This window comes from Sander lucioperca, chromosome 15, assembly GCF_008315115.2.
Source record: "Sander lucioperca isolate FBNREF2018 chromosome 15, SLUC_FBN_1.2, whole genome shotgun sequence".
NCBI lineage: Eukaryota > Metazoa > Chordata > Actinopteri > Perciformes > Percidae > Sander > Sander lucioperca.
The window spans coordinates 26,787,708-26,903,738 of NC_050187.1; the positions used below are offsets into that span (position 1 = coordinate 26,787,708).

The 116,031-nt window shown below is 40.4% G+C and overlaps 4 protein-coding genes across 60 annotated transcripts in view; 2 read left to right on the forward strand and 2 right to left on the reverse strand.

The window, feature by feature from the left end:
* Window positions 1-4,800, forward strand: part of LOC116061712 (girdin) — a 70,254-nt gene extending 65,454 nt beyond the window's left edge. For 5 of the 6 annotated variants that reach the window (XM_031316023.2, XM_031316025.2, XM_031316027.2 and 2 more), the window contains one exon: window positions 465-2,417. In XM_031316023.2, coding sequence (XP_031171883.1) covers window positions 465-1,379 — 915 coding nt within the window. In that variant the 3' untranslated portion in view covers window positions 1,380-2,417. Of the gene's footprint in view, window positions 1-464; window positions 2,418-2,824; window positions 2,930-3,650 lie in introns of those variants that run through there. The other variant, XM_035992377.1, reaches the window with a different exon arrangement.
* A 7,766-nt stretch (window positions 4,801-12,566) lies between these two features.
* Window positions 12,567-75,075, reverse strand: LOC116061713 (calcium/calmodulin-dependent protein kinase type II subunit gamma-like). Of its 50 annotated transcripts, none has more exons than XM_035992378.1 (24): window positions 74,834-75,075; window positions 73,716-73,810; window positions 46,809-46,868; window positions 44,575-44,629; window positions 43,250-43,315; window positions 41,204-41,276; window positions 38,404-38,506; window positions 37,712-37,795; window positions 37,516-37,610; window positions 35,453-35,575; window positions 34,712-34,795; window positions 34,534-34,576; window positions 33,629-33,688; window positions 28,698-28,738; window positions 27,783-27,815; window positions 26,311-26,391; window positions 20,824-20,868; window positions 19,211-19,265; window positions 17,458-17,562; window positions 16,954-17,079; window positions 15,814-15,889; window positions 15,514-15,608; window positions 14,509-14,760; window positions 12,567-12,967 (listed from the first exon to the last, which is right to left on the reverse strand). In XM_035992378.1, exons 1-23 carry the CDS (start codon window positions 74,896-74,898, stop codon window positions 14,528-14,530), a joined length of 1,896 nt encoding a protein of 631 aa, XP_035848271.1. In that variant the 5' UTR covers window positions 74,899-75,075; the 3' UTR covers window positions 12,567-12,967; window positions 14,509-14,527. The 50 variants fall into 50 exon arrangements, with proteins under 50 accessions (XP_035848271.1, XP_035848272.1, XP_035848275.1 ...); XM_035992379.1 differs by having other exon boundaries at window positions 14,504-14,760; XM_035992382.1 differs by lacking the exon at window positions 33,629-33,688.
* Window positions 75,076-83,768: 8,693 nt separating this feature from the next.
* Window positions 83,769-91,672, reverse strand: si:dkey-174i8.1 (arylsulfatase I). 3 transcript variants are annotated; one of them, XM_035992685.1, is made up of 5 exons: window positions 88,157-88,319; window positions 86,877-86,936; window positions 86,234-86,373; window positions 85,091-85,423; window positions 83,769-84,996 (listed from the first exon to the last, which is right to left on the reverse strand). In XM_035992685.1, the coding sequence occupies exons 3-5, from the start codon at window positions 86,242-86,244 to the stop codon at window positions 83,913-83,915; spliced, it is 1,428 nt and encodes a 475-aa protein (XP_035848578.1). In that variant the 5' UTR covers window positions 86,245-86,373; window positions 86,877-86,936; window positions 88,157-88,319; the 3' UTR covers window positions 83,769-83,912. The 3 variants fall into 3 exon arrangements, with proteins under 3 accessions (XP_035848578.1, XP_035848579.1, XP_031171761.1); XM_035992686.1 differs by lacking the exons at window positions 86,877-86,936; window positions 88,157-88,319 and adding an exon at window positions 91,614-91,672 and having other exon boundaries at window positions 86,234-86,482; XM_031315901.2 differs by lacking the exons at window positions 86,877-86,936; window positions 88,157-88,319 and having other exon boundaries at window positions 86,234-86,836.
* Window positions 91,673-95,883: 4,211 nt separating this feature from the next.
* synpo2la (synaptopodin 2-like a) lies at window positions 95,884-106,893 on the forward strand. The gene is made up of 4 exons (XM_031316054.2): window positions 95,884-96,262; window positions 99,790-99,941; window positions 100,189-100,907; window positions 102,327-106,893. Exons 1-4 carry the CDS (start codon window positions 96,161-96,163, stop codon window positions 104,933-104,935), a joined length of 3,582 nt encoding a protein of 1,193 aa, XP_031171914.1. The 5' UTR covers window positions 95,884-96,160; the 3' UTR covers window positions 104,936-106,893.
* The last annotated feature ends 9,138 nt before the right edge of the window (window positions 106,894-116,031 follow it).

Here is a 116,031-nt window from a genome sequence, read left to right on the forward strand (position 1 = left end):
TGGTTTCATTCAATCATATCAGGGATCAATTTAGAGCTGGAACTAAAGATTATTTTCATTAACAATGAATCTGTCGATTATTTTCTCAATCAATGGTTTCTAATGGCTTTTATCTGTAAAGTGTGATTAAAAAAAAAAATGAAGTATTCACATTATAATTTTCAGAGCCCATTTTCGAATTTCTTGTTTTGTCTGACCAACAGTCCAAAACCCAAAGATATTTGATTTACTACCTCATATGACAGAGAAAAGCAGCACATCCTCAATTTGGAGAATGTTTGGCATTTTTGTTTTTTAAAAAAAATGACTGGAACGGTTAATCAATTTTAAAATAGGACGCTGATAATGTTTTCAAGACTCGAAGTTTGCCAAAGGATAGGAATACCTCAATATGAAAGAATTGTATACTATTTTTAATGGTGCTCTAATTGATACTGTTTGTTTGTTTGCTCTGTCTTCTGCAGTCCGGCAGTCAGGAGAACCTCACTGTAGACTCTCCTCGCCTCTCCACTTCTTCTGAGCATGTGCAGAAAGAACGCACTACCACAAAGGGCCGAGGCATATTGCGCTCATCCAGTGCGAAAGCAGCGCCGGTCAGCTCTGATCGCCCACCGAGATCGGCCGGACAACCGGGTCGCCCAACCCTGCGTAAGGCAGAAAGCACCCGTGTGAGAGGCTCCGTCCCAGTCCGCTCCAGCCTATCATCGCAGGGCAAAGCCACGTCTGTGTCTGAGCGCCTGGACTCTGCTTCCTCCACGCTGCCCCGGGCCAGCAGCGTCATCTCCACTGCTGAGGGCACCACTCGGCGCACCAGCATCCACGACCTGCTCTCAAAGGACAGCCGGCAGCCCGTGTCAGTCGATGCTTCTTCTCCCGTCGCCTCCACCAAGGCTGGGGTACGCTCCCAGCCTACGCCCAGTGAGTACCACCCCAACAGCACCAATCTAAAGGGACCCCTTACCACCATCACTCCCCTGCCCAAGTCACTCAGCTTACCTTGCCATAACTTGGAGGATCCAGACCTCTCCACCCTTGAGTCTTTCCTCGGCCCTTCCTTCACAGTAGAGTCGGTGTTCATGGACTCCATCTTTAGTGAGTCGGCGGGCAAAAACCTCCCCTTCCTGTCTCTAAACCCCACCCTAGTCAGCAACATCAGTGGGCCTCCTGTTCCAACTAAAACACACCCTCCTCCTATCCCCAACCATATTTCCACCCAAAACCAGGCAACCCATCACAGCCAATCAAATGGCCAGATGGGAACCAGCCCAGCCATATCTGAATATAGCAAGGGCGTTGATCCCAATTGTGTGAATAATCCGGACCAGTCACTGAGCCCAGAGGACAACCAGTCTCTGTGGTATGAGTACGGGTGTGTGTGAATGACAGGGAGGTTCTGGCTTGCTGATCTTTTTACCAGACTTGCGGTAAAGAGGGGAGAATGAAAAGAATGGATAAATGACAAATCCTCCTCCTCCCCTGCATGTATTTATTGGAGCACTATCTCTGTCTGGTGTATTTGTTTCGTTCTTTTCTGTTTGCCATGGTGCTGGTTGGTGAATCGCTGTTATTTTTTTTTTATTTTTATTTTTTTTGTCACCTCCTGTTTTCTGCCTTGTTCTTATCTCTGAGTTGAGACTTTGATGAATGTTCCTTAATACAACAACCCTATTATTGTTTCCTCATCAAATCCGTTTCACTGGCTAACACTATACTATTATCTGCAGTTTGGGGTTAATGCAGGCTTATTATATCTGTTAATAGCTTACATCTTTATGTAGCAGTGAGCAGAAATATTGAAGATTCAATAAATTTGTCACCAGGATCCATAAAAAAAAAAAAAAAAACCCACCAAAAACATCTGAATGTCAAAGCATTGTGGGAGAGATCTAGTAGCTGCAATTTTTTAATTACAAATCCAAATTTAAGATTTTTTTTTTGTTATGTATCGGATAATAGCATCATTTTCCATTTTCTGTTTATGATGTCTTGATGATGTATGGGTGACTGAGTGTCTTTTTCACAGCTTTTTAACTCTGTTGCATCATTCATTAAATTGCACGGCTTTGTTCTGTCGACCTGAAACGCTCATTTTGATTGCTGTGATCAAAATGGTTATCATGTGTATCTTCTTTTTGTTTGTGTTGATGGTGTGTACTTTTGTTTTTGTACATCTGACACCTTTCCTGTATTTTCTTTGATATATTATTAACAGGAGCATTTGTGCTGCGGGTTTTGATCTGGTGGGTCTTAACGGACCTCTTGGGCTGGTGACAAAATGATGCAAGCTTCATTCCCAAAATGATCTGAGGGAAGGGATAGTTGGTTAAGTGAAAGTTGACAATGAAGTTAGTGGAGTGTGACCAAGGTGATTATTATATTTTTAGTTTAAGGCAGCCCTTGATGGAGGTATTGAAACAGGAAGTCACTACAGTTAAGTTGAGAATAGTTTTCAGTGGTCAGATGTTTTTGTGAATGAAGCTAACATCATTTCTTTTGGTATCTGGAAACTTTAAATTGACTTATCCCGACGCACCACAACTTGAATGGATAATATTTGATTAAGTATTTTAGACCGACAAGATCTTGTACAGATTGTTTTAATCATTAAGTTATAATCAAAGACCAGCACTGCTCTATGTGCCAATACTAGTAGTACTGTCCGCCTATAGATCCTTATTTATTTCTGCTTTTTTACTCAGCACTTGCTGTTTTGAAGTTGCTTTAATGTATTTATCTTAATCTACAGTATATGCAGGTGTAAAGTAAATGAACATTTCTTGTCACTGTCTACAGATGTAACATAAACATTGCCTTTGTCCTACAGATGTGGAGGGCAGAAAGTCTAAAAGCAGGAGCGGGGAGCCGCAGCAAAGCTGCTAAACCCCGCCCCACCACCCTCGTCTGTCTGCTACCATGCTGTGAGCGCGTGGTGAGTGCTGCTCGAGTGGGAGGAATAGGGATTGTGGGGGGGTCCAGTCTTGTCTCCATGGGAACCTAAAACATGGTGTAACAGATGTCATCCATCCTGCCATGCACTGGCTTCCCCTGCTTCTCTAAGCCCAAACCTGCCTCCCACCCCCTCCCTCCCTTCACTGTCTTGTCCGTCGCCCCACTGTCCCTGTGGTGCCGAACGCCTGTTCACATAGCCTGATGGGACCCTGGTCTGCATGGCATATGGGCCGTTTAACCATGTTGCTCCGAGTGGATGAATGCTTTGTCTGTCTGTGTCCTCAAATCCCCCAACAAGAGGAGCTCTATGACTCCAGTACCTCACCGTATCTCTCCTCCTTGATGCTTCTTGTGTTGTTGGTGAAGGTGACTGCTGAGTGTTTCCTACTGGTGAAGAAAAATATGCCCTTTGCTGTTTTCAGGCTGTTTTTTGTTGTTGCATGGCTTCAGTGTTCCTTCCCACTCCTTGTTCGCTTAACAATGCATGTAGATCCAGCCTGGCTGCAGCCTTCTGTCTACTCTTGTATATCACTGTCTACTGATACAATTTCTGACTTTTAATCTTCTTTTTCCTCTTTTTTTACTTTGTGTTGTGTTCTCTTTTGTTTCTTTCCACTTTGCCTTTACTTTCTTATCTTTCTCCTGTTCTTTTTTTTTTTTATCTTACTCTATCCACTCCTCTTTGCTTGCCTGGGACTCAGAGAGAAAGGTGGCCTTGGAGCTGTGTTTTTGAAGCCTAATAGAGTTTATCTGCTGAGACCGTCTACAGTGAGAAAAGATTGTATATCCCAATTTCCTTTTTCTTCCCCTTTTTTTTTAACCCATGATACTTCAGTGGAGAAAAGTGGCTTTCTTCTCTGTTTGGTTTTTGTTCCTTGAATCAAGGAAACCGAAAAATACTAGAAAAGGTTGCTGTGACAGGTTTTTTTTTTTCCCTATAAAGACTAAAGCTGTGGCAGATTGCACTGCCACGTGTACTTCAGTGTGACGGACTGCTAGATGTGCACTAGTCTCTACGTACTAAGATTAAGTGCCAATGTTCACACCAACAGCCAAAACGGTGATCCTAATCCAAACTGATGACTCCATCTTGGATCTTCTGTGCAACTTTAAAGTCAGCTGGACCTTCTTCTGCCCAAAGCCATGACCATAAAAAGTCTTTTTGTATGGGCAGCATGGACAAGCAAAGACATGCATTCAGTCACATTTTAAACATTTTAAAAGCATGTTGGCACCAAACATTTCCAACTCAACCTGCTTTTTAGACTCACAATCCGCATGGAGCAATCAATCAGCCAATCACCCCACTACCTTTGTTCAATTAAAGAGGAGGACAGTGTTCAGTGGGGACTTTACTTGCCAGGATGCCAAAAGGACTTGGACTGGAAGCCATGACAGCTGTGTGATTGGCGTATGTTGCCTGCCAATCATGAGTGAAGGTTGTATGATCAGAGAGAGAGAGAGAGAGACTAATCATGGGAGTGTTCCAGGTCACCTATAGAACAGTTGGCAGCCATGGCTCATGCCACCACAAACCCTGAAACAAATCGTACACACACTGTTCATCTTAGCTTAAATCATATATCATTAAATCATCTCCTTTCTTAATTCCCATCCTGCTCTGAAAAAGGAAAATAACAGTAACACTAAAGTTCATTAACTTCATGCCTTCACAGTATCGTGTATCTATTTCCTGAGAAGGCACTCAGTATAGGTGACCTGTGACCTACCCAGTACATGCAGATTTCTGTTGCTGTGTTGAACATGTTGGTGACGATGAGACCCAGTGTTTTCCTCCTTTTCCACTTTTTACATAAATCCATTTGATGTAATTAAAATTCATCAAGACTACTGTGTGCTCTTTTTGTTTTGTGTTTTTGTATGTTCATGTTATTTTCAGCGATGCGGGCAGAAGTTCCTCAAGTTTGACCATTCTTAAAGGTCCAATGTGTAGGAATTTCTCCCATCTAGCGTTGAGATCATATATCGCAATCAACTCTCTCGCACCACGCAGTTCAAAGTACGTATTACAGCTACGGTAGCCTTCACGTTTCAAAAAGCCGGTCTCTTGCTCTTTTCAATATCCTTTTTCTTTTTCTGGGTGAAGAAGAAGTTAAAATTTGGATTTTGAACAGTGTGGTCCTCCATGTTTCCTTCTTCAAACTTGCTGGGGCCGGGAAGCTACGATACCCATTAGCAGCATTAGCAGCAGCTGTGAGTTTATCATGTGACAGCGACAACGCGAAAGGTGGAGCAGTATGTCCTGTATGTCCCTTACCGGCTAACATATTTCAAGATGGCGCATGAATATGTTATCTTAATACATCCATGGTCTACCCCAGTTCATGCAAATGTAAAATTTCAAGCCAAAAGGAATACTTGGAATTGATGGTGGAGGTAAATATTCATGAAAAAAGACAAGTTTGTGAACGGGCAACACAGATTTTGATAATGAACAACGTTGCACACTGGACCTTTAACCATTTTCTTATTCCTTTTCAGTGTTGCACTATATTGAGTGCTTTGACATTCCCTTTGTGGAAATGTAGAATTTCCTGAAAAATTTCAGCTCACGTGCTAAAATGATTGATGTAGTACAAACATTGTATAGCAGCAAATTGTATAATACAAGTTACCAGTTTATTAGGTACACCTGTACCATCTAATGCTATCATTTCAACAGCCCTAAAAGAAATCCTACCTTGTTAGGTCTTTGTTTATACTGTCAGAGATATGTTGATTCAATTCTATGGTTATTTTGGAGTGTGGTGTCAATATTAGGAGGTGTCAATGTTAGGAGCCCGGTTAATGTGGAGTACCACCAGTTTAGCATTGCACTCCTATATTATTGTCAGTCTCGCAATGGACAGTTTGGGGAAAAAAAATAGATCAAAAGTGATACAGCAGAACCAGATATATTGTCTTTTTTTATTCCATGCATTCTTCTTGTCCAAACCTGCTGCCTACATTTCCCACAATACAACTCAACCATCAGTAGGTTGGAGATTCAGGTGTTGTGCTTGTAGCAGCTAACGTAGCCTCGAGCCACTAGCCAAGGAGGAGCGGGCTGGTAAGATAGTTTCTTTCAAAATCCACACCCCAAGACTTATTTTATTTTCAAACTTGTAGATCTCCTTAAGTCCTGTGAACAGACTTTAAATTATAACATTGGTAGAGTTGCCCTTTTAAAAATGTAATTATAAATACTTTCAGGTCTGATTTCAGGTATTTTTTCCATCTGCAAGATCTATTTCTTGTACTAAAAAAAAAAGTATTGATTAAAGCACTCCACATACCTGTGATCTACTGCTCACACAGGTGTTTTCACTTATTGGCTGATTCTCAGCACTGTGTTGGTGTTCAGTGTTCCATTGACATTTCCTTCTCTTTCTTGTTTTGTTGTATCTGTTAGGGAGGGACAACTTATATTTTTTATAGTATTTCTTTGTACAAGGTGTTTGACAGTGATTCCCAGCATTGCTGTGCCCAACTTAAACTGAGCAGAGGTGCAATCATCCAGAATAAGTGAGAACACCTGTGAGAGGTTGCAGGGCCTCTAACAACAGAAACAAAACACAGATGGGTAGAAGAACAGGATCTGCTAAAGAGCTTGCAATTTTTGTTGTTGCCGTTTCCTCGAGGAAGGAAACATGTCCACGATGGTGTGCCTATTGTGAGCCACCACTGGGGAACGCACCATGTCCTGCCTATCACCATGAATCATAGGAAACACTCGCATGTCTTTACACCCCTCACCCAAGGAACTGAAGCTTAAAGGATAGGTTCACACTTTTTTTTCCAAGTCTGTTTTAAAACAATTGTGACATGCCCATATTAGGCCTACTACACATTGGACAAAATCCAGTCTTCGTCCATCCCAAAGTCTTTTAAGAGGAAATTCTGCACTAAAAAACTAGACTTTAGATTAGAAGATACCAACTTGACTGAATTGTCTTAAGTTTTGAGGACTGCGGATTTTGTCACCCATCTAGTGCATTGGAAGTGCATTACAAATTAATGATTTAATGGGCAGTATAACGAGGAGGAATGTTTACAGCAGGCAAACACTGTTTCAGTGCACATATGGACATTTGATTGTTTTGTGACAGACTTGAAAAATGTAAAAACAAAATCTTCCACTGCTTCTAATAAATAAATAAAAAATGCTCACTGCATTATTGAAAAGATGCTTTAGGTTGATTTGTTTGGTCTTTGGCACCTCCTAGAAGTGACGGTCAGTACTACAGTTAGAACAGATGTGATGCACAGTAGATATGTCTATGAATGGAAACCTCTAATGCAGGGGTCTTGAACGTTTTTTAAGCCAAGGACCCCTTTACTAAAAGAGAGATGGCGCAGGGACCCCCTATTACATATATTTTATCAAATGAAGTTGAATATTAAATTGGGCCAATAATAACTTGTAGGGCGGCCTAAAGCCTTTTATACATACCCTTTGCATAGAATAGTAAGCTATTGAAATAGCCTAATAATTGTTGGCATGATTTTATACATCGTTTTAAAGTTAAACGTACAGGGCACACATCTGTGGATGGTCTTAGTGACTACCTTGACTATAGGTCAGTAAGCAATAGGGATTTATATTTGCTAATGTTAGATTCACGTTACTTTCAAAAATTAACAATAATTTGGAGGCCCTCCTGCATTGACTCTGAGGACCCCCTGTTGAAGATATCTGCTCTAATATGAGAGGGACAACATTCCTTTTAAACATTTTTAAAATGGGTCATTTTTTTCCTGTCTCACGTAACACATTTTTTTTGATAGAGCTGGACCAAATGGTTGAAATCAATGTGATATTAATATTTTTTCAAATACTGTTAAAATATCACATAAGTGCATGAAAAATCAGGTTAAATCATCAATACAATGTTGAATGCATTTAACGGTATTCAAGTGTTGTACATACTCTTACATTTAAAACAAAACCATAAATAGCTGTTTTTCATTCAAATTTGCTTGTGTTTATGGATATATTTAGATATTTAAATTCTATATTTAAATTAAATACCTTTTGAAAGTTGAGCAAACATACAGTTGCAGGTTATCAGTATATTGTCTTTTTAGCTGTCTTTGATCAACCACAGTATTGCATATTTTGATAACTGCATCCACCACTTAAAGTGTTCATATAATGCTCATCTTCAGGTTCATAATTGTATTTAGAGGTTTTACCAGAATAGGTTTACATGGTTTAATCTTCAAAAAACATATTTTTGTTGTACTGCACATTGCTGCAGCTCCTCTTTTCACCCTGTGTGTTGAGCTCTCTGTTTTAGCTACAGAGTGAGACATCTCACCTCTGGTCCATCTTTGTTGGGAGTCACACATACGCATTAGGTAAGGACTACTAGCCAGTCAGAAGCAGAGTATGAGGGAGTGCCACACTAGCAGCTAGGCGAGCATTATAACGTGTGTTACAAAGTAACCCATGTTGGTCACGGAAGTAAAGGCTGGACTACAATAGAGCTGTTTGGAGCAGTTTGTGAACAATGTTTTCAGTTGGAGATGGTAAGTCCCTTTGGGGTGGACTTTGGGCTTTTTCACTTTGTAAACCTATAACGTGAACAAAAAAGATATATAACACAATAAAGGAAAGGGAAAAATCCAAAAAGCATAATATGAGCACTTTAAGGAGATTTTTAAGCTGCAACATGAGATAAAATGACACCAGTACTGAAATACCATTTTTAATAAATAACCTCTTTGTCCAATAACAAGGCTATGAAGAACAAACATCCAAACAAACACTTGATAGTTTTCAATGTATGTTTATTAACTGTATGGTCATGCAAAAAAATCCAGCATCCAATTGAAACTCAGAGTATAGACACATGTAGCCCCTTTAATATAAGGTTACAATGCAACAAATGTACTTCCATACAAGCTAAAGTCTTTTGCTAAATCATTTATGCATTTTATTGTGAGATATCACTTGATTTCGATATCTCAGACGGAGCTATTTCATAACCTCGAGGATGCAAGTAACATAGATTTCAATTTCTTTATCAAATAAAGAGTGAAAAATCACCAGAAAGTAGACATGCATATTTCTTCCATTTGTAGAACTGCATATATAGTGTTGCTTTTTAAGATTGTGGTTTTTAATTATCCATGTCAAGGATCTTTTCTTCCCCCCCAGTTCAGTCTGTTTTAATCTAACATATATAAGACATTTGTCGGAGTATTTTAACTATGGAGTTTACAGAAGTTTATATGAAGCACAGCAGACAGCAACTTACTTTGTACCTAGTTTGAATTATATTTGTTTTGTAGGTTGTAGCAGCTATCAGCCCAATGTTCTGTGTAAAGGTAAGTTTATATTTGGTCACGTATCCTATTTACATAAGTGAGACTCAAAAGTCGATACCCTGTCATGCTTACAATGTTACAATGGAAATCAATGCCACTTCAGCTGAAGCAGGGAGGTCACTCTACGGAAGCAAAGACAGGCCATGTCATTTAAATTTTATAAGCAAATGAACACTTCACTGATATATAATTATTTCTGAATATTAAAATGTAAATGCAACTGTATGCATAACATTGATCTATTGAATCCATCAATGTGAATGTATTTGTTTAAATTAGAAATTTCCAGAGGGTAATTTTAAAGTGGTGCAATTTTAAAAACATCAAAAAAGTGAGTAGATACTGCTGAATTTTGAGGGTTCATGAACCAAAAAGGTTGTGAATAACTGTTATGCAACTAACTATAAAAATGTCAAGTATGAGTGGGCTCACTGCACCAGCTGCCTAATTCTTAAGGAAAAATCTGTCAATTCTGAATCTAGTGTCCTGGCAAGAAAAGCACAGGTGTAACTAATATTATTGATGGCTGACTGAAGGGGGATGCAGCCTTTATTAATGTCATTGTTTACAACTGGGCTTTTCCTAAAAATGTCTGCTGTGAAGATCTTTTTTTTGGCTTCATATCAATTGATCAAATTTTAACTTGATCCAACTGTCCAAATACTTCGGCAAACTTGACTATGCAGCTGGTTATTCCCTCAGATCAGTTTCCCCCCTTTTAGAAAACCTGTAAAGTTTTAACTGCATCTTATTTTTCCATTTAAAACATCCTCATGATTGTGTGGAAATACAGAATGAAAAGAAAAGCATCTTGTCAGATTGGTGGCATCAACAAACAACTGGGCCAGTGCCCACAGCACAAACAGATCTACTTGGAGCCATAAAAAACATCACATAGTTTCAGTAACAGTTTCACAACGCATCGTCGTCATGGTGCAAAACGTGTGTGTGTGTGTGGGGGGGGAGACACAGTTTTCATGGCATGTCAGATATGTCACAGCACTCAGAAAGAAGCACAGGCGGTTGATACAGTAGGATGGGTCTCGCATATGATTCACGTTTTTCTTTTTCTTTGTAAATCTACTTGACTGTCCGTGTGCGTTCACAGACACGGTGACGATGATTTGAAGCATCATTGTGACAACCAGCAACAGCCTAAGTAGAGCATGAGTTACTATGGAGAAGCGTAGCAGAGTCAGGACCCCCCTCCGCTGGTACAAGGTCACACACTCAAGGTGAAAAAAGTGCTGCAAAGTTTAACCACCGACGAGATATATTGTGTTTTAATGGAAAATATTTGATTTTATGTGCTTACATGATGTGAGTTTCAATATAGCCTTGTGTGTGTGTGTGTGTGTGTGTGTGTGTGTGTGTGTGTGTGTGTGTGTGTGTGTGTGTGTGTGTGTGTGTGTGTATAAACGGGCAGTTAAAAAAAGGGTTGTGGCAGTCTCCGCCTCAATTAATTTCAACCCCTAATTATTTAATTTTTTTTTATAGTTCTGGCTAAAACAACTGATAAAAACATCAAAACACCAACAACTACAACATTTACTACAGAAACTGTGACAAAAGGTACCAAAGCCACTGATGGCCATCAGTGAAGGTCCCACAGCCCTCCAGCCAACATAGCCCTTTTCCCATTATGCCTTTTTTTTTTTGTCCAATCCCTCGGCTGCATTCCCTTTTTAACATGCTTTCACACAGAAGTACAGCAAGCCAAGACGGACAACACACAAATTTCAAGAACACAATCAGAACAAGAGACAGGCATAAGGGTGACATCATCATCATCATCATCATCATCACACGACGTGGTGCTACTAGGACAGTAATGGGGCTGGTTAGCGAAGGATGTGGAGAGTATACAGTAAGAGGCAGGAATGATGGAAGTAAGAGGGGCAGAGGTAGGGTGTGCGGGAAGGATTTTGGCGAGCGTAACCTGAAGTTGCAGAAAGGTTCACTCCCTTAGAAGAGCAAGCACAACAGCATTGAGTCATATGTGTCTGCAAAAACAGTACAGGCCATTAGACATTTCAAATATGTCACGCTTCACATCAGAAATACACAAGAACAGATAAAAGGTAAAAAGTTGGTGTGAGATAGGGCTGCACAATTAATCGCAATTTTATCGAAATCGCAATATGAACAAGTGCAATATCCAAATGGCAGGGGGGCGCAATATTTGTTAAAGGCAAAATTTGTGTCAAACCATTCTAAAATAAAGTATTGTGGTGCTGCAGAGACATCCCGGCCTCCAAATCGTATCCTACAGACTAAATAAAATCTTAGTTTGGTACAGATCCTCGCAAAAAAAAAAAAAAAAAAAAAAAAATCACACTTCAATCATTTTTATTTATTTTTTTATTTTTTTTAATATATTTTTCAATGAAAAGGAGAATGATACAAAAATGATCATTCCCTCCAATATCATGAATCATATCGCAATCGCAATATCAGTCAAAGTAATCGCAATTAGATATTTTCCTAATATCGTGCAGCCCTAGTGTGAGAGTGCGTCCGTGCTTTCAGATTAGGTAGTACAGAGATGTGAGGAGCTTTAGACTTTGACCCATGGCGCCTCTCAGTGTTCGTCTCTAAACACTGCAGGGCAGACAGATGGAGGCCCTCTGCAACTTCAGGATGAGCTGGCCTGGACGTTTGTTGTCTAAAGCTCGAGAGGTTCAACCCTAATGGCTAGAGCACAGGGACCTTGAGTGTGTGCGTGCATGCATGCATGCATGCATGGTGTGAGTAGTTTTTATATACACCCCAGGACCTCAAAACAGAAACAAAATACCCATTCATGCTTAACTCCCCTCCCTACACCCTGAAAGTAAATGTTTCCCCTTACTCCTATATAAATATCTATTTATACACAATTCTATTAAATAAAATACCCCTTTTGATTAAAAATGACCATTTTTTCAAAACAATACTTTGAAACACATGTACACAGGTAAAAACAGCTTAACACAATAGAAAAACACAAAAATAAAAGGTCCCTCCAGTAATGAATCATTTCTAAACCCCTTTAAAAAAAACAGTGTACAGATGCTCAAACCTGACACTTAAACTTGATGTTAAATTCTGATATTACAGTAAGTAGATATTTGTTGCTCCCGTTCCCATAAATCCAACCCACAGCTGTGAACCGTAAAACAATACTTCTATTAAAGTAGACGTTCTGCTGCTCTCTCAAGACAAAACAAAAAAATCGAATCTTTTCAGATATTATACTTGTCGCCCCCAGTTCTGTGTTCACTATGTATGTGAAGTGTATTTGATTTTTTGTTATATATAAATGTTGTTTTTTTTTTAAACAGGTTTAATACTTTTCCAGCAGACCAAACAAAGACGGGGACAATAAAGGCCATGGGAGACAAGGACCAGGACAGCATCACCTGTGTCGCCACCAGAAGCATGCACCATTTGCAAAAAGGCGCATCAGCCGAGCGCCATCATCACCTAGCTAGAGTTGGACTGGATTGGTGTTGGTCGGTCATTCAGTCAAGCTTTGAAATATGTTTTTTTTTTTTTTTTTTTTAATGGTTTACTTTTTTATTTATGTATTTTCCCCACTTTTCTGTTTTTACAACTTTCCAAGCAGCCTCTTCCCGGCCAGGATCCAGGCACCGGTCCGACCACGGAGAATAATGCTCCAAACAGCTTTAGAGTTCAGGCAAAGCTGGAGACGGAAGAATGCAACGGTTAGTGTGGAAACTCACTTAGCCTTGGTCTGCAGACGGCCATGCAGATGATTTAGGTTTTATATGTTGAGGTTTTGAGATATCCATCTCTGAGATTTTTGCCCTTACTCCAATTCAGGTGACTGCAATTTTGTTTGTGCTGTTCAAAGCTTAAAAATGACATAACAATGTAACAACAATGTGATAAAAAGTCATGTCATAGTATATTATGCCATAAAGTTATAGTATGTCACAGTTTGAGTCGCACACACAGTGACTTGAGACTTGACTTGAGACTTGTCCTCAAAAGACTTCAGACTCCAGATGCGGGACTCGTGAACAATCTATATTTTTAGGAAACGTCTGAGCTGAAATTATGTATTTAGTTAATGTTACACTTGGTTTGAGAGTCTGGGGATGTGCTGACTTACAGTACTTTATAAGCTGTCAATAGTTGTAGACACAGTGCACATTACATGGTTGTGCTCTGTAAGTGAAAAATAGGTTAGTTCTTCTTGCTAATAATTTTAACAATATTTTCCTGACACCCTGTAACCATTTATCCAGTTCTTCTCTCAGAACCATGTGGTTCCAGTTGGGTTTTGTTGCACATAAAATTATTAGCTATATCATCCAGATCTTAGTACTAGATAGATAAGCATTTCAAGTTAGTCAGTTTAGAATTTATAGAAAGTTTAAGCACTGAAACATTTTACGCATTTGAAGGTTGTGCTATCCAGACACTTAGTAAATAACATACTTGATGATTCTCTATCATAAGGAAGTTAACTGCAGTGTGTTCACATTTTTGTGAACTTACAGTATATTTCACATTTGGCAGCAATTGTGTTTTGCATTTAGTTACAATGTGATGTTTTGCAGTTTGTACTATGGGATGTTAATTATGGCGCTGTTAGGTATACCATTTTCTGTATTTGATCTTATGTCCCCACAGAGCCTGCACAATAGTAGGCAAGGTCTGTCATTTTGATTCAGCAACAGACAAGCGAGTCCTTTCTTTTTTAGTTCCTGAATATTTGGTCTGTACTGTATGTTCATGTTACAAGGCAAAATACAGTTATTAACTTGAAAGTAAAACATTCTTGTTTTTTTTTTATACTAATTATATACCAAACAACTATTTAAAACTGATACTGTATGCTAATACATAAAGGATTCATAACATATTACATGCTTTAAATTCCTTATTTATTGATATGCAGTGTTCTAAGCACTCATTATAACCATGAGAGACTTGGACATCTCTGGTATGTCATAAAAATGCTATAAAAGTCATAAAACATGTCAAAGAAGTTATCGTATAGTATGTGATAAAATGCTATTAAATAGTTATTGTATAGTATATTATAAAAATGTCATAGTACATAATGTCATTAAAATGCATATGCCAGCTCCCTAAATTGGCACAGAGTCATCAAAACTTTGACAACCCCTGGTCTACCACAATCCTTACATGCAGCAGAAAACTGTTAACCCTTCAGACTGTCAATAGTGCAATAGTGAGGAGTCATCACCTTACCTGGGCCTGGGTTGGCAATTCACTGCAGGGGTGCAGCCGGTGCTCCTGAGCAGTGGAAGTGCACGTTGAGCCATTTGGCATCGCGGCGATGCCACACGCGCGTCTCTTCTGACTGACAGGAGCGTGGCCGGCCCTGGCCGTCCATGAACTGCGTCAGGCGGATGTAGGCGATGCAGGCAGCATCGTCACCGATCAGATGTACGTGGGGGTTGAGGATGGTGGTGTGCACTGGCTTGCTGTTTTTACTCAGAACTGTGGGGAGGGAAATGTGCAGGTCAGGTGTCAATGTGTAGCTGAGGAGCCAACTGTTAGATAACTGAGGGGAAAGCGAATTTATAATTTATGTATTTGAATAAAAGGACATTTTCATGTTTCATCATATCTCACTTATTTTACACAAATTTCCTCCAAAATTCAGCATGACAGTGGTGTGTTTGGAAGTGCTGGAATCTCTCTCTATTTGATCCTACAATACACGTTTGTAAAGGTGAACACACTGCAGGGGGTTAATATTCCTGCCACTCTGATACAATTGGTATACCAAAGATTTTTAAAAGGATGAAAGAACAGATGCAACGATTAGTCAATCAACCTGCAACAATTAAGATAGTCGATAAGTTGTTTTTTTTAAAGCAAAAATGCTCTAAACTCACAGGGTCCAGCTTCTCAAATGTGAAAATGTGCTATGTTTCCTTAGTCTTCTATAATGGTGAACTGTATTTCACCACTAAGTTTCACATTGTTAATTCTTGTATGCAGAGAAATCTGTCTCCCTGTTTTGTTTGTATCATACATGTGCACAAGGATACGGTCCCACAGATGGTTTAACACTATTCCACTGATTGGGAACAGACCGGAAGCTAGCAAACATGGATGTAAACACAGCACAATTTAGGATATTACAAAGTAATTCTACAGTTCTACTAGATTCAAAGAGACCAATCAAGCACTACTGTAAATCGATGAAGACTGCGTTACAAATATACACAACACTGAGCAACTTACGGTTCTCAAAGTAGAACTTGTGGAAGTCCATGCCCTCCACCAGGTTTCCAAGAGCCTCTGGCTCAAAAGAAGTCAGTCCAGGGTCACAGATTCTCCTGTCACAAGAGAAACACAACCAGAGATAACCTTAAGAATTTATCCTGCAGCGAAGAATGTGGACTACACCTGTACATGACAGATAATATGGAAAGAATACTGAAGGAAAATATAGTGACAAAAATACTTTCAAGGAAAAAATCTGAGCCTCAAAAGGGCACTTAAAAGATAACGACTTGTATTGTTTACGTTATGTAAACTTACGTGTAAGCCTCAAAATCCCCATTGTTGATAGCTTCAATCAACTGCTCTGTCATCTTTATTATCTCCTGTTTACGAGCTGAAAACAGAGACAGAAAGAAATAGAGGGAAGACAACCAGAAGAGGTTAAAGATAATTTGGAAGTTGAACATACAAATACCGCTACTTGAAACCTCTGACATTTGAAATAAGTTCTGGCTACCGCCTCTGGAAATAATGGCAATGACATTTAAAGTCAGGAACTTGAGACATAAAACATGTTACATATAACATACACCAAAGATAACTAAATAAAAAATGCCTAATAGTCAGGCAGGAGCTGCATTGTCCCCAATGATCAGAGTGAGGTTTGTCAATGTCCATCAACTGATATTATGCTTAGATTTGGCATTATTAATCAGTTTACGTTGAAATTCATTTTGCGTTCCCGAGCAGCTACGTGCAACAAAAAAAAGAAAAGTATCACCATGAACTTACCTAATTACTCGCTGTATTTTCATTGGAAATTTTTAAAACAATCAGAGCATGTTTTTTATAAGATTATGTCAAAGGCATCACTTTTTGGAGGGTTTTCATTTATGTCATTCTGTTCAGTAAACCCTCGAAAAGTAAACTCATTACTTATGAGAATGTCACCACAAACTGTATACATGCAAACAGTTACACTTTTGCCACTAACTTCATGGAAGGAAGCTGCCTGTAACGTCTGGTGAGGAATGGCTCAATCAGGTTGAGTTAAGTGCAACAAAGCATTTTAAAGATATCACAGGTCAAAATATGCCCTAACAAATGGTTGAAATTACTTCAACTTTAGATGAACGGTCAAGTCAAACACAATGAAAGACAAAAATCTTTCTCTGTGCACACAAACCCACACCAATTAAATCCAAATTCAGAGAATGTGGCATTAATTCATTTGCAAAATATCACACCAGAAAAGCACATACTGCATGCATACACTGTGCACATGCAGCTGCTGAGCCAGAAAAGCCAGCTAGCAAATCCTTCACACCTGCATGTACCTCTGTGTTCATAAGTCCTCACACCTTCTGCCATCAGGTGGCACGGAAAGGCAGAACAAATGGTATGAACACCGCTTCGGGAGCCTTTGCACAAGCACTGCACAACCTGCCTGGCACTTACTCTGCTGCAGGTTGCGGCTGATGCCTGCGTGGGGCGACAGAGCGGACTCTGGTTCAGGACAGGAGCTCTGAGCTGGACTGGTCTGAGGGACACTGGGGCTGCTAGCAGCCTCCTGCAGGGGACCAGCTGCAGACAGGTACCATCATCCCAGTGAAATAAAGTTATATTTAGCAAAGCTGAGATGCCATGCATGTAAGTATTTACATGGCATTTAAAACAGTTTATTCAGTACAAAGTAAATGAAAAAGGTTATTGTAAGAAATTAGACTTCAGACACTCAATGTAGAGGGGGAACAGTAGCTTGCATTCAGGCCTGGGTGCCAGTAGGTGGCAGCACAGGAGGGTAGAGGGGAACTTGTGCAGTAAGTTGGTGGGAAGAGAAGGAGCCTTTTTAAATGGCAAAATGTCTTATCTTGCTTGTAGAGTAGATTTGTTTGTTGAAGAAAGGTCAGGCCACAAAGGTCAGGGCTAAGAGTTGAATCAGGTAAACTGCTGCCGACTTACACGTGGGTGGTGCGCAGTGAGGAGACAGGATCTGTTGCTCTGTAGGGCTGCATTGGCTTAACACGGCACTGTCTGTACCAGTAGACTCAGACTCAGAGGCAGCCATTTCCCCCATCCCAAGACAAACACTGGACTGCTGCTGACCAACTACAACAAGACATTTCAAAACATCTCCTTGGGATGTGGGAAATTATAACGGGGCATTTTATTCTGACATTTTACGGACAAAACGACTGAGAAAATTATCAGCAGATTAATCGTTAATGGAATCAATTGTTAATTGCAGCCCTAATCACAAGTTCCCACAGCTTGATGTGACATCTTCAAATGGCGTGTTGTTGTTTTGTCTGAGCAAAATCCAAAAGTATTCAGTTTTAATTTACATAAAAATAAAGAAAAGCCACAAACCCTCACATTTAAGATCTGAGACTAGATGTTTGCTTCAAATTATCAATTGTGTACCATTGTTTATTATTTTCCATCCACCAACTACTCAATTCATTGACCACATTTTTCAACATGACAGTCTAGTACTTATTACAACACACTATAGAGGGCACACTGATACCCGAGAGCAACCAATTGCACACACACAGACAGAAATAGTCAAAACCAGCTGATTCAGACACCAGAAAGTAAGAAACAAATAAGCAGGACAAGGCAAACATCTCAGGTCACTTGTGCTCCAAACTGAATAACTTCTAAGCTTTAAGCACGAGCATCAACGTCACATTGAGATCAGCAGCCTGTTGCACTCGCTTTGTTCAAATGTACTTTAGTTTAGTTTGAAAGTAGTGCGGGATTGAAAACAGGTTTCACCATACAACTTAATTAGACTAAGGAGTTTAGATATAACTTAAAATGTGCACCATTTAGTTTAAACCACTTGATCTTACTATTGCTCCATTGTGGAACCAAAGAGCTACTATCCCATACACATACTGTACATTTTAACTTCAATGTTGTTGATTAGTCAAAGAGAACCAGATGTTAAAACCTGTGAGCTGCAGAATTGTTGGTATGCAGTCACAGAATATGTGACATTCAGGTCACTTTCTTCTGTGCTTCATCTTAGTGACCTTTCCTGTGTTCACCTTTGTGTTAGAGGTAACTTCACTCACATAAATTACATTACATTAATTTTGCATATTATTTTATCCAAAGCAACTTAAAATAATGAAGTGCATTCAACCTGACAGAAACACAGAGAGCAGCCTCTTGATTGCATGTCAGAGATGATCCACTATAAGATCAGTGCTGGTAAACCCAGAGAAAGCTACCTTAAGTAACTGGATTAACTCTTTTCTGGAGGTAGCTCTGTCCTACTTCATTCACCTGAAAACATTGAAGGGTTTTCCCCGAGCTAAAGGCGACTAAAGGCGTAAGTGGCGTGTGTATATGATGCACGCACTCCACAATGAAAATGAGGCAAAACAGGTTTGACGTTTGACTCCGGAGAAATTGAACAGGATGTAAATGGAGACAAGAGCAAAAGTATATCCTTTGGGATGGCAGCACTGTAATCGGTCCCCATACATGCAGTGTTTACATCCAACTCTTCCCCACACATTTGTCTTTCCTGTGATGCTCAAAGGCATCTGTCTACTAAACTTACTTGATCTCCAAGCCTCAACTACCCTTGATATTGTAATATTTTTCTATCTGATCTGGAGTTAAACACAGTGACAAAACTTAAACAACACATAAAGTGGACAAAAAAGGCATGCAGAGTAGGTGAAAGTTGGACAAGTACCTTTCCTACCTTTCATCTCCTCTTCTTCTGGGTTATTACAGCTCTCTGTGGAGCCCTGTCACACAGAGAGAAATGGAAAGAGAAATAAGTTGGAAAAAGAGAAAGATGAATGAGGGGAGTAAAGGGAAATAGCAAGACAAATGTTGGAAAGCTTTGCACACTTTGCCCATACGGACACATAGACAACCTGATGGACAGATGGACGACTCCCTCCCAGGAGCACAAACCAGCTAGGACAGCAGCGAGGAGAAGTGCAGAGAGCCACACATATATGAGCAGCAAAGGGTATGAGCAATTTGAAATTGTGTGTCTGATTGTAACAGCAAGGAGTGCATATCAGTGTGTAACTGCTCCTCAAGAGGACGCAAGCCTTTGTGAGCAAAGTGTCAATTTGCAAGCTTGTACACCAACATAACAGCACAAGCAGCATGGAAGTTGGTTCCAAGTTTAATAAAAAGTCTGACATGAGTAGTTGAAGATATAGTTGTCAGTGTGCATGTGCTGCTGTTAAAGACGGTACGTGTAGGATTTTCTCTTTTATATACATTTGAAATTGGCTGTGATGCTGTATAGACCTGAAGGGTACAACCAGAATATTTATATACTTTTACAGTTTAATCATAATCAATTCAGGGTTTTCCATAGCGTTTTATAATGGAGGTGCCTCACCTGAAATAGGGAGCGCTTCTGCTAACGTCAGAAAAAAATATGATATTTTTAAGAAACATAATATTTGGCTTTTTAAGCTTAAGTTTTCCCTTAAGCTTAAAAAACTACTGTGTGGTGTAGCAGTGGTGCTACACCACACAGCAAAAGCCACATATTTGTTTAAACCATCATCTAGTAACTACACTGATAACGTGATGAGATGCGTCAGGATCTGTCGGAAGTAAAGGCTGGACTACAATAGAGCTGTTTGGAGCAGTTTGTGAACAGTGTTTTCTGTTGGAGAGGGTAAGTGCCTTTGGGGTGGACTTTGGGCTTTTTCACTTTGTAAACCTATAACGCGCACCAAAATGATATATAACACAATAAAGGAAAAATGCCAAAAAGCATAATATGAGCACTTTAATAAACTCAAGGTTAAAAACAAACAAAAACATACTATCATTAACATATCATTAAATTTGCCAATTAATAATTCTATTTCCTTGTTATATTTTTAAATGAATTAATAAATCTATTCTAATCTTTAAAATTAACTCTTTGTTATCCCAGTTCATTTGAGACCTGGATAAGCAGTATGGTGTTTTTTTTAAAATGTAATAACTGATTACAATAAAACACTGACACTACATTTATTCCAGTGGATCCATAATAGTGCACCTTCACATTGATTAAAATGTCAGCTAGTCTCACTACAAGCAGGAGCTGTACTTATCTGCTTCCAGATTTGGGGTTCACAGGATTCGACTCTCCTGTGAACTTGCTTCTGGTAAACAGGAGTAGACATAATGAAACATGCTGACAGAAGCCAGCTCACATTAGGTGCACAAAGACGCGTAGAGAGTCATTACAGTTGTATTGACAGCAATGTATGGAGTATATTTAGAGAAAATCCTCCACGAGTTACCTGCAGGTGTTAGTGGCTGGTGGTGGGAGGAGGGCCTTACCTTGGTGCCATCAGCTGGGTTGTGTACAACAGTTGTCTGGGCTTCCTGGGGGGAGGTAGGAGACACTTTACCATGCAGGGAGAAAATGAGTAGGTGGGGGTGTGGGTGCGTGGGTGTGGGTGTACCGGGGAAGATGCCAGGGAATACCAACGAATTGAGTGACGACAAACATACAAAACAGACACGTGCACACACCAAAACAAGCACAGTAGCTACAGTACAGAGGCTGTAGAGCATTCATGGTGATTAAATAGATGACTGTAGATGTCAAGGCGCTCAGTGTCAGTCTGTCCCCAGCATTGTGTTTACAGGATCATTTTAGAGTCTCCAAATGCATGAAAACAGCAGTGAACAGCTAAACACACCACCAGCCAGCCTGAGAAGGAGAGCTTCTATGATAGACTGTATGTGCATGTAAGTAAGTGCAGATCTTATGCCCCATTCATGTCACCTGGAAGTTATTTAACAGTGTTGAAATGCATTTTGCTTCAATATCCAATTGGAAGTTACAACAGATGTCACTATCACAATTCATAGGCTGTTCTCACTTTAGCAGAATAGTTTGAAAAATGCTATAACTTAACGTAACCCCGGTTCTTTGATAACAGAGTGAGATTGTTTCACTATGGGTATGGCCTCGGTGTGACCAACTATGGAAGCTCCAATGCCACCACGTCTGTCCGTGACAGACAGGTCGAACTGTGCTAGGGCCACGCCCCCTCATATAATCACAGTCAACCAGCTCCTTACAAATCATTCCAGATAGGTTTCTTTCCGTGTCTCTGCAAGGAGGGACGTGTTGGTGAAACACCTCACTCTGTTATCAAAGAACTGGGGTTACGTTAAGTAACCTAAAGTTCTTTTTCTAACTTTGTTCGGTGTTTCACTATGGGAGATATAGACCACTCCCGGATTGCATGAATCTCCAGAAGCCAAAATCACATTGAACCGAGAGTCACACTGACCCCGGCGCCATAGCGTCTGACCTCCAGCACAGCCTGTGCCATGGACAGTCCGGAAACATCCAGCCTGTAAAACCTCACAAAAGTGTGAGGCGTAGCCCAGCTTGCTGCCGCACAAATTTCCTTCACTGACACACCCCTGAAAAGGGCCCATGAAGTCGCCATGCCCCTTGTGGAATAAGCTCTCAGGCCCTGGGGGGCCTGCAAACCTTTACACTCATAGGCCAATGATATGGCCTCCACAATCCAGTGGGACAGCCTCTGGTGGAACAACGGCTTGCCCTTATGGGGAGTAGCCCAGGACACGAACAGCTGATCTGCTTTTCTGAACCCAGCCGTCTGACTCACATACATGTGCAGAGCCCGGACAGGGCATAACATGTGAAGTCTTTGCTTCTCTCCTGAGGAGAAAGGAGGCGAGTGAAAAGCCAAGAGCTCCACTGAGGGACACCTTTAGGCTGACTGCACCACCTTAGGCCCAAAGCTTGGGTTGGGCCGCAAACAGACTTTAGAGAGCTCTGGGGCAAACTGCAGACAGGTAGGGCAACTAGAACAAGCCTGTAAGTCACTTACGCGCTTTGCAGTGGTTAAAGCCAAGAGCAAAGCTGTTTTAACTAGGGCTGTCAATCGATTAAAAAATTGAATCTAATTAATTACATACTCTGTGATTAATTAATCTAAATTAATCGCATACATAATTAACGGTGCCTGAACTGATACTTTTTAAGAAAGTAAAAAAAGAAAAGAAAAAAAAGGGTACTAAACAACAGTTGGTGACATTAAAGAACGGCTTGTTTATTGCTAAGGCGATATGGTCAAAATGAAATGATTTAATAATAATGTATAACAATAACAATAACTTATTTCACTAGTAAATTGCTGTTGAACGACAAAAACAACCACCAGATGGGAAAGGGACATTTACAATAACTTCAAATGCACCACGAGGCTGTAGTTTACCAGTTTCATTGTGTTTTCCAATGGCAGCTACAGGTTGTTACATACCGGTGTTGAACATAGACTGGTGTTGAACGTGTTGAATCCTCTACAGTAAAACACAGTCAAACTTTACACCGTTAAGCGTTAGCTGTCAGCATTTTAACCGTGTTTAATCCAGTTACTAGCTAGCGGTAGGCTAACGTTAGCTGCTGTTGAGTATAGTGTTAACTAGCTAGTGGTAGGCTAACATTAGCTGCTGTCGTGTTAATTAGCATCACGTTCAGCGGTGTTTGTGTTGCCTGTATCGTCTGTTTCAGAGCATCAGATCCCATACTGTCTATGATCAGATCAGAGAGAAGCGCAGACATATCAAGTAAATGTTCCAATCAATGATCCAGGCAGCACATTCTCGTCTCCCTCCTTCATTTTACAGTCGAATGGTGGCTAGAACGGCAATGTGGAATAGATTAATCTGTGTTATTTTTTTTAACGCGTTATTTTTTCTCAGATTAATTAATCGAAATTAACGTGTTATTTTGACAGCCCTAGTTTTAACCTTTGTGTTGTCTTCCTGTCAACCTTGAAAAAAACACTTTTTTTTGACGCCTTTTTATCCACAGTTGGTTTTTGCTTTTTCCAACGTTTTAAATTGTTACATTTTTATTTTGTATTCTTCTACACATTTTCAGCGCTTATTTCTACTCCCCATATTTTCTGATATAAAACAAAAATTGAAAGATTTGACCCGAAGTCAACACAAGGGTTAAGAGAGACAAACTTCATCCCTACTGCCTCCATAGACTCAAACGGGTGATGAGAGAGGGCGTCCAACATGACCGACAAATCCCACAGAGGAACCAGGGGCCTGGAAACTGAGAGCTTGTTGCATGCCCCTTTCATAAAACGACAAACTAAGGGATGTTGCCCCGCCGGCTTATCCCCGAAACCCATGTGACAAGCTGAGACAGCAGCTAAGTACACCTTAATTGTCGAAAAAACCTTCCCTTTATCCATCAGGTACTGCAGGAAACACAGCACACTGAAAAGGGATGGTATACCTATATGTGCACCACTCCTCAAAAACCCACCACTTTCCACTGTAAAGAGAGCGGGTGGATGCGGCCTTGCACTCTGAATGGTGTCAATGACCTGCTCTGGCAGGCCTGATGCATTCAGGTTCCACCTCTCACGGGCCAAGCCCAGAGCGCTACGCGGTCTGGTTGAGGGTGGTAGATCTCCCCGCCCACTTGGGAGAGAAGGTCTCTGCGTATGGGGAGAGGCCATGGCTCTCCTGCCAGGAGCTGTGTTATCTCTGCTACCCAATGCTTGGATGACCACCTCGGCGCTATCATGATTAGCGACAGGCCCTGTCCTCTCACCCTCGCTAGGGTAGGGGAGATCAGACTGAGGGGGGGAAATGCATAGAGTAGCACGTTTGGCCATGGGTGGGCTAGAGCATCCACATCCAGCGGTGCATTTACGCCTGACCGAGAGAAGAACACTGGACACTGCGTGTTTTCCTGCGAGGCAAAGAGATCTATGGCTGCCTGACCGTATCTCTGCCAGATCTGTTCTACCACCTGTGGGTGGAGAGTCCACTCTCCGTACAGAGGATTCCCCCGTGACAGGAGATCTGCACCCCTGTTTAGAACGCCTGGCACGTGTGTTGCTCGAAGAGACAGCAGTCTCTCGCTTCTCCACAAAATTGTGCGAGCTAACTTGTGCAACTGCAGTGAGTGAGTGCCGCCCTGGCGGTTGATGTACGCAACCACAGTGGTATTGTCTGTTTTCACTAAAACATGACAACCTTGGAGAATGCGCAGACAATGTTTCAGAGTCAGAAACACCGCTATAAGCTCCAAGACATTTATGTGAGCCTGGGCTAACCTCCGGTTCCATGTGCCATTCACTGTTCTCCCTAACAGCGTCGCTCCCCATCCTGACAGGGATGTCCGTTGTCATGGTTACTCTGGATGACACCGCCTCTAGCGGGACGCCCGACGCGAGAGCCGCCGTGTCTCTCCATGGGTGGAGGGCTGCTACGCATGCCAGAGTTATTTTCACCCTTCAGTTGAGATGACGTGGGAACAGGCGTAATGCTGCAACCCAACGCTGAAAATCCCTCATCATTAAAAGCCCCAAATGTATCACAGACACTACTGACGCCATAAGGCCGAGCAGGCATAGTCTGAACGGCACGACTTTGCTCAGCCGGAAAAGGGAGAGACATTGTACCAGAGAAGCTAATCTCCCCTCCCATAGCGTGATGCGGTAGGAGAGGGAGTTTATTTTGAGACCCAAATATTCCGTACACTGCCTAAGTTCTACTCGGCTCTTTGCCCAGTTTATGTTGACCCCAAATCCCTGAGATGATTTATCACCGTAGTGGAATCTCTGACTGCTTGCTCCCGTGAGTGGGAGCAGACCAGATAGTCGTCTAGGTACGAAAATATTCTGATACCGCTGTTCCTTAACGGAGACAGCGCTGCCTCCACACACTTGGTTAACACCCTCGGTGCTAACGACAGCCCGAATGGGATGGCTTGGTATTCTTAGGCTCTGCCCCGATACGCAAACATGAGAAGTTTTCTGTGCGCGGGATAAATGGCGATGTGGAAATATGCATCTGAAAGATCTATCGTCACAAACCAACCCCCCCGGGCGGATTGAACAACAGAGCACTTTGTGTGTCAAGCAGAGGTGAAAGGCTTCACCCTCCGGTTTTCTGAGGGTGCTGGCCTCTCTCATTTTCTCTGGACTTGGTCATTTCAGGTCTTAAAAAGCAACTGGTGACACAGTAGACTTTACTGATGCACTGACTGATAAGAGGAGAGGTTTGGCTTTCATTAAGTTGATATGTTCTTTCTTGCTGCCATATATGAAACCTGGGTAAAGCCTTGTTTAAGTTATATTGTATGTTGTATATACATGGCTTAATCCCATCACATGTACAGTATGAACACAGGGGCTGCATCCTCATACAATATCTCTCTGATACCCGTCCACTCCAGCTCCTGCTTTACCCAGAAGTCCTCATCATTTACAATTCACATATTGAAGAGAAATTTGTAAAATACATTCTTTTGATGCAGAGGTTTAAACTTTTTTGAGCTCTGCTTTCCGAGAAATTGTCATCAACCTGTTCTTCTTAAAAAGCAAAACATCAACAAGGAGTCACTGGGATAAGGCTGAGCAGAATGTGATTAAAGTGTCGTGTCTGCTTTTGTACCAAAAAATTAAAGTCATTTGTCTACTTGTCAGTGCAATGAGTAAATATAAATATGAGTGTGTCTGCAGGAGGTCTGGGTAAAACACAAGCCAGGAGAGACACTCAAAGGCACATTTAATCGTTTAATTTTAAAATCATCAAATCCACTTCCAACATCACAGTTTGTGTTCAAAACAGAAGCAAAGAGGCAGAGGATAAAGGACGAGGGAGAGGACGAAGTACAGAAAAGATTTCACTAAATATGGGGTGTGACAGGAAAAGATGAGGAGGAGACAGAACTAAACATTTAAAAGATGGAAACAATGAAATTATGCCGTAAAAAAGCAATGTGAGAGAAACCAAATAGAGATGAGGTACCATTGGTGCTGAAGATGACATGCTGCTGTCTTTGGTGCTGCTGCTGCTTACTACACTGTTTTTACTGTTGGTTCCCTGCGACTGGGGCAAAGAAACACAACACAGAATGACTCCTGCTGCTCCCACTGGGCCTAAACCATAAACCAGCCGATGGGAATCTCAGGTGGAAAACAGGAATAGAGCCATTGCACGGCCAATATAAATATTCAACATATTGTAAATGTGTAGGATTTAAAACTGCACAATCTGGGAGTGGGGTTCAATGCTAAACGGAAGCACGTAGATTCAAAATAATCTTTTCTTTTGATCATCAGGAACCTTTAGAATTAGATTAAGTGTTATGCTCCAAAAACAATGTGAGTGTACTCGCTTCCTAACTTGTTTAATTGATGCAAATACTTTTTCTATTATAAAACTGTGTATTGAGTGATTGAAGGGCTCTTTATGTGTAGCGTCCTGGGTTATGCCTGCATTTAATGTCTACAACTTTTGCAGACATGTCACACCATTAAAAAAGTAAAAATACAGAAGTTATTCAGCACATGCATTTTTAAAACAATGAACATAATTTCAGATTGGATTTTAAGTATTTTCCCCAGCACTTTTACAAATAGGTAAATCGACATCTGCTGGGATTAAAAGAGAAATCACAAGTTTGCATCTAAAACAAGCACCATAAATCGGTGAACCATTTCTGGCAGAAGCACAGCCAAAATATGCGTAACTGAGTCAGAAAATAAATTTATAATAATAATTACCAGTCCAAGTCTGTGCATGCAGTGAAAGGCCTTGATGACAGGTTTCTCTCTAATTGTGGAGAATAGTGTATGTCTGTGTGAAGATATAAATAAAATTAAAATGTATTTTTACTTTATTACTACATATACACACCACTTCGTCAGTCCTGAACTGTCTCTAGTTCAACTGTGTTGATTATCTGCAGGTGACCAAGACAGCCTTTTTATTCACAGGTAGAGGTAGAGAAAAAAAAGTCCACTCAAAAAATAATAATAATGAGGGTACAATAAATATGCAATAATTAAAGAAGGGGAAATTATTGTATATTGATGTTTACAGTGATTAAAATGTACCTCACTCCTGTGATGTTCAGGGATGCTGGCAGGGTAAGTAAGCCAAAATGACTGATCTTAGACATCAGAAGAGGATAAGTGGAAGTGTGTGTGTGTGTGTGTGTGTGTGTGTGTGTGTGAGAGATTGGTTGAAATGGTTTTGGTGGCGCTTATGGCAGAAGGGGATGCAGGGATGGAGTTAGGAAATCCAACAGAAATCGGAACAAGACGAAAACTGTCATAGACAACGCCTCAAGCATCTTACCCCAAAATAATAAATAAATAAATAAACAAATGAAACAGAGAAGGGGAACAGAGAAGGGGAGGTGAGGACCAGAGGGGGAAAAAGGTTCGAAAAGACGAAGAACGAAAAATTAACGAAAACAACAGAGCCGATCTCACCATCAAACAAACACTCGAGCTGGACTTCCTTTTCTGACAGACAGCAATGGAAAGGAGGAGGAAAAAAATAAGGGGTCATCGGGGAAACAAGGAACTAATCAAAATAGTAAAAAAGTGAAGCTGCCAGATTGGTTCCAGAAAGAGGGAAAAACAAAACCGTTGCACAAGCTTACACAGGAACAACAATGAGACACTAAGAGGGCTTCAGCAGCTAAACAGAATCAGCAGCAAAAACAATATAGGGAGTTATTTTTTAAAGGAGAACTAAAGGATTTAAATCATTGGTTGTGCAGTTTATTTGTATAATGTTTCTGGGAATTCTTTTTTTTTTTGGGGGGGGGGGGGGGGACAGAAATAGCTCAGTTATTGTTTAAGTTACTGTATATGTAATGGAAATTTTATTTTGGACCCTTGTTGATCATGGCACTTCACTGCATGCATTGGTGCTGGCTGTCGATCAAAACAAAATGAGCACCAAGACATGACGGTAGTTTAAATCACTGTGAATCAAAGAAAAATCTGGTGGTAAAAAAACAAACATTTTAAAAGCTTACTGGTCTTTACTACATTCCTTACTTTCACATTAATCTCACATTTGTATTACCTGTGCCCCACCTTTAACGGCTAACTCATAAACATGACCAAGCGGCCACTTTATTTCTAAGATCAATCCTTTTCCCTGAGCTACAAAAATCTTTAAATCACATTTTATAGAAAAAGTAACAAAGGAGCACCAGAGCACAAAAGTAATCCAGTTAAATTAATTGCTTTTCCATATGCTCATAATATCAGAGGTACATGTTATTTGAGAGTAGTTTGGGTGAAAGACCAAAAAGGAAGGAAACAGAAGATAGGAAGAGTAAGTAAGACAGAAGCAGTAAAGTCATTAAAACCCTCATGGGTCAGAGAACTTACCTTCACACCGTCAGACTTTTTGTTTAGTAAGGTTTTGCATGCTGAAAGAAAGAGAGACAATATGGTAAGGACACAGTATGAGAAGTAACTGCACAAAAAGAACAGCAGAACAAACTAAAGTCCAATAAAGGTTTATCAGGCCTGGTGTGTGTGTCCAACCGATTTCACATATAACTGTTGTATGACAGACAATCAAACCCAAAATATTACTTTCCACCACTGGGGATAATCAGGCCAATTAAGGCCTTTTGATATGTATTACTGGATATAGAAATAGCAAACTGAAAATGGAAAACCAGATAAAAAAATTAGAAACATCTTTATAATTCAAATTTAAATAACTGCTTTGGAGCATGTATGTGCCCTGAGGTTTTTTTTTTAACCCTTTTTCCATTATGTTTTTTTGATTAAATATAGGCCTACACTCGCTGATTTTGTTATAGAGCCCAATAACACCCCCAACTCCACAGGACATTGTTGATGTTGTATGGAAGCTGAGTTCTGCCAAGAAAAGTAAGAAAAAAAAGATTGGAAAATTAGACACGATAAAATAAAAATGTAAAGTACAGTGACAAATATATGACTTAATTAGCAAGTCAAAAAAATGTTAAGATAGAACAAAAATTATAAATTAGTGAGTTAACAATAGGTGTAAATCGAAATTGATACAAATTAAAAACTATGAGTAAGTTAAAATTACATCACAGAAGGTCAAAATCATGAGTTAAATGTTTTTAGTAAATCCAATCTAATAATTTGACCTAGTATCTCCTATCTTGATTTACCATGAGTATTGAGATATGTATGAGACTTTTTTCATGCATAATTTCATCTATTCTTCTCTTTTACTGGCAGAAACAGCAAGACAGAACATTTGGAGATTTAGAGGCACTAGTTCTATTTTCAGTTGTTTTATATAAATACTGATCGTTGTCTGCTGCAATATACATTAAAGCACTGTGTTTTTTACTTTTCAAGGTTACTTTTAATTTAATCAAATTTCAAATAACCCTTCCCATTTACTTTTTATTTCGAACTTGTGTTTATCCATATTTATTCCTGGCGGTAGATCAACAAAAAGTTAACCATTTTTTATTTTATTTTTTTGGGTAAAATCATCCTCCATACTGTCAACATTTTCTAGGAGCAGTTAAAACAATGAACATTGAAAACAGGTAAAAAAAAATAATAGTCTCGTTATCCCCAAAACAACAACATTAATTCCAGCACAGTGTCAAAGTACACAACATAAGCAGTACGACTAATAAGTGATAAATTGGTCCTGGTTTAGTGTTTGATCTGTAGACAATTCAACTCCCTCCTGAGGGCCTCCAGGGAGCAAGTATGAATGGATGAATGAATGAATTAACTAATTAATTAATTAAATGACTGAATGAGTTACTTTCTGAACACAAGGTGCTTCTATCCAAAACAACCTGTTGTTTGTGTTCCTCTCCTAGATCAATTCATTTATTTCAGTGCAATTTAGCTAACCCTTTTCCACCTAACCACTAGTACTAGAACGACTTTGTTAAAAGTGGAAGATGGAAAAAGAAGAAAAAGAAAAATATTCAAACTTTTGACATATATCCTGCAGGTCAAACACCACCAACTGTAATCTAACCAGTGCATGTTAGGTGTTAGCCCACATTGATCACACCGACATAATATCATGTGCACCTGAACACCTGTCCACAGTTATAAGCAGACAGCATAGAAATGACACCAATACACACAAGTGAATTATAATCTCCAAATCAAACACACACACACACACACACACACACACACACACACACACACACACACAGATTAAAAATAAATACACATTACTGTATAAACATTTTTGTGTTAGTCATGTTCCAATAATCCTCCCTTACCTTCCATTTATAAAGTAGGAAGGAGGGCAATGAAGAAGGCAAGAAAACAGTAACTTATTTAATATCTGCATCTTAACATCTGAACTGAAAACAAAACTGAATATGAAAACTGGAGGAACAAACACCTGCAAGGCTTTTACTGTGCGTTAAAAGGCATTCTTTAAATCATTTTCACAGAGGTGGTGGGATCATGCGATGCGACAGTGGCTTTTAAACATGCAGCATCTACTTAAAAGTCTTTATTTTAAAGAGATGCCAAGGAGTGCATTCCCAACAGTTCTCTTGCTGAGCAGAAACCTTTAAGTTCAGGACATCATCTCTGCAAATTTAAAACCATATTCTTCACTTTTACACTGTATGCAACTCATTAAGTGAAGAAATTTAACAATTGTTATCGAGCATCACGAGCAATCCATCATTAACAACTTATGGGCGTAGTATCCACTTCATTGAACCCTAATAATACAATAGTAATTCCTGTATAAACAGCCTTAAAGCAAGCAGCTCGCCCTGTCATGGTTCAGTATGCTTCATACAAACTAGTCTAGCTAAAAGGCTGCCCTCGTAGAATGGGGCGACACCTGATGAAGTTTCGGACAATGGAAGTGGCCGTGTTTGTTGGATTGTCGGTTTTAAAAATGGCAATAAGCATAACAAATATTAAACCTAAAAGGAAACACCAACAGCATTTAGGATTTCTGTTACTGAAACTTGAAAGTTGAATAAAATTTGTCTTTTTATAGGCAAATTAGTCATTAAGTCCAGCCAATATTTTTTGTTATGTTAATTTCTCAAAAGCTAGATAAATCCATGAATGAAAACCTCTGTTATTAGGTATTTACTGTATGTTTTATAATGTTTGGGTGAAGCCCTCTGCTATATAAGGTTGGGTACCTCCCTATACGTGCATTTTTTCTGTTAATGGACCAAATATGATGTTATCCATGTCCATCATTAGGAACACCCCTTACACAACCATACCAGTTTAGAAAAAAAACTGGCCTCCTTTGTAATGTGCTGTATGATGATGACCCTCATGAAGGTCACAAGCAGAAACACATTGGTCTCATAATAAAGTTTGTATATATTTATACAAACTTTTTGTGTGTGTGTGTGTGTGTATATATATATATATATATATATATATATATATATATGGGCTGTCAAACGATTAATTTTTTTAATCGTGATTCATCGCCAAATTTCTATAGTTAATCACGATTAATCGCATGTTTTATCACATGAATAAAATTCTATTATTTTGCATTTCAGAACAGTTTTTAAGTACATATTAACAATGGAAAGCCATTCTTACCAGTTTATCTTAATTGGGAATCAAATGAATGCAAAGAAAGTTACTTTATGAACTTGACTTTAAGATTTGTAATTGTTTATTATTTATTTACTGTAAACAAAAGAAAAATGTGTGAATCTGTCATTATTGCACAATTCCTCCAAGTACCTAACCTAACTGAGATGTAACATTAACACTTTGCTTATACAGTACAAACAAAATGGTCCAAAAACCAGATGCCACAGCAGGACATTTGTAACCTTTATGTTTTTCTAATAAGGAATGTAACAATGTCCCAAATGACAAAAACAGTCAAAAAAAACCGATACAAACAACTCAGTCCTAAAACCGTATGCTGATATACATAGTCAATATAGTGTGCAGTAACTTCTAAATCATTTTGATTACTCACTGACGTCCAGTGATCACCGGTTAATGAGACAGCGTTTGCAGCAGTTCCAGTTGGGCTGCTTTCTCCGTGTCATACAGGCTGTGTATGCGTGAAACTACTGTCCCCCTCGACTTTTTAAAAGTAAACTTTCCATTCAGAATCTTATTGGCATCCATTTCGGCGTCTCATGCTTGCCATCCACTCGTAACGTAACGTTAACCTACTACTCTTTGGCCGGCTCGCAAGCCCAAACAAGTGTGTGCAGCGTGGCTGTTTTGTTTCCAGTCTAGCTAGATCTGGTGTGGTGTTGTAGTTTTTCTAACGTTACTAGGTGTTGCCGTTTATATACTGTCTATGGTTGTTGCAACAGCATGTGAAATATATTATATATATATATATATATATATACACACACACACACTGTATATATACTGTATATATACATACATACATAGTTGCCAAAGTTTTGACCTCTTTGAATTGTCGGTTTCATAAAGTCACAAAAATATCAGACGCAGCCCCGATAAATACGCTGATCTGAGGGGAGGTGATTTCAGATGCTGCTCGATGATCCTAAAAACACTTTGTAGAAGCATACTGACACCTTTAGGTTTTTTGTGGTTTTGTCTGTTCATACAAGCACAACGGAGCAGGCGAGAGAGGAGAGAGAGGAGACAAAGAAAAATATATAATAAAGGAATGCATTCTGTTTAAACAGCTTCCCATGCAGGTTGTCATACTGTACTGTACTGTGCGCTCATACACATGCTTGGCTGGCTGTTAGTGCCAGAGCCATGCGGCGGGAAGGTTGCAGTGAGCACAGGCAGGCATCAAGTAAGGACAAAAAACAATTCAGAGGAGGTAAAACTGGAAGGGGTACTGAGGTTGAAGGCTGACGTGTCTATCTATAAAAGGTTACAATGTTTATGCTGCAGAGGAAAATATATGCAGCCTGCACAAGTTGCGTTAATGCAAAGATGTGTAAACAGAGTTTCGCTAGGTGGCAGTTGCGGTAGTTGGAGGGATGTCAGAGGGTCATGCTGGGTGTCAGTTAAATGGCTGTTGTGTTCGACACAGGAAATTAAATAGCCAGTCCTGGAGAGGAGCTCTGTTCATTAGAGCATCAAGACACGCAGCAGTACTGAAAGGTCAAGAGCTGAGCTTCGTTTGCGGTTTCCATTTACTTGTTTGTGTGTCTGTGTATGTGTAAGATGACCCAGTGCAACAACAACCATTCACAAGTGGTTCATCAGTGTGCAGGCAGCAGGCAGCAGGTGGAGAGGTTCAAGCAGCCCAGGCCCCATGCCAATAGCCTGAGTACAAAGTTGGCAGTGCCCGACTCCAACACACCCTCAAGCAGACGTACCTTCCTGTGCCATTGAGGCCGTGCTGGTGGTAGCGGCAGGGCTGGTATGCTGCCGTCCCACTATTGGACAGAGAGGGATTCAATGTGGAGGCACAGGTGGGACGAGAGCCTCACTAAAGCCTTTTTATTTTCTGGATTTCTTAAACTTCCGAGTATTAGACAAGGATGACAAAACATAGGTTTCTCGAAGGTTTTTGGATCAAGCAGGCTTACTGAAGATAAGATTTTCTCTGATACCCAACTCCTTTTTATTAGGATGAAGTGAAGCAGCAGATGGAAAATCTTCTCGGCACCAAAATACCTGCTCTGCGGAATTATTAATCTTATTTCCGTGGACATTCCTTTGATAAACATGCCTGCAGTTAAGCAAATCAGAGGTCTGGCTCGTCTGCTTTCTTTAGATCGATCTTGACCTGTAGAAAGTAGTTGGCTGTAATCCACAGGAGCTGCTTTACTTACATGAAAGCATATAAACACAGGGCCACGAGCATCAATGCATTAGCTTGCTAGGCCATCGTCTAGCCCACGAATTGGGTGTTCAATCAAAAGTGAACCGTGTTTTGGTGATCAAACTGCTTACGAGGAGGAAATCCAAGCCAAACCCCTGAAGTGCAAAATCAAAACTGCAGACAGAGCTGACAAGCAAATAATAATTTGCGGTTAAGGAAAGTAGAAGAACAACAGTGATTTGTATCATTTCACCTATGAAACCTTAGGTATCAGATCAGGACAAAGTGATTACTAATAAAGTTCAAACAAAAAATATATATTTTTTATCAGATATAATGACGAAACAGACTTGTTTTTTGTCACAAAACTGCTAAGTTTCTCTAAATCCAAGTGCTTCTCTGTACAGCTTTATTTGAATCTCTTGATGTGTGATTAGTATCACTGCCAAAGCTCACCTGAAAAGTTCCTGGTCACCAGCATCGTTGTGAGGATAGCTCCCTAGAGAGACACACAAATCAACATAAGGATTTGTGTTACATTAACGTGTGTGTGTGTGTGTGTGTGTGTGTGTGTGTGTGTGTGTGTGTGTGTGTGTGTGTGTGTGTGTGTGTGTGTGTGTGTGTCCACACTCACTTTAAGTTTCCTCCTGGCATTGAACTTGCGCAGACACTCCACAGTCTCTTGACGGTGCATCATGGAGGCCACAGTTGAGCGTTGCTGTATGTATAGGAGAGGAGACAACATTATAGATACAGTAAACCTAACTTCAATGTAAACCATGTCAAAGCTTTTCACTCCTATATCGAACCCAAATGACAAGGAGTCCTGATAAATGAACACAACGTGTTTGCGTCGTCTTTCTAGAATAAATAAACCACTAATGAATAAAAGGAAATTACGAGTTACTGGAGCTATGTTTGTCCTGTACGACTTAAATGGACACCTGCCAGCCAATCAGAACCCCATATGTCCATGGTCATGGTATTAGGTTGTACATTTATCCAAATGTTTAAAGCTTTTACATGTAGTTTTGAGCAAAGCTTAGAAAAATTAACCTGAGAGCTTTGAATGTGTTTCAGTTTACCAAACACTACACATTCTGCTTGAGTACATAATGTAGGCCTCTGTGTTTAGCAGGTCATGATTTTAACACCAAACTATTAGATGTGATTATGTTGTTGTTTTGAAAAGCAGTGACATTTTACAGTGTCACTCTGGGAGTGTGTGTGTGTGTGTGTGTGTGTGTGTGTGTGTGTGTGTGTGTGTGTGTGTGAGAGAGAGGTTGTACTGCTTTAAAAGGTAGAGTGAAAAAATGTTGGAATATGGCACGAACACTACACCACATTTATTTTAAAGACTTGAAGTGTGACTTACGCAGACCCAGGGATGCATGATGGCCTGGTCGGCAGTGATCCTTTTGGCAGGGTTAATCGTTAACATCTGATTGATCAGATTCTTGGCCTCGGGGGTCACTGTGTCCCACTCTGGAGAAGGAAACTGCAGAAAGAGGGAGATAAAAAAGGAAGAAGTGTTAAGAATGTATATCACTGGTATGCTTTCATTGAATATTTTATCCTGGAACAACTGGCGTAATAAATATCTAACACAAACAAATAGCGGACAGGGAGTTTTAGTTTGTGTTTATTAAATTTTATTTTGAACTTGACGATGACATGAACTGAATGACGATGACATGAACTGTAAAATCACTACAGGCTGCAACTGAACTTTTCTTTCATTTATTTAAGACATTTGTGCATCAGTGCATTTTACTGCAATTACCTTAGTATTAAAATACATAACACCATCTCCACCTGTTCCGCTCTGAACTGCTAGACCTGCCACTCAGACTATCTCTCTTTTGAAAGTCTTATATATATTTTGTTGCTTGCTGCTTTCCATGAACATGTTACATTCTTCCTAATGTACTAAGAACTATGCTAAAAATATGTATCTTTATTAAACTAGTTGCGGAACACCCACCCATCCACACATCCACCCACCCACACACCCACACACACACCTCAATTATCAATTATCTCGCTTATCTGGACAATGCATGGACATTGAGAAGAAAATGTGTTGTATATATTCTGTTTTTTGTATAAAACATGTTTTACATTATTTTCTTTTGTTTTGGAACATGCACAATATGTGGAATGACTCAAGGATTTGTCTTTCTTTGATGGGCCATTTCAATAGTATGACACAAATAAAAAAAATCATTCATTGATTCTATGTTAAAGGAAAAAGCTGAGTAATTTTCAAACTGTGGTGGCCAAGTCAATGCATGAAGCCCTTTAGTCGTAACAGGAGGAGTTTCCAGTTAATGTCGTCACTCCATTCACCTACACCTGCTGCCCTCATCCCTCCATCCAAGTAGCATAAAGTGCCAACATGTTTACTATTAAAATCAAGCCAAGTTATCAAAAGACATTTACTTCAAACATTAGAGTGTCAGTTGTCAATTACTGAAGAAAAAGAAAGAAAAATGAGATTCAAGGCATCTGCATGACAGTTATGATACTCAAGAAGCACACTGTTACAAGTCATAATACAAGTGTGCTTGTAACAGTCACTTTATATCAATGCTCACATTATGCACATTTATTAGATGTGGTTGCTTCCAATTATGGAAATTAATACGGGTTATAAATTCCTATCCCCCAGAGGAGTATGGCAAGATCTAATAAATAAGCTTATCACTCTCTCATAGTGTATCACTTTTCTCTACAGCTAGATAAAAAAAAAATCATGCAATAACAAGTACCAAGCAATTCAAAACTCAAATTAAATTTGCAAATGACTTGCACGAAAGAATTCAGAGTGTTATTTGACGAGACTTGAATTGAAGGTATCCAGTAGGGCTCATCTCGAGGCTCTGTGCTTGTTTTTCACATTCACATAAATTATGATTGAGATTATGTATTAGATTTCAAGGTGAATGAACACAGATGGAGCTCTCTAACAGACTCTGCGGACCGTAACTCTCATCATGAATCCCTTTTGAGAAATACACACTCAGTCAGCCAACCTGGGATGAGCCTGCAAGTATGAGCCCCATAAAAGAAGGGCATTTATTTAAGCTGCACTAATAAATATTTTTTATATTAATAATGGATCAGCTGTACTGTACTGTAAATTCTCAAATAGTGGCCTTCACCTCAGTGGCAGAGGAAAGCATGCCCTTTTTCTGATTACCCTTGTTCCCCATTTACACTCAAAACTTTCTCCATAATTACCTGTTATCTTGAATCAGTATACTGTACATTTCCACAACACTACACTGAATTATTCCATATCATGGCCACGTCATGTTAACAGTTTCCAGGCAAATTGCACTGGACCTCTGCACACAAACAACACACATGCAGCTCACAAGTACAGTACAAATGTTGAGGAAGTCAACTACAAGAACATGAGAGGGAAGTACTCACGTCATATGCACCGGCCTTGATTTGTTGGTACAGTTTGTGTTGGTCCTCGTCCCAGAAGGGAGGGTAGCCCACCAACAAGATGTACAGGATCACACCTGACACACACACAAAATCTATATGAACATTTGTCCTAATAGATATTTGTGAGAACATGAATTCAGCAGCATACAAAGAGACAGAAACTAGACTAACTGACCACATGCCCATATGTCCACTGGCTTGCCGTACGGGTCCTTTCTCAGCACCTCTGGGGACAGATATCCTGGAGTTCCTGCAAAACCTGTGGAAATACAAACATACTTTGTCTCGATTTCTCTGAAAATGGCTATTCTTATGATAACGCAATAATGATATACATCATTCTTTCTGATTACCGCATGATTTGAGCTCCTCATCTTCCTCTTGTCCGGTTTCTTTTTTAATGTTTTAACTACATAAAACTATTCAGTACTATCTATTGCTGTTTTGTAAGACAAATATTTACAATAATACCTTAATATAACTAATCTACATATCCACATAGTTATTTAAAATGCAACAATTTTACAAGACTGTCCTCAACACACGCGCACAAAATTGCTTTTGACAGTTCTTTAAAAAACAAAATTCCCCTCAGGACAAATTCTAAAAAGAAAATGTAATGCTTTCTCTAAAATGTATGCTCTTATTGATGTATTTATCTTATACAGAAACAAAAACACAGCATATTATCATTATCATAATGTACTGAAGCACAAACTCTAGCTTGCCACTAATTGAATTACTTATATCCGTAAGCAGTGATTATGATACAATGATGATAACACTGCTGCTGAAAGTGAACACTGTTGAATAAATACATATGATAAGGTTAAATATTTAAGTTGTTAGCAGAGTGTTAGTTCTTACCAAACCATGCTTGTTGGTCCCCCTGCACCTCGATAGCTAGACCAAAATCTGCAAGCTTCACAGCTGCTCCCTTCATCTTACTGGCCAGGAGCAGGTTCTCAGGCTACAACACAGAAAGATAAATAGTTCTTTAGGATTAAATATATTCACTCAGGTTGCAACTTAGAGTCAACATAATATCAGAAATGGCATACAGACACATGCCAAATCACAATTTAGTTTTATATTTTTCCTTTCCAACACCCAAAAAACCCAAAGGTCCTCAATTTTCAAGTCCGTTAGTAAGAACACGTTGTTAAATGTATCCTTGGACAAACTCTCTACATTTTGCATAGTACAAAATAAGTTGTAGCACAGTTACAGTAAGAGCAAACAGAGGTAAAGAAAATACATTTAATGAAGGGCAAAGAGATAACCATGTACCCTCCTTTAGGAAATGTCTGCATGACAAACAGGCCACAAAGGCTTCCCCAAAGCAAATATTTTTTAAACTCAGCACAGAATTTAACACAGCATTTTTGACATTGTCCTTCTGATCACCTAATCATACAAAAAGCCAGGACTTATCAAATATAATGACATATTAACTGTGACTCATTTGTCTTAACTGCTTCAGTTGTGTCTAATTACATCATAGTTCACTTAAGGAAGCGATGAGAATAAGTTTTTTAAGGAAACGTGTCAGGTCAAGTGTAATTTGGCGCAAGGTCAGTTACTGATTATAGCTGCACAGCTGGGTTTTTTCATAATATAGTGTTCCCCTGCTATAATTTTAAGCTTTAAACTTCTACCAGGTCTAAATGGGGTCTATACACTTTACAAATGTGGTGACCCTATCTTCCATAGCACAAGTCCCAACTGGCAGGACTGAAGTGTGTGTGTTGTGTGTCTTGAGGGCAAAAGTCTTTGCGGTGGTTAGCCGTCCTCATCACTTAAAATGCTGACAGATGTCTGACACTGTCTTTGTGCTTATAGTCTATTTCTTCTCAGCTGTCAGTCTTTCCTCTCCATTAAGTTATCTATGTATCCATCCTTCCTTTCTACCATTTCTCCCCTATATCGGGAAGACCTAAAACAATAGGAAAGAGAGAGAGTAAAAAAAGGGGACCTGCACAGGGACAGAGAGCTGGAGTGAAAGCAACAGAAGAAAAGAGAGAGACAGATAGAGCGATAGATGGGAGGTGGCATAATTTGCGCTGGCGCTGCAGCAGCTGGGTGACCTCACCCAACAGTTACCATGGCAACTCAGCCTGCCACCAGCCAACAGCACTCAACTCTTTTCTCTCTAGTTCTTGTTTTCCCTGCAGCGAGTGGCCCTCCTTATATGACAGGGAGGCAAACATACGATATGTGTGAGGTCACTTTTGGCAGCTTTATCTCCAGGAAGTTCTTGGGAAGAAAACAGATGTTGCTTTCTTTTTGGTGGTCAGATGATTGGAGGAATTGTTCAAGAACCAAGAATCTTTCACAGAGAAACTAATGCCTTAAAACAGTAACAACTGTGGCCGGGTTGGTTCAGTGGGTAGAGCAGGCGCACATATACTGAGAGGTTTATGCCTTGACACAGAGGTCCAGGGTTCGAATCCGACCTGTGACGTTTTCCTGCATGTCTTCCCCCTCTCTCTCCCCTTTCTCACCTAGCTGTCCTAACAACAAAGGCGGAAAAGCCCCAAAAATAATCATAAAAAAAATTAATTAAAAATTATTTTTTGGCCATTTGGGGGCAGCGGCACACGCTGTAAACACAACATTCACATAAAAAAATTTATAAAGTTGTGGTGGCTAACGTGTTAGAAAATAGTTGCCTATTTACACATCCAGCCGATACGAAGCAACATTAGCATTAATTTAGATTAATCGCTAACTTTGTCTGTCTGTCATTTAGGGCTGGGCAGGTAGTCTTCAGTGGGTTTATAAGAGCTTCTTCACTGAAAACAGCTGCCTGCTGCTGGAAAACCAGGTTGAGGAGAGTGTTGAGCATCAAAACAGAGTTTAAAGTGCTCATATTATGCTCATTTTCAGGTTCATAATTATCCAAGTGTTTTAATCTTGGCTCATTTTGCTGTCTCTATTCACCTAATTATTATTAAAGGACAATTCTGGCGCAAATTGAACCTAGGGGTTAATAACATGTACCGAGTCGAAACGTTCTCTGGGATCTGTTTTCATGCTAATCGAATGTGTCTCTAGCTTGAAACAAGCTACCGCAAACCGGGAGTTAGCTGCTAACGCTAGCTTTCAGGGCACAGGGTAAATCACTATTTGATACCACTAACAAGGCTCGAAATAGCACCACACTTAAACGGTAGCATAATGAGGGTCCCTACATGCAAACCGAAGCATTGTAACAAGTGTACAGACAGTTTATTACAAAGATAGATTATAAAGACAAGACGTCGTTTATATTTGTAATCTATCTTCTATCTTTGAGGAGGTCAATGTGCTGTTGGTTTCTGTTAGGGGTGAACAGACTGGCTGCGAGGGAAATCGTCACTTTGCGTCATCTCATCCACCAACCTGCTATTAATAGCAGCTGTCTGCTTTCGTCACTCCTCAGCAGTGCAGGAGGGGAGATAAGGAGAGGGAAAGAGAGTACAACAAAGGAAAAAAAGAGGGGGATAGAGGGGAAAAAGGGAGGGGGTACCGACGTAGAGGAAGAGGGAAATAGAGAAAGCAGGTGGAAAGAGGGACGGAGGACGCTCATTTCTTCAGTTGTTCTCAACGTCACACTGACGTCTGTGTGAGTGTGTGGATAGTAGAACAACTAGAGAGTATTCACCACTGGTATATGATAACTCACCTTGAGGTCCCTGTGCACAATGTCATGCTGGTGGATGTGACTGACGCTCTCCAGGATCTGATTGATGCAGTGGCTGCAGGAGACAGAAGAAGGATGAGAAACAGAGAAGAGACACATCTGTCAATTCACAAAAGCTCAATTAGATGACAATGGAGTGCAGACTGAAGTAGAGTAAATCATTGGTCCTTTATGTACATTTTGAATGGTGAATTCATATGACATGGAAGGTAAAGCAAATAAGAGTCTCTCTAAGTAAATTGATGCTCAACTGTGGCCAGCAAGGTCAAAAACACTGAGATGAATTATGAACTGGGAAGAGAAAACACGCTGAGACGGGCAACGGAAAAAAGGAAAAGACACAAGAAAGACAAAGAAAGATGACAAATCAACCATCAAGTGCGGGGGCTGTGTCTGACCATTTCTGTAACTTTATGAAACAGACAACAGACACTTAAACCCACTTCACGCCCTGATTGGCCGGGTGTGCGGAGCTGAGAAAGGAAGCAGGTTTTGAACTTCTATCTGAGCTCTCTTTTTAAATTTTTGAACAACAGTACAACACCATGAATGTCGTCCAGGAGAGACCGTTGGAAAATATGCGCCGTAATCTCGATTTAAACAATATCACGTTCTCCCCCTTCTCTCACTCTGCCTTCCAGTGTGGCTGATTTGAACAGCTATTAACACTTTTTTTTTTTTTTTAAGATTATTTTAGGGGCATTTTTAGGCCTTTATTCGACAGGACAGCTGAAGACTTGAAAGGGGAGAGAGAGGGGGAGTCGAAACCCGGGCCAGCTGCATCGAGGAGTAAACCTCTATATATGGGTGCCCGCTCTACCAACTGAGCTATCCGGACGCCAGCTATTAACACTTTTGAATACTGATGTGATCAGACAATACTTTGTACGAACAAGTTCTGTTAGCATAACCCGACCCTAATGTTGTTGTCGCTAAATGGGAGCAAATCCATGCAACCAGGAGCTTCTTTTACCAAATTGCCAATGTGCTAGCTGCGACTTGCAACATGAGATAATTTTCTCTCGCTCATTATGACACAGTCCACTAATCAAAACAACTGGTATATTTATGACTCATGCATGACCACGTGAGAGACCTGTACAGGCCCTTCATCTTGATTCCACATTTGAGTCTCCTCCCCGTTTCTGCAGCTAATACACTGTAGTCCCCATTAGACTATTTTGCTGCTGTCCTTACTCACTTTATCATCGTACACCTCCGCACGGTTTCTCTCTTGCCCTGTCTCAAATACTCTTCACCTTATATTTCCTTTTCCTTTTTCTTTTCTATATTCTTTCTAACTCAAATGGAGCCTTTGGTGTAGGATCACCTGTACAGATCGATATCAGAAGAGAACTAATCCCAAATGTAACTGTCCATTCTATAGACTACTTGTTCCCAAACCTTTTCTTCCAGCCTCCCTTTTGTAGATACAAATATTTTCATATTGAATTGTGGTCACCACTACATATTGTCTTGCCTTTGTTTTGGTAGTTTGGTGTAGATTCATCGTCTGCTTTAAGTTTACGTGGCAGTCCTTTTACAAACTTGTCCATGCGTTGCTAGCCGTGTAGCAGAACCATGCATCATTTTATGTAATTGCATTTTGCAATGCCACATGACGGACCAAAATCTGCTAGAGCATTAGATAAGGTTTAGCCTGCATACTCCAGGCAAGTTATGTGCTGCAGTGAAAAAAACAACTGCAACGTCAGGCAACAGGCCCTAAATAATGTTTCAAAACCTAGGACAGCTTTGTCATTATTTATTAATGGAATTAAATTTAAAAGCCCTGAGTCACACAGTCAAAAATAAAGAACCTCAGAGGACTGCCACAGACCACAAGCATGGCTTCTGCTACTAAAGCACCAAGTACATTAACACAGATTTAAATGGCAAAGCAATTTATGGTATCATAACCCAACGTCACTGCTTTGGCAGCCTAGAATTTTACCACCAAAATTTACTAGTGACACAAAACATTCACTACATAACATGTTCACACGTTAGCATGATGAGATACTGTACCTGGCATCTGCTTCGCTGTAATACTCTCTAGCAACAATGTCCTCAAACAGCTCTCCTCCAGTGACGCTGCAGACAGACACACAGACAAAATAGAGATTTGGTTATTTCTCCTTTCTGATCACAAAAACAATTGAGGCAAATGAAAATCCCTCCGCCAGGTAACGTAAAAATGCGAAAGGCCGTCTCTAAGTGTTTGGTTTGTCTGTTCTGGGCTACTGTAGAAACATGGTGACGCAACATGCCAAGTTCCATGGAAGAGGACTGCTCCCTAAGTAGATATGAAGGGCTCATTTAAAGCTTCTTAGTTTCAGGTGATTATACATAATGATTATTATATTCCATTAGATCCCCCTAAATCCTCCACACTGGTCCTTTAAATTTACACTCGCTGAAGGTTTTTATGTTGATGTTGTGGTGACACGTCCATATAGATCCAACATGTTCTGTGTCAATGTGTAGAATGTGGTCTAAGTGGTGCTTTAAGAGGCCACTTAACTGGTTGCTGATAATACCACCCTCTTCAAGACTTGCATGTCTGGTTTTGTTGCATCTCAGATACAAAATTGATGGATTGTTTCACCAAAATAAACACGAGCTTGACATGAAACTTTAAGCAAAACCTATTCAGCACAGTTTTTTAACCTGAACAATTATATGCTGAATTCTACCCAACACAATCTGATACGGTTATATCACATTTCAATTGGTGAAACAATTTCAGAGATAAATGTGCGGCAAGATGACTGTACCTGCGAGAAACAGTTTATTTTAGGTAATTTGGCTGCAACTTAAATCAGAAAATACTGTTTTTTGTAAATACACTTTGAGTTGGGGAATATACGTACAACTTTATATTTAACAAATGCTATTTCTTTTCATGGGACAGTCCTAATATTTCCATGACAGGATATAGTACATGTTACACGAGTGGCACATTCATAATATGAAAAAGGAAGCTTGCCCCTCTCAACTCTTCCAATAATCTTTATTTGTGGGCTAAACATGGTGAGCAGTGAGAGTACAGTGAATGTACATTACACATGTGAAAAACATGGTAACAAATTACTGTAGCGAAGTTGCAGTCACAAACTCTCATTATTAAACACCTTAGTGCAATTACTATTAAAATAGGGTTCGATTTAAGAGTAGAATGAAGCTTTCCATCATGGCAGCTGAGTGGAAAAGCTGATATACTGTACGGCTGAGAAAATGTCAACTTTGTTGTTGCTTGGGTGAAGCAATTCATCCTGGCGCAATACTCTGGCGTGAACCTGTGACAAGTGTGTGTGTGTGTGTGTGTGTGTGTGAGAATGGGATTTACTTACAGGTCAAAGACAAGGTAATGGAAGCCTTCCTCGGAGATGCTGTCATGGAGTCGTACTAGTGAGGGAGAAAGAAACAGAGAAAGAGACTTCAATTACAAATTAGTTCATCAGGTAAGACGACCTTATAGAAACTATTGATACGTTTAATTTAGTTTTACCAATTGTTGAATAAGGAGAGGTGAAGCAGAAGCAACATTAGGGCTGGGCGATAGGGAGAAAATCAGATATCATGATATTCTTGACCAAATACCTCGATATCGATATTGCGGCGAAATTCTAGGGTTGACAATTGGTGCTCTAACAAAATATCTTCACACTTTTTAGAAAAGATTTTAGATAAATAATCATCAGTAATGTAGATATGGTAAGTGGGGAAAAGGCAAATAATAGAACAGCTAAAACAGTCTGGTAAGTTCAGAAAAGTACCTAACTTTACTGTAATGCAGCCTTTAAAACCAATAAAAAACAACACTTATGTCATATCGCGATATTATGATATGCAAAATCTTCTAGTCTCGTATCACGATATTGATATAATATCGATATATTGCCCAGCCCTAAGCAACATACATTTGTGCTATTGTTTATGATTCAAATAATTTACTTATGTGTTGCTTAAATAAACAAAATTACTTAAGTTGTGCTGCTGCAAATACCCTGTGACAATTGTGTAAAGCTTGTTATTGAGGAAAACCTATATTGTGTATTTTGTAACCTTTAAATGATAACTTATTGTTGATGTGGCAGACGATCAATACATCATTGATCACTGGCCAGTGGGAACAAAGCACAAGAACCACACTTAACACAAGTCAGCACAATGCTCTTATGGTATTTCATAACACAATCATAACAAACACACACAAGGTCAAGTGATACATGTTCCTCTGAGGATACCAGTTTTCTGGCCATCTGAAATTATCCACTCCAGGGCTCGACAATAGGTTTCTAAAGCCTGAGTGCCACCTGGCCTGTTGGCAACCAGGAATCAGCTTTTGGATGACACAGTTGACAGAATGGATGCCATATTTTAATCATTTATAATGAATGTGATACTGGTAATTTCCTTTTAGGTTTTATCTCTGTTAAAAAAACACAAAAGCAGGTAGGAAACATTAATCAGATTTTTTTTTTTCATACAGGAGAAGTTGTTGCCAACAAAGAAAACTTTAACCAACAGCTTTATTTAACCAGCAGCTCAGGGTGTTCAGTTAGATATAAAAACCTGCTTGTGTCAAGCTGGGTGAAGGTGTTTTAAATTACGCCTGGAAATGTTAGATATTACTCTCTTCTTGCTTCAGATGGCTTATATTCAGAGAAAAGAAAATTTGACAAGCTCTCCCCTTGAGAATAGGATAAGAAAAGAGCAGCCGAGGGAGGAAAAGAAAGGAAGAATAGACAATGATGAAGCAGGAATCAGGTGGGACGGAGAAGAAAGAGAAAATATATGAAACCATACTGATTATGCTGTTATCATACCCTGGGAGAGAGTGTGAGAGAGTGTGTGTGTGTGTGTGTGTGTGTGTGTGTGTGTGTGTGTGTGTGTGTGTGTGTGTGTATATATGTATATGTGTGCACGCGCACTGGGCAGCACACAGCTGAATGGTAAGACACTTTGACAGTTCTGCCACAAAGACAAAGACATTTCCTTCTTTGTCAAGGGCCCACTGCCTATTGTCTGGGTTAATTTCAGTAGTAAAAGATATCATGAAACTCAAGTCTTAGATACACTTGTATGAGCCTCAAACGTAACACAGATGTACGACATTTAAAGATATTTACAGCATTGTGTCTACCTGACAATCTATTGCTACAGGGACATTTTGGCAAATTGCCAGTATGAAATTAGCCAAATTAGCAGTGTTTGCCATGTACCCATGGTGGTGCAGACAACTATCATTGAATTACTTTGATACTAATATAATATTATAAAAAAAAAAAAAAATTCTTAGCAGATTAATGCACAATGGACATATAGTAATAATATCCTTAGAAAGTGTACGCCACACTGAATCTAAAAATAAGTGTATCACGTGTGTTCAGATTTGACAGTGTTATGACTCAGAGAATGAGTGAGAGTTTTGACACAAATTGCGGCAATCAGGCTTTAATGGTTTTGTACCTTAACTGCCTCCTCACTACAACTGGAGACCCCATGCTTTTTACTTCTTTCCCATTGTTCTGAATTAACACAGCTGTTCCACTGATCCACTAAACTCTCAAAAATGACTCACCTATGTTTGGATGTTTCAGCAGACGACAGATTCTTGCCTCCCTCTCCAGTTTCTGGTGATCTGTGGACAGAAACAGTAATGACACAATTGCATTACCAGGAAGAGAAGCGAGATACTTTGTTTTTGTCCAACATGTGAGCTACAGTGACCAAAACACAAGGGGAAAAAACTGTTCTTGGAAACCCACTGAGAGAGTGGACACAGAAGAACACAAAGCCGACATAAAAGCACACCACAACAAGGGCTAAAAAAACATTTACTAAATCTGACTGCAGTTCATGTTGTTCAATAGCACTTTTGCAACTTGCATTCTGGAAACATCTTCTACATATTTTTAACAGATGCAGTGCTAATAAATAATACATCATTTGTTTAGTTTTTCTAAAGCAAAGATTTTTGCAACCATTAAAACTTGATATCTTGTTTGGAAGGATTTCAGAAACGCCTGCACTAGTTACTATGTGAATTGATTAATCATTTTCTTTTAACTGTGCCGCTGTAACACATAAACACACTTTATTCCCTTTCTCTCCAATCTCTTCTGCTCCTCCTACTCCATTCAGAGCAATGTTTTTCCTCTAAACCTGCCATTTTATGACCAACATCAAATAGACTAGAGCTGGAGGGGACAGCAGAGACAGGATGTCAGAAAGGTAAGACACACGGCGAGCCAGACAAGCTAAGAGGCCAAGACAGTGGCTGTCAACTAATATGAGCTTGCACAAGTGGACAGACAGAGAGCTATATACTGTGTACGTTCACACACACACACACACACACACACACACACACACACACACAAGCTTTTTGCACTTAGTGAAATTAGTCTTGTGGGTCCAGCCTTAATATAATCAGCGTCCAGTTAATGATGCTAATGGCAAGGGGAGGATGTGTGTGTGTGTGTGTGTGTGTGTGTGTGTGTGTGTGTGTGTGTGTGTGTGTGTGTGTGTGTGTGTGTGTAGCTGCATGTTTAGGACAGGCTGATTGGTTGTAGGACAGATACAGTAGATAGATACAATGGATGACATCTCCTGATGCCGAGTGTCAGAGGTCAAGTTCATACTGGACACTCCTGCCATCTACCAGCTGCTGGTCTCAGGGGACAGATGGGATGCCTCCATGGACACATGCGTTTGATTTTTTTTGGTGTGTGTGTGTGTGTGTGTGTGTGTGTGTGTGTGTGTGTGTGTGTGTGTGTGTGTGTGTGTGTGTGTGTGTGTCAGAGGGGGAGAGATACTGAACATCCCTAATCCCGTCCCATCCAAAACAGTGTCAGTATCTGTTAGTGCTACGACTAGTAATAATCTTCAATTAGAGATGCATCGATAGACCGGCCGGTGACCGGAATTGGCCAGTTTTCACGTGCTCGGCCATGACCGGCGACCGGCAGGTCAGTCTGACATATGCTGATTTCATGCCGGTCAATGCTACAATTAACTGACAACATAAGTTATAAGAGTTACAGTTCTCAAGGACGCACGCACACACGGATGCGACACGTCTCTTTTTCCTTTCGCTCAACTTTTCCGCCGTGTGTCGCGCGTACCCGCTCGCGGTGTGAAGCGCGTGTCGGCGCTATTCTCGCACATGTAGGGAACCCCGTGAATTAACCTGCAACATGTCAGCTGTTTGGAAATTCTTCAGCATGTGTGCAGAAGATAACAAGTTTGCAATATGCAACACCTGCAAGGAAAGAGTAGGGCGTGGAGGGACGACACCAAAAACCAAAATCACATTTTTTTTAGTTGGATATTGGATGTGAAAAGAAGGAAATGGTTCTAACATTGCACTTTAGATGTGTGTGAACTTCCCACACCAGGAGTAATTTATATAGTTCTATTTTATAGTGATCCATTATCTGTTCAAAAAGTTCAAAAAAAGATTGAAAATAAATATTTGTGTGTGCTGTAAAGTGGTTAGAAAAAATGAAATCGGAATTGGCTAAAATCGGTATCGGCTGGCCTAACTCAATGAAAATCGGAATCGGCCTAGAAAGTTGTAATCGGTGCATCTCTATCTTCAATACATAGTAATCTGCAGATTATACTCCTTTAATCGATTCATCGTTTGATTTATAAAATAGTCGAATATAGACACCACATGTATAAGTGAATCAGAAATGACAAAAAATAAATTGTTAAAATACCATAAACACAATCTATGATGGAAAGCAGCAATGAAATGCCACGATGTTACTAGCGCTTGAGTAATTATCTAATCTTTTATTATTTTATAATGTCCTCAAATATATTTTCACAACAGCAGCTGATGGAAACAAGCACTAATTTGCAGTTTATTTCGAAGACTTTTCAGAAATTGAGAAGAGAAGAGAAGAGAAGAGAAGAGTCCTGTTAAAACTTGTCGGGAGAAAATATGTATGGTGACAAGTTCCACCCTGGTGAGTCAGCAAACTAGATAGCAAAAATAGAAAGTGTTGTACACAAAGTTAAATGCAAATGGAAGTCAACACATGGTATCCTAATCATTAGCAGTTCTGGTGGCAAAGCCGTCAATCACTTAGAGGTGTACAGTAAGTAGCAGTTATGGTCAAAACCAGAAATTCCACACTTAAGACACTGTTGAAGAGAAACCTAATGGGGTTATATGTACAGAGGTTAGAGAAGGCTTCAGTTTGTTCAAACTCACCAACTGGCTGGAAAAAAACACTGGCATGAAAAGGAAATACTTCCTTCCTTCACAGCAAACACTGAGAGGCCCTTAGAGGCAGCGGAAAATGTAAAACTACCATGTAAAATTGTAATTTGTGGTCTTGTGTGCATACAAAGCATTTAAAACATATGTCAATTAAATTACACTTCTGTATTTAACATGGCACTGATTATAGTGAGGCGGTGAGATACAACGGACATCAGTGATCTCTCTCTTCAGTAATAATGTATTACTATTTATCTAACAGTATTGTCATTATGGAAAGCTACCATTACAAGCATGTAGCTAATGTTATCTGTATCTTAATTAGACAAACCTCAATATTTATCAACAATCTCTATCTGCTGGTTCTGAACTGTTCAGGATTGTTTTTTAGTAGCCTTGAGAGATTCGGCAAAGGGAGGAGATGTTGATTAGCAGCGAAAAGGTTGGTGCATTGCTTTCCTATTAGATCCTTGACCTCCAACAAGCTCCTGCAGGAAAACCCAGGGAGAGTTGTGCTATGCTATCCCAAGTGTGACCCCAAACCTCTGACCCACAGGGCTAAGCCCATCAGCTGCAGTATTTATTCTGCATGTTTCTGTAAACAGACATGTGTAGACCTATCCTGTTCAGTTCAATATCCGGTATGGTTTTGTTCGGACCGCACACGCACACTTGCACGCACGCACGCAAATGTGCGCGCACACACACACATGCACACACATGCACGCACACACGCACACACTTTAATCTGACCTGTGTTCAGATGATGAGAAATCAAAGCACAATGCAGACATTCCACAACCTTCTTCTCAGAGCCATAACGGGCTATTTTAGCTGCTTGTATTCTTAGAAGTTGGATCGGTCTGCAAAAATAGAACTATTTTTGAGATAACGGCTTTATTATGCTTGTGATGGCAAACAGTCGTGGCAGTTTAAAAAACTAGAAACTGACTGAGATGAGAGAATATGTAAAGGCTTCAAAGGGACATATTGTATAGAAAAGAACAGAAACAAGAGAAATTGACTGCAGCTTAACAGAAGCTGATCGGTGTCAAATACATAAGGTAACCCCGTTAAAAATAGCAGTTTTTATGATAGAAAAAATAATAATATTCTTCTATAAAATCAGCACAAAGGACAAGTTGATCCTCAAGCCTAAAGATCAAATATCACATACAGTATTAGAGTAACAGAGCATCATTAGGGCCCTCAACAGATATTGCTCAGCTTCAGGAAATACAATGGGTTGAAGATTGAATCAACAACTTTCGAAAACAATTTCACCAAACTGAACATTATAACCTTCATGAAGGTAGGATTTATTGCTGGGCTGCTGTATTCGACTGTGAAAGAAGCTCAAAAACTGATAGAAAGTTTGAAAGTGTGTGGCTACAGGGTGTGAGTAAAGCTCGCTCTCTAAATGCCAAACCGAAACAACAATGTTTGGGACATTAATTGAGAAGTGACCAATTCAGAATACCAGGTAAAATCATTCAAACTATTTTAAAAGTAAAATCATTTTGTTAATAGCCTAATTTCCCCATGGTAGATCACATTATCACTGTGGTGGGCTACAGTTGTAAATACATGGAGGAAGAACTGGTGTGTAACGTTCCTTGTAACTTCTCTTTCAGTTTCTTCGTAGGATATGAAGTGAAAGAATCAAACTCATTGCCTGCCTATACCATCCTCACCCACATACACACACCCTTTGCACAGCTTTCCGGAGAGATGCGGTGATATCATAGGGTCTGCTCCGAAAAGCACAGTACGCAGCACTTAGCCCAATTGGATTGAGTGATGAGCGACGGCGTGGCACATCATATTCATTTATCCATCCAGCCCACCCCCTTATTACTATCACATCTAAAAGCTCTGAACAGACTGGAGCAGTGGAGGAATGGGTGGATGGATAGATGGCTTCTTTCAGCCCACATCCACTGTTTGAAAAATGATCCATACCCCCTCCCCCTATGTACATCAATTAACTTCCGCCTGCAGGGAAAGAGACAGACAATAATTTACGATAAATGCCAACTAACTGAGCACAGAGAGTAAACACACAAACAGCCCAAAACACTTTGACATTGATAGTTTTCTATTTGTTGACAAGTGGTCATTGTTGTGGCATTTTTTCTCTGCACTGTCTGCAGTTTTCATTGCTGAATTTGGCATTCATGTAGCTGTTAACACACATGGCTTCTTTCTTCTACTTTTAGTAGTACCAAACTTCCTGTCAACCAGATATATTTTCCCCCCAAAAAAGCCTGACCATATACTAAGTATTTCGAAGGAATAGAAAATATATCATAACTTGGCAATAATACACTACTGGGTTTTATCAGTAGAAGCAAAACATTAATTCACAGTATGTGGGCCCTATCTTGTACCGGGCGCATCGCAAAGCCCGACGCAAGTGTCTTTACTAGTTTAAGACCATAGACTGTATATTAATGGACAAGGCATGTGTGACGTCACCCATTGGTTTGTGGAGATCTGCTATGAGTCGTCGAGTTTGCCGTTACGGGCGCAGCCATCCTGGTTGCGGATGTGACGATTTTAAACGAGAGGGAGGAGTGAGGGAGGAGCCCTTACACTCTACGTTACGTTACACACTTTCACTGGCAATCACATCATAGCCACGCCCTATAACACCCCTTGCTTTATCGGCGATTTTAAAATCAACGAGATCATAATTCAAAAAATGAACATTATGTGATGCAGAAGACTTAAAACTAGCGATTGAGACCATAAACTCATTATGAAAATGTTTACTGAGGTAATAAATCAAGTGAGAAGTGGGTCACTTTCTCATAGACTTCTACAGAAACCAACCTCCTTTTGCAACCGCACGTGTCGCCCCCTGCTGGAATTTAGATAGAATGCAGGCACTTCCGCATTTGCAGCACTTCGCCGGACCGGATGCGTTGTCCATTAATATTAACAGTCTATGTTTAAGACTGACGCACTTGTCAATTTCCCGTCCGGCGCCCGTGTCGTTTAAATAGCAAATGCACCTGTGCCCATCAGCGTGCTGGTCTTACAGGGAGGTGTGTTCAGGTGCATTCTTGGCGTATCGCTATCTTGAGGCAGCGGAAAGTGATCGCACCATAGACCAACATAAACCTGGTCTAAAGTCAATAACGCAGCATTTCATTGTTATTTTAACAGCGCATTATCCGAAATGCTACATCCGTGGACATTTAAAAAAAACTCCTGAAACACCACCTGTTTACCACAGCCTACAACCTCATTTAGCTTAGCCACAGTAATTCTGTAAAGTGTCCTTGGGTTTCATGAAAAGCGCTTTATAAATAAAAGTTATTCTTATTATTATTATTATTATTGTTAGTAAAATGCGCCTAGGCTCGTGCACAGCGCGCACACTATGCTTGTTACACACACACACAAAAAAGATATCTTACAAAAGATAAAAAATTAAAAAAAATTAAGCAGCAAATCCACCATCATAATAGCAATGCGCCAAGGTACAAATGCGCCTGGCTATTAAAAGGGAATGGGAGATGACACTCTGATTGGTTTATTGCATGTTACGCCCAAAACACAACTATGAAATAATTAAGACACCAAGTATAACTCTTTTGAACGATGCGCCTGACGCACAGACCCTTTTCTCCGCCGTTAAACTAGCAAAATTGGATTCGTACACGCCCTAAACGCACCTGCACCAGGTGCTTCGAGGCGTGCGCTTAGATCATTTAAATAGGGCCCTGTATGTCATAGGTTATAACTGCCACTACCAGGCTTTAAATAGTCTGCTGCTCCGTCAAAGTTCTCCAGGGAGTGTCAGAGAACAAGCTGCGTCAACAAAAGACCATGGTCGGTACAGTTTTCAATCTTCTGATTGGAGCCGACCTGGCAACCTGCACTGTAAGCATAGCAGGATATTAGCATGATGAGTCGCTGATTAGATACAACTAGCACACACAGAACAGCTTCTCTATTTGAAAGAACTTTATCATGACCATCTATGTGCATTTCAGTGGCTGAAGTGTGTGTGTTGTTCACATTTTTTTCTTTCGAACAAAGCCATTAAATAACGTAGTAATTCCATTTAAAGCCTTTAGCGACTTTCCAGACATCAATGAAGACTAAAAGTCTCTCTCTCTCTCTCTCTCTCTCTCTCTCTCTCTCTCTCTCTCTCTCTCCTCTCTCTTTCTCCTCTCTCTCTCCTCTCCTCTCCTCTCTCTCTCTCTCTCTCTCTCTCTCTCTCTCTCTCTCTCTCTCTCTCTCTCTCTCTCTCTCTCTCTCTCTCTCTCTCTCTCTCTCTCTCTCTCGGTGTGTCTTTGACCAAAGCTTCAACATTTTTTCTGTCCAAATGAAAGAAAGTTAAATCAGATCCAATTATACATTGATACTGATATGAAGCTGCAACATATAAGAGTAAGTTATCAGCAAAAAGCTGATCACAACTTCTCAGAGCCAAAGGTGACGCCCTCTAATCGCTTGCCAAAGACCCAAAAAACGAAACAAACCAAAAGGTACTAAGTTTACAATCGTATAGGACAAAGAAAAGCAGAAAATCTATACATTTCTGAAGCTAGAACCAGCAAATGTTTGGCATTTTGCTTGATAAATGCATTAAAACTAAAGATTCCCTGGTTAAAGTTGATTTCCTCCTCATTTTATATCTTTGTGATTTAAATCTTAATTTTTCTGACTGCTGGCCAGACAAATTAAGAACTTCTAAGTCATTACTCTGAGCTCAAGTATGTTGAGATTGGCATTTGGTATCATGTTTGACTTTATAGAGACAAATGAATTGACTGATTAATCAAAAATCATTAGATTAATCCATATCATTTAAAAAATAAAAAAAATAAATATATATATATATATATATATATATATATATATAGTTGCATTTCATCTCAGGATCATTGTTTGGTTTGGGAAAATTATTTTATGTTCTTATCCCAAGAAAAGGAAGAAAAATGAATGGACATTTTATAGAAACAAGTGTGTGTGAACAGCTTGAAGACAGTGCCTCAAGATAACTACAGCATGATAGAGCTTGTTAAACACTGGAGGGTAATGTCTTCCTATCTGAGGAGATATGACAGGATAAAAGGAAGACCAAGTGATGAGATAAATAAATGACAGACAGACAGATACAGAAAAACAGACAGAGACTTCGGGTCAGTGTGGCCCAGAGCAGACAAGACTATAAATAGATCCAATCCTCCTCCGGCTTACAGCCCTGAATCACAGTGACCTGGCCCGCCCTGCATCACCAAGCAGAGAGGCAGAGACACAATGAGACAGAAAGTAAGAGGCAGCGAAACCGAAACAGAGAAGGCTGACAGATGGAGGCATACAGAGAAACGAGAATGGCGAAGGCGAGTTTCTGACACTGATCATTTCCACCTCCTGTCACAGCTTCCTCCATCAACAAGTGACTCCAGTCAGGCGTCTCGTCGCTATGAGGGGTCAGTCTGGTGTCAGTGGGCCAATGCTGAGGCTCCATTCGCCTACTCAAAGCCAACAGCGTAATGATTTAAAACAAACGCGACAAGGAGGATAGGGCTGAGGATATGAGGATAAAGATGATATTAATAATGTCACAATTCTCATAAGCTGGTTCTAACCACCCCACCGCACGCCTCAGCACCATGGGTGCGAGGGCTTTCAGCTCCACTGCTGCCAGGCCGTGGAACTCCCTGACCCCACACATCTGTCAGTCTGACACCATATTATTATTCAAATCCCACCTCAAAACCCACCCGTTTAAACTGGCTTACTCATTATAACTTATACAATTTTTCCCTTTCCATAACAATATTGTTTTAACTTGTGTCACATATGTCTCTTGTTCCATCGTGTTTTCTCTGTCTTTGCCGGTCTAGCTGTTTTATCTATATGATATGTTTTTATCTAACTAGTGCAGTGCCAGTTCAAAAAATGCCAGTTTGGAATGGGCTGATTGCTTGGCCTCCTGTATTGCAGCTTGTAGCTTTCTCCAGAACCACTGTAGTCCAAAATAACTTACAGAGGGACCCCAAAGCACTTAATATGCGACTATCTGTATACTACTGCCTTACTGTGTACTTGTACTTCAGAGGAAAACATCGCACTACTACAGTTACCTGACAGAGAACGTTGCAGATTTAGATTCTACTCAAATAAAATATGATGCATTATTATTTCTTAAACTATCCAACAATCCGATAATGCCTCTCTTTGCGTGCATCTCTTTCTGTCTGTCCATCCATTAGTCTCGCTCTGTGTGTCTGATCGCTCTAGACACAGCTGAGAAGTCAAGACAGCCAAAATCACCATAAACCCGGGTGTTTTATTTTGAATTTTTTTTTTTTATTTTGTAAAGTATCCGGCGGAAAAGCTCACAGTTTCCTGCTCTCTCTCTCTCTGTGCTCATCGTCAATATTCCTTACACATAAGACCACCTGGCTACATACCGGTATGTTTAGATGAACCTGCTTCCCATCCTTTTCCTGATGGTTTCAATTCATAGCATGCAGTGATACAGAAATTAAACAGATGTCATTACTTTTAATGAGGCTGTCCTGACCTCTGCTTTGCATTAATAAACACAGCTTTGCACAGCTGTGGAAAAATTGCTGCGACACCAACGGCAGATGGATGAAACACGTGAAACTGTGTGAATCTGAGACCATTGTGTAAAACAAATCGAAATAATCCCTTTATTGATGATATGAAGAATTCACAAAGCCATTATTACAATTAATGTCCTACACACAGTTGAACAGAGAATATCGGATATTAACCTGTAATTAATGCAATAACCTTATGCCTGTATTTCAGCATTGCTTTGGATGAGAGTTCTGACATTCAAGATAAGCCTCAGTTGGCAATATTTGTACGGTCTATGTCAGAAGACTGCACAATTAAGGAAGAGCTGCTTGACATTGTGCCGTTAAAAGACAGGACCCACGGCATCGACCTGAAAGAGACACTCATGACTGTTGCTGAGAAGGCAAATTTGCAGTTTTCAAAACTGACAGCAATAGCCATAGACGGTGCGCCAGCTATGTTAGGAGCTGCAAATGGCCTTGTTGGGCTGTGTAAAGCTGACGACCGTTTCCCGGATTTTTCGACATTTCACTGCATCATCCATCAAGAGCATCTGGTGTCTAAGAAGCTGAACTTGAATTTTATTCGCACTCATGCCCTCAATCACAGGCAGTTCAAAAACCTCATAGCTGAACTTGATGAAGATCTTCCCAGTGATCTGCTTTTCCACTGCACTGTGAGGTGGCTTTCAAGAGGTAACATGCTTTCCCGCTTTTTTGAAATGTTTAACCCAGTGAAGCTGTTTCTGGGAGAGAAGAATAAGGAATATCCTCAGCTACATGACCCCCAGTGGATTTCAGATTTGGGGTTTCTGGTCAACATGCTGCATCATCTGAACAAAGTGAATGTAGATCTGCAAGGAAAGTTAAAAATGCTGCCTGACCTGGTGCAAAGTATTTTCACATTTGTCAACAAGCTCAAGCTATTCCAGACCCATCTTCAAAAGAGAGAGCTCATACATTTCCCCTCCTTGTTGAAGGCAAGTGGAGGAGCAGCTGAGGTCTTACAAAAAGGAGCACTACACGCTATGCAAAACTGGTTGAAAATCTGCAGCAGAGTTTTACGGACAGATTTTGCAACCTGAGGGAAAAACGGCCACAGATCACCTTCCTCATTAACCTTTTCACTGCTGAATCAGACTGTTTGAAAGCCCCTTTAGTGACAAATGAAGAAGCATCCCAGTTGGAGATGACTGAACTTTGTGAGGATGACAGATTGAAATCTGTGTTGAGATAAGGAACCACAGAGTTCTGGAAAACGGTGCCCACAGACAGATATCCCAATGTTAAACAGGCTGCACTCAAGCTAATGTCAATGTTTGCAGCAACTTATGTCTGTGAATCAGTGTTTTCTACACTGAAACAAGTCAAAACATCGTTCTGTTCTTACTGACACACACGTGAAAGAGTTGCTTCGAGTGGCCAAAACTGAGTACAAGCCAGACCTGAAAAGGCGTGTGGATAACAAAGACTGCCAAGTTTCCCACTGAGTCAGTCTAGGTAAGAAAGAAACCTATAAAACTGCTCTGTTTTGTATTATGACTGTCATGAGATCTGTAAGCCGCTGTTGTAGTGCGGGCGTGCATGTATTGTGTGGCTCTTTGCTATGGTGTTTTTTTTTTTTTTTTGGTTCTTTAATCTGGACTGGTTAGCCACCCCTGCTTTAGATAGTTTTATTTTTGTTTAAATGTTTGTTTTTATTGTAGGTCTAAAGCATGTTTTAACCACTGTAGGGCTGGGCGATATGACCTAAAAATAAAATCCCCGATTTTTTCCAAAAAAATCCGTTTTAAGATTTAAATTGATTTTTTTCTCCCCCTACTTAAAATCAATCTGCAGATGACAAAGAAATTGTTCAAAACAAGTTTTAACTTTATTTTGTTTTGACTCACACACACGCACACACATGGGGCATGTATACCATTATGATTATTCAGCCAATTTTGTGGAAATATAAATTGGTTTGAGTGTTTTCCCTTTTTTTGGATGGGGGGTGCTATATATTCAACAACAAACAAACGGATGCGTGAGATAAAGCTGTTTTCACACATACAGGTAATTCACTTCTCGTTCCTCGCTAAAAGTTCAAATCATTTTAACGTTATTGCGCAACCTTGCCACTATTTCCACCTGTTGCTGAGTAACGTACATTAACATCCCATGGTCTCTTGAATGTAGCATACCTGTAGCAAGCTCCTTCGTAGTAACTAGCGGTAGAAACAAACGTCGAAGAGGAGCTCCGTGCTACAGAGCGGCGATTGCTAGTTGTTTAAGCCGCTACAGACCTCCATCACAGCTCGGTCGTATCAGCGGCATTTAGTAGATGTGTTGAGCCGCAAAAGAGTTCCTCAACACCGCCTCTGGTGCCCCGCATGGTGGTCCTTTAGGTCAGCGGTAGCTGGTGGTTCAATTATCCGAGAATAGGTGACTCTCAGCCGGGGACAGAGCACCGCGAGCTGCCGGTCATTTCGGCGGAGATTACGGATAAGTAAGTAATGAAACTACTAGTTAAGAAAAGAATTAATGTTAGTCCCTGTCGCTGCCATGTTGTTTGTGTATCTCTATGGCAAACGCGCGGGGTGAGGGCTGAGCCCGCTCGGAGCTATGGGAGCCCAGAGGGGAGCGTCGGCGGATGTTAAGGAGAAAATCGATTTTCATTTTAACAAATCGACGTTAACTACACATTCGAGTTAATCGATAAAATCGATTTATCGCCCAGCCCTAAACCACTGTGAAAGGGGCAATAGAACATTTTACTAATGACATGCTCCTTGCGCAGAACTACAGTATTTGTCATTTACAATTAGATTAATTCCAACACCTTTAGCTTTTTAGATACAATCCAATGAATGGGTAAAGGAATATCATGCGTAATGATGCACAAAGGCTGGTTTTCCACTGTTGGAAGATGTGGCAAATGGAGACCGAGAACAGGAAGACTTGCTGGCAAACGAGGATGAGGATTCCTTGAGGTGTCCTGTTGGATCTCTGTGCTGTTTTGGACCCAGCGTTACAGAGGAGCACTCGGAGAAACCACGCCGTGCCAGTCCCACTTCAAGAGGGGTCAACTCCGGTGTCCCGTGGCATAAACACTTTCTCGAGGTAGCGCTAGGCATTTTTTTGCATCAACTAATAATAATAATAATAATAATAATATCGGACCATTTCTTTTTAATTTGGGCCATGGTCCGACCTCTGAGGCTGTAGCATTAACTACGTCTGCAACATGTTGTCACTCTACAACTTTTTTGGCATTAGTAATGCCCACACTGTGCCCTCCAAACATATTTTCCTCTTTTCCACCTCTCTAACAAGAACTACAACTTCACATTGAGTGAAAGTCCTTTGCTTTGTTTTCCTCTGTGTGCATGATGTCAGTATGGATGAATATTAATTTGGGGCGTTTCACTGATTATCTAAGGGCAATTATGGGCGTGACATGAAGCCACCAAAGCTGAGCCACATTTAGAGTCGATTGTGATTTATAAAGGGAATCCGGCGTAGGAAATTCAAATGTTTCTGTGCGTACTCACATCCTATGTTTCGTCCGTACGCCACTTCTGACGCAAATTTGTTTTATAAATGAGGCCCCTGGACTTGCTCAGTCAAAGTTCTTACATTCTCTTGTGTTCTCTGAATGTACTGAATGTTTCTGTGTTGGGGTTTGAAAGGTGTGGCTCAACCAATGTGGTGTCACACTGTGTATCCTTCTCTGTTTTTCACCATAATGTTCTCTGTTCTGCATTATGTTCTGCATGCTTACTTGTGTAGAATACCTTTTAAACTTTTATTTTTCATTAATATGAACTGAGAAAATCCTGGGCATTACTGCTTCATGGAAGTGAAAACACTGACATCACAACATCTAAATATAAACAGTTGCGACCAGTGTTTTTTGCTACAAGTCCTTGTTTCCTCTTCGTTATTTCAACTACACTGTGGCTAAGCAAATTCATCATGAGATTAAAGGTAAATTAGATGTATTATAACTACTCTGCCAGCTCACCGTGTCAAGTCACATTAAAGCATTAGAGGTGTGTGAGCTGTGACCCTGTTGCAAGTTCAATCAACGACTATACAGATACTGTGGCTGAGTTCATAAGTTCCGGGTTTTTTTACCAAATAAAGAAGCCATTTAAGTACTGGCATGGTTTGAGTCATTCAACTTCACAGAGCAGCCTGTTTTACTGTTGCCAGAAGCACGTGAGGTTGTGGAACTGCATTTTACATTTTAAACACGTCATGTTAACTGTTCAATTCTTACAAAAAACAGATGATTATTTATCCAGAAATCCAGGCAGGACATTAAACCTTAATTCTAAAACACTTGCAGAGGACTCTATTTAACCCAAGTGCAGATCAAATGTCAAATAAAACAGGCTTTTATTTCTGATTGCTCCTATTTTACGAGTATATTTTATCATATTTTAGCTAGAATCATGATCCAGTTTTAATTTGCGGTTTGTTTTGTATACAACTCAAAATAACTCATCTATGTTTAACTGTTGTCTTGATAAATTCAGTGTAATATACATGTCCACACCAATTTTAATTAGTACAACAATAAAGTTGTGTCATACACACTATTCTGTTTTGAGTTTTGCTTCTTAAACATTCATTCACAAACTTTCTGCTTCGTCTGTTCTTTAAAATTTCTTCTATAACCATTAAGCTACTCTCAATGTAGTTTCACATTAATAGCCTTCCAGCCACTTAAAAAGGTATAATCCCTCCCCAAAAGGCATTTAATGTGAAACATATACAGGAGTGCAGAGTTGCATTGGCTGTAGCGATTTAAAAAAATAGTCAAAGTAAAAGCGATTGAAAATAATTGGTGAATGAAAACAGTACTTCTGTTCAAAAGAGGAATTCTTAAACATAAACTGCTGATGGAATTAAAGGGGAACTCCACCAATTTTACACATCAAAATCTTATGGAGTAGTACGGCATATGTGAAAAACGTTGTATACAGCCTTTTGTGGCTCCAGAGGGAGCTGTGTCAGGTCTGATAAATTGCCTCAAGAAATGTAACTTGAGTCAGCGTTGTTCAGGCTGGGTTAGAAAGAAGTGAGCTTAACATACTTTTGTAGCCCACTTCTCTTCTCTGTTTGAGGCTAGTGGCACAAGGCTATATTTGCTGCTAGAATAACTCACACGAATCCCCGACTGAACTGTCTGCAATCGGGTTGCATAATGGGTAATGTAGGCGTCAAGTTTTGACAAAGAAGAAAAATGCATGGGAAAAAAATATGATATCTCTGGTTCTGCTGCGTCGATTTTGAATATTTTTTTAAGTCTGACAATTTTACAGGAGTGCAATGCTGAATCAGTGGTGTCATCTTTTAGTGGAAATGTTCATTACCATGTGAACTATTTGAGTACAACTATTTCCACCACCCCTCAATATTGTTTTTAAACTTGGCTTCTATTAATAATCAACCATCATTTCTTTGTGGTGGCCATATTTGAATAACAGCTTTTCCTGAAAGATTCAAGGTATGACAGCAGTGTTTTCAATACTGCATGTCCACATTGCATTTGGCTGTAGGAACGTTAAAAAAAAATGTGATGAGAATGAGAATCAAATTAGTACTAAGAATAGATCTGGAGGCAAATAGTGGCACCTTTATTCTAGCACATAAATAACACTGCCCGAGTTCCTGGCCTTGATGTGTCAGAGTGCAGCCTTGATCCTCGCTAAGTGATAACTAATCACTGATGAGAGGCTGTTTCAAGGGAGGCATGCTTCAACCCTGACAATGACCAGCTCTGAGAGTTGATCAAACACACACACACACACACACACACACACACACCCTTATCTCTTGGTTATTCCCAGAGAAAGGATAATGGCCTCCATTGTGCGTTGAGGCTGCCAGTCCTTTTTCTAAGACCTGAAGCGACACATGAACACATATCCAGAGTACAACACAAATGTAACCCAACCAGTTAAGCTGTGTAAAGAGTGACAGCTGACGAGGATCAAGTCTGACAGCAGCTAAGCAGTGAATTGTACAGCCTGTATGAGTTAGTCCTCCTCAAAAGTAAATACTTAATTATTTTACCAGATTGCTCTACCATTCCTATTAAGCAACCACGATGTTGTAAAACAAGACCTGTTAGTTGTATATGAAAATATTAACCCTAACACACCAGATCAGACATTGTATGGACTTGACACAGTGCAGGCTTTGTATAAGCAATGAGCTGTGTGTGCTCTTATCACACTCTCCTCTGAGGAGTGTTTTTTATTGTTGCACAGGTTGGAATTGATTATTCTGTTGACATATACAGCATATCATGGCCACTCACCAGTGATTCAATAATTATTGTTCATTTATATTTTCATTTGAAATTATTGCTCAGCTGTTAAAGCTGTAGCCATGTTTAAAAAAATGTAAATGTTTGGTCGTCCTGCAGGCCAAAAGTGATTAAAAGATTTTGACCTAAATAAACATTTGCAGTCTACCTGGAAGGATGGAACACAATGACAGATATAAAAAGTAATTTTTCATTTTATGGCAAGTACTGGATTAATTAAATACATACCAACTTAAAGATAAAATGCATCTAATTTTAGCCAATTGAGAAAAATATGATGCAAGTTACTATTTTGTAATAAAACTATGATCCTAGTACTGGATCATTGGAAAAAGTGCTGACATCAAACACCCCTGTTATTGTGGCTGCTCATTTTGTAATTATAATCCACTGGTGATAAAGTAGAGGTTGTGCTTCCTTCCACTAAAGCCTTGACAAAACCTGCATCCCGCACACCTGCACAAGAGTGTGTCAAGGCAGCGGGCCCTGAATATAAGTACTGTGAGAAGACTTATTATGAAAGAATGTTTTGATTGTAACCTTGGAAGCAGACACAAACACACCAACTGTGGTGGTGGTGTGCCAATCAACAGGAGTACACACTTTAACCAGATGATGTAGCCACACGCCACACTCCATTGGACAATTTTATTGGGATGCTACAAACTGTTGTAAGAGCTGAAGAGCAGCTTTCAGCAGAGATTATCAAATGATTTTAACTTGGCTAAGAGCCTGCAGGCAGGTGTCAATTGTTAAGGTGAAACAACTGACAGACCAAACTGACGAGGAACCACACAGAAAAGAGGAAAATAAACAGTATGTGGCTGGTCAAACAACCACTTCTTGGGAAAATAGTGGCCTTGTGCAAATAAACCTTAATGTAAATGGACATAATGGCAACAAAGGGAGAACAAATATTTACAGAGATCACCATGTTGTGTGTGAATATACTTGCATATTAGGGCTGCACGAATATGGCCAAAATGATAATCACGATTTTTAAAATCAATATAGAGATCACTCCTCGCTTTACATTCGCATCCCACATTATACAGCTATGGTTCCACACCGCTGTCTTCCAGCAACAAGTCACCTCGCTTTTCAGCACGAGACTTCACCATCTTTCCATTATGTAGTCAGAAACTTATAATAACAATCTGAGCACATTTAGTGGACGCACATCCAGTCGCTACTGCCCCATAGGGTTACATTGCAGCCCGGTTCACAGCTGCCAGTTACAGGGTTGTCGCTCAATACTGGACCAATTTAAAATATTTTTGTTCACATTGGTTACTTACACATAAATGCATGGGGAAATAGTGTGCATGTTGAGAAATACCAAAGTTCCCTCTTAAGGCAACCATAACTGGCTGAAGTAATCAAAACATCCACTCTGTCTAAAATATTTTTAAGTTGATTTATTTTCCATGTTGTTCCCATTACTCAAAAGGGCTTTTACATTTTGATCTTCACCTATTTAACACGTTCTCCAACCTCACTCCAAATTGATGCAGCAGAACTAGGGCTGGGCACCGAACGTCGATACTTTATGGCACCGGGAAAAAAAATATATTTATCTTTCGGTGCCAAATTTCGGTTCCAAAAGCATCTGAGCGCAAGCTTATCTATCCTCTCTGCATATTGACACAGAGCGGAGCTCCAACCGTCACACACGCGCATGCGCGCAGAAGTGCGGACGGAGTAAACTCGAGTTTTGTCACAGTGAGTCACGGCAATGCCAATAAAGTGGTTTCAAGTGTGGTTACAGTTTTTCAAAACTTAACGCAGACAGCGTGATATTAATGGCGAGCCGAAAGCAGTCGCATGCTGTTGTTACATGAGACAAGCAGGCACAACAGTGGTTTATGTGCCCTGATGACTGACTGACAGGCTGAGGTTGTAAGGAAAGGCAACTTCTACAGCGCCTTTCAGCAACAAGGCAATTCAATTACATTCTTTTGCACTTAAGTTAGTTCTTTATTAGTTCAATGTTGACAACAGGGCAGTCACCAAGTTTATTGTTAAAGGTTTGTGTCATTACGCAGTTTGCTCTAAAAAGTCTTTGTTCTTTACATTCCTTTCCATTTTAGTTAGTTCAATATTAGCCTGTACACAATGTTGTGGCAAAAAGGTTTCTCTTTTTTTGTTAATTTTTAAAGTTCGGATTGATACCAATCCTGAGTATCTGACTGGCGCACCCCTATCGAAAAGCACAACCAGTTTTATTAATGTTACTCTGAGTGAGCAGTGTTACTAGAATTTTTTTAATTTTGATAACTGTTTTGATTCACAATTAAGGTAGAAAATAAAAGTTTTGTGTTTAATGTATTTTTCTTGAAATGGATTTTAAAACATATGATATCGAAAAAAAGTATCGTTAAGGAACCGGCATCGAAACTGAGGTATCGAAATTGACACCGGATCGAAAGATTTTGAATGATGCCCAGCCCTAAGCAGAACTAGAAATATCGTCTTTTTTATTCCATGCACTCTTCTCCCTTGTCACAATCTGGCACCTACATTACCCACAATGCAACACATGGGTGTGTCATGCTAGTAGAGGCTAATGTAGCCTCGAGCTGCTAGCCTCAAGCAGATATGAGGAGTGGGCTGGAAAACCTAAATTTGTCTGATTGACAGCCGGGAGTTGTGAATGTGGCTTAAAGTGCTCATATTATGCTCATTTTCAGGTTCATAATTGTATTTAGATGTTGTACCAGAATAGGTTTATGTGGTTTAATTTTCAAAAAACACCATATATTTGTTGTACTGCACATTGCTGCAGCTCCTCTTTTCACCCTGTGTGTTGAGCTCTCTGTTTTAGCTACAGAGTGAGGCATCTCACTTCTGTTCCATCTTTGTTGGGAGTCGCACATGCGCAGTAAGTACTGCTAGCTTGTCAGTTGCAGAGCATGAGGGCGTGCCACGCTAGCAGCTAGGCGAGCATTATAACGTGTGTTACAAAGTGACGCACGTTCATCATGGAAGTAAAGGCTGGACTACAATAGAGCTGTTTGGAGCAGTTTGTGAACAGTGTTTTTTTGGAAGTCCCTTTGGGGTGGACTTTGGGCTTTTTCACTTTGTAAACCTATAACGTGCACAAAAAGATATATAACACAATAAAGGAAAGGGGAAAAGCCAAAAAGCACAATATGAGCACTTTAAGGACTTTAGATTTACATGGCGAATTGGACTGCACTATTTTACTACTCATTGTGCATGACACCCAGTGAATATGGTGGCCAAGTTTATGTAATCAGGGCTGTCAGGTGGGAAGAATAGGATGCATGTGAGCCAGCTGTTACCATGGAGACCCTGCTTGATTGACAGCATGACAGTGTGTGTTTGTGTGTTCAGGAAGAGATTATCCCTCTGGCATGTCTGAAGAGCCTGGAGAGCCGCATACACACTTATACACACTTACACATACACACGCAGCTGGACATAGTTCATAATTTCAAGAATTTATCAGTGATTATTTTGAATATCAAATAAATAGGTGAAAATGGAATTTACAATAAAGATTAATGATACAAATGTATGTGTGAAAATTAGGTTTAAAAATATATCAGCAAAATAATAATACTATATAGTTTAACCAATCAGTTGTTTGTCTTGGTTTTTACTTTTATTTCCTTAACCCCTTACTCCCTTACTTACTTTCTTTGGGGTAAAAGTCAAACCAAAAAGAAATTTGATTTTCATTTAGCTCACACGGTAAGCAGTGAATTTGTGCATGTGTGAAACATGGCATGGTAAAACCTTTATGAGGCAGAGAGGTAGAAAAAGAAAGAAAAGAAAGAGAAAGTTTAGAAACAGTTGCCATAGGTGAGAACTTACCGCCCTGACGGGATCTCATTGTCACAGACAGACAGACACACACACCAACACAGTCACAACATTATTGCTGGATGCCTCTCCCACGTGTGTGCCCTGCTTTATTGCCTTTTCAATCATCCAACTGCCGCAATAAATAATCTCAATAAAAACCCTCTCTATTTGGAGAACAGCATTGCTTCACTGTTGGCAACACCTGCTTCACCTGTGAAGTCTAATTACTGCACCTATCTCACAAGATCTTCAACCAAATAAACTGGTGACAGAGAGCTACTTGGAAGTGAGCACCCTTCTTGCACAAGTTAAATGTTTGTTAGAGGTGTTACACACCAACCAGATGGCTGACCGTCGGCAGAAAAGGCAGTTGGACTGATCAGTCAGGTCCCGAGGTCCAAAAAAATGCCTCAAAACACATTGAGGCGACACAGACTTGAGCGTACGCTCTGCGCGTGCGCAAAACGTAATACGTCTCCATAGCAGCAGGCGGCGCTTCTCTGTATTGTTTCCCAGAAAATGAAAACCGGCAGCTAGGATTGGGCATCGAGAATCGATTCCTACTTGGAATCGTTTCAAAAATTACGATTCCAGTAGAATCATTTCTTTATTGGAATCGTTTAGAGGATTTGGTTTCAAATCCGATCATCGCTTCCCAATTTAACATGCGCAAGTTTTGGTTTCCGAAGCGGCCAGGCGCTTGTTGTGTTGCAGCCTTGGAGCACAGTAAGCAGCGCTCTAGTCTGTCTTTATTTTACATTGAAAAAGCTCGGTAAAACTGCAAACCACCATTGAATCAAAATAAAACGTTCCTCTTATTTGGGAAAATAGGCATGTGACCCGTTTCAACTCCACCCCTCAAAGAATCGGAATCGAGAATCGATAAGAACCGGAATCGAAGGGAAGAATCAGAATTGGAATCAGAATTGTTCAAATCCAAACGATGCCCAACCCTACCGGCAGCTGATAGGACGAACACGTCACGTGGGTCTTTTTTCTCCGGAAATTCACAGCCAGACTGTCATGGCGGCTTGTTCAGAATACGATCTCATATTGTACTAAAATAGTTCACCGAAACGTGTTTCTGAAAACATTTTAAGCAAGAAATAGGCCGTACAGTTGCTGAATCTTTCTTCATTTCAGATCGACAAAGGTCAGTTTAAAAGATTTTTGTCAGATTTTGAGAGGCTCATCCGCTTGCCATTTCCGGGTGAGTCCCGACTGCCCTGTCTCCGACTGAGCATGTCGGGTCGCCCAAAATGAAGGCTGACAGCTCCTCCGACGGACGACGGCACGGAACACACCGAACAGACTTGAGTCACTGACCTCGCCAGACTGTCCAACGGCCGATAATCGGGTTGGTGTGTCAGGGCCCTTGGAGGTGATGGAGAATACAACAGAAATAAAAGTATGGGCATCTGCACACTCTAGCCTGTGTAATTACTTTCAGTCAAGGACACCAAACACCTCTTACTGACTTGTAGATTAACTTTCTGGTGACAAATGAATGCCCTCAAAAGTAACAATCAGCATCCTGTTTCCTTGTCCAGCACTTCAGTATATGGTAAATTAAAGTTGTATTGAAGTTGGCTCCCATCTGGTGCCATATGCTTCGGACAAGGGGGATAATGTTGAGCAGATAAGAGAAAAGACGGCAAGATGAATATCAATATGAAAAACACACACAGAGTTGTTTCTAAGCCTTGAGAAGTAAATTGGAAGGTTTGCATGCTGTGGAAGGACTCACACCATTTCAAGGGTTACAGTGCACTATTTCTGCATTGGCGCATGTAACCCTGCCGTCTCACTTTCTCTTTCCATATCTACATCTTTCTCTTTCCATAAATGACTCTCTCATTCTCTCACTCTCATCAAATATTCACAGTTGGTCCCATTAAACATTCACCGCGCTGCACTGCTACGTTTATCTGCCCTGCACCAATCAGCCTCCAGTGGGTGCACTAGAATCCCACCAAAAGCCTGAAAACACACACACATGGTCTGTCTGCATGGCCTGCGATGTAGCAGCCTTGCAGAGAGGAGATGACTAGAAAGAGGAAGGAAGAGACAAAAAAGGAAGAGAATGTAGTTAAGGGTGACACATGAAAAAAAAAATCAGATGAAGAAAGGAAGCAAAGAAAGGAGTCTGAGGGTCCACTTCTCAGCTCGTGTCCATGTTCAGTGAGAGCAGAGCAGCCTTGCACCTCAATAATTCAACAGCGGGACGAGTGCCGCCAGCCCCTCCCCTCCTTCTCATTCTCCCTTTCCCTGACATCACAAGGCCTTACCTAATAACAATGTAAAAATACACTCACTTCAAACACACAACACATGACACGTAATTGTAGCTAAAAATAACAAGAAACAGCGTTGATATGGAACACAGTGTTTCCTTTGGGTGTTACGGCGTGTCTATGGAGAAAGCGTTTTAGGTGTGTGTTTCAGTCGTCTGTCAGTCTCATTCTTGCCTGATGGAAGAGATATGCTCCTATTTCAACTAATCTAGCTGTCTACACAGGACACGCAACAGCTCGCGTTTCACCCCCAATATAGACTGGTAAACACAACCTGGAGCAGATTTTTACACTTTCAAGTCCATTTTCTTCCATTTACTATGTGACTGCATAACTACAGTGATTGGGCTCTGAGCACTGCCAAACGTGGGTGACCTACATTCAATACTGGGCCTGAATTCAATTAACTGATATTCAATTAACTGCTGAGAAAAGCAGCGACTATTCACATTTCACAATCTGGAACCAGAGTTTTTGGCATTTTTGTATGACAGGATTACATGCTGAGCCCAAATTGGATGGGCACTTAAAGGTTCACCCCAAAATCAAAAATAAATATTTTTACTCTTACCTGCAGTGCTATTTATCGATCTATCTAGATTGTTCTGGTGCGAGTTGCCCAGTGTTGGAGAGATTGGCCGTAGAGATGTCTGCCTTCTCTCGAATATAATTCAAATAGATGGCACTCAGCTTGTAAAAATACATTTGAAAAACTCAACAGCAATGTCTCTTTCCAGAAATCATGACCCAATTACTCAAGATAATCCACAGCTGCACAATTTTGGCGCCACTGAGGACATGTCCAATTGCTGGCTCACAGCTTCAGTGGCTAACAACTAACAGACATGATTCAGATGTACAGAGTAAATCCTGCAACTGAAACCAAAAACTCTGACTGAGCAGGTACACAACATGCTTTAGTCCATACAGTGTCGTTTTTATAAAGTGAGACCTGAGTTTGACACTCAGTGAGTTCAGAATAACATATTGTATTGTTTGGTTAAAGTGAAACATTGTAAATGTTTACATTTACTGGGAGAACTGCCATTATACCACAAACTAGGACATGCATACATTATACAATATAAATCTGGTAACTGTGTGTACATTTTCTCTGTACTCGGCCATAGCAGGCAGCAGTTTTCAGTAAGAAAGCTCTAAAACCCACTGTACACTACCTGTTCAGCACCAAATGCCAGACAGACACAGTTAGCGACTAGCTGGTATATAGTAGCTAGAGAGTTATTCCCCTCAGGAGTTGGTAGAGAACAAAAACATAGCAAACATGACTCCAAATAAATTATAATGAAATCCCCATTTTGACATCACTGAATTTCTTTAAATAAAATGTCAGCCCTCTGTGACTCTGTATTGAAAACCTTTACCAGCCCACTGCTGATCTTTTTGTTTCATTTAGCATTAACATGTACTAGAAGATTTAGTGCAACATAATCAGTGGATTCCATAAAAGCAGAAGAAGTGAAGAGTGACAGTGAGCTCCATAGATAGAAAGCTGCAGACGAAAACTAAGTGGGCAAAAGCAAATGCTGACTTGCTAATATACTGTACATGTAGATGCAAGGTTTGTTTTTTACACAATGAGATGAACTACTGTAACGTCCTGTCAGAAAAGAGATATGATACATCTTTCAAACTTCATTTTATTGTATCCTTAAAATCATACCACTGACTTCTGTATCTTTGTACAAACATGGATTAAAGCCTCTACGCAAGATGTACAGAAGTCATGGCTCATCACAAAAGCCACGGAAAGGACTGTACCACTCTGATCTACCCTTTTCATCAGAGTGTGCATGAGAGCATGTGAGAGCCCTCTACCACTAAGGTAACACTAACATAAGCTTCTGAGCACACTTCCCTTCTTCACTTCTGCTTCCCATGGTTTTTATCAGGCAGTTACTGCTGCTTCAGGCTAACAATAATTGTCATCATTATCTACTTCTGTTAACTGATGTTAAAGTCACTTGTGAAATAAAGTATTACAGTAGAATCGTGACACCCCTATTGATTAGTGAGCTTTAGAGGTGCTGGTAGGCATGTTTTGTTACTTTAGGCTAGCTGTTTGTCCTTGTTTCCGGTCTTTATGCTAAGCTCAGCTAACTGGCAGCAGGCTGTAGCCTTAAAACTGACAGACATGAGAGCGGTATCGATCTTCTTATCTGACTGTGTCTGAAAATGAAGAAACACTAAACTTTAAAGTATGATGAAGCTTTGCGATCCTATCAACTGCAATATCAAAAACAATTTAAGATGTACTGTGGTCATTTTCTGGTCTTAAAATTTCTATGCTTTTACTGCTTTCTTATGCATTATCAGTACATTTCTGTATCCCATTTGTTAATGTCATTGAAATCTATGACCCTTATTCGTGATCTCTACATTTTTTCAAGAATATTTTTTTAAGAATTAATAAACTGAACTTTTGGTTTTAAAAGATAAAATACTATCAAGGTTCATTAAAAAAAAAGAAGAAAATGCATCAATAATCGAAAAAATGACTCTTAACCGATGAAATTCAAATTACAACCGTTACCAAATGTAGTGTGTTCTTAACGATGTGCGGTGATGTTGATGCACACGTGTGTGAATGTCAGTGGAAGTGACATTCACACACGTGTGACACTTGAGCGACTGTGCGCATGCATGCGACACCACATGACCCAGCCATAATTGCTGACCTCACCGTCAGCCAATGTGCTCTCCCTGAGCCACACAGAATAAGGCTTAACACACAAGAACACAAACCTTGTATGTACAAGCTATATTCCAAAACTGTCCAAATGTCAAACCACCAAAGCCAATATACTAACTGTATGTTCAGTGTTTGCAAACTGTAACAAAAAACACATAAGCAGAGATCAGACTTAACGTATACAGTATGTGTGGATTTGTTCATTTAGAGCTATAAAAAGGCCAAAAGAGCAAGGCACTAAACCTCCGGCTGCTCCAGTGTTGCTAGTAGCAGGAATATGCTTGTGCTGGGCAATCCTGACAAATTAATATTGTGTGTGTTTATGGAGACAACATTCATTACTGTATATGAAGACGTTTCTGATAATGGTTGTGTTATCTTGGCTAGGAATTGGGATTATTTTTGTTCAACATTTCAATCAGTTATGATTACAATGTACTTGAAGTAATTGCGGAGATGTGGGAACACGGCAATATTGCTACAACGATGTCTGATATGAAAGAAGAAACAAGTAATCAGATGATTGAACACATTATAAACAAAGCAACAGTTATGGCAGATTACCAAAACCACTTTATTTCAAGGTAAAGTATATTATAGTGCAGACTCGCTACCACCGAGGACACTGTGATGGATGGTGACAACTGACAAACCGATTTAAAACCTGTCCAATCGCCTGACTGCTGGTCTTTCTTGCCTCATATATGATTTCCTTTTAGTGATGTTGCTGCATTCCCGGATCTCAGCAATTGACTTGGTGAGTGCAACTTTACTATGACCTAAAAAAACAATGACCTGAACAATGAAAATAAGAATTAAGTTGTAATAAACAAAACTCATTCTTTAACTGTCCCAGTGACACATTTCTCCTCGCCTTTCTTTCAGTACTATAGACATGTATGTGTGTGTGCGTGCGTGTGTGTGTGTCTAATGTGTGTGTATTTCACAATGTGAAACTGTGTACAGACAGGCCCTGTACGCATATAGTTAAGTGTGAGAACTGTTAGGTAGGTGAGAGAAAATGTATGCAACTGTGCTTAATGTGAGAAAAGAGCAGTCGTCTATGTTCGTGTGTGTTTGTGTGACAATTGTGACCACGACACAGAGACCCCCCCACACACACGCACACACAGAGAACACAGGTCTTGCTGCCAGACAGCCTATGGGATGAAGAGTTTCACACTTGCTGTTACCAGGTTACTACACAGCCCTCTACACACACACACACACACACACACACACACACACACACACACACACACACAATCAAATTGCCTCCTGAGATGGGGTTTTTAAGATCTTTCTTTAAATCAATCTTTTGTTTACAGAGAAGGGAAGCAGGGGGGGGAGAGGAAGGGAGAAAACACAAAAAGTAAGGAAAATGACATGGGTGGGGGGGTTTGAGAAAGACAGAGAGGGAGACATAGCAATTCAGCCTGCATCCCCTGGGAAAAGAGCAGCCCGAGCAGTCCAGAAGTGGCCCTGATCTGTACTTCATATCATCACTCAACCTTTGGTGTAACCTTCTGATGCTTGCACATGCCCACACAGAGTCTGCAACATGCTCACACACCAAGACAAGAGGAGTTATATATAGTGAAGGATCAATGGAATTCATGTGCAAACAAAAAAAATCAACAGACAGAAATGCTTGGATTCAGCTACATGGCAGAAGGAACGCCATGACACAAACACACACAGAGCAACAGGCAGACTGATGACAATCAACAAATCTGCCACAAATACTGCAGCACAGGTGGTGATATTTCAACATGTGTTAAACTGCTGCATGTGAACACACAAACACAGGCTGGCAGAAACTGCTAACTGTAATTGTAATTGGAGAAAGGCAGATTCTGCTTTTGATTTCGATGATCAAAATCGAAAGCTCATTTCGATCGATTTTCGATTTAGAATCAAACTCATGATACCCCTACTCATTGCACAGAATTACTTGACCCCAATTTACGCCAATTGTGTATTATCATTACATTTGAGTTACACAACTAAGCATCTGTGACTCAAAACAAGAGAGGTACAAACACGGAGCCAAGGGAAACTGTGTGCACTCACAACTACGGCCAGTCCAATAGGTCAAAGTCAAACCGGTCCAAACCATGGCCAAAACTATTAAAATAAGACCCCATAACTTTCCTTTATCTCATTCTGTGAGCTGCTGTAAAAGGACATTTTAGGTTAAAGGTCAAGCTGATGCAAGAGACTAATGGTAACCATAACAAACAAAAAATGTTTGCAGACAACTGCCAAAGCCCACTGAACTTCACTGTACAACTTAAACCGCAACAGCCCAGCTCTGCCAGCTCTTCAGGAATCTCCGCTGACAGGGACAGGACAGAGCACCTGGATCGCTGCTCTTCAGGAAATAAACTACCAAACCTGCAGCTGAACTGACATCACTGAGCAACTACAGCAGCTTGGACAGCAGCATAACGTTGTCAGCTCTTAGTTTGCATAAATTAATGTGACTGTAATGCTGAGCTACAGATCTGCTCTACTTACCTCTGGCTGAGAGCTTTTTTGTGTTGATAATTTTAGCAGCATACTCCTGGCCAGTGGACTTCTTGACACATCTGCGAACGATTGAGAAGGCACCCCTGGAGCAGAAGAAATCGATGACAGCTCAGTGAAACCATTTCAAACATAACAAAACTTTCCATCACGTTGGTGTGTCGCAGGGTAAAGTGTATAAACTTGTCACACACTAAGGGCATACATGAATCATATACAGGTAAAGAGAGGGAAAAGGAAGCCACTTGCATAATTCTGAAAGTCTGATATTCTGTGTATAAGATGTGAGAAGAGGTCCTGGCTACTAGGGGTGGGAGAGAGGTTGTTTCATTCTGAACGGGAGTACAGGAGAATGAAGCCACTGAAAGGTAGAATTAACATTGAACTGTGTCTTCTCAGCCTGGCTGCATTTTTGCACAGACGCCTCCTTTAAACTCATGCGGTCGGCTGTGTTGAAAGGTGGAGCAGCTCTATTAGCCACACGCAGAGGTTAGATGTTACCAAGTGGTTTTTTTAACGAGAATATACACTGTAACGTAACACAATAATTGTGTCCTTTCATGTTTTAATCCTGAATGCAGTACATGTGTGATACGCATAGGCAAATGTGCAACCGCAACAGTCTTGTTGGCAGCAAAGCCTTATCTTCCTTTTCTTTACATTTACAGTAGCCCTGCAGTCTGCTTAGAAATGCACAAAAACAGCTGAATGATTGAACAGCAGCGCGAGGATGCCACCAGTCAACGGATGCGTGCAAACGAGTTTTCGACGCGTGCACATAAATTGGCAAACAAGTTGATCCTATACGCGGGGGTTTCACACCTTTTGCGTTACAAAGATTGCCACAGTGGTACGATACACCTTTAAATAGCCTACACAGTCAGGATTATACACAAGCATTTGTAGTGCTAACATGAAAATTCCCACATCTTATTGTTGCTTAGGTGGTTCTCCTACCCTTCCCTGTTTTTTGACAGCCCCTATCCTGCCTTGTCAACACTGAAGTAAACGCGCACAATGGCAGCAGCAGCATAGAGGAGAAAAAACGTGCAAACACACACACATACACACTGAATGCAACAAGAGCGGCGGCGGTGACGGTCGCTTACTTTCCGAGTTCCTCGTACAGCTGATATTCGTCTGTAAATCTCGTCGAGGTTACAACTGTAGCCATGTTGACTGTTGATTGTAGGGGAGAGGGGGGAATCACCTCGCGCTTCAGTGGCCGCCTCGTACAGGTTTCGGGAGGAGAACTCGTAAAGGCAGAGAGGGGGAAGAGGCTCTCGAGCTCAGAGGAGCAGAGAGTGGGAGGGGAGAGAGGAGAGATTGGAGGGAGGGGGGAAAGGGCTGTAGTAACAAAGATCCTCCATTAGGATGATGAATCACTCTGTGTTGAAAAAAATTAAATAATAAAAAAAAAAATAAAAAAAATAAAAAAATGGAAGTGAAAACTGGTTTGCAAAAGTTAACCATCTTATACTATGCCTGACCTCGTGTACTATTTCGTGGTTATGGCATTTTCTATTCATTTTTACTTTGAACCCGTCTTAAAGTTTTTGAAATAATGTAGTAATTTGCTTTGTAAAAGTGTTTGTTTTAAGTCACTCTCAACGAACAAAGTTCGATGTTTAAGGTACAATAACATTTCTGCATTAAAATGTCTAAAAATGAAAATATTTTCATCAGCCTAGGAAAATGTATTCCCCTTAAGCTTTCATCAGTCTGGAAAAACTGTCTTCTTACACAGTCTGTTTGTTAAATGCTGGTTCAAACCAGAAATAATGGCAGAGTGAGATCTCTTTCAGCTGTCTTCTCCCTGGCAGTAGTGGTAGTGGTAGAGGTGGGATGTAAGCCGCGCGAGATCTTTTCTGGTTTACCAGGAGCTGCAGACCCAGGTTCAGTTTTACCATCTCTCCCTTCCATCTTCGACATATTTGCACAAAGATGAAGCTGAAACCAGAACAGCTGAAAAGAGCAGCATCCTTCAAAGACCATGTATTGAGATGTGATGCCGCAATCTTTTAATATTGGCACAGAGCAATAAGCTGCATGCCCACTGTATTATGCTTTTCATTTCCTAAACTGGGCCTACCAAAAAAGGAGGATCAGTCACCGCTTAAAATATGGCACCAGGAGACTAACTATTTAGATTTTGTTTCACATCTTCTACTGTTTGTTTATCCCTAATATAAACCAAGTGTATATATAGGCTATATATTAATATTCAACAACAGAAATCTGCTGTAACAGACACCTGCAGTTAATATAAATCATTTTAAAAACTCTTGCTCAGAACAGAAAAATACATCACAGATTTATTACGTAACTCTTGCTATCAAACCAAGTCTACATATATTTTTTTAACTTTTTAAAAACAGACTTTTTAAATAGAAGCTTTTACAATATTGACAATGCTATAAACCTTTTCTAAAGGTGCTTTGAATTTATGCTGGTAATGACATTTTGTTTTGAAAAAGAAAGATTGGAGATTTATTCATTGAAATGTGACAGTTATCTGAGGATATTTAAAGACTGGACACAATATTTTTTTAATGTGTCATTTAGTTTCCATATCTGAGAGGCATTTTAATGTCTCTGCACAGCTACAGCACAACATTGTTTAAAGAACACAATGATGATCTCACACTGTTAGTGTTGTCCTTAAGGCTGTTTCCCTGTGACAGAGCATTGGTATATGCTTCACTGCTAAATGCCCGCATGCCTTCCTCTGTATCCTTTAACACTGCATGTATCTGCCTTCATAGTGCGGACAAAGCTTCCCCATGAATACCTCTATTATCAACATTGTCACAGTGTTTCCACAATGTCTTACCTTTCACAATCATAACTGTCATCCTAATTTGGTCATGACCATTTCATCATGCCCACTGTGATTTATAAAAAAAACGATTTTACCAAGGAATTTAAAATTAATAAAAAGAGAGACAAAAATCAGTGTTCAAAGAGCCTTGACACCTTATTATCGCTAGCTAGACCAGCCAGCAGAGATCTATTCATGGAGTCGAGGCTTCGATCTGACTCGTATGCAGTTTTAGGGATTTTAACTGTAAACTGGAGCATCATTGTAAAAGGCAGGGAATTATATACGTTATGTAACGGCCTGCTGCACTGTAAAGCTTTATCTGAGCTTTCATGAATATCTCATGCAGGGTATTAATATATCATCTTGGCACCATGTTTAAATATATGTGTGTTTGTGGGTGATCACAGCTGCACAAGCTGTAATGTGACAAGCTTACTGTATGTCAGCAAAACATGTTTTGTCTCTCATATTTCTTTTTTGATTCGATCATCTGCATAGGATTTGAGACACTTTTATGTTTCTGTAGTCTATAACAGGGGTGGCCAACCAGTTAGGTATAAAGAGCCACAAAAAAAAACTCACCATAGCAAAAAGCCACACAACACATGCACGTCCATACTACAACAGCAACAGTGTCTTCCAGATTTAATGGCAGTCATAATACATAGCAGGTTTCATAGTTTTTTTTTCTCACTTAGATTGACTCAGTGGGAAATCTGACAGTCTTTGTTATCCACAATCCTTTTCAGGTCTTGCTTGAACTCGGTTGTGGCCACTCGAAGCAACTCTCTCATTCATTTGTCACTAAAGGGGCTTTCAAACAGTCAGATTCAGCAGTGAAAGGGTTAACGAGGAAGGTGATCTGTGGCCGCTGTTTTTCCTCAGGTTGCAGAATCTGTCCTCAAAACTCTGCTGCATTATTTTCCATTTTAAAATAATTGGCAAATGTATTGGCAGATGCATTCAAATGTGTTTTTTTTTTTACTTATCTGAAATACTGTATGTTTCAGAAAAGTTAAAAACAACAATCAACCAATGACACAGCCCCCAGCCACACAGTAAGAGCCTCACAGGAGCAGGCAAAGAGCCGCATATGGCTCAAGAGCCACAGGTTCGCCACCCCTGGTCTATAAGATAAAAAAAGAAGTTCTTTCTGGTCATTTTGGTCATATCACATCATCTTCCTCCACAGATGTCTTCTGAGCACTTTAAAGCTGCTCTCGTCAATGTTCTTATTTGACAATGGGTCAAATGACGAAAAGGTGTCACCAGGGACAAACTCTTACTGACAAACATACTGTTCCATTCAGCTCTACAGGGTGTCTTTTAGCTCACTCTCTGGTTTCACAGCCCCCTCACTGTTGCGGTTTCAGGCGCACTGCTCTCATCAGCATTGTTTCCGTTTTAAAAACTGTACACTACCTGGCCAACATCAAACTGCCGACTAAGTTAGAAACTAGCTGGTGAACATAGTGAAGCATTTAGCAGCTGAAGAGACAGATATTCCCCTCAGGTGCTGGTGGTGACCAAAAAAAAAAAGAGTAAAAATTAAGCTTGAATTCAACAGGTCACCAGAAACATGGCTGTGGGACAAGTAAATAAGCAACTGTTTTTTTTTTTTAAAGTTCCTCATACCAACTTAATTTAAGTTGATCGTATTTCCGTGGTCTGTACTGCTTATTTCCACAGCCCCAAGTTGTCAAACAAGTATGCAGGTTTAAGGACTTCTCATCCATGTTAGTTTAAAAAACAGTATATGATCAAACAGACCATGCCTTGTATTTGACTGATTCAATTCTAGTATCTTTTTAGTAGGAAATTAATTGTAAATAAAATGATTTCCCAAAAAACAGGCTATTTCTGTTTGCTTGTCTGTTCAAGTATGAAACCTTGCCCTTAAAACCGTCCCTCTCTGCCTTTGGGTCTGCATTTTGGTCCTGTTGCCAGCATTACTAAAGATGACTTGTACAATAGTAGTAAGAGGTAAAACAGATAAACACTTGCTAAATAAAACAGAACAATGCCTTTAACATGTTCAATATGTGTAAATATGTGTAAATGCAAACTCTCAATCTCTTCTTTTCTCTCTGCCTCACTTCTGAACTGTGAGTGTACATCTACAACAGTGTTTAGAGAGCATTGCTGGCGACTAATGAGTGTTTGAAGTGAGCACAGGAGCAGTGCGACCAGTTTCTGCCATAATTACAGAGGGCCGCTCTGATATGAAAGCTTAATTAGTGAGGGTACAGAGGTACTGTCGTATTAATTGCTGAATTGCTGTGTTTCTTGGTGATGTGCCTGTCAGATGATTCTTGGACAGGCTATGCAGTGGCAGGTTGAAGGGTGGGTGGTAACAATGGAATAGAGCAGCCATTCTCAACCTTTCAGGCTTTCAGGCTTCTGAGCAATTTCACCAAAACGTGGTTTCCCCTCTAACTTGATTGTTTTATTTAAGTAGGCTAATTGTTAGAAGCCTAACAATGGAAACAGTATTACAGAAAAAAAGCAAAGATTAGAAAAAGTAAAAAATAATTTTGTGTGACTGAGGAAATTTTTCTTTTGCCTTACTGTTAATAATCTTGCAACCACTCAGACTTAACTTGTAACCCCATGAAACCTCTGGTGAGGTAGACCTTGGGAGGAAGAAGCTGGTTAGGGAGTAATACAGGAGATGTAAAGTGAGGAGGTCAGAATACAAAAAGAGGAAAAAAAGTAAGTCAAATTAAAATTCTGTATCTTCCTCCTCTTTAACCCACATACACATGCTTAACAGGCTTCATTTTGATGAGGTAATTGCCTCTCATTATTTATAATTGACTATACTATTTTTCTGTTTGACGTGTGTGTACACGTGTGTGTGTGTGTGTGTGTGTGTGTGTGTGTGTGTGTGTGTGTGTGTGTGTGTGTGTGCCTGCGTGTGTATCTCAGGGAGTGACCACTATCATTCCTCAACACAACACCCAGAGGTCAAAACCTCAAATCTGCTGCTGCGCTTACACTGAGACTGAGATTGGATGACACTCAGTAAATCTCTTTTCAGGTTTCAACAGGGTAACCTTGGGAACAGTATGTCATGTACAGTACATTAGAGGGGATCTCTTACCTTTCTTTGTCAATTACTAAACTGTCAAATTGTCCCAAATAAGTATTTAATAGCACATCAGGGCTATTTCAGCGCATAATAGGCTGCAATTTACAGTGCAAGAAAATAGAGAATGTCATCTTATCGAGTCGTTGATACCACTCTGTCTCACTGAATTAGTGTAAAGAAAGGGCTGCATTTACTTAAGTGTGCCTTATCTAGAACACAGTGTCCATCTCAAGGAACTAAAAAGTTATATTTATTTCATGAACCTATTGTGTTTAACTTCACGACTTCACCAAAGAATCTTAAGATCTGAAGTTAGCCTTGCCTTCAACTGATTACCCAACAGTGGATATGACAGCTCCCTCCCACGTACTGGATAGCATTGTGTGTCAATGTGTGTGTGTGTGTGTGTGTGTGTGTGTGTGTGTGTGTGTGTGTGTGTGTGTGTGACACCTCCTCTGTGATTTATATCTTCTGACGGTGCCTTATTTCTGCGGGCCATCACAGTATACTTGGAATCAGATGTGTGGGCATCTAACGATTGTCTTCACCAGTTTCTCACATGTATGGGACTCTGAGGCTCTCTGAGCAACATTCCTACTGTTAACCCAAAGCAGTCTCATCAAATCTCATCACTGGGGTCTAGTTCTGATGGTGTGAGGTTTTCTCTGTGTGTGTTTGTTGCATGCACACATATACAGGAGGTGAACAAAGTGCGTAGCTTCAATGCTCCTTGGAGTGATGTCATGGAAGTCATGAACTCTGTGTAGATGGATATTCTTTGAGAATAGAAAGCCACCAGTTGTTTGATTTCCAGTACTTCTCAAAAAGGGGGAGGTCACAGAAATTGTTTGAGTTTCTCCTGGTATTTGTGAAACAGCTCTTGAATTGCTAAAGCAATACTGTGTCTTTAGAGAGGGATTAATAAGACTAAGAGTCTACATCCATGCTAGCGGCTCTGTGAGGCACCAGTCGATTCCGTCAGAACTGCTTGACAGATATTCGAATAGCAAACACCTTTCCGATGTCGGATTTGGGGAGTGCTGTGTGCAATTTCTGTAACTTTCCAAACGTGACAAGCCAACATTCACACCTATGTGACACATGTTTCACAGCTCTGTGTGGTTTAGAACGTTGCCAGGGTTTGAACTTCTTTTTCATTTGTTACGCAACTATTTCTGTCAATTTTCATGTGAACAACCAAGTGCAACACTATGACTGCCTTCCAGGGTAGACTTTCTGAAAATGTGTGCCATTTTCCGCATACTTAAACAACATCCCAACCCGCTTTTAACACCATGGTGTGGCCTTTTGGATCAGATGTAAAAAACATTTAATTTCTGACGTGATCGGACAACATGTCATAGGAACTTGCTAACATGCTGATGTTAAGCAGGTATGTTTACTTAATTTGGAGTGATAGCATGCTAATACATAACATTTACATTTGCAAGTTAGCACTAAACACAATGTACAGCTTATGGGAATGCCATTAGTTTTGCATTTATTATTAAGTATTGGACAAATTGAAATAATGTTGTCCTGATGATGGTGCTACATGAAAAGTCAGGGGTCACCAAAGTCAGTAGGATTCATCCTCTGGGCACCATGAATGTCTGTACAAAGTTTCATCATTTCATCAATCCAATCCATCGACTAGTAGTTGAGATAATTCATTCTGGACCAAAGTAGACCGACCAATCTCCAGACATTTCCATCCATAAAGTTGTACTGTATGTGCATGACAAAAGAAACAACTACTGTTACTATACAAGTTTGCAATGAAACTTTGCACATACTTTGTAATTGTGAGCCAGTAAATTTAAAGTAGTTTCTAATGTGATTTCTATTTTGTCTACTTCCGACCGCACATGCTGTACCCATTAATAGTACTTAAGCTGTTATCTTGCACCAATGCACTCAGGCACACACATCCTTGCAGACTCACAGATACAAACTCTTTGCTAAACAGTTACACACAAATCCACAAAGTGTATTCCTAACCACCAGCCCCTCTCTTTTCTGATTGCAAAGTTGATAGATTGTTACACATTGTAAATTTAAAATGACAGATTCAGTTTCTCATTGTACCATTGTTGTCCAAAACTATTAAAAACACATTGATGATCCACACAGTTGCACTGGGTAACATGTTTCTTCATTACGACGAACATTGTGGTTTGTTTTGAGTCAATCAGAATGAGCAAAGAGCTGAGGAATAAAAGGAGGGAGGGTGACAGGGAGGTAGGAGGAGGCAAAATGGGGAAGAAATAGTGAAGGAGAGTTAATATTCATTATCAGACCACTGAGGAGAAATCTACAGCTCTGTTCTACTGTGTGTGGGATTGCTGCTGACACACACAGATGCATGTCAACATCCATACACTCAGATTAAGATACACAGCTAAAGGCTGGGGTCAAGGAATGTGCTGCTGCACTCAGTACCTATTAATGTTGAAGCTGTTTACTGTGGTACATGTTGTATTAGACTAAGCAGCATCACCTATGATTCATTCCTATTAAGATACAGATCAGTAGCACAGCAGCAACTTCACCAGCAGGGCAGGCAGACACATCATACTGTACCTAATCAGACGGCCTAAACTATGGCTTCCTCAGCCCAGTATCCTTATAGTAGGAATTACATCCATATTAGATGATTCTGCACCTCACGAGGTAGGTCCATTGCCAATGTTCAGTGCCAACACAGGAAGTAGTGTGCCTTGTATGTTGTGAAGTGGAGGGGGGGGGGGGGGGGGCGTAAAGCACATCTGACTTCTCTGAGTTTGCATCCTGTCACAGACCTGCAATTCATGTTTAAAAAAAACCAACATTATCATAAAGTTTCCCTAACCTTAAAAGTGTACCCCACTGATTTATCATTGCACTCTTATAACATTTTCCCCTAACCTTAACCATAATGCAGTTGCCATGTGCAGATATTGCAGAAAGTGAAAATTTAATTAACGTTATCATTGAACTTAATCCAGCATTTTGCAGAATTGTCCATATTGACATTCTTGTCTGATGATAGGCTTGATCTTCTGACATCCCACAATACATGCATGCAGATACAGAGGCACATTTTTGGAATGAAAAGTACATTTTTCACAGGGGTACCATAACAAGCACCCACCATGTACGTGATATGAAACCTGACTACTAACTGAAATACTCTCAAAGTTACACCAGCTATTCATTTGAACTTTTTATGTAGACGTGTACCAATTTGACACTCTTTCTTTATTTTCCCTATAACCAGTACCACATTACGTATACAAATTAAGCTGCCTTTTAGTGCCACAAAACAGCAACAGGTTTGGTCCATGACTTTCTGCAGACATTGTGTGAAGTCATGAGATGCTAAGATTGATCTTTTTGCATTCATTTTTTATTTAGATCATTTGAATTAGATTTCCAGCATTCCATAACACAGTACATGAGTTATTTAACATTTAACAATCCAGAAAAGACTGACAGCATTAGCTATTAGTTGGTTTCATTACGGTTGGCACTGGACATTGTGTGGTGGTCAAAGGGCTTTCAAAGGCAGAAGAGTGTGCTATAGTATGAAAAGAAGTGAATTTGTATAACCCCTTAACAAAAGATCGAGGTGACATTTGACAAAAACCACCCCCGTGGGTGTCTTTGTGTCATCCTTGAAGGGTTCTCTCGGATGATTAGGAGATGAGACATTGAGAGGTCACCCTTATATCCTCTTTCCATCTCTTCAGGCCTCACTTCCACATGCACGCGCTCTATCTGCAGTCAAACTATTCACAAATACAGGCATACATGCACAGTGACACACAGATTGCTCCCTACGCAGTCCAATGACGGCCCAAAGTCACCCTGCTGCAGTTTGGCTGCAGGACAGTGTGAGTCAGCTTGCTTAGCCAGCCGCGCAGCCCTTTCTGCTTTTCCATCAGGCTGCCTGTTTATCTGCCGACCTTCAGTATTTGATTGTGGCTTTATCTTGTCTATCTGGCCTGCCTGCTTGTCTGTATTTTTGTTTGTCTCCATCTCCTTTTCCCTTTAACTTCCCCCTGGTAAAGGTGTCAGTATGCTTCAAATGAAGTCCTCGCCAACTTACACAGTGAATGACCAGTTGTCTGGAGGTGAAAAGGCAGGATTTTTGCCCCGACTTTGAGCGTAGCCATTAGGAACAGGTATTAACAGTTTTGCCTTCAGGTGTGCTTAGACAACACATGTACAACCTAATTCATTTGAAGCATACTGAACCCTTTAGTGTAATCAATTTTGCTAGATGAGACATTTAGAAAAACAGGGTGTTCCTCTGCAGACGTGAGCCCACCTTCTTAAACAGGGCTTTTAATTTGCATACTTTGCAGTGCTTAATCTTCATCCTTTCTTTCCTGCCATCCTCCCCTCCAGTATCCCCCTCCTGTCCCTCCAGGCCCAGCCAGGGACTCCACACCCCTCCATGGAGCTCAGGGTCAGCCATAGGATCATCTGGTGGATTCCTGGTCATCACAGCTGTCTGGTTGTACTCTGCCAGCCTTGTCAGCAGATGCTTCACTACCTCTGGACGAGCTTCTGCCAGGTCTGACCTCTCGTAGGGGTCAGAGGTGAGATTAAACAGCCACACTGACTTCCCCAGCTCACTGCGCCGCTTCTCAAGTTTCTGCCACCGTTCTGGACCACCGGGAAGAGCCTGTGGGGGTATCCAGTCCCCGTCACCCACATTTCCTGTCAGTAGCTTCCAGTCCCCAGCCCTTATTGCTGCCCTTACGGCTGTGTCCCAGATCCCAAAGCCGTTGAGTACCAACGCCTTGTCATATGGCTCCCCAGGCTTCCTGGAGACTGGGTCAATGTTGAAAAGGATTTCAGTACGAGGACAGGGTAGGCCCTCACTGATGGTCCCCCACACATCGTGACCATCAAGGCCACGGTGGGACTGTGGGGCCCCGGCCAGCCCCAATAATGTGGGATACCAGTCAGAAACATGGATCAGTGCTCTGCTGACTACACCCTTCTTCTTCAGGAGGGGACTATGGACAAAGGCCACAGCCCGGATGCCCCCTTCCCAGTAGGTCCCTTTGCCACCTCTCAGCGGCCAGTTGCTTCCCCCAGAGAGCGGCTGCCCACCGTTATCAGATGAGTAGATCAGTACGGTGTTTTGATAGAGCCCACTAGTCCTCAGTTCCTGGACAACTTGTCCAACCCCATCATCCAGGCAGCTCAGCATGGCTGCGTAGTGGCGCCTGACACGATTCCCCTGGGAATCATAGCGGTGCAAAAAATGGTCTGGTACCTGCAAGGGTGTATGGGCAGCCTGAAGGGACAGATAGAGGAAGAGTGGTTTATGGGGGTCGTGGCTCCTCAGGATCTGCTTCACTCTGGTTGAACAGAGAGGAAATAGGAGGGGTTTTAAGGGCTTTTTGTCTCTGTATGTGTGAATCTGTTTCATTTAATTTATACCTGGATGCTCACCTCTCTATGTACAGCAGAGTGGAGTAGTTGCCGGCCATCTCCCAGGCAGGCCTGTCTCCATCATGCAGGTCAAATCCACAAGCTTCAGCCCCGTCACAGCTCCGATAGGAGAAGTGGTCCCCACTGCCAGTCAGTGTGCCTAGGAAACTCTGAAAGCCACGTCCTGTGGGTAGGCAGCTTGGCCTGCAGAAGCCCAGGTGCCATTTTCCCACCATGTGTGTGGCGTAACCAGCTTCAACCAGACGCTCTGGTAGTGTAGGGATGCCCGGGGGCAGGCAGAGCGGTTGACGTGATCGGATGATCGAATGCTGGAGTCCAGTGTGAATTTGGTAGCTGGCAAGATAGCGTATTGATAAGATGTAACAAAATAATGGGAAATTTCACTGATGGAATAAGAAATATTGCAACCTTGGATACTCTCACACCGTTACACATCGAGATGTTCAGTGATTTTATAGAATTGTTTTGTGATGAGGAGCTGTTTATTTACTTTTTTATTGCACCTACTTTCAACCTGCAACATTTCTACCAGAAAACTCTTTAATCTGCACTGAAAATATGTGGCCAGTTATCCACGGGAATAATACAAATTCAGTATCAAACAACAGAACAGACTTAGATATATATATATATATATTTACAGTGTGTTTTATTGAGGATCGTACAGATTAGATGAATTGTAGCATTTCAGTTTTAAAATTGCTATGATGTGAGACAGCTGTCTGTGACATACCTCTCCAGCAATATACACACTGAAAAATCAATAAAACACGGATCATTTTTGTAGCCAGTATCATGATCAAACACATCGTATTTTTAAGTCTCAGACAGGATTTTATTCCAATATAATGGGATAATGGGTTATCTCTGTTTCTTTTATATCCATCTATAACTCAGAATATGGGTATATTTTGTTCTAGTGATTAGATAAGATAAATAATTTAGTACTTGATCTTGGCAGTACTTGTGGTACTTTTATTTTATGTCCTTTTTTGTACTGAAAGCTGCCCCATCACTGAATTCACCATTAGAGATGTTAGCAAAAGACAAAAAGCCAATAAAGCCTATGCATAATTATATTATATGAGAACAGATGCAGTAACTGAATTTTCACAATTATGTAATGATAAAGAAATTACTCACCGCCCTGTCATGAGTTGACTGCGAGAGGGTGAGCAGATAGGCTGGACGTAATAATTTTCGAGTTTGACCCCCTCTGCCGCCAGCTGATCCAACACAGGAGTGTGGATGTCTGAGCCATGGTAGCCAATGTCTCCGTAACCCTGGTCATCCACCATGATAAAGATAAAGTGTGTGGGCCTGAACCTTTTCACCTTCTCTGTGCCAAAACTGTCATCCATAGATTCATGTTCACCCAGGCAGGAAAGGCCACCGAGCAAGGTCACCCCAATCACCAAGAAAAACACAGACAAGATACCTCCCCTCATTTCCAGCTATCTACTAAAGTCAGATGTTGTCTGTATTTTCTTTTCTGCTTAGTCTGCAGTCAATTAATCTCAAGCCGGATCACGTCTGCAGAGAAATGGGCAGATCTGTGTGCCCAAGGAGCTCGTCCGAAAGTCTTATCTGCCCATTAAGTATGAGTTGTCGTCTTTTTCTGGGGCTTATTCTTGGTTTTGTGAGATGGGGTTGAGCTGAGGCCAGCTGCTGTGGTGGGTGGAGAAAAACTGCTGTCTCTAAGAAGTTCATAGAAGTGTGTGTGTGTGTGTGTGTGTGTGTGTGTGTGTGTGTGTGTGTGAGAGAGAGGCTTCTCTCTTTGCAGTACCTTGCTACATTCCTCTGTATTTTCAGGCGCCTCATACGATGGCTGGGAAGACCTGGGCAACTGAAATACATGCATAAACACAGACACACAGACACACACACACACACACACACACACACACACACACACACACACACACACACACACACACACACACACACACACACACACACACACACACACACACACACATTCAGAAAGCAAAACAGCAAACACATCAGTCAATCAGACATCTATATATGAAGAGACTTGACTTGCTCTCAATTTCCCTGTCAGTATAGCAGAAGAGCTTTGTGTCTTTTGTGTGTAAAACTTCAATGTGACCACTTTTGCTTGCGTTCAAAGTGGGAAATGACAAAAAACGTTTGGCAATCACTGCTCTGGGTAATCCACTGAACTCGCTGTAACTGTTTTCACAGGGACTAGTTCTTTGATAAAAAGTAATATTCCACTGTAGTCATTGTAACCTAATAGTAACTTAGAAGAAACTGACTATTAAAAGCTGATCCATAATAAGGCAATATGTATTATTACTGCTACTACCACAATTACTGTCATTTATACTGTCATTTATATAGACTGCCACTGCTATTAAAGTGCTATTACAACTGCTACAGCTAAAATATCAACTAGAATTTCCCGTACTGTATATTCCAAACTATATTGCAAATTCCCAATGAAAATCAAATAACCCCTTTCATCTGTCTTTTGTTGCATGATAGTGCTCAATTAATAAAGTCACCTGATGACAATTACTGCCCGTGCCGGGGCAATAAAACCAATCCGACTACGGAGGAACATCCGGTGTTGTGATGAGAATGTGTATCGACCGAAGCGCTCTTAGATTTCACTTTACTGACATCGCCTTCCCATAATGCTGAGAGAAAATCAATGCCTCAGATGTGAGTCCATTTACTACGTTGTAGAAGCAAACTCATGTTGCCTCACCCTGTGGGAAAATTCACAGGCTTTTTGCTCACAGTGAGAGTGAGGTGTATGCTGGAGAGATTGAAATCTATATGCTGGGAGAGGGAAAGATGACGATGAGGTAAGAATGAGGCTGACAAAGTGGGTTGGGGTGATACGAAAAGAATATGAAAAGAAATACATGGCATAAAAAAGATAAATTAAGCAGTAAGTGAAAATGACAAGAGGGATACTGAAAAGGAGAATAAAAAGGGGGATAACAGTGAAAGCAATAATGTGCACACGTGAAAAAAAAAAAAGCTTCACTAGGAGAGAGTACAGCATAAACAAAGTGGCATAAACGGAACAGTCACCTTGTCTTGCTGTGTATGTATGTCTGGGTCTCTGGGTGTAGCCGTCAGTTTGCCTCAGGGAAATGCAAGGCGACATGAACTCTGTTTTACCACTGTGAGGGGGCGGGCTGTAAAAATGGAAAGTGACAAATGTCTTCTTGAGGAGAAGAGAGAAAGGGATTGTGTTCTTTCCTCAAATGTGTGTATATATCACAGAAGTGATACAAGTGAAAACTCATGTTATAGATTATTTTGTATATACTGTGTTGTCTGCAGAGGTGCACTTTAAAAAGGCACCCAATGATAAAATCTTAATTTTAAAGGAAAAGAAAGTCAAATATAAAATAGCATTTAGTATAGGTTAAGGTTATGTAAAAGGGCTCATTTTTAAGTAAACACCGTTTTTGCAACATTCTCAGGGCATTCTGTACAGTTTTATCAACAAAAGCCCTTTCTACAGTGCAACAAATGGGACATTGGTCAGTTTCTGTGTAGGGTAAAGAATGCAACCTGTAGCCCAGTGTGTATTTGTACAGTGTGTTTGTGTGTGAACATGTGTGTGTGTGTGTGTGTGTGTGTGTGTGTGTGTGTGTGTGTGTGCGTGTGTGTGTATATATGTGTGTGTGTGTGTATTGGTATTTTGCAAAAAGCAGTGATGCAGACTAGAAGAGAGTAGCAGTGGGTGGGATTTATTCATGACGACGAATAAGTGGATCTCTGTTGCTGGAGCTAAAGTGAGGCTCGATGGTGTTTTAAGCCCCCAACGTCTCCTTCCAGGCAGCACTGCGACCGTTGACTTCAAGGCACCTAAACCTAACCCTAACCATTGCCTAATCCTAGTGCCTTCCAGGCAGCGCTGCCTGGAAGGAGACATTGGGGGCTTAAAACACTGATAAACTAAAGGGAGGGAATGTGTGTCAAACTGCGTCTGAAAATGGCGTTCATTTTCAAGCCTATCAAACATAAAAAATAAAGAGCCTATTTATATATTATATTACTTTATTACTTTATTATTATCCACAAATTCATGGTACAGTAAATGGTCAGTACTGGCTACTGCTGTACTATATACTGTACTCTGATAAATGAGCTACAATCTGTACAAACATGTCCAGCAAATAAGAAAAGCGTAGAGCCATGTTTGTTGTGATGTTGCTGGGAACCTGATGTTGAATTTAAACATTATTTTTGCGACTGCAGAAAACTGTGACAAAATGCACCTGGATGCAAAATACAGTAGGTGAAGAAAATAACCATCAGATGTTTTCCCAAAGGCAGACATAAGCAATGGCATAGTGGCCAACTCACAGAGAAATGTGTTGCTCTAAGGTTGTTTGGTTAATACTGTCTTGCAGCTCTAGTTTGACACCTTTATGAACTTAAAGGAATGTAACTAGTCCAGAGAGCATCAACATCAGGTTTTAATTGCTGTCACTGCTCTTTCACAATAGCTTAAATTATGCTTACAATTATACAAATATCTGTTACATAGTACCTTTTTAGCTAGCAGCTATACATACAGCAATAAATATGAAACATTTTGTGAAATGCAACAAATTAAGAAACAGGTATTCATTCAAAGCACATTTACAGCTTAATGTTTATACCTTATTTAGGATAATTTGACAGTTTCCATTACTGTACCCTGAAACTATATAAAGTACTGGTGACAGACATACAAGCACACACAGACAGTGTAATCTAAGGCTAGGTGGTCCAAGCTTGCAGCTTACTGTCTCTCTGAACAGGCATACTCTAAGACATCACACAAACATTGTCACTCCTGGCCCTGGAGGTGACTCTGACAGAGGCTGACTCTGCTGCTCCTGAAATACTCGAGGATCATCTTCCAGTCGGCAGAAACTCAATCCACTCCCTCTTCTCCTCACCTTACTTAGCGATGGATTGACAAGATGAAGCTGAGGGGGTGGGGGACAACTCCGTCTCATCACATCAAACAAACCCCCCACCCACACGGAGGATGCTGGTGGACTTTTGTCAAGTTCACAAACTTTGGGGAAACTTTTCCACCTGCTCTTTACAGTACCTCTTTGGCCGGGCTGTTCCATCCTGTCAGACATTTTCCCCGAGGAGTGAGCGCTGGCTTTGACTCATCAAAAATTAAAGGGATTACACAAGGTTAATGTGTGCACTGTACTGTGTGTGGCCTGGTGTGTGTACTGTTGTGGTACAGTCAGCGGGGAGTGCCATCGTGAGGATTTAAGGAATAATGCATGCAGATTAATAGCAAATACGATAGAGGGGGAATAATAAAGGAACCCTGCTTCTCAGAAATATGCCATGAAGTGCCCTGATTGTACTTATCCGTACCTTCACCCAGAGAGAAAAAAATATGTAGTAAATTCAGAAGGTTGGAATGGAAATTTGCAGCACTTGACACAATACAATGACTGTGTACGAGTGTCAGCTAAGTGTTTAAGTTTGCAATTAGGTGCCTTTATTAATTGAAATTACTCACAGTTTAAAGTAGGCTGAATTTTAAAGGAGAATCTGCCAAATTAGATAAAATAAACTTTTATTTTTGAACAGACTAAAAGTATGGTATTTTCAGTATTATAAACCCAGCTGGGTAAAGGACAAAAGGAGCACAAAAAGGAAAAAGAGCGGGAGTTTTTACGCTAAATATTGTAAGCTCCCTGAAGTTTAATGAGGCAACATTTCCATGTGAAGAAAGAGCAGGCTATAAAACCCATTACCACATGTTGCATTGTGTGCTCTAAGCTGTGATTTATGTCTGTATATGCATGTACAGCTTTCTTTTCTTTCTTTGCCTGATGATGTTGATGGTCAAGATGTTGCCTCGAAAAAATGTTGCTGCTTGAGGACAGCATCTCTTTTTTCCTTTTCAGTATTTTTAGCCATGCTAACAGGATGGCGTTATGGTTATTGCAGAGAGCGGTGGCTTCTGTTGGCAGGTGCACATTATTGTACAAATGTTCAGGGTCCCAGAAAATGAATCCTACCGACTTTGGTGAGCCCCTGACTTTTCTTCCAGTGCCACGGGCAGGTTGTCATTTTTGTTTTTTAGCGACATGTCTTCGCAACTATTGGATGGATTGCCATGATATGGCTTGGATGGTTCCCAAAATATTTTGAGAAAACACCATATTTTCCCTCATCAGCGAGTATTTACTTAATCTCAAATACCCATATAGGCATTTGTTACCATCATTATGGGTGTATTACTAAATATGAGTTTAGTGGACTGGATATGAAGTATAAAGGTCACTGTGATATTAATATACAAATACTGATAAAGTTTATTTATGCAACGATTAGTTTCCAGATTATACTACCTGAAATTCAGGCTTCCAACAGAAAAAAGAAACAAAACAAACTAAAACAATCATAGCCTACTTGATATAGTATATCGTATGTTTTATGCCGTTGTTCTGTATGAGTTTGCAGGTGTGTGTGTGTGTGTGTGTGTGTGTGTGTGTGTGTGAGAGAGACACACTGGTGACAGCACATGGAGGTTATGAGGGACCAACTGGCGTTATGCCATCTCTGTGCCATGAAAGTCCTGGGAGAGATGCAGCACAGTCTGTCACAAACTGGGGTCAGCAGTTCAGCGCATTAGGGGGAAAAAGGTGGAGGCAAATTCAAGTGGCTGAAACTTAAGCAGTAACATTTTGCTAACACACATTACACAGTAAAGAAAAAGACTGAAGGAATTGATTGCCACACCAAAAAACTCAGATCTAGACCAACTTGAAGCCAACTTTGCCCCACACACATTACTATGTAGTGACAATTACACTGTACATATAATCTGACATCTTAAAAATTGTTATATCCAAAAACTTAAAAAATAAATAAATAGGAAGCAGAAAGCAGAAAGAGAGAAAGTGAACTGGACGGCACCAATCAACGAGGCTGGAATCTGAACTAAATGTCAGCTTAAATAATATAATTAATTCCCAGAAGAAATCTTATGGGCCTTAGAAAAAAGCTAGAGTTTAAAAATATATTGCAAAATGTCAGAATTATACCTCCTTCAAAAGAAAAACTAACCTTTTTAAGTTTATCGGTGCTGCCTGGAAGGCACTAGGATTAGGCAATGGTTATGGTTATGGTTATGGTAATGGTTATGGTTATGGTAAAGGTTATGGTTATGGTTATGGTTAGGGTTAAGTTTAGGGTTAGGTGCCTTGAAGTCAACGGTCGCATTGCTGCCTGGAAAGAGACGTTGGGGGCTTAAAACACCATCGAGCCCTTTTTAACTTGACATTTTAAAAATGTGAGACTCTCAAGGGTATTATAAAATGTCTTTCCCAAAAGGGTACAATATGACGTTGCGTACAATTCTCTAAAGCTACACTCTGAAAATTACCTTCTTCCCATGTACAGATTATATTTCAGGCATTTCCCTGCATATAAAATACATTCCTGCTTAAAAGAAACTAGTTGCAAATAAGTTACACAAATGTTTAGAATAGTCATCTTCCTTACTTTCTGTGTCTACTTTTATTATTAAATATATACACTGTTCACTTTGTGCACCGCCGTTTCAAAAAGCTCTGCTTACATCATGTGTATTTGTATGGCAGACTCATTTTCACCTCAGTGTCTGCCATGCTGGCACAGATGCCTCAGTTAAAGACCACTGGGTCTGTCCCTGCTGCTACTCAACAGATTTGTCTGTCAAAGTCGTCTTGGGAAGGCAAGTTGGCCAACAGAGAAGTCATTAAATAGAAAAATGAGAGAGAACAGAGAAAATGTCTGAAGCTCTTCACAGTAAAAATGATTGAAAAGGAGGAGAAAAAAACACAAACCATGACAGTGAAAGAGGAAACCTTGAAAGGAGAGATAGGCTGACACAAACTAATTAACAGCGGGAACAGGGAGGAAGCTGTCTCCTCACTTAACAGTTCTCCCATGTCCACAGGAAAAAACACTCAGCTTCCTCCATTTCCTATGTTTAAGCCACAATCGGCAAGTCTTTGCTGCACTCTTACCCACCGCTTTAATTCATTTTGATGCCATGGCACAATAGAACGCATATGGAGTAAAAAAAAACATATGGAGCCACAGGGAAAAGTAAAACGTTTTTGCCATGCTGCTCCATATGGATTTTGACCTTTTTACGTTTCTTGAAAGACAGCCCACTTCTGTCTTCTGTGGCAGAGTGACTTAGCAGACCTTTTCCTGAATTGTTGCGGGCAATTTAGTTTGACAGGAAAACACAACAGCTAACAACACATTGTATTGGTTTAGCTGCACAAGTCTGTTATTGAATATCACAAAATTCTCCTTCTATTCTTAGATTTCTCACTCCTGTTCTGGCAGTGTTTGTGTGAAGGGTTTGTTGAAAATGATCTGAGCTCTCACAAAGTCACAAGGTCTTTCAAGTCTTTCACAACTATATTGGGACAGCATTGGGGTTTTTGTTTTTGGACTCATAGGGATGTGAGAATTTTAAAAACAATGCTATTAGATATGTCTGAGTTATAAACTCACTTGAGTCAAGCTTTTTACCATTTAGAATTTGAAACCAAAATTTCACCTTATATCTCAGTGTAGCTAAAATACTGGTGCAGACTAGTTTCTTCATGTCCTAAAATATTTCAGGAAGAAAACTGCATGTCATGTATCATAAAACTTGGTGTAAAGTGAAACATCCAACACAAAACACAAGAGGGTAGTTAAAAATCTGTCAAATCTAATGTTCGATATCTTTAACAACAAAAGAGACAAAAATAACTATAAATACAGTAATTGTTGAGAAGTTAATAGAGAAGTACAGCTCCAGGAGGGCAACAACTAGCCTACCTTTAACCACTAGGGGGAGTGGTTGGCACAACTGTTCTACAGCTATGTTTGTTCAGATATCTGTCTAATGTGTCACTTTCCCTGTGTAAATACAGATCTGATATAAACTGGATCAGTTGTATCTGTGTGGTTAAGCACTTGCTTTAACTGTAGTGCTCTGTTAGATTTGATACCATCTCAAGGAAGAGAGGGTGACATTTTCTCTGACTGTCTGACCCAGGACTGATCTTGGTTACTATCCTGAGGCCTGGAGACAGCTGTAGAGCAATGCTGCCAAAGGGAGCAGCTATCATTGGTAACCTCCTGTAGCATTAATAATGGCAGTGGTGCCTTTGCAGCAAGGGGATCATCCAGGCTCTATCAACAGGTTTAAAGGCCTGTCAATGCCCCAAAGGAAAATACAACATAGTTAAAGAAAGTTCACATCCACTGAGACCCTGTGTGCAGTGGAGATTGATTTGTTTGCTGAGTTTGACGGGGTTTTTAGATCTATTTTTTTCAGTGCTTTAATTAAATTAAGATTAGAGTAAGACATGTACAGAAAACAGGAAAGATAAGGACCAAGAGAGAACAAGAGAACAGAAGAGATTGTAACAAAGTAACAAAAGCACCAAAGTAACACTGGATGATGGGATTCATAAATCAAATTTGTATATTCAAAAATGTATAGCCAGTTTCTCAGATATGACATTTAAGTTAAGATCAAATGTGTCAGTGTCTTTCATGAGTATAGACCTCATTTGATTGAATTTTAACTAATCAGTTTGGAAGTTTCCTTCAAACAATATTTGTATCTTACCCACTACTGAAAACTCAGTGGTAAAAAGACCTTCAGTTTGAGCCAGGCTGTGGGAAAGTACTTTGACTCAAATAAAGCTGCCTAATGTCACCTGTACAGTGTGTGATAAAAATTAGAAACTGGAATGCGATACAGTATCAAAATCAACTAATATAAGGCAGAATGATGCAGGAAATATCATGTTTGCTTAAAATATGGGGTTGGAATGTGTCTGGAAATGTTGTCAAAATCAAGATCCATGAAACTGGCAATGCAGTCTTATTGCACCAGTTAACTTTAAATGTATAACCACTAAAGCTAAACTAAGATGGTGAACATGGTGAACATTGCAAACATTACAGCTGCTTAACCTCAGCATGCTAGCATTGTCATTGAGAGCATGTTAGCATGCTGACATTAGCATTTAGCACCTATTACAAGAGATATTATGGCTCTCTGATTTAGTACACAACAAGAAACAATTTCACAAAAAGAATGTTCACAGCATTTGTTTTTCTTGTCTGTATCTGTTATATACAAGCAAGCATGGATCCCTTCTGTGTTGCAAAGTATTTGTCATTCATTCAACACTGTGGATTTAGGACACATTTCAATGTAGCTATGTAGGCTGTTTATCCAGGGCTTGTAAAAGTATTTATCCTAAAGTCTCCATGATGACAGCCTAGAATGTATCCACATCCAGAGGAGCTGTCCGGATACACAGCAGCCTCAGCAGTTAAAGACTAATCAGCACCAAAGTCAATCCACTCATTGTCTACATCATTAATTTTCATCAGAACAAGAGTGGACTGTCCTATCATGGAATGTCTCATCCCTGAGATTTGAGAGTCTGGCTGTAACCCTACTAAAGGTTACTAATGACCTTAATGCTGTAAAGCCAGATATGAAACAGTGCCATTTGGACTTTCTGAATGTTACCTTTCCCTTGGTCTGCAGACGAGCATGCAAAGCAGCAGAGGGGTATCCTATTTTTGGAGGGGCTATCAGCACACCCAGTGACATAGGTCTGAGTGACAGGACAAGTGTTGCTTTGGACCCTCCCCTCACTCATTTGGGGCAGGCATTCCTCAGTGTAAGCAGACACAGACCCCCCTCCCATCATATTTCTCTCTCCCTCTCTCTCTCTCTCTCTCCCTTGGCTATGATGGTTGGCCCACTCTGGGTATGGGTGGGCGCACAGAAGTGTGTGTTTGCATGTGTGTGTGTGTTCAGGTGTGAGTGTCGGCCTACTGCTAGAGCTAGACTCAGAGAGAAGTCGGCGTCCGGACAGTGTGGCAGGCAAAGTGCACGTCAGAGCTCTCTGAGGGGGCCCTGACCACTAACCATGGGTCAAATGCACTGAGGGCCCCCAAGACAAAATATAAAAGCCAAAGAGGAGCTGAAAATAACCAAGAAAAAGAAGAAACGCTTAAAAAGACAGAGAGAGCAGAACAATGGTTGCAGAGGAAGTGATAATTACATTGTCCGGTGGCGCGCCGTGGGGCTTTCGTCTCCAGGGAGGCGTGGAACATCAGAAACCGCTACAGGTGGCTAAGGTAAGGCGGGTCACTCAGCAGGTTTGACAGAAGCAGTTGTTTCATGGTTTACTGAGTGGAAGGGAACAAAACTGTGTTAGATTCAACAGCCTCAGTAAAGAGAAGTGAAACATCAGCTGGGATATATTAGGTGGAGATTTAAGAAGCTGTGAACAAAGTTGAAATGGAATATTGGCTGCCATGCATGTTGGTTTGCGGCCTGAATATGAGTCATCATCTTGTTTGAGAACAGTCACAGAACAGCGCACCAATGATTGATTGGGTGAACTTAAAACTTCAAGTTCAGCTGGGAATATAGGGCGACCTTGTTGCATATCTTCCACTGAATGTTGCTTCTTCTATTAAAGTTCTAGTGAAATTTAAGTGATAATGACCAGAAAATCTGATCTTTTCTACATTGGTTACTTTCTGACAAATAACTGGTGCTGTTCTTCGGTAGTACTTTAAGCGGTTACATGTGCGAATTATAGCAGAGATTTTTTGTACATTAAGGTAATCGTTTTATAAACTGTTAACTTATCTTTATTGTGAGGAGCTTATGGATACTATACACCCTATACCCATGACCGTGAGCTGATTTGCGCTATTCAACAAGCATATTTCCACTACATCATCATTTTTGTAAGAATCTCAAATCACACCAGCAATGCTTGGTCATGTTTGAGTTGGCAGGTTACCTGACATCTATCTGAAAACACTGTTGTACCATGAGGCAAACTACATAAGTGAGCAATGAATGTCATGAAAGTGATGTAGTTCAGTTCTTGAGATCCCTGTGGTTCAGGCCAGACCCAAGCCACATTGGTGTCTCTGATATATAAAAAATGATATTGCTTTGTGAGAATTACAGACTACTTTTATATCTAAATGTACAAAGAAGTTCACTGAAATGATTGTGTAGAGGAAATATTTAACCTTATAACACTTTTCTGCCCTAAAGCAAATTCTTCATGGACAAGAATTTAATGTGCACATTTGGCCCCAGTGAAGCAGTCCAGTTTGAATCTTGATCTCCATTTGAGAAAGCAAAGACTCACATGTAAGCCAAATGGGAAAATACTATAACATGATTATTTTGGCTTGCAAGCAGCAATAAATAGTACATATAAGAGATAAAGCTGAAAATGGTTGAAAAAAAATAAGAGAATAAAACGATTTTCTCCTCTTTGCTGTTAGAATCAAGTCAGTTCCATGTCATCACCATCTGTGACATGAGTTGTAAAAAATGATCAATCCACAGCTGTTGCTTCTCGCTCTATCAACCTTGTCCTTCCTGTTTAAAAAGACCTGGGCCTACTCTCTCTCTGCAATGACCTCTTTATATAGACAGATCTTATTTCTGAATAGGATAGCTAAGGTTTAGTACACCTGCAGACACGTTATACATGCAATACATGTACACACATGACATACAGTACATGCACACTTTCAATAATTGTTGACTGCGCAGAACTCCTTTTCTAGGTGGCTATTTTTGGTTTGGTTTTTGGGGTCAGCCAAAGGTATGTGTTTCAGCTCAGTACTCAAAAATTACCCTGATACACTATTTTTATACATGCACAACTCAGTATCTTGCTGCTAGGAGATAAATCGATAGATAGATAAACCTATGACTTCTTTTTGTTCACATTCAAAGGAAATCCTGATTGCTACCTCTATTGTATTCCATATTGTTTCTGTTCTGGCACCATGAGCTGTGAATAAATGACCAGGAGGAACAAAACCAACTTGCTTTGGTCTTTTTAAGGTTTAGGATACACCTTTGTTATCTATATACCTCATACATATCTAAGACAAGTTGCATTTTCCATTATGTACCTCTCTATAATGCACCATTATGTTGAAATGAAGGTTAATACATTGGCACAACAATTCTCATTGGGTAAAGGAAATGTTTCTGCTTACAGACCTCACAAAATCTTTATGGCAAAACCTGTCTTACAAAGATTTTCCTGGACAAAGGGGAATCTTTACTGGCTAAGATGGTAATTTTTGTTTGCTTGAAATAAAATGTGCTATGGGCCATGCACCAAGGCAGTATTTATCATTAAGAATGTTAATCCAACATGTAGTTGATTTATCCAAATGTGGAAGTATGTAGCCACAGGACACCAAATCACCTTAATGGCGGTGGACAACAGCTGCTTCTGTCTGACCATACAAAACAGAGTGCTCCTTCACCCCTGAATGTAGGACGGTGTAATCTTGTCAGGTCTCATACTATACTGTCCCTAACAGGTGGAGTAGTTTGGGGCTTCACTGAAAGAGCTGGTGTGTCAGTGCTGGGTTTGTGCCCGTGGGTATGCATGCACGCGTTTTTGTATCCGTGGTGTGTGTGTGTGTGTGTGTGTGTGTGTGTGTGTGTGTGTGTGTGTGTGTGTGCACGGGCGCGGCTGCGCACGCATATAAGGGTATTATAACTGTTATGACTAGCAACCACAAGGGACTGACTGACTGAATGAATAACTGACATCCTGTACCACAAGCAGCACAGGCCACTTTGAAAGGCTTAGCTAAATGTGGATGTGGGATTTCATTACAGGCAAACCAGAATAGCTGGAAAGAAAACTGACTTTGTGAACCAAAGTTCTACAACGTCAAACTAAGACGACGTAGTGACGTCTTAAGTCAACCAAGTGACATTCAATATTACATATTAATATAACAATACATGGCAGTGCCCTCACAATTCTATCAACACTGCAGTCATTGTCTTTGAACATTTTCAAACATCTGCTTTGAATTTATTATGGGACATGTTGACCTGAGGCTATTCAGGTTGGGCATAATGCCATGGTCCTGACAGACCTCGGGCACAAATAGCAAAGCTCCAAATGAAAATGGCTGCTGGCTGACATTTCCCTGTTTAAGTGTGTATGAGTGCCCCACTCAAGCTGCAATATGTGGCATACGTATGTCCGCAGCAAGATCAAGCTGTCAGGACAAAATCTGCTCTCTGTCAGTCACTATCACAAACCAAGACAAGACACCAGCATAGCTCTGTCAGGCTTTTGTTTTCTATCCCTGCAGTCACAAAATTAAAAAATAACAATTCTAAGGGAACTAATAAAATAGCAGGAAAAAACGAGTGCTGATGTTTGTACCAATTGGCTTTATATTCTCTTTTAGGTATCTACTGTACACCACGTCTCTTCAAACCAAAGGTAGACCTGAGAATTGAGACCTGGCCTTAAGTTCCAAGTCATATTTGATATAAAATCAAATAAATAAATAAAATATACATATACATATGCCCTTCATTGAATTGTCAGCATTCAGATGTGAAATATTTGCATTTCTTGGACTTAATCTTGCCCTCAAGGGCTTAAGACTTGACTTGAGTTATGCCCTTGAGACATAATGGAGACTTGGATGTCTCCTGAAGAACTTGACAGTTGTCTTGGATGTTCCCCCTTCAAAACATATTAGCTTCATACCAAAAATATGTTATCATATAACCCATCAAAACTCAACATTGGTGTAACTTTATGTGAGTGTTTTAATTTTGCCTTTCTTTACTGGTGCAGGTGCGTAAACGCAGCAAGGCATGTAGGGCTGGGCTTAGGGAGGCTGATGAACTGGTGTCCATCAACGAACAGCCATGTGGAACGCTATCCCATGCCCAGGCCATGGAATTTATCGACAGCTCCCCTGGGATATTACACATCCGGGTTAAAAGGTCAGAGAAACAAAATAATGATACTGTTACTATTGATAAACCATCATCAACCCATTATAATGGATCAAGTAGAAATTATATCTTGCACAAGTCAAAGACTCAAGTCTGACACAGGACATGCACTATTTACAATGTGGTTTATACTACTGTATACTATATCCCCAGATTTTGGAAATTTGATTCTAATATCACATCCAACGGCCCTCATTTGAGCCTTTTAATATTTTAAACCCTCCACTGTTTGCAGGGTGCCTGCTGGTTTTCAGTCTGTGGTGCTTGTGACCCGTGCCCCATCTCCCCGTATAGACAAAGAGTACCGTGCTGCTCTGTGTGCCATGTCACCCAACCACTCCCACCATGCACCTGTCCGTGAAGTCCACCGTAGCCACTCCTCGATAACCAGTGGATTGACATCTCCACCTGGTAGTGAGGCTTACTACGGCGAAACTGACAGTGATGCAGATGTGGCGGGCTATGAGAGGCAGCGCCGGCAGAAACGCCGTAGCCCCAGCAACTCCAACCCAGGAAAACCAACAGGACGAGCATCCCCTGAAGGAGGGGAGACTTCAGAGATGAGTGGCTATGACAGCGCTCCAGATGCACATGTTTACCCTAGTTTATTGGATAAACGTGGGGGAGATGGAGATGGAGGAGGGGGGCTACCAGGGGTGGCACGGAGGGAGGTGATTTATCAGCCTCCTGGACCAGGAATGTGGTCCTCCCAGACATCCACTGAGACCTCCTCCATCATCTCCTCAGCAGATGACCAGGGGCCTCGGGATGGAGGTCAAGAGGAGGATAGTGGCTTTCTAGAGCCAACTAATGTGCCACTGGTATCCCCTGAGAGGGCAAAGGAGGCCATGATGCTGAGCTCCCGCAGCCAGTTTGTACCCATGGTGGGTCCTTTGCATAAACCCCTTGATGAGGAGCTTACAACAACCTACATGGAAAAGGCCAAACAAGCCAGTAAGTACAGCTGAGGGAGAACAATGACAGAGATCCTGTGCTTCACATGGGTTCTCCACGCTTATGTACACATTCCAATCCCATAATGTTCACTGGTTGGTTCAAGAGTCACAAAACTTTTTTAAACCCTATAAACACATACATGTCATTAGATTGTTAAGTCCCATAGCAGATAGAGATTCCTCATATTTTAATCTTTTTCTCAAGGATGCTCTTTTTGATAATGTTTTTTAATGTTATTTTCTGTATATTATTTCTATGGAAGAAAAGTTATCATATAATTTTAAATGTCAGTGTGATATTGACTTTTTTAGGCAGAGATCATACTGTATGTACAGTATACTTGCCTTTGTTGAAGCTGAAGGCAAATATGCCCCCGAACGTACCAGAGAAAAACCTAGATATTTGCAGAAGGTTCAATAGTAAGTTGAAGTCTTCACACCTTGAACACCAATAATAATGCTACCTACACTACCTTCTTTGTTCAAACATTTAATCTCTAAACCAAACCTCCATAAGAGTCAACTGTTGGTTTAAAACAACCAACAGTTCAAACAGATAACTGTATCATCAAACAGTAGACTTAATGTTGTACAAACCCATCCCTATTTGAAAATATGTATTTACAATAATCATTCTACAGATAGACAGGTGAGTTTTAAAGCAATACTATTTAAGCCCATTGATGCCTGATAATATAAATTGATACCAACATTTTTTATAGTACCAATCTGAATGTTTTTGAGTACTTGTGAATTTTTGTTTATTTATTCACAACTTTGAAGAGAGAGAAAACAATAGACACAGAGCACTGACTACAACTTGTCATTCTGTCCATCAGAGCTGGGCTATTTGAAGTCAATGGGCTGTTTTAAGAAGTTGAATAAATTTACTCTTGTAAATCCCCCTTACCATTACTGAGTGCAGGTTTAACATTATAATGTCCTACTACCCTGTCCTAGACAAATTAAGAACTCTCTTGACATGGCAGTGCATATTAGGGTAACAAAATTAATTAATCTGCTTAATACCATAACAGGTTAAAGAATACGTTGTGGCTAGCCTTTGAAGTTCTCCTTCCAGTCACCTACAACATGCAACTTTCCACTAGCTTGCAGATATTTCTAGTTAAGTTAGATGTCATGTGACTAATAATGTGCAAATGTATCCTTCACCCTAGCTAATGTGAGAAGCTGAAGGCTTGCCTGGAATTTTTCCTGGAAGTGCTTCTGTGGCAAGTTAAGAGATGGATGCCTGTCGAAGGCATGGCGATCAGAACAGGTTTAGATGTTCATGTCAGAGTCCGTTCTTGGTTTAAAGGTTAAATCTGTAAATTCAGAATTCTCTGACCTTACTGTAGTACTTACGTCATGCTATTGTGCAACTGTTCCTAATAGCTATTGCTTTAACACCCTGCAGAACTGAACCGAGGGGATACTCCGCAAGACAAGCATGTAAAGGAAGCCAAAACCAAGTGTCGAACAATTGCGTCCCTACTGACTGATGCTCCCAACCCTCACTCTAAGGGGGTGCTGATGTTCAAGAAAAGGCGACAGCGCTCCAAAAAGTACACCCTTACCAGTTTTGGTAGTGTGGATGAGGACAGGTGTCAGGACTCACAAGAGGAGGATGGGGTATTTCCTGGCAGTGAATCAGAGTTTGATGAGGATGGCTTCTCTGCCGTTCCTGACCCAACTTGGGATAGTGACTACTTGGATATGCTGGAGAAGAGGGCAACTGCAGGCACTGAAGGTCGTGGGGATGGGGCAGAGGATGCTCCAAGTCCAGGGTTAAGTGACATCACAGGCAAGGGTGCCCAGTTGTTTGAGCAGCAAAGAAAGAGGGCTGCTGAGCATGCCAAGAAGGTAGAGGCGGCACAACCTCAAGCTCCTCCACAGTCTCAAGTCCAGGGGCAGGTTCAGATGTATCAGCTGCAACCAGAGATACAACCACAGATGCAGCCAAACCTCCAGCCTCAGCAGATGATACCACCTGGCACTATAGCACAGCAAGAGCTGTCCCAGGATCCAGGTCCAGTTGCAGCCTATGGAATGTCTAATGGGGACCTATCATACTCTGCAGTTAGTACAGCTAGCATGAAAATGACACCTCCACCTGTGACACCCAAACCAGCCACTGCCTCAGTGACTGTTCTGACCAGACCTGTACCACCAGCTGAAACACCATTACCAGAACTACCTGCTAGTAATGTTCTCAACAGAACAGCACGTCCTTTCACTCCTGGCTTCATCAGCATGCGAGCTGCGACAGCACCTGTAACGTTTCGACCATCTGTCACAAAGACGAGCCAGCGTCCTGCCTCAGCAGCTGTTGTGCAACTACCATTCTCCACTGCCTCTGAACTAGCCATGAATTCTACATCAGTAACATCCCCACCATCATTTGTACCTCAAGGTCCCTTGGTCCCAACACCAGAAGCTCCCGTTACCTATTACCCTCCAGTCGTCTCTACCTCTGTAGAGAAAATGCAGTCATCACCACCAATAACTACTGTTCACCAGGCTCCAGTTGTAGCTGTGCCCCCAGTGTCTATGCCCTCAGTGCTCCTGGCTGTACAAGCACCAATGGCTCCAGCCCCAGCTCCTCCTGTATCCCAAATTCTTTCTTCACCTAACCCAGTTGCCCCAGTGCCTCCACTTCAAGTGCCATTTTCTCAACCACATCCACCTCACTTTTCTATGGCACCTGTAGCTACAGTGTCAGTGGTCTCTCAGCCAGAAGCTGTAGCTCCAACCCCAGTTCCTGGTCCAACAGGTCGCACAGGGATCTTAATTGATGCTCGACGGCGAAGTGGCAAACCCAAACCTATGTTCAATTTACCAGATGTCAAGAAGAACTCCCCCAATCCCGATCTGTTGTGTATGGTGCAGAACCTGGATGAAAGGTCCACCCGACACAAATATGGCCAACCACCGTCTGAGGCTATCTATGATGATGCAGAGGAGGAGAGGAGTGGCGAGACCAGCATGGGGAGGGCGCCTCCTCCAGTGGCACCCAAGCCTCGGGTCATCCATGAGGCCCCACAGTTTCTTCAAGCAGGAGGTAAGGGGGCACAGCTGTTTGCCCGCAGGCAGAGCCGCATGGGTATGTATGTAGTGGATACCCCACCCGAGACCCCTTACCAGCAGGAAGTGGCCTCGCATAGTGCAGCCCAATTCCTTGACTCCACTTCAAACCCTTCCCTTGCCTCTCAGTGGAAATACTCCCCAAATGTCCGTGCTCCTCCACCAATTGGGTACAACCCACTCCTGGGCCCCTCTATCCCTACAGGGCCTCAGAGGAATACAGGCAAGCCAGAAAGCAGGGGTAGAGGAGTCTCCCAAAGAGAGGGCATCAAAGCTCTGGATTTCATGAGAAGGCAGCCCTACCAGCTCAACTCTGCTATGTTCAACTATGGTGGCAGTACTGCTAATCTATCAGCCATGCCTTCTTATCAGGCCCAGAGGCAGCAACATGGTGACTACACAACGGCAACAATGGTGGGCAGCTCATTAATCTCACCTAGGCAGATCCCCATCAAAACAGCCCGTGTCTTCGAGGTCAAGCGATTCTCCACACCCACACCTATGTCAGCTCCCACTCTAGCTCCAAAGGTCATAGCCCCTCGCTCGGCCACTACCCTCGGAGAACGTTTGACTCATTCTGGCATGATGTCCCCACCTCCTGCTCCTTTCACTCCAACCCCGGCTCCTCACTTGACACCAGCACCAGTCAATACCCCAACACCAGCTTTACCACCCTCCCAACCAGCTGGACTGCCCAGCCTCCCAAAATTCTCTGCCGCCCCTATTCCACAGCATGTGCCCCCCGCAGTCTCTACACCTTACACTCCAGTATCATACACCACTGGGCTACAGGCAGCCAAGCAGTTCCAGAGTGCCCCTGAGCTTAGCATCCTTGCCTCTCTGCCCCCACTCAAGTCCGACCCAGTTCAGGCACCCAAACCACGTTTTGTTGCCACCAAGAGAGGGGTCCAGCCCCATGTTTGGAGGCCAGGGGCAATGTGAACACCAGTATATCTATCACTACCACACATGGACATCTTCATGTACTATTCATTAAGTGCTGAAATTAATTGATGTTCGATGAATCAATTAACAATTTTGTTAATTTGTTTATTGTTTAAGTCAAAATGCCAAATATCCATTGGTTCCAGTTTCTCAAATTTGAAGATATTCTGTTTTTTTCTTTTTACATCATTGTTAATTGAATGTCTTTGGGTTTTGGGTGGGGCTTAGGCTTTAAAAAAATTGTGATGGGCAATTGTCTTAATCAATTTATTTATGAATTAAAAGAAAGTGACAGCCCTACATCCATTAATTTAAGCCTCAAATTGAGCTGTAAACATAAAGTGATGAAGAAACATAAAGTAAATCAGTATAAAGTTGAAATCCAGAAGCCATTCAAGTTTTTGAAAAATGTTAGAACGTAAATAATGGTAAGAAATCATAAAAAATCTACTTATTGTTAAAAAATGCTGCTCATATTTATTTTGCTGCCAACTCATTTACTCACACATTTATCTGAGTGACAATAATAATAATAGTACACTAGCACATACTGTATGCTGTATAGTCCACCATATGCCTGTCCTGGGGGAGGTTTGTGTAAGGCTTCTGGAGATCTCTTTCTACTTATTTAGCAGAAATATCATCTAATCAGAGCCTGTACTGAAATATTCTTTGAAACTTGAAATGTCTGAAAGATGTCGAAAATGAATAGTCGCAGTTTGGATCATAGGATTAAATGACTGAAGAAATATGTTTTAGTATGTTGACAGGTGGACGATCATAAAGCAACAGCAGGCTTATATCTTTTATCTATCTTTGAACATTTAACTCTGTTATTTAGTACTTGTCCTACTAAATGATGTGCACGAAATGTTTTTACCCTCCTCTGTTTGTGGCATTGACAAGAAGAAGCCCATGATGACCTACTCTCCTTGTCCAGGGATTTAAATGAAGCATGTTGAAAATTGTAAAATGTTTTTACAAGTCTCTGCTCACCTTGGTTCTTTATGGAGTGCTCTGCAAGTGTTAGTGAGGTTGTGCCAAATACCTCTGCTCACTATAGCCATAGAGAAATGCTATCTTTTTAGCATGGGTCACATTTAACAAGTGCTCGGGCTGTCACTGAATGTACACTTGTCACTGGATATCACAGCTTTCATTAGGCACACCGGACGTCCTTATAATATCAGTGTGATCTTTGCAGATATGTAAATTCCTAATTTTTATTAAACAAATAACACAGATGAAGGAATGTGTATTTGGTTTTGTTTAATTGTGATTTAATCTAAAGGAGTGCAAGGGGAAGTTGACTGATTAAGAGGCACCAGAATTTATAAAAGGATTCAAGAAATATGAGGGGCTGTGGAGGAGGGATATAGGCAGTATATATACTGTATATAGGTAGGTCAGATTACTGAATGGGGTCATAGCCCACTATTTGTGGGCTAATGGGATGTATGGTTGAATTGTAGATAGTTACGAAATTCCACAGCCTTAGAAGTTAACGGGGGTTGGAGCGGAAAGTTTGCTACCTAACATTTGTTGATAAAGCTAAAGACGCTGATGGAAAGAAGCACAGAGGTTTTACTGGTGTCTTTCCATTAACAATGGTTGCTATAAAAAAAAAAAAAGTAGGGCTAAACATTCAATAGCTATATATAGTACCTTGAGAGACTATGCATGATAATGGAAACCAGTAAGAAACAAGGTAATATTGTTTTCAGTTGTGAAATCATTTGGAAGATACTTTTATTTTTTACCATTAAACAAAATTAACAATTTATCTTAAAGCTTTTTCTTGTTTTCATATTATGACTACGAAAAATCTAGAGTGTGGATATAGTTATGTGTAAAATATGATAAATACATGTTTCTGAATGTAGTTTGATTAAATAAAAAGTGTGAAAATGTTTGTTATTGTTGCTAAGTAGAAGTTTATACTGACTAGGAGACAACATTTTTAGAGGAATAAAATTAAATATGAAAGCTCTTCAGTTGTCTGACATGTTTGATTTTACACTGCCCCCTGTTGCTGATTGTGTGATACTGCTCTCTGCTTTTAATGTACAGTATGCATGCATTAAATAATAAAATAATGTTTTAGCAGTGCAATAACTATAAGTGTATATTCATTTTAAAAAATGTTTAACTATACACTCAAATGGTAAAAATACTCAACAGGAGAAAACACACACACACACACACACACACACACACACACACACACACACACACACACACACACACACACACACACACACACACTCTCTTTCTCTCTCTCTTTCTCTCTCTCTCTCTCTCTCTCTCAGGGTATGATAACAGCATAATCAGTATGGTTTCATATATTTTCTCTTTCTTCTCCATCCCACCTGATTCCTGCTTCATCATTGTCTATTCTTCCTTTCTTTTCCTCCCTCGGCTGCTCTTTTCTTATCCTATTCTCAAGGGGAGAGCTTGTCAAGTTTTCTTTTCTCTGAATATAAGCCATCTGAAGCAAGAAGAGAGTAATATCTAACATTTCCAGGCGTAATTTAAAACACCTTCACCCAGCTTGACACAAGCAGGTTTTTATATCTAACTGAACACCCTGAGCTGCTGGTTAAATAAAGCTGTTGGTTAAAGTTTTCTTTGTTGGCAACAACTTCTCCTGTATGAAAAAATATGCTGATTAATGTTTCGTACCTGATTTTGTGCTTCTTTAACAGAGATAAACCCTAAAAGGAAATTACCAGTATCACATTAATTATAAATAATTAAAATATGGCATGTTTCTCCTTATGTTTCCCAAACACATTAGCTTTACACACTGGCAAGCACAACACACACTCACACACACACACACACACACACACACACACACACACACACACACACACACACACACACACACACACACACACACACACACACTGAATACCAGCAGCATACTGATAGGACTGCAAGTTTGAGTGGGTGTCAGTTAAGCTGAGTCAACGTTTAGCTGCTTGCCAGGCAGGCGGCAGGAACCGCTAAAAGTTGTAAAATGTCATCACATTGCACAGGAATGTTTTAAAAATCAACTCAGCATATGTTAACTCCTTGAATCTTGGGTTTTTCCTCGTCTTGTTTGTATATTCTGTTTGCTGTTATCTTCACACACACACACACACACACACACACACACACACACACACACACACACACACACACACACACACACACACACACACACACACACACCATTTGTTTAATTTTTACAGCAGGGCCATCTGCACATGCATTAATCAGTTTTAGCTGTTATATACTTAAACGTCCAATGTGTAGGAATTTCTCCCATCTAGCGTTGAGATCATATAGCGCAATCAACTCTCTTGCACCACGCAGTTCAAAGTACGTATTACATCTACGGTAGCCTTCACGCTTCAAAAAGCCGGTCTCTTGCTCTTCTCAATATCCTTTTTCTTTTTCTGGGCGAAGAAGAAGACTCCTGTTCCTCAAATATGCGTGGTCCTCCATGTTTCCATCTTCGAACTTGCCATGGCCAGGATCCATTAGCAGCATTAGCAACACTTGTGAGTTTATCATGTGACAGCGAAAACGCGAAAGGCGGAGCAGTATGTCCTGTATGTCCCTTACCAGCTAACGTATTTCAGGATGGTGCATGAATATGGAGCGTCTACCCAAGGGGGTAAGCCTCTCCCCAGAACGCGTAGCTCCTATGGTGCCATTTTGATGCTACAAAGCCATCACCTCCCGTTAGCATTCCGTTGACTGCCATTCATTTTGGCGCCACTTTGACAGCGAATAACTTTACATCTGAAGCGTGTATAGACTCTATTTGTCCATTGTTTATTTCTAAAGACACACAACAATACTACCTTGTATACCATTACCTTGTATCTCACGTTATGGCTCCGTAGTAGACGTTTTTGTAAAAATAGGCTAACGAGTGTGTCATAACCACGCGACTTACTGTCGCATAGTAGAGGAATTACCGTATAGTACAGGAGAAGCTCGCAGGCAGTTTCAACTTACATTAGCTGTTTAAGTTTAATTACTAATGTTAACTAGCATTTTAGTTAGCAATAATTAGCCTGTGCCTATGTTATCTCCTTACATATACCTACGCTCTCCGTCTCTGCAAGATTCGGAATGACTGAGATTTCTCTTGGCACAACTACCAGAAGACTTACAACTTTCAGACAGGTTGCTCATGTCACATTTACGTCGTCTCTCTCAGTTGGAGGCTGCGCAGTAACCCTAGCCATCACCAGAAAAGTGCTTCTATTGGCCTTCACTGGTCTCCGCCCAGAGCAACGGGATCTGTTGGTCCATTCTTATATACAGTCTATGGGTAAGCCTCTCCCCAGAATGCGTAGCTCCTATGACGCCATTTTGATGCTACCAAGCCATCACCTCCCGTTAGCATTCCATTGACTGCCATTCATTTTAGCGCCACTTTGACAGAGAATAACTTTACATCTGAAGTGTGTATAGACTCTATTTGTCCATTGTTTATTTCTAAAGACACACGACAATGTATAAAAGGCTCCATTACCTTGTACCTCACGTTATGGCTCCGTAGCAGACGTTTTTGTAAAAATAGGCTAACGATTGTGTCATAACCACGCGGCTTACTGTCGCATAGTAGAGGAATTACCGTATAGTACAGGAGAAGCTCGCAGGCAGTTTCGACTTACATTAGCTGTTTAAGTTTAATTACTAATGTTAACTAGCATTTTTGTTAGCAATAATTAGCCTGTGCCTATGTTATCTCCTTACATATACCTACAATACATCCATGGTCCAGAGCAACGGGATCTGTTGGTCCAGTTTATATACTGTCTTTGCGTCTACCCCAGGTCATGTGAATGCAAATGTAAAATGTCAAGCCAAAAGGAATACTTGAAATTAATGGTGGAGGTAAATATTCATGAAAAAGGACAAGTTTGTGAACAGGCAACACAGATTTTGATAATGAACAACTAAACACGTTACACACTGGACCTTTAAGATTAATTGCAATGTTGGTCAGTGTATGTTTTGGTCATTCGATTTTCATTTCAATAACAGGTATTAAAAAACAAAAAAACGAATGGTTATTTTTTATTTCTTTTTAAAATACAAAATTTAAAATTGAAATATAAGGTGTTTTTTCCTTTTCATGGCCAAAAGGGAATGTGAAAATTTAAGACATGCTTCGATTTTGATTTTCTATTTCATATAACAAAAAATGTAATCACTAGAGAACAGAAACGAAAAAATGTTTTTCATATTCTGAGACCGGATGTTGCATTTCCAAGGCAGTAGCACATTCTCTTAATACATCCATGACTAGCACCGGTGTAGCCTACCAGTTTTGCTTTAAACCAGGCTGCAGTTGAGGGGAACTGTAGCCTAACTTCCTGAGAGACTGATCATTCGTTTTTTTGCACCTCTTTACATAAATATAAATACTATAAAATATAAATATGGCTATGATGAAGTGCATCATGAAATACATAAATGAGGCAATACATATAAACATATACATATGTTTTACTTTTATTTATTTCAGGGGACTTTTATTTATTTCCGTCTATTTATTTGCACGTTATAAAACACGAGCGCGGCAGATTTGTCTGATTCCCAATTAGCTAGAGAAGGTAACGCCAGCTCTGTAGATGGACCAGAGTCAGTCAGCGAACCGAACCGAGGTCCCAGGTCACAGGGCTGGTGGCTAGCTGCTAGCTATCTGCAGCGGCAGCAGCGAACATTATAACATTAGACCCAGCACCGGAGGTCTGATCCCGATGATCTGATCTCGAACCGCCAGTGACTTGCTGCCAGATCAGCAAGCTTAACGGCAGCAACAGAAATTTTGCTGGGATCAGACTTTGGCCCTGTAACGCATGGGTGTAAATGTGATCTAACAGTAGGGGGGGACAATAAACATAACATTTCTGAAGAGCAATTTTTGAAGGAGACACAAATAATACAGCCACAATTATACTCGTAGAGGACGTGTACACAAGCCACAAAAATACCTTAAAACATAATGACTTATTTTGAAAAAGTGTCCCCATATAAAAGAAATACAATACTTTTGTACACTTGTTAATTAGCTGATCATAATGTAAATTAATGAGCCACTAGTAAAGCTCATCAAGTATGAATTAGGTTCATAGGTTCACCACGCGTCCTCCGCATAAATATTAAGTTTTCGTCTGGGACAGAGGATATATATTTAACTGCAGCAAACCCACTGATCAGCCACTTCAAACACAACTGTAGATCTTCAATATTAATCCTAATATTAGTTCACACACATAACGTTAGGCTTATCGCCGTGGTAATGTTAGTTGTAGTGGGTGCATTTCTATCCAACAAGCTATTAAACAAGCGAGCTAACGTTACATTATATTACACTAACATAGCAAACTTTTTGTCATGACTAATTCATTAATAACTCAGCATCATTTCTATTTGAGAAAAGAACAACTTCATCCGATGTTTAATGTGAATAAAACAGCCTTGAACCGCCTACTTACTAGCTACAATCCTGTCACGATGTGACTGTGAGTGAGACGAGTGCCGATTAGGGCTGGGCGTATCGATCTAAATATCGATAGTATCTATACCAAGATGAGTATTGGTGGTATTGGATCGATACTGTCGTGATGGGATTGATACTTTTGTTGCAGTTTCTCTCTGAGTTCATGCGAGCACAGCGTCTCTCCAAGTCTGTGCGCGTCTCTCTCTCTCTCTCTCTCTCTCTCTCACTCTCTGTCTCTCTCTCTCTCTCTCTCTCTCTCTCTACCCCCGGCGGAGAGCAGAGAGTCAGAACAGTGAGAGAAGCCCGTGATGATTTTTATATTATTTTATATTTTGTTATATTATTTTATTATTTTTATACCGTTGTTTTATATTGTTCTAGTTAGTAATTAAAAACATTTAGATTTGCCTAAAATCTTTGTCCTGTGTTTTATCATAATCATAATCAACTAACTAAAGGCAAAATCACAAAATGATTCAATGATCGTGACGTTACAAGTAAAAAGTATCGGTATCGGTATCGGTATCGGTATCGGTATCGGTATCGGTATCGGCGATACTAGCCCTGTATTTACTTGGTATCGGATCGATACCAAAATTCCCAGTATCGCCCACCCCTAGTGCCGATCCGATTCCTAACGTACAGCAGGCAGTGGACCAAACCAGTGTGAGGCAAGGGAGGGGGGACTCAAAATGTTTCTAAACTTAAAAAGCATTTTTTGGGGTTTGTATTGTTTTACTACTTACACAGATATTTTAAGTATATATCATTATATTATTTACAATACATAGCATTGTTTTAATGATATTTCTAGGGGGGGACAACCCTTAGAAGGGGGGGGGGGGGGGGGTCCTGACCCCCCCGACGCCCCTGGGATTTACGCCCTTGCTGTAACGGTAACGGTGTAACTTTCAGTTCACGGCTGTAACGTTACTGTTACATTAACGTTACAGCCGCGAACTGAAAGTCTATTTCCTCAGCTGGTTTGACTCTCTTCGGGCGAAGTTGTCTGCGGCGGGTAGACAGAGACAGAGTCAGAGGAAGGCAAGGAGAGAGGGTAATAAATAAATGTGACATTATGAAATAAAAGTCCCTCTAAGCATTATCAAGAGTATAGGTTTCCAATGTAATTTTAGCCTGGGCTGAAAGCAACACTGGCGCTATTGCACTGGAAATGACAACATCCGGTCTCTGTATATATATATATATATTAAAAAAAAGGCTTTTTTCGTTTCTATTTTCGAGTGATTTTATTTTTTGTTATATGAAATAGAAAATGAAAATCAAAGCATATTTTAAATTTCTCCCATCCCCTTTTGACCAAGGAAAAACGCCTTGTATTTCAATTTTAAATTTTGTATTTTAAAACCAAAATCAAATAACCATTCGTTTTTTGTTTTTTAATACCTGTTTGTGAAATGAAAATCGAATGCCCAAAATATACACTGACCAATGTTACTGACAACTTCCAAGACAGATCCTGAAGTTATAAATTCTGAGGGTTGAATCGCAAGATTGCTATAGCAAAGCAGAGTTTCCTTCAGCTAGTTTTCAGGCTTGGTTTGAGTACTTCATACAAAATAAGATAATTAATTAAACAGGATAATTGAGCAGTATTTCATCTCTTACAGATTAGACTTACACTTAGTTTTGAGAATTACAAACATTTCTTTCTAAATTATTTATCTTGCAAGAGTCCCTTTTTAAATGCTTCAATGCTGTTGTACACTTATACATTTTTTTAGCATGCAGATGCAGAGAAAATCAGACTATAATTGATAAAAAAATATGATAGTAAGATTAAAGGATGAGAATTGCAACATGCTTCTAACATAACTTCTAGGGGTGAAAAGGTACAAGTAATGTGCATGCATGCAAGCAAATTATAGGCTTTGCCCCTAGAGGGTGCCACATTCAAAGACATATCCTACAGGGAAGAGAGAGAGAGAGAGAGAGTGAGAGAGAGAGAGAGATAGAGAGAGAGAGAGAGAGAGAGAGAGAGAGAGAAAGAGAGAGAGAGAGAGAGAGAGAGAGAGAGAGAGAGAGAGAGAGAGAGAGAGAGACAAGTTGAGACAGAGCTGTACTTCATGCACAGAACTGCAGCCAGTCCGAACTAAATATTTCCCCAAATTCAAACACAAACACCCTACATTTGACCAAATAACCAACATAAATAAAATGCCAATCCTATTGGGAGAACACACAGAGAGCTGCAGTCTAGCAGCAGAATATGTCTTTACCTGCCACACTTTGAGGAACAGTGAGTGACCCCCTCCCACCCCCAACCCCCCCCACACACACACACACACACACACACACAACTGTAATATTCTTGTTTTTATGTTGTTGCTGATATCCATCAGTTTTGTTCTTATTATTAAATTTTGTTGACATGGTTGTTGCTTTGCAATGTTTTATTGTCTGCATCCTACTGTACAACTATATATAAATGTGTAAATGTTTCCCTGTTTATGTGCTTTAGCAATACTGTGTGTCAATATGGTCATGCTAATAAAGCCTCTTTGTATATGAATGGGTTTTTGAAATCCAGGCGGTTTTATCCCCACAAGGCGTGGTGGGGTGAGGTATTTGCAGAGAAAACCCAGAAAATGCAATTTCAGGACCTTATTCAGGAGTTTCAACACATTGTAAAGTGGTCTCTTCCACAGATTCCTATTTATCCACTGACTCTGAGGGACGTGGTGGTAAGAGAGACTCTGCTGTTAACTGACAAATCACAGCATCTATCTACCAATGGCTAAGTGACCATAAACAAAACAACAAATGTTTTCCTTTTCACTTTTTAGAAATGTCTCTACATAGCATAAAAATAAACATCAAACTCCACACGCAAAATTGTGTGCACAATGTCTACATAAACTGTGCCATTGTTGCTACTTCTGGTTCATTTTTAAAATAGCTTTGTTTTATAATACATGCGTAATCATTAAAGTCATGTGAATCAGAGTAACTTTGCCTCAGATCTTGACTTAATGTGTGAAAAGTCATAGCTCTATCCTTTCACATTGCATTTAAAACATTTGTCACTAAGTGGTGCCTTGGAGTCATCTCTGACTGAGCATGCAGTCAGAAGAGCATTTTGCTGCCAAATTCCACACTGAAAGGGTGTCTATATATAGGGCTGTTAATATCCAAAATGTAAGACTATTTATAGAGGAAATTACATTTTGCCAGACCACTACTGGAATTAAGAACGTGTTCTTAATGCAACTGCTTAAAAAAGATCAAATAAAAGTAAGTAATAGAAGTAAAATAGAAGTACAGCAATTTAGGACAGATAATTTGATCCATGATATGATGATCTAATTCCTCACTTATCTTGATGTCACATCAACCATTAATGTCTCTGTTCTTTCTCTTTATTCTAATTTTGTTTACAGAACTCTAATTGCGAATGAATTATTTGTCCCCAGAGAAAAAGAGAAGCACACATTAAATTATAATACATAATATAATAATACATGTAGAAATCAGCCTGAGAGGGCCTATGTACAGTAAATGAATATAAAGAAGTGACTTGAGGGAGACTCCAGCTCCAGAGCCAACAGGGAATCAGACGACGATGGATTGCCTAGGATCCCATGTGGTCAGAAACAAGATTGAAAATATTTCACTTGAAAAGCTGACTGTGTGATCTGTGCGTGTGAAGTTATCATACAGTAGGTGATATAAAAACCCTCTGTAGACTTTGGATTAAATAGGAGTTCAAGGATAGATCTAAAATTATTGAGTACTGAGGGGTCAAGCTCTGTTATTGTGAGAAAAGGCTGGACAGAACATGCTTGAAATAAGGCTAAACTGAGACAAATGTAAGTAAGTATGTAAATGTAAGAAGCATTTGCACTAAGAAACTATGGACTCAATTCAGTATTTCTAAAATCCTAGCCCAAGACTTAAAGAATGTGTTTTGGTCCAATTTACTTTAAAAATCAACACAATCACAAAGGATACTGCAGGACCAGAGATATATAGTAATGAAGTAGAACTACTTCACTTCTGTACTTAAGTACTAAAAGGCTGTATCTGTACTCTACTGGAGTATTATTTTTTTCTCTTACTTCCACTTTTCAGTACATATTTTCGATGAGTTTAATACTTTTACTCCAATATATTTTTTGATGTGCTGCATCGTTACTCGTTACAATTATAAAAATGTTACGAATTATAAAAATGTTACGAATTATTCCAACCCCACATTATCACTGCCAGAGTGGTAGATGGCTCTGTCACCAGGTTTGATGAAGCTGGCTCATCATTGAGCGAATCAAGCGATCAAGCTGTCTTATAAGAAGACCGCACGTGCTCCCGGCCTTCAGAAATTCACCTTCGAATTTGAAGAAACAAATCAAGGTAAGTTACAAATATAATACACAAATGGGACACCAGCTTGAGCTATCAGTAAGCACTAGCTAACTAGTTACCCGTGGTTCATGACATGCTGCGGTGTTGTACATTCCTGTCCTTGTACTGCTGCTACAGCCAAAGGAATTGCGAGTGCCCTTTAGGCTAAACATTTGAAATAATATAAACAATATGATATTCAAACTTTTGACTGCTT

Bases quoted from the DNA above. Each gene is read 5' to 3' on its own strand.
- LOC116061713 (XM_035992378.1), bottom strand. From the start codon at position 74,898: ATGGCTACAGTTGTAACCTCGACGAGATTTACAGACGAATATCAGCTG. The intron at 33,689-34,533 runs GTGAGCTTTGGC...TCTGTCCAATAG, and splicing joins GGTGACCAGGAACTTTTCAG to TGGGACGGCAGCATACCAGC. The intron at 19,266-20,823 runs GTAAGGCCCTCC...TCTGTGTGACAG, and splicing joins ACCCAGCTGATGGCACCAAG to GGCTCCACAGAGAGCTGTAA.
- si:dkey-174i8.1 (XM_035992686.1), bottom strand. From the start codon at position 91,672: ATGGCACAGAGATGGCATAACGCCAGTTGGTCCCTCATAACCTCCATG. The intron at 85,424-86,233 runs GTGAGTAATTTC...CTATCTTGCCAG, and splicing joins AGTCAACTCATGACAGGGCG to CTACCAAATTCACACTGGAC. The intron at 84,997-85,090 runs GTGAGCATCCAG...CTGTTCAACCAG, and splicing joins ACTCTGCTGTACATAGAGAG to AGTGAAGCAGATCCTGAGGA.
- synpo2la (XM_031316054.2), top strand. From the start codon at position 96,161: ATGGTTGCAGAGGAAGTGATAATTACATTGTCCGGTGGCGCGCCGTGG. The intron at 99,942-100,188 runs GTCAGAGAAACA...CACTGTTTGCAG, and splicing joins TTACACATCCGGGTTAAAAG to GGTGCCTGCTGGTTTTCAGT. The intron at 100,908-102,326 runs GTAAGTACAGCT...AACACCCTGCAG, and splicing joins GGAAAAGGCCAAACAAGCCA to AACTGAACCGAGGGGATACT.